This window comes from Triturus cristatus, chromosome 9 (assembly GCF_964204655.1).
Source record: "Triturus cristatus chromosome 9, aTriCri1.1, whole genome shotgun sequence".
Lineage (NCBI taxonomy): Eukaryota > Metazoa > Chordata > Amphibia > Caudata > Salamandridae > Triturus > Triturus cristatus.
Window position 1 is genome coordinate 1,098,850,938 of NC_140592.1, and position 144,179 is coordinate 1,098,995,116.

Here is a 144,179-nt window from a genome sequence, read left to right on the forward strand (position 1 = left end):
ATTAATAAGAATAACCGGGAGATACTAGGCTATAATGTAGACCGAATCGGGAAGCTCCCTTAAGCGAAAAAACAAGAAAAGTGGAGGACGCGGAGTGGGTGTGGGAACCAGCAATTGGAAAAGCCCTACAACAAACTTACATTGCCAGACAGCTTGTTCACTCTGGTGTTCGCTACTTAAAGCAATCCAGGAGATGCCAGAACAATCCTCAGAACCAGACCCAACATCCAACATGCTCTCGGAGCCCCAGCTGTTATAATCCGGGATTTCACAAATCCCAATGAATATGCACAATGCTCGGTGCAGACCAGTTTGAACTTTTTCCCTGCTTGAACCTACCTACCAATGAGTGATTCCTGACAGCTCAATATGGAAGCTAAGGGCTCACTATGGATCTAACTTACTGTGATCTCTTGTCCTCGAAGGGATGTAGATATGAAGAGTCAACATCACCTCTCAGCAAAAGGATGACCAAGGCTGAAGACACCAACTTCTTGTAGAAATGTATAGTATACAGTGCTGGCTGAGCAAGCAGTATACCCGCAAGTAACTGATGGGCTGTGCAGAAGAGAAAGTAATCAGATAAAAGATCTTGAGGGTTAAAAGTGCCAGTATGCACCGTGCATAGACTCAAACATCCGCACAAGGGAAGGGTAAGGTCAAATGAAGGTCCCACTGTGGCATAAAGAAAGGCGCACGGTGAAACATATATGAGAGCCCTTTTAACAAACGTATCACAGCAGGAGGTGTGAATAAAGGTGGCTGCTCAGGGAAATGAAGATAGGTTGAAAGGGCCGGTAAGTAGCTCTCAATTGAGCCCACTGCAAAGCCTTGCCGTGACATCAGACACCTTGGCTTGAAGAAAGTCAACCAACCATTTTAATGGCCATCGGCACGTTTTGTCCCCATTGGGACTTCAAGGCTTTAATATTGGTAATGCCACATGTTTCTCCTTAATCGTAATGCACCACAAATCCAGATTTTAGCCAAGTTTCTATGTGTCGACTTACATTTACATTGCTTAATGCCACAGATGAATGACATCTCGACTTATTGTTTATGAATGGCGTCATGTTGTGCAACAAATTAATTTAGGTTTTTTGTACATAATTACTGCGTGCAAACGAATATTGAATTGATTTGACAATCTGTCTCTAATTGACAGGGTGGGAATTTATGGTGGTTGATCCCTTAGTGACTGCACCAGTGTTAACCTCTGGCCACGGATACTGAGTGTTGGGCTGAAGAGCACAAGCTATTATTGTAAATCATTTGGTGTTCCTCAGGGAAAGCAGGTAAGATCTTGCTCATTATGTCCCACAATGTTTGTATCGAAAGGTCCAAGAGGCAAAGCGTATTAAATCAATGTACCGCCAAAATGGCAAACTAAAAAATCTCTGTTACCAAGAGCATCAATCTTCTTGAATTATCTACCAAGGGTAGCAGAGGGGAAATCATTAAGATTCTCCTTTTTCACCAAAGTCGGAACAACAAGACTCATTGCATCAGATGTTACGTTTGGAAGAATGGGTCCTAGGAGCAGGTCTGTGGAGCCGGGCGATTGGGTGACTCACAGGTGGTGATGAACAAGGTTTGGACCAGTTTGGCAAATGGGCCACAGTCAGTGCTTCGTTGAATGGTAGTACCAACTCAAACGTTGGTGCCCCAGCATGCAAAATTAAGTTCTCATTGGTTTCAACCGTGGGCATCTGGAAATCCTAGACCTTCGCTGTCCAGTGAACAGACATCTCAAAGGACGCTCTCTCCTCAGTAGTGGAGCCCAATGACAAATCGAATTCAATTTCAGGCGTAGTTCTAAAACACTAGCATTCTGGGGGTTGAAGTTGAGATCAGCATCAGTGTATTGAGGGTAGAGTAAATTATTTGCCTTCTCATCTTTGTTGTGGAGAACCTGTTCGTGGCCATGAACTACATCAGAGTCATAGCCGGAGAGGGATTTTAATCTTCAATATTGGAATCAGCCGCTCCGCCTTTCTCAGTGCTGGAAGCACCCACCTGTAAAGAGGGGACAGAGGGCCTGATGTATCAAATGGTTTCACTCCTTCTCTGTTTATGGAGAAAAGCGTTGATAGATAAGGTCCTGAGGCTCTCATGCAGGCACTTGCAGTGAGCAACTGCACCCACCTGCAGGTGTGTTTCTGGGGTGCCATGGGAGCCCCTTTCCCACCTTGCAAGTGTTGCACTGAGGAGGTGCACTGACTGTGTGCCACCTTTTGTGGCACACAGTCAGTGCGCATCCTGATGGCCTCTTTGCCTCTGTGCCCGCATCCATAACAAGAAGCGGAAGCAGAGGCTATGTGTTTCCCTAATTAGCATGAAGCCAATCCCCACCCACATGCCAATGAGGGAACGCCCCCTGAAGATAGCTTTTTATGCACACTGGAACTATCTGTTTTATAGAAGAAGGTGCACACGTGTCTGCTCATTCTTCTGTAATATTACAATGCACTGGGGGTGCAGAAAACAGGTGCACACACATGTTACTTCACCGGGGCACTGTTTGTAATATGACCACAGGTGAGTCACTGTTGCGGGAAAGCTAAACAAAGCATAACTGTATATCTGCAGGGTGGTATATGAAAAGTATAAGGACAATTGTTCTGGAAGATTAATCTTTAGATTTAACAGGAATGGGGAGGTCAGAGGTGAACTGTCTGCTGTCTGCTTAGCAGCCCTATAGGTCTTGGACTGGAAACCCCAGAATGAGGGTGGAAGGGTCAGAGATGATCTCCCCTTGAGGAGGACACTGACTGTGGAGTTGTTCTTCTTGGACGGCATACCCGAATTTTGGAAATTCTGACACAAGACGTGGTCCAAGCCTCCAGTAAGCAGATTTGCTGAGTGCCATGCTAGCGCACATCAAAGGAGCCAGAGGAACTTCAATATACCTTCTATCTGGGGAATGGGTAAATGGGTGACGTGCGTCACCACTGGGCTACCAAGCCCAATGGGTGAGGTATGGTCAGTATCTAGCACACCCCAGCACTTGAGGAGCCCAGGAGGTTGGCCTTACTTAATTCCTATCCATACCATAGGTAAGTATCTTGTTTGTTTGGTTTATGTTGATGTTATTGGTGCAGTTATGTATGTTGGGTATGTGTGATGGCTTGGAGAGTAGAACTGGACTTGTCAAGAAGGTTGTTAAGGTTGACTACTAAGTTGTGTTTTGCTGCCTCAGTTCTTGCTGGAGGGAGTTGCTGGGGAAGATCTGAAGAATGTAAAGGTGGTAAACGTCAAGGGTTTCGTTTGTACTTGGTGTGGAGGTGTATGTGGAGTTGTGTGAAGATAGTACAAGATCATTGCTCCTGTTTTATGGGATGGGTGGTTGGCAAGAGAGAAGAGAGAGTTACAAATTGTTACTGAGATTGTCCTTGGGTGGGTTGTATAAAACATGAGTTTGAAAGATGAAGAATTCCAGAGTGGGCTCACTTTTTGATTTAGCACAGTTGGAGTCTGGGAGGTTGAAGCCACCGAGGTAGGTGGTGTCAGGAATAAGATGGATGCTATAGTTGGAGTCCGAGAAGTTGAAGTTAAGAAGGTATGTCATGTCAGTGAGGAGTTGGTTATTTATGAGAAGAGGTTTGAAAAGTCATCAAGGAAGATAACCAGAAGGGTGATGGTTAAGGTGAAATCACGTGACGGGGAGGGGGGAGAGTGCTGAGAGCCATTTGAATGAGGTCACGTGGTGCAGCCAATAGTGAGTACCACGAGGCAGACTTTGGGGACTGATGGCATCATTGCCATCACTCACAAACATCCCAGGACATAGTCGGTGGTTGTGTCAGTAGCGGCTGTTCTGCCTATACTGTTCTTTTCACTGTGGAGATGCTAAGGGGCAGATTTACAAGAAAGTGACGCATCTGTACAGATGCGTCACTTTCCCTGCGCCACCCTTAGAAACCCTTGTGCCACCATAGATGCGCCGTTTTTACAATACGGCGCACTATGGCGCAAGGATTGACAGATGCGTCAGAAATTCTGATGCATCTGTTGGCGAAAAAGTCACGCATTTACTGGAGTCGTGTTGTAAGCACGGCGCAACTCCAGCAATGCGTGTTGAGGCCTTTTCCCACTACACTGCGTCACAACTTACGCCTGGTCGAAGCAGGCGTAAGGTTTTGACGCAGTGGCGTCCTAAAAGTGGCGCAGTGAAATCTTGTAGATTTCACTGAGTCACTTTTACGAGGCCTTCCTGCGTGGGAACGCCCACCCTGCATACATTATACCTGACGCAGGTATAATGTGACGCAGGGCTTTACAACGTGACACATCTCCCTAGATGCGTGATGTTGTAAATAGGCCGCATAGTTTGCGCCGCTGTTGCGTCAAAAAAGTGACGCAACTGCAGCGCAAAAGTCACGCAAGGGGCTTGTAAATCTGCCCCTAAGTACCTTGGAGATAAGGGGGAAGGAGAACACGAATATACACATGCTGAGTTTGTGGTAGTGGCACAGCGAAGGGGATAGGGAGGAAAATCAGGGAGGTCAATTCTTCTAAAGAAATGTGGTTGCACACCCACTGATTTACCAAATATGTGATGCACAAATGGTGACCCACATGCTGGTAACCTCCAGATCACCAAAAGCACTAAACTGACTGACACATTACAAACAGTGCTCAGTATGCACAGTCCTGAAAAGGACTTTTACTATATTTGTCTTTTGCTCTTTCTGAATTTTAATCAGCAGCACACTAATTCGTATCCTTTTCTGCAAGAGGGTCTTTCTTTTTTGTTTTATATACCAGTTGTCAATGGAACACGATACATTTATAAGGCTATTAGCTGTTGTGTTTGAAAGAGAACATGGTAATGCACCATTTAGCAAATGTTTTTTAAATGTAGAAATAGTGTGGCGCCGATAGTCAATGTTCACAACAAATCACCTGATCTGCCAGTGCTTTTAAACAATGTGGCATGAAAGCTTGCCATTAGATGATATGGTTCCCCAGTTTGAACCGTGGTATGTGTTCACAGGATAAAAACTACAAGGACATTCACCGACATCAGCACAGAATGCGTTAATGAGTGAGAGAAAAGGACAGAGTTTGCTTGCACAATTGCGAGGCCGTTCAGGTTGAACAGAGTACAAACTGGACCCACCCCTTCAAAGCAGGCAGGATCAGATAAGCATACTGTACTCCGTGAATAACATGTGTTCACTGCACTCCTCAGTGAAATAAGGATTATTCTCTGACTGTGAACTTGCCTTACTCTCAGGTTGCTGAGACAACGCTCTGCTCACTGGTGGTATCCAGTCACCTGACATGCTCTGGCCTGTTCGAATGTTCCCTGTCTAGACGCACAATGAATAATCCAATCCTTTTGGTCCCCGACCACTCACCATCCCTATTGCATCGCATTGTGTTTTCTCATTAACGGTTACAGTGAATATCTTGGACTTTCATCATCACAGCCAGTGGAATGCGATGGCACCCAGCTGTTTTGAAGTCAAAGAGAGAGTTGATTTGCCTGAAGGCTATCCTTTCCTTGATGACGCTTAGCTGGTTTGCCACAAATGGGAAGGGCACACAACCAAAAAAACTCCTAGAGGGGTCCGCTCCCTTCTTCTCAAAGGACATCCTCTTTTACATCCAGTCTGAGGCAGACCATGACTCTTTTCCAAAGCTTACAATTTCAGCATTGTGCTTGACTAAGAAATCACACTCAGCGCATAGATGTGTCAGGGCGCCCAGATCTGCTGCAGCTTTCGCCTCCATCTTGCCATTTTGTATCAACCAATCACTGGCTCTTTCTTAACGGACCTTTGTCTTGTCCCACCGGGGTTCTAAAAACACATGTACGCTGGGCTCCCACCACACCATGACAAAAATGCCAGGAGTCTATTGCTGAGTAAGGTAAGTCTTCAGTTAGAAGTCTTTGAACTCAGCCCTCAAGCTGTCCTCTGAGTGTCCTCCCTTGCTTGGGATGTCAGCTGGCACCTACCTTAAGATGCTCCAGACCCATCACAGAGGGCGGGGTCCATCTACTGAGCCATCCACAGCACTTTACAAACTACACTTTCTGGAAAGTGGATCAACGCGGTGCTCAGTCCGAAGCTTTGGCACTTCCAACCTGCATCAAAAACATTAACTGTTCCGCTTCCTTGAGGAATAAACTACAGATCCTGCTATTTTCGTGCCTTACAGAATCAATGACTAGCCACTCGCCGGCTATAGGCACTGACTTCCTCACTGATCGCCCCATCTTTGCTTTCCCACCATATAAGAGTCTAATGTGCCCTGAAGCAATCACCCATTGGGTGCACATAGCCTGTGAAGCAATGCATACATGCATGCAAATATACATACATGCATATATATATGTAAGGTAAAGGAATGGCTGGCTCTGATGTTGCAGAAACAACGTGCTGACTCCTGGCGTACAGCAACTCAGGGTGCACCCACTTAAAATGCGGTCTGGTGTAGGATGCATGCGTACTCTCTTGAGTATGCATACGTGCTGCGTACGGCTAGGACTGTGTTGGCGGTCATTTGTTGTGTGTCTGTAGGAGCATGTAGGTAGATATCTTATCTGTTTATCGCAAACCTTATTAAAAGGCAGGGGAGAGCTATACGGGGTCTAAGACAGAGATACAGTCAGAGAGTGAACCTGGGTAGATGGTGCTGGTTTCATTAAAGGGAGGTTGTCTATTTACTGTGTTGCAATGTAGTGTACTTAAGAGATATGTCTTCAGCTTACAATATTGAAGAAGGGTAAGGGAGGCCCTGATGGCTATTGGGAGGGTGCGCCATATCGTGTTTGCGTAGATGGAGGCAGCCTGTTGCTTAGGTTTTTCTCTCATGCATTTTTAAATCTCCAATCTGAAGCTGTCCTGGCTGTGGGTGTGGGAACAGTCACCAGAGATGGGGTGTCAGCCATTACCTCTTTCTAGGTACTGTAGGCTGGCAAGGGGAGCCACTGGAGTGGTTTGTGTGGCCCTATTTCTTCAGACGTTGAAAGAGTCATGCTGCAGCCTGTGAGATACCCTGGGTGGTTGGATACAATCAGCCTCTTCCTCTGATTCCTATTGCGACTGGTCATGATTGGCAACTGATACATGTGGCAGCACAATCTAGATCAATGTTTCCCAACTGAGGGTCACCAATAGGTTGATATTTCAGTGAATCACGAAAGTCCAGGATATAAATAAAGATGCCTTTAAATTTTGTATTTATCTTGTCACTTTCACTGCGCTTTAAAGACAGAGGTCAAATGCTAGCTATTTCTACTGACAAATTGCTGCAAATGTTTTCAACATGGCGATTGGTGTTTACAAACTCCTTTCGCTTTGCAGTCAGAGAAACAAAAGTAAAGTGAATTATGTAACAATCTTGCTGGGGTACATGAAGTGTGAAAGGAAAGGCTGTAGGGTGTCATTTTTAGCAACACACAACAACATGTAAATACCTGTAAATCAACTGTGCAAGTTCAGCAGTTAGGAAAGCAAAATGAAGCACATTTTGTTTGTAATTCTGAAGTGTGATGGAACCAAAAATGTTAATTGGATCAGAACCAATGTAGACACTTTACTTGGTGATGCACAAATAATATTCACTGAGACCCAATTTCCACTCATCATTTGTGTGCAACATAGTTTTATCAATTTAGTGACCATTTCAATGGAAAATGTGTTGTCTGTAAATGAGAGTGTGTTACCACGCGATACTTTCATTGCATTCAAAAATTGCCCACCTCATGCCCATTAAAGCTAGGTGGGTTGCAAAAGTTTGTCGTATGGAAAGTGGGTCGTGGTTCTAAAAAGTTTGGGAAGCAATGATCTAGATCCCTTGTCTGCATTGGGAGTACCCCGTTCACATACCACTCCAGCCATCCACTGCCACCTGTCCTTCCCATTTCACATAAGAGGCCAGGCGCATTTTTCTGAAATATAGGCTGAGAACTTCAGAGCAAATGTGTATGTTGCTCCCTTTCGGCCGATGGTGTCTTTCAGTTTGGAACTCTCATCATTTTGTTATAACTGTTCTTATTGATTTTGCATATAATTAATCAATACCACAAAATATTCAAGGCTTCACATGACATATCTGTGGGGATTCACTTTATCTCTGGTTTACCTAAGAGAAAATGAAGAGCAACCAGTAGGAGAGAAGGACTTTGGTGCCACTGTGAACAAAGAAACACATGTAACTAGATAAACTTGAAACCTGCTCTAAAATCTGCAATCGCAGTAAACTCAACTGTGTGAAATGACAAAGTAGTAGTAACGTTAGGTTGTTGTGAATTCAGCAGAACCTGTAATAAAGTGGCGAAGCTGAGGTAAGTCATGTAAGGGCGATGCTAGGTGTACCTATCATCACACCTGTGGCAGGGCTTTGATGGGCTCTGTAATTCAAACAACTTAAGTGGACAGGCACCCTCATCAGAACTATTGCTAACGTTTAAGTGTCGATGCTTATATTGCACGTCACAGCCCAAGATAAGCAATCACACTTAATGACAAGTTGGTTCAGCAAGTTAATAGTCGCCGCCAGCGGATTTGTCCTTGCAACAAACCTGCTGACTCACACGGTGCCACCCGATTTCGGCTCCCGTCACACGGTCCACCAGTAAGGAGCCAAAATCACACGGCAGGGAAAACGGGGTGAAAACCACTGCACACAGTGGCTTTCCAGCTCGTTTTTGGATGTCCATAAAAGGTGTGAAAACACCCGAGGACATCGGCAACAGCCTTCATGACCCCCCCTTTTTAGGTCTCGCCTAGCGATGCAGCACGAATGTGCTGCCATCGCTTTGCGAGGCATGCAGTATACACTATAGGTGAGGGTAGCACCGCCCACTCCCCAGCCCACTTTTTCATTGGCTTGTGGCCAAGCTGATGACTTCTGATTAGTTTGCAGGCTGCTAGTCCCGCCTTATGATGGCCATGTCTCCTTCCACGGCTATTGGCCCCTTTACTGCATGTTTCCTGAGTACTACTTCGCAGTCGATCGTCATTTGGGCTTCTTTTTGGTAGGATGGTAGTTAGTTTTGGGCTTTGTTTTAAAGGGGATTGGGCTTGTTCCTCTTGTGAAAGCTGCTGCTGCTACAGTGCGCTCTGTGTACAGGCAGCATGGTTAAAAGGCACTGGGCACCTGGTGATTTGTAAATTTAAAATATTCCTCACGGCGCCCGCTTTCACTTTTAAATATTGAGTGTGAGGGCAGCCTTTAGTTTAAAATACTTAGTCTGAGCCCGCCTTCATTTCTACATCTAAACGCGACGGCCGCCTTCACTTATCCCACCATCACTTTTATTTCTAAGTGTCACAGCTGCCTTCACTTTTAATTATTAAGCGCGACGCACTGCTTCACTTTTAAATTGTTAAAGCATCCGAGGCATTCTGGTATCAACTCACATTACATTCAAACATGGCCGTGAGCTTTGCTGCCTCCAAATCACCTCCCGGTTTGCAGCTCCCCTTGTTTGGGCTTCTTTTTGGTAGGATGGTAGTTAGTTTGGGGCTTTGTTTTAAAGGGGATTGGGCTTTCTTTATCGTGTCTCTCTCTTCGCTCGCTCCTCCACCCAACAGGTCTCGCATTTGTAAGCGTTCGAGATATTGACAATGCTACAAATGCAACTCAGAGCGAGGCTTGGTGGGGAAATGTTATGGTCCGGTGCTGGAACAGCAGAGATGTTTTCAAAAAAAAAAATATATTTTTTATTTCTGCCAGCGCCCGTAGGCTCCTTTAAAAGAAGAAGCAGGGAATACGGCCAGTTGAGAGTGGATGTGGCTTAAGAGGCGAGCTGCGTGATTGGACCTGGGGGACTAGGTTCGAGCTTAGCATGCTGTGATTCTGGGCAAATTCCTTAAGCTCCCGTACCTACCAAAAACGAGTGTATCCTTGTGTAATGTAACTGGTGCACATGTAAAGTGCTCTAATTGCTTCAGTTCGAGTTCGAGCGTGTCACGCAGTTTGGTGCTTTCGTTCCCTCCATATTAAACAATACATGTTTCATGTACTGTCTGCAAATAAATATAGCAGGATCACGATCTAGTTTCAGCACGGTGCCCTTTCACGAGCACCGCGCTGGTTTTGCTTTCTTTCTCGTGTCTCTCTCTTCACTCGCTCCTCCACCCAACCGGTCTCGCATTTGTAAGCATTCGAGATATTGACAATGCTACAAATGCAACTCAGAGCGAGGCTTGGTGGGGAAATGTTATGGTCCGGTGCTGGAACAGCAGAGGTGGTTTTTATAAAAAAAATTTATTTTTTATTTCTGCCAGCGCCCGTAGGCTCCTTTAAAAGAAGAAGCAGGGAATACGGCCAGTTGAGAGTGGATGTGGCTTAAGAGGCGAGCTGCGTGATTGGACCTGGGGGACTAGGTTAGAGCTTAGCATGCTGTGATTCTGGGCAAATTCCTTAAGCTCCCGTACCTACCAAAAACGAGTGTATCCTTGTGTAATGTAACTGGTGCACATGTAAAGTGCTCTAATTGCTTCAGTTCGAGTTCGAGCGTGTCACGCAGTTTGGTGCTTTCTTTCCCTCCATATTAAACAATAGATGTTTCAGCACCCAGGCTAATGTGCTACATAGCTAAATGCATATAAGTCCCCAAAGGCGAGACCGATGCATTGCAAATGCTTGTTTTAAGGGGGAGTGGGTGGGGCCTCGGTGATGGTCATAGTGCCTCTTGGCACCAAACCCCGCCCTCTACAAGGCCCTGTCCCCTCCTTACACCGTGAAACTATGTTGTAAGGTGGCAGCCAGGTATGTTTCAACCTTGAAGTGAGCGGTGCTTAGAAACAGCAGTGTGGTGTGAAGCACTATGTGAAATAGAAGTTATCACTGGCAGTGCTGTGGGCCTGGTGAGCGGCCTTTGCTTGCCGTCGCGTACAGACGCTGGTTCGAGTACAGTACTGAGCCTTGGCCTAGTTATATGGTCCCCGTGAGGAATTCCCTGCCAGTTCCACCGGTGCCCAGGTTCAATCGTCTTTCTTTCTGCGTCTGTTTTTGTTTACGGTAAACAATGTCTCATGTTGTAACCGGTTTGGGGGCCGCCATGTTCCCGAGCTTCACCTACAAGTAACGCATAATCAGCTCGGTGCATTCGGAGCTCTCTCCTGGGGCAGCGGATACTTTCAGAAGTTGTAAATCATTCCGAGCTCGTCAGATAAGCTTTGCAATGTTTAACTCACAGTGCTGACTGGGTGTTTTTTCTCTTCATGTGACTAATGAGACACGTGGGCATTTCTGCTTACTTCATGCTTCCAGTTTCTTTCAGATTTAACTTTAAAAAAAGGCAACTAAAAGCAAATGGGTACCTTTTAAATGCATAAAACTCTATCACCTGGGGAAGAAATGTAAACACGATTTATGGATGTCTGCAGAGGTGCATATGCAGAATGGTAACATTGTGTGGAGAATATAGCAGGTACTCAAGAGCTATGGAAGACTGCGCTGTGGTGAGGATGAGAGGTGGAGCAGCGGAGACACGACCAAGATGTGCCAGCTCTTTAAGATTACAAGCATTGGCAAAGACAATAGTTAGTTCTGGCTATAATGTGCAAACAGATGTACGCCCAATAAAGCTAGATCTGTTGGCTTTGCCAATGCTGGTGCCCCGAGAGTGACAAGGAATTTCCCACGCGAATCGATATTTGTGTGTGAAGCTTGCACTCCTGCATGTGCTGTACTGTACTCGAGCAATTTGTTCCAGTTTAAAAAGAAACCAATTATTCACCCTTTGCAATGCGCATTTTTGCCATCTTCAGTGCTATTTTCAATACTTTGACGAGAGCTACCATATTCCTTGCAGCCTCAATGTTGCAGCCATCTTGGAAGTACTGAAAATAATATTCAGACCCCTTGGATTGTTATATTCTGTACTTCCACAATGGCTGTTACGTTGCATCTCGATGTAAATTGGCGCCCATCTTGCAAACATAGCAAATGATCTTCCAACACATCTGTCTGCAGCCATTGCCTTTACAGCACAAGCACTGGCAGAACCAATAGCTGTGGTCTGATATCTTGGAACTTTATTTTCTGCACTTCCAAGATGGCCACCACACTGTGTTTACATGCAATATGATGGCAATTCCAGAAGTATAAAATACAATCCTGCAGCCATCACTGTTGGCTTTTCTAGTGCTGTCATAATTCTACAAGCATTTGCAAAGACAACGGCGGCACGAGAACAAGGAGAGGGAAAAAAGGGAGAGGCAGAGAGAGACACTGAGCAGAAGGGAGCACTCTGTGCAACTGAAGTTTACTTTTACACTTAAACTTTTTTCTCAGATACCAATATCTCAACATCTACATCCACTGGCTATTGCATCCATTCCTGGTGGACCACACAGGGGCTCATTATTAGTTCTTCCGTAAACTGATGTGATAATACTGAACCCCCAGTTACTGATGTCATATGATGCAGAAATAAACACGTGTTATTATCACATAATTATGAAATTGGGCCCTGGGACTGAGGAATAGCTGTGAAAATCAGTATTTGCACACCAGTTTCCACAGAGTTTACCCTTTGGAGCATTTTCCGCCTAGGTAAATTCTGCCTTCTTTTCGCTGAGGAAATGTGTCCAGTGAAAATCCCAGCGGCGCAGGTTCTTCTGTAACACATGTGATCCTGATCTGGACACAAAATCCCATTAGTGGCTGAATTGCCATTTATAATAAACTTGTAATGCAGGACAAAGTGTTTATGGCAGCTGAGGATAACATTTTAGAAACATGATGAGGAAAACCACAAGCCAGGTTTGTATGACTAATAACAGTGATGCTGTCGGCGAAGTATGATCAGTGCTGAAAATAACTTTACGACGTTAAAAAAAGGAAACAGTCATGCTCACTAAACGATCTGGCGTTCAGTTAACCGACACAAGCCACCGTGCAACGGACGTCTGTTTTTCTATTTTTCTTATAGACACTTTGCGAAGCTGGTAGGTGGAGTGGGGCAATCAGGATACAAACAAAAACATCTTCTATTGAGCAAACCCTTAAATTAACAAATGATATCAAAAAGGGAAATGAGTAAAAGTTTATTGCATTGATTATTTAAAACGTTGCAATAACATATAAATATAGTATGATAAAATAACAAAAGAACACTGTGGAGAAGGGGGCAGTGAATAGTAAAGAGACTAGGAGCCCTACATCAGTAACTGACTGAATTCCTTAATTATTCACTTCCTGGCAACTAGCTCATTTCCAGGGCACAAGGTATAGAGACCGCATTTAAGGCTATGCTGGCAACATGTGGTTAGTTGTTGTAACTGTTAGATTCGTTTCCTATGTACCCTGCAGCCGGTTCAATGGCGTATAAAATTCATCCCGCCCCGAGGTTGCCCTATGCCTCAGTGGAGTATACCATTCATCCCGCCCCCAGGTTGCCCTGTGCCTCAGTGGAGTATACCATTCATCCCGCCCCGAGGTTGCCCTGTGCCTCAGCGGAGTATACCATTCATCCCACCCGAGGTTGCCCTGTGCCTCAGGGACGTATAATATTCATCCCACCCGAGGTTGCCCTGTGCCTCAGTGGAGTATACCATTCATCCCACCCGAGGTTGCCCTGTGCCTCAGTGGGGTATACCATTCATCCTGCCCGAGGTTGCCCTATGCCTCAGGGACGTATACCATTCATCCCGCCCCCAGGTTGCCCTGTGCCTCAGTGGAGTATACCATTCATCCCGCCCGAGGTTGCCCTGTGCCTCAGGGACGTATACCATTCATCCCGCCCCGAGGTTGCCCTGTGCCTCAGGGACGTATAATATCCATCCCACCCGAGGTTGCCCTGTGCCTCAGTGGAGTATACCGTTCATCCCACCCGAGGTTGCCCTGTGCCTCAGTGGAGTATACCATTCATCCCACCCGAGGTTGCCCTGTGCCTCAGTGGAGTATACCATTCATCCTGCCCGAGGTTGCCCTATGCCTCAGGGACGTATACCATTCATCCCGCCCCCAGGTTGCCCTGTGCCTCAGTGGAGTATACCATTCATCCCGCCAGAGGTTGCCCTGTGCCTCAGGGACGCATACCATTCATCCCGCCCCGAGGTTGCCCTGTGCCTCAGGGACGTATAACCATCCATCCTGCCCGAGGTGCCCTGTGCAGCAGCAGCCGGCACAGGTAAGCGCGGTGGGATTGGGTGGGTCGCGGCAGAGGGAGAAGCCAATAGATGACTGAATATGTATTATTTATTTATTTATACCTATTTTGTCGTCTGTTGACTTCCCCATCCTCCTGTCCGGCCAATGCGTTTACTTGTGCCGGCCGCCACTGGCCCTGTGCCTCAGTGGGTATACATTTCAACCCGCCCAAGGTTGCCCTGTGCGTCAGTGGTGTATACCATTCATCCCGCACCTACGTGACCCTGTGACAATCCATTCCGAGAGTGAGATCCAGTCCAGTGTTCCTCTCTCATTCCCTTCCCTGTTTCCTCCCTGAATCCTGTCATCTGTTTTTCACCTTTCCACCAGTATAGGTGTTCAGATGGCAGGGGCTTTCAGCTGGTCAGCTCAACTGGAACCTGACAAACACCACTGCCATCTTGTCATGTAAACGTATTGGATTTGAACACAGCTGAGTTCCAACTAAAAGTTGCGTTCAGGCTTTTATGAGAGGCTCCTATTTTTATTAACGTTTACCTCAAGGCCATTTATACATTTCTACTTGTCTACAGCTCGCAAGACAGATTAGAGCCATATTGTAAAAGGTTGGCAGGCTGTCCCTCTAACTTTGTTGGAAAGTTTCTAAGGCCTCTTAGGCCATCGCCCAGGTGAGCAGAGTAAAGGTAAAAAGTAAAAGGGCGATTACGCAATCCTGCTTACTGCCTGGATTACTCGGAATCCTCTTAGTAGAGAAGGAAGTCCTAATACTCTGACAAGACCTCAGACTAAGGACTCTGGTGGGACTCTTATTATTAGGTTGCCTGAGGAGTTGCAAAACGAAGATAGTAAAATGGCAATTGATGCTCTTCCCCCAAGAGAATGATGTGTTTTCAGGATTTTTTAAATATCTTTTCAAACAAAAAGAGGGTGGTAACAACACAAGAAAAGACATTGAACCAGTAGGAGAGAATTGAAATAGACAAAAAACCATCCAATGAGAGAGGACCTTGAGCCTGCCACTTGCTCATATTAATGCCGTAGCAAACAATGTGTTGCTCTCTATCAAAGAAGGACAACTATCCTGAAACACGTGTCTACACCGAACCTAAGCTAGTGTGCATCGCGTGGCATTCGGTCTTAAATAACAAAGGGGCATATTATCAAGACACGGCGTTAACAATTATCACCGCTTTAGTGGCAGACAACTGGCACATTTTGAATGCTGACAGTGAATGAAATAATAAAAAAAAATCCAAGACCTATGTTCGCACATAGACCTAACAAAAACCTCAAAGATCTTGTGGTCAGATCATGACTTGAGGTCAACAGTACCTTTATACAAAAGACTATCGATGGGAGTTGTCCCACAGTAGGTAGCCACAAATACATTTAGTGCAAGGCTTGTGACTCTGCAACTTTAGTTTTCAATAAATGCACAGTAAATCTGGAAACATTCCCTAATACTAAAGCAGAAAATATCATCTACCTTCTCCTGTGTCCTTGTGAGCTAGGCTATGTAGGCGAAACGTCTCGCTCTTTTGCAAGACGCCTGACCGAACATCGTTCAGCCATCCACACCAAAAAACTCTGACCAAACATTATGAAGAATATAGCCACAAACCTGAAGATATCAGTTGGGTTACTTTGGAAAAGATGGGAGATGAAACATGGATGTGATCCTAATGAAATCCGTAAACGGAGGGAAGTATTTTTGGAATTTTAACCTTGACACACGTGTGTCTGGCCTTAATAACAAGATCCCTTGGGAACATGTGTTTCTTTTCAGTACCACCTGATTCACCGTTTTGTCATCCCTCTGGGCTTGTCTCCTTTTTTCTTGGTTTGATTTCAGTCAAGAGTCCTGTTTTACCTCATTCTCATGTCCATCTCTATATGGCTCTTCCTAATTGCATGGTTAGCTATTGTCTGCATATGAGTGTTTTACATTTTATTTTTCCGCCAGGGTCATTTCGTGTTGTTTGTATGCATTTATATTTTTAGTTTGCAAAAGTATTTCAACTATTTATTATTCATTTCTGTTTGTAGTCCACATGCGTATATATATTCCCTGTCTGCAGTTACTTTGGCCATTCACTTATGATTCCCCTTACATTTATGGATTCTGAGTCCCTCCGATTGCAGCGAATATGAGGATGCGCTACACCTGATGAGTTTCTCAAATGCTTCATTTGCATTTTGTGCCCATCTGCCAATACGTGATATCTTACTTATTAATCACGTGGAATTTTACTTACAGCCCTTTCTGCAGTATCACCTTGACTTTTACGTAACCCACAGACCCGGTGTCATTCATAATATATTGCAGTATTCATTATAAACCTTAGGTATTCAGATCTGTATATCTAGGCTAGTATTTTAAATAATCCTATGTTCTTAATGGTTGAAGGTTTATACAGCGCTTCCTTCCTGTGTTTCAGGACCTTGGCCTATCATATATCTTCCAGTTCTTCGGCTATTTCTTGTGTGAGGAACAACATTTACCATGGATCATACAGCTGTTTTCCTTGGTATCCTTTTTTTAAAAACTTGTTTTTATTAAGTACTGCATCAAGGATATCAGTAAAATTTGTCATGCACATACATTTACATGTCAACAATTGTTTTGTTGCAATAAGTTACTGACATGACTTCACTTTTTCCTTCGCCCTCACTACCCGTGATCCTTGCTATCCTTATACAAAATTCTAAAAATAGCTGCAAAAGTGCAGGTTGGTGTGATCCTGTTATTTTCTATCTGTACCAGGTTGGGTAACTGGTCGTTACTCACTTTAACTTTAACCCCTTCTGTGCCCATGACGAGCTGGACTCGTCATGGGCCGCGGTTGCGCTGTGGCCATGACGAGTCCAGCTCGTCATGAACCCCGCCCGCTAATGCAACGCCCGGCACAGGGCGGGGAAAGGGCGTGGCACACAAGGGGTTAACTTTGGAGCATTATGCATGGCTCTCCATGGACGATATGTGCCATGTGGTTCTTTCCTCTTTTTGGGTTTTTTTCTGCTTCATTGCACGAAGCATGGTTCAAAGTTCTCGCAGGTCTCTGCTTTTCTTCACTGTGGTTTTATTCGACGTGGTGGTCCATAATCAATGGTTACAAATGATTACATTAATTTTACAAAATTAGTGATTCATTAGTTGTCTTTTGGCGAGGGCAATATTTATTGTGATATGTATTTGCAGGTACTTTTAGTGTCATTAGCACATGGCTTTCCTGAAGAAAACGCGTTTGTGCCGGAACGTGTGTCGATAATTGAACATAAGCCACAGGAAGATTTGCCTAAAATACATTTATTCAACTGAATGAAACAATGATTGTATTGTCAACTGATTATAAAATCAAGCATTATTCTCTGTATGACAGTTCTACTGCTGCATATATCTTATGTACGCTGCTTTTCATGTGTGGGTGTTTGTGAATGAATGGAAATGCAAAAGTAGTTTATGTGTGTTGTAAATTCTTTTGGTTTTATGGAACATATATTGTCTTAAAAGTGTTTTTGTTAATATCTTCATTATACTGTATAATGAGAATTCAAAACTAAATAATAAAAAATATGTTTGTGACACACCTTGTATATATTTTAACTTGAGCCGTCTTTTATCATTTTTTTAATTAATATAAGATTGTGAATTAAGGGGCACATGCATCAAGCCAAAGAATTGTGATTCCTTAATAGCGATTTTTAAGGAATCGCTATTTAGGAGTCACATTTCCGTATGAATGTAGGAATTGCAAAGTAGCGATTCCTACTCATTACCTAATAGTGAATCGCAACTTGCGATTCGCTATTAGGGAATGCATTCCTATGGGTCTGTAGGCCCATAGGAATGAATGGGAAAGCATTCACAATTTGCGATTACCAAATAGATAATCGCAAATTGCGAATGTAATTGCAAGGGTGCTAGGGGGGCCTAAGGCCCTCCTGAAGCACCCCCAAAAAAGGTAAGTGTGCACATGTGGCGCACACACCTGCCCTAAGGGTATGTGTATGCGCCACATGGCACTTTGAAAAATGCAATTTTGTGCCTTTTTCCAAGGATTTGCAAATTAACATCAACTTGGAGTTAATGGTAATTTGCGAATCCTTAATGCAAAGTCACATTTTTAAAATGCTTCATGCATTGCTTCAAAGGAATCGCAAATTGCTATTCCCTAAATGCATTTCCAAAATAGGTAATCTCAAAAATTGCGATTACCTATTTTGCGAATGCATTTAGGTTTGATGTAACGGATATGGCTTTTTACCGGTTACAAATGGGCCAATTCTGCGAATCGGCCCTTTTGCGACTGGTAAAAAGCTTGATGCATGTGTCCCCAAAATATTTGAGTTGCCTCAGGTTCTTGCACATTGATATTTTTTCCCCTGTCTCAGGAACTTGTACCATTAGCAGGGGGTCCCCTTTTTCTTTACAGAACTTCTGAATTACAACTAGGGGTGGGTAGAGCTTGCTGAGCTTCACACAAGTCAGTGGAATTCCACGGCGTTCCGCTCCGCCCTAGTAAATAGCCCCCATTCTGCAGTAGTTCAGAAATGGAGTGGAGATGCTGTCTCCCAGCCGTGCCACAGCTCTTTGTGAGATATCTCCGGTATTTATTTGATCAACTTAAAGTCGGAATGCCAAATATCTGCACAAATTCACTTCCGTTTAAACAAGTACACTTCTCTCTGAAGCACCGCACTCACCATCTTGCTCCCAGTTCGCCAAAGACTGGGGGTCGCTGTGGTGGACACCTCCCAGGATTTTGGTAAGCGGGACTCCATTTTTCTATATTCAAAAACTATTTAGTACCACTACTTACACACGAGTTTCAACAACACACTCTTCACGAGGGACTCCGATTCACCTCTAAAAGATGGGCAGCACACTTAAAGCATGGCACAAACTTTGCGTAGTCTGCAGTGGCGGCTCCTCGAGGGAGTGCTGCGGGGCGGGGAGGCGGGGGAAGGGCAGGGTGGGGGGTAGTAAACTTCGGCATACAGCCGAACGGAGTTAAGTAAATAAATAAATAAATAAAATGAATTACATTGCGCGCGCCATCGCTAAATGGCACCTTCCTGCTCCCAGTTTGTCAAAGACTCAGGGTTGCTGCGGGGGACATTGCCCATGAGTTCGGGAGGCACAGGCTCCATTTTCCGCAGCCGCTGGTCGCCTCTGTCCCCACGGGCCCCCGCCTTGGCTGCATCCTTGGTTTGATGAATTGTAGCAGACATTGGGTGTGTGGAGAATGTTATAAAACAATTTAATCAAGACTAAGTTTAAAGAAGTGTGGAATCGGGATGGGCATCGCCTGAGCAGCCTCATGGAGTGAAATTGATTCCCCTGGCAGTGAGGCACCAATTACTGACTACAGTCATGCCGTCAGTACAACTTTGTAAAGTCTATGTGGCAACAGGGATTTCTAACTAAAGATTTTTCGTCACATCTCATGGCAAATTGAACCATCAGACACTTAGAAGAGGTTTCAACTATTCCTCTACACACAGGTCCTGAGGCGAATCCGTGAATTGTGTGGATTCAAAAAGCGTTGGCTCTAGTGAGCCCGGGGGATTGTGTATATATTGTGCCTTAAGGAATGTAGTAATCATTTTTTCCTCTTGTGTAGGCAACATTGGTTTGAAGACATAACCCACGGTCTCTTGGCCTAGGCAGGACAATTAACAACGTCTAGTTAAGAATCTAACGTCCGCTTGGTGCCTTATGTAAAAACTAGGACTGGTGTTGTACTTTCAATGTTAATGTTATTTCACACAATTGTCTAAGTTTGTTTCACTTGTCATTTTTGTCTTTGAATTTTTTTGTTTTTAAGTGGATTATAACATTGTGTACAAATGTGTTTTTGTAAATGTGGTGTTCTGTAAATGGAAGGTTTATTTTCTAAGACATGAAAAAATATTTATTTGCTTCGTTAATCTAAATAATTTAAAATAAGCTAAATAAAGCAATAAGAACCCTAGAATTGATGGTCTAGGGTATTCTCTTTAAAGTGTGCAAACTAGTCCTTCTGGACACACTCTTTTCTCTTGGCTGCATCCTGGCAGTGCTCTTGCAGCTCCAGTGGATAGTTCCGTGAGCAGCACTGCCTGCCCCTCCGGACCCAGCTCCGGCCAGAAGCATAGGAGATGCGGCTGCCCGGCCTCCTTCAGCTGACGGCGGACCCTCTCCAGAGAGGCCGTGGCCCCCAGTCTCAGGTGAGAGGAGAGACAGTCTCAAATTGTGAGACTGCGGACAGTTACAGAGGGTAAAAAATGGCTGACAAAGGTGGAAGCTGCAACAGGACCTGGGTGTGGCAGCACTCATCATCATCATGGGCCGGCGCTGGTAAACTCCGCTCCACTGGAGGTGGAATTTTTACTTTTTCCCCGAACTCTGTGTTCATGGGTGGGCATATCTAGCCCTCCGGTGGTAGGAGCGCAGGTGAGGGTCTGGGCAGATGCTTAGGGACTTTGAGCATGCTAAGGTAGTAATGGGTCTAGATATTTGGGAATCATGTTGCTGAAGTTGATTTAGCAAGGAATGTGTGTGAGATAGAAGATGGACACAGGACATATGGGGTATCAGTGAGTTTTGAGGACTGTTGGCCATCTTGAGAATGCTTAATGGAGCAGGCATGAGGTGTGTTATTTGTATTAGTGAGGGTGGGTTTGAAGTTCTTTTATTGTGCTATATTCATTTGGCTTGCTGGCCTGTCCTCATAAAAGTGGTTTTTTATGCTATTACCTGGTTCTGTGGTCTTAAGTGTAGTCGCGCCCAATACCTGCCATTCAAAACATACATATTACTGTATGCTGCAGTAATATCAGGTCCTAACATGTCTGGTTTCTTTGCACACGCTTGTGAAAACACTTCTTGCTCTTGTTCCGTTTGCACTTTTCTGAAGTGAGCAGGGCGTTGTGGGGTAGGATGCAGGGCCACTTGATGCTTGTGTATTGGACCAAACTGGAAATGGAAACAGCTATGTTTGTAGTCAGCAGCAGGCCAAGGTGTGCTGGCACCCGACAGCCATAACTAAATGACTCCACAATCTCCTACATGTGCAGTGAATGTTCTGTACTTGTATGCCTCAAACAGATTTTGCTATACTTGTGTGACCTACTCAACAGGAAAGTGGTAAAGATGTAATATTTTGCTGGTGGTGCATTTTACAGCGCCCTGTCACAAATATATTGCTAAAGCAAACTGTGGCGCACACTGTCATTTACAACACATTTTTTATTGAAATGACCACAAAATTTGCAGAGACGTGCAGTTGTACTGAAAAAACTAAATAACACACAAAAGATAATGTCTGGAAATTGACCTTCAGTAAATATTTATCATTTGCACATCTACAAGTAAAGTGATTTGTTTTGATCCTATTAAAAACTTTGGGGCAGATTTACAAGCCCCTTGCGCCACTTTTGCGTCACTTATAACATGGAAAAAGTGACGCAAAAGTGGCGCAAGGGGCTTGTAAATCTGCCCCTTTGTTTCCATCACGCTTCAGAATTACAAAAAAGTGCTTAATTTGTGCGTTCCTGTCTTTTATTTTGTAAAATATTTGTAGAGTCTATTTACCGATTTTTATAATTTTTGTATTGTTAAAAAATGACATCCTGTAGCTCATAATTTTACACTCCTTGCCCCCCAAAAAGCTTGTCACAAAGTTCAGTTTCCAAAAGTGTCTCAATTTGCAGTCAGAGGAAACAAAGTAAACTCCAATATCCAGGTTAAAAGAATAATGAGCAATATGTCAGAAGGCATAACCTGACATTTAACATCTGTCTTTGAATGCAGAGGAAATGACACAGGGTAAAAACATATCTTTCTTCTTGCTCATTCACCTTCTGAACATCAACATGTTTGCTGTGGGGGTTCTGCAGCACCCCCAGCACCCCTACTTCCAGCACCTATGGCTCGAAGGTTCTGTAGTAATTCATACGCTGACGATGTCTCTGTGGCAACAGTGTATTTAGCCTAGGTGAGTAGGGTACAATGCATGTAATTTTGTGCACTGAGCTAACTGTTCTTGTAATCCTTGTCTGCAGTGGATAGTGTAGACTCGGTGACATCTAACCGCCTCCTTGCCTGATCTCCACTCCTGGTACAAAGAAGAGGCAATTGCGTTAGGAGGGCATTCCATGGCCGGTGCCTGAGCGTTCCATGCAACCACCCATTGTTTTTGATGCACAACCCTAACTACTAACCACAGTAGACTGGTTTTCACCCCCAAAATAGTACTTCTTTGAGGCATGTATAAAAAGAAATGCATTTCTCTAAACCTTTCTGATTTCGTATATGTGCTGCGCTGTACAGCACACAACCAAAGTGGGGATAGTTTTAACGTTTCTCTAGGAATAGTATTTTGTACAAGAAGAGTACCATTCCAGCACAAAACCTATACTAGACTTGACGCAGACACTTTGCATTGTGGTGTAAAGGTGTGTGCAGGCCATTAAGCAGCTTGGGTGCACCAGTGCTAAGGGAGAGAAGAGGACAATGACATATCTTAGTAGATATGTTGCTTTCCTTCCCGCTCCCTCTCATGCAGAGCAGTGCAGCACCATTGGTTTCTGCCCTGCATTGTATGACATCTTTGTAAATAGGGGCCTAAGTTGTATGGAGTAAAATATATCGGGTAGCCTAGTACACATGCTAAGATCCTGCCCTGAAAGTAGGGATGGTGCTTCTGAAATTGGGACTGGTGGCAGCTTCTCCTGGGGCAGACTAGGGCTCACATCTACTAAGCCAGTGGTTCCCAAACTTTTTTGACCCGTGGCTCCCTTGACCTAATTGGCGGTTGGCCGTGGCTCCCCACCATTTTTTTACCGGTGGGCGGGGTCTTGTAAGCCCGACCTCTGGAGTACTTCCTGTTGTCTCCCTTAAGTTAATTGGGATGCAATGAAGGTATTATAATCATATTTGTAACAAAATAAAAAGATAACAGTTGTTTAATAAAAACGTGTTAAGTGAGAAACAATACAAGATTAATAGCAAAATATGTTTCCATGCAACTTTTTTTAACCACAAGGCAGCAGATGCAACAGAGAGCACACACATGCTGCAGTGATGCAAACTGTGTGCCTGGTCCCAAACCCTTATTTATGCCAGCTGCTGCTTTCAGTAGCTTTTGGTACTGAGACCCACTCTGAGAAAATGGAACAATGGGTTTGGTCTGTCGTAATCAGTATCACCATCATTATTTTTACACTAAAATGCGGGGTCCATGGAACTCGTTAAATAAAGAAATCGTGATAATAAGGCTTATGATTTCTTTTACGAGCTCCGTGGAGCCCGCCTTTTCAGTGGAAAAATAATGCTGGTGATACTATTATTTAAAATGCCATGCCGATCTTCGGCCCAACCTCAGTTTTTTACTTGAACTAGTCTTGATGGGCGCCATGTTGTTTCTAAACACAAAGTCAGAGCATTGCATGCCAAAAAAACATCAAAATGGCTTCCTCCTTCGGAAAATTCCAGCCTTCGTGGAAGCATCAGGGGCCCACTGACTGCTGGAGGACACGACGGGTGAGGACAGTCTGAATACCCCCACCGTATTTACGGTTCCATTCCAACCCTCCCTCTCACTCCTGGAGGGGGCTTGAGCCATCTGCAACATCCTGGTGGGCCTTACTACTGGTCGAGAGGGCCCATGCCTACCCCACCGAAATTGAGTGAAGAGATGTGTGGGATAGATAGACTGCAAAGGAACGTCATTTGGTAAAACCACGTGCTTACCACACAGCAGTCAGCACCGAAACAGGGCATCAGGGGCCAAGTACAGAACGCTTGCATCAGTGCAAAAGCAGGGCCAATCTATTGCGCTATTTTTGCTGTTTGTGCAATACTAGAGCGAGAAGTCTATGATTCTTCTCCATGACCCAGAAAGATAGTCACACAAGAGAAAATTGAGACAGCAGATAACACAACCATCTCCAACACTTGCTACGCTTATAAGCCTTTTTTCTTTGTAAATCATACAGATTTTAACACAGAAATCCAGACTAATAAACAAAATAACATCCTTAATAAGGAGCTTTCGGGCACTGTGCGTGGCACCTGTCATAAAGCAACAATGGGAGCGCAGCAGAACATCTTTGAGTCGCAGATGGACTGGAGTCATGAACGGAGAGCATGTTCATCGAAGTATTTATTTTATTTTTTTGCATATTTATATAGCGCTAACTCGACCAGAACGTATTGGAGCGCTTTACATAGCGCCGTATTTACATTACACATTCAGGCAAGGGGAGATTAAGTGATTTGCCCAGAATCACAGGATGTGGACGCGACCCGAGGCTCGAACCCTGGTTTTAAGCACCAAAGTCGGCAGTCTAGCCTACGGACCACATCCTCTCCCCAAGTATTCCTGCACGGAGGCACCCCGGGACATGGTGGCCCCTGGATCGGCCGCAATCAGTTTACCAGTCACTAGTTTCACCAGGGAATGTCAAACTCGCCCTTCTTGGGGCCACTGCTCTCAAAGAGGGATGCACGCCTGAGACAAAAGTCTAAAACACTTCCAAAGCTTCCGTTTCTAGGATTACACCCAGCACCCTGCAGAGATGGGCAAGCAGAAGCCTCGATAGGGGAAAAGTATGAGGGACGATTCTTTCCTACGGTGCTTAGTTCTCCAGGTCAGAGAGGGAGAAGTGAAAGATCAGAGAGCGAGGGAAGAGAGAAGTAAACAACAGCTTAGGTCACGGGGGGTTGCTAAATTAGATAGCTACGGGTCAAATAAGTTCAACGAGAAGAAGAGGAACAAGGGAGAGACCAGAGAGCGCATGGAGAATAGAAGGAAAAAAGGAACGGATCATTTGAGAATAAGGGAGCTGAGATGTGGTGGAAAGCAAAAGAACAAATGAGAGAACACGTGGTGAGGAAAGAAAAAGGCGTTCAGAGAAACAAGAGAGCACAAATCTCACATTTACAAGAAAGTGCGCATCGGGGGCGCGGCACTACAAGCCCTTGCTTACTTACCGATTTCCTGGTGAAGAGGGTCCCATGAGGCACGGCACAACACGGGGATCAGCAACAACGATCCTCGAACGCTCCAAGCTTGCTATGGCAGTAATGCTTACACTGCGCATCTTAAAGCACGTATGATGCGTGCATACGTACGCACGTACGCGTTTGGCGGCAGCTTGCTCTTGGCCAAAACCATTCTGAAGGTGGCATTTCTAAACCCCCCCGCATGTTGCGCTGCGGTTGCAATTTCCATGACCCACATCCTGCGCGGCAGCGCGGCGCCCCTGGCTTCTCATCACGGCGCACCAGGGTGTCGCGGCGCACACTTTGGGAACCACTGTACTAAGCAACTGGGCACACTGTTGATTTTTAAAGATTGTTTTGCACTGGAAATGTTCCTGAAAGTTTTGCAAAGCAGCACTCTGTGCTGCTTTGCATTACTTTGCATCAAGGGGGCATTCCATGGTTTGTACATGGGGTTCCCATAGAACCACCAATGGTTTTGAAGCAAAGTCTTATCAAGTGAAAATAGCAGACAGGGTTTTTCTCCGAAAATAACTCCTCTTTGAAGCTAGCATAAAAGAGGAGTAATGTTTTTATTCCTTTTATTTTTCCTACTTCCAAATTTGGCAATTTTTTAAGGTTAGTCTAAACATATGTATTTTCTACTGGAAGGATGCCCTTCCAGTACAAAACCTATGCTAGAGATGATACAGACATGCTAGACGCAGAGATGCTGGACATTGTGCAAAGGTGTGTGTGTGGTGCTAGTCAGCCTGATTGTGCAGAGCAGTAGGGAGAGAGGAGGGCTGTACCATATTTTAATAGGGCACTTTCTTGCTCTCTGCCCCTCCCGCAATGCAGCACAGCAACTTTGGTTTTGGTTGTCTTCATTTTGATCCTGTGTAGAAAGTGTTTCCATGCTCCACATATTGCTGTTTGCAGAAGATCTGACACTTGGTTTCAAAGTCTTCAGAGTGCTGGTGCCAAAGTTCTATCATTTGTATATCTGGGCTTCTGGTAGACATGAAAAAGGCTTCTGCTCACTATGTTTTGAGCTTCCTAAGCACAATAATCAAAATATCGCATATCTCTCTGTGATCATTTCAAAATAAAGCACCCTAGGCACTAGTGCCATCAACCAAAGAGGCCATTTCATCTCTGCAGCATGTATTGCTGACTATGAGAAAGAGTCTTGGAGAACTTATATCATTTTCATTGGATGCTGCTATCATGATGGTGTATGCACGGGCGGCCATCTCTCAATGTTTTTACAGTACATGATAATAAAAAGAAACAAGCATTTGCAACGCCAGTAGCTCTGACCTCCAGTGTCAGAGGCAAGATCTACTGGCTATATCTACTGGTTTTTCCAAAGTTACTTTCCAACTGTTGCTAAAACTTATTTCGGGGTCCTAAGTGTATTGTGATTGTTAATTAGCACTTGTGTAGCTCACAATCTGCTATTAGTATAGCCGTGCAGCACCTGTTGGTAGTCTGGGGAAAGTCTGCCCAGATGTTTCCACCACAGATTGGAGTCCAAATGCGTTTTGTGGAGGTGTGTATGGCCAATAGCCTGGCATCTGGTGACCAGGGATGGCTTTAGGGCAGTGCGACAGGTGCAGCTGCACTGGGCGCTGACATGTGGAGGGGGGCACTGACCTCAGGGAGAGTGCTGTGTTTAGCAATCACTTATGATTGGAGAGATGAGGGGTACTTTTGCCTGGTGGAAGTGAGAGAATCCGAGGAGACGGTCATGGGGCGTGGGGCGCCAAAAATAATTGTTGCACCGGGCACCATCAGCGCTAAAGCCGGCCCTGCTGGTGACTAGAGGGAAATAAAGTGCTACTCAAAGTAGCACATGTGGGTACATGTCATAGACAAGGCGCACTGTCCCTGTGCCTTTAATAGGGTGCTGGGCACATTACATCACATCTTTTGTCCCCAGGGCGGAAATGAACTTGCAGCTGCCCTGGGGCCAGCGCATTAGCAGCTCTTTGAAGCAGTCACTACATTTTTTATATGCGGGTGGTATCTGGCCTGCACTTTATAGGGGAACAGGGATTCCTCTGCAGGTTGGTGAAGTGAGAGACTACACCCCCCTGCAGGGTGGTATCTGCAGAGTCCATGGGGCCCCTTTCCCCCTCTTGCAGAGTTCGTCCTCGATGACGCACTCACTGTGCGTCACCTCTTTGTAGAGCACAATAAGTGCTCCCCTCCACGGCCTCTTTGCTTCTGAACCTGCTTCCATAATACACCGCTTCCGTAATACAGTATTTACCAGGTGCACAACGCCCATTGGGCTCAAAGGTCTTCAGCGCCCCACCCCCCATCGTGTGTGGCAGCCCGGTCTGAGACAGCTTATCAGGCACACACACAGCCGCACCCGAGTACTTCACAGGTCTTTAAAAGACAATTTGATTGTTAACGAGGCTTTGTTGTTTTTTCGCCCCATCTTAGAGCCCCTGCATCACCACTCTGCCTATGCTCGAAGAATTACCCCCCCCCACGATTTTTTTCTTAGCCCCCAGCTTCCCCCTCCCCCACGAAATTTGTCACTAGTCTCGTCTCTGGTATTTACACAGGGGTAGTGTTTCCCTCATCTGCATGGGGCCAAACCACTAGCCTGTGGAATTGAGAGAACACCCCTTTAGAAGATTCAGCCTTTGGTACATGTGTGCCGAGACACTCAGGGGCAGATTTACAAGAAAGTGACGCATCTGTAGAGATGCGTCACTTTCCCTGCGCCAAAATGCAAAACCCTTGCGTCACCATGGATGCGCCGTATTTACAATACGGCGCACCAGGGCGCAAGGATTGACAGATGCGTCAGAAATTCTGACGCATCTGTTGACGGAAAAGTCACGCATTGCTGGAGTCGTGTCGCAAGCACAACGCAACTCCAGCAATGCTCATGGGCGCCCTATGCCTAACATGCTGCGTCACTCCTTACGCCTGCTTCAAGCAGGCGCAGGGTTTTGACGCAGCATGGACGTAAAAGTGACTCAGTGAAATCTTGTAGATTTCACTGCGTCACTTTTACGGGGCTTCCTGCGAAGGAACGCCCACCCTGCATACATTAAACCTGACGCAGGTTTATTGTGGTGCAGGGCTTCACAACGTGACGCATCTCCCTAGATGCGTCATGTTGTAAGTGGGCCCCAACTTTTACGCTGCCGCTGCGTCACAACGACGGTGCAAAAGTGACGCAAGGGGCTTGTAAATCTGCCCCTCAGTATTACAGTAGTGGACGCACGTCTGAAATAAAACCTGAGTACCCTGGGGGGGGGGGGTGCAGAACGCATGTGCACTGTCTGTTACACGGTAACACCCTCTGGACACTTATTGTATTACAGACCCTGACAGGGATAGAAATAGACCTGAGTAGGATAAGAAATCGACTGCCAAATAACAGTGAAAAAGTTGGGAAGAGGGGAAAAAATTAAGGGGCATATTAGCAAGCAGGCGTTAAAAAATTATTGCCGCTTTTGCGTCCGTTTTCGGACGAAAAGCGGCCATAATTTGATCGCCTTATCTGCAAGGTCACGCTACCCCGTGAAACCTTGCCTTATCTCCATTTTCCTTAACGCCCATCTTTGCATCTCTAATGAGATGCAAAGTGGGCGTTCCTCCCCAGGATAAGGGGAGAAATGTCGCTAAGCGACATTTCTCCTATTATCAAGCCTCACGCAAAGCAGCATAGCGACAGGAAAAGTAGCGATAACCTCTATCGCTACTTTCCTTACGCCTGCTTTGAAACTGACTTAGCCATGATATCCTATGGAAGGTGGATATCATGGCTAAGTATGTGAGGCCCTATCAGCAAGGTATCGCCAAACTCCGTGGGATTATCGCTGGGTTTCCAGCGATGATCACACGTTTGGCAGTTAGCGCTAGGATTTTTATCGCTTTTGAGATAAGCGTTGCTAATAGCACGCTATCTCAGCGATAAAAATCCACGCTAGCAGGCGATAATTTTCCTAGCGCTAAGTGCGCTAAGCGATAATTATCGCCGGTTGTTGCTGATATGCCCCATCGAAACTAAAGTAACCAAAGTAAGCCAGCAGTTTTTAAAGAAAAAACAGACATTACTGTCAGGGTGGGAGCTTGACCCAATGACGTACAGCCCGAAACGCACACTATCCTCCGCAGTGAAAACATATTAAAAATATCCTTTACAAAAACATGTGCCCACAAGGACTAACGATTATGTTCTCTTTTGTAAAGTCTTCAGATGTCATGCCCGCTGCAAGTGTAATTAAAAAAGACGAAAGCGCTGCAGGAGCGCGTGCCAAGGTAAGCAACCGTTGGAATTTCAGTTAAGGAGGGACCCGAGGGAGAGACCCGGGGGAGTCCCCGCTCGGCGCGCGCTCGTCCTGCTGAGCCCGCTGTTTGCGTGTTAATCTCTGGCGCGTGCCATTTTACAGTCCCCGCTGACAAACTGCACAACGCACGAGGAAAAAGTGCTGCGGTAGGACTTTCTGTAAAACCGCAGATATCTGTGCATGCCGGATACACAGAATGACAGCCTCGGGAGAACGGCTCTCAAAGCTCATAAACACTCTGAGCGGAAGTGGCCCTCGCCGTGACTATCGGGAGTCCCTTCGTGCAGTGCTGTCAGTCACGTGTGATGTGCGCTCGCACGCTACCAAAAAGAATGATTTTCAAAATTCTTATTGTAGGTCTCTCTAATGAATGACGACACAAATATGTTAGATTACACTGACTTCATTAATGGTGGAGACAATGTTTATAGTGACCACACCGTCTCCATTCACCCCATTAGCACGTGCCACTTTTGGAATCGCGTACGCCCAAATTTAGTGATACAGAAAACATGTTGAATAATGAATTAAAAGTAGCTCGTGATTTAAACTTAAAATCTGACAATGGTCATTATCAGGGCTACTGAATGTTGCGGATGAGAGCACCAAATTATGCAACAGGATGTACTAAATGATGCAGCAAGAAAATGAAAATTATGCGGCATAACGCGGCATACTTTGTGATAGTATAGGTTCATAATTTTGTCATTTTTACACATGTTAACATTGTCTGGATAATTATTTCACCTTATTGGTACTAGCTTAGCACCCAAATACAGCAATATGCACCTTAAAGGTGAACAGTCAAACTTTGCGAAGTGGCTTCCACCGCACAGCAACACGCTTCACTGAATTTTGAGTAACTTTTGATCTGTTTGAGCTAGAAACAAATTTTTGTTGTTGTTAAAATCTGCAAAACATGCAACAGATAATGGATTATGTGGCAAATCCATAATTATGCGAAAAATGCTGGGGTTGCAGTATCACATAATCCCAGTGGCCCTGGTTATGATGAAGCAAACAACAGCTTAAATGGTTTATAAATAGGCAGGTCTTCTAATTTTTGACCTCATGTCAATTGGTAAGGAATTCCAAGAGTTTGTAGCTGCAGCGGTGAAAGAAGGTTGTTGGACATATGATGTTTGGAATCTAGGCACCTCAAGCTGTAATGAGGTTGGGCTCTGGAGGTCTTCATGGCTGCCAGAGATATTGAGTAGTTTGAAGAGGAAAGTTGGCTGCTCCCAGTGAATGACTTGGTAGGTCAGACAAAAAAATTCGAAGTTAATCCTAGCAGTGAGTGGTAGCCAGTTAAGATCACAGAAGAATCTGAGTGATATTGTCAAACTGTTTTGGGTTGGTGTTGAGTTTAGTGGCAAAATATATACATTTACCTCGATCAGAGGGAGTGAGGACAGTGGGACAGTAGCTAGGATTCCAAAGCTCAGTCCTGGAAATGTGGAGGTCTTTGACAGCAGTTTTCAAGCGATTTTCTTTACGGCAGGGCGGAAGAGGTTTGATGACTTGGCTATCTGGTTGATGTGGTGGATAAGAGTTAATGTACAATCTATGGTACTATAGCACAAGGATTTTACCACGGAGGAGTGTGATGGAGAGAGCCATGTTTTCTATCCTCCTAGCAGTGCAGGGTAATTTCTGTGCCTGGTAGTCATGAAGAAATTCTATTTTTGTGGCTGAAGCATTGGAACGTTTTCTGTCATTGAAGACTTGAGTTTCTCAAAGATAGGAACTCCGCGCTATTACACTTTTGATAGGGGAGAGTTTCAGATAGATTGTGTGACATATTGCTAAACAGAGACTCAGCAGGTGGCTCAGTGGCTCCATGTACAGGGGAGACGCTAGGGTCAAGCTTCAAGGAACACCACACGGCAAAATGGATATACGGAGCAATCTTCCCAGCTTCTCCTGCAGATGTTGGTTAGTGAGAGTAAGAGACCCAGCTTAGGACGTGATTGTGAAAGCTGAGTAGAAAGGAGACTCTCTTACCCAACTTTAGTTGACGGCCAAATTTTATGTCAGTGCAACATACACCATAAACAGTGCTTAATTTGTAAAAAAAAATATAAGTGCCAGGGCCCTCGACAGGAGGCAACTGCAGCTTGCGACACCTACTGCCCTTGCCAGTGCTGTCAATGACTGCACCAACATAACTGCTAACAATCATACAGCTACAATTGTGACAATGCAGACTTTTCCATACCCGACAGGTATTAGTCCTTTTTACATAATATTCAACAAATAAACAACTGTTCTTGCCCTGATCTCTAAATGAGATATACAGCGCCACCATGTGGCAGACTATCAAAAGTCCCGATGCTGATAATGAAGTGCTGGTGCCAAGCACCAGAAACCACCGTCTCCAATTAAGCACTGACCATAAGTATAGAGAGGGACTTTGGGTCATCTCCCTTCAGTAATTTTCTTGATTGCGAACCCACTTGAGGTGTTGTCTTGCTGGCTTATCCTTCATGTTTTTGGGACTAGTCCATGGCATTTTACTGATCTTCAGGTCTTGCCTACAAGACAGCGCAAGCACTGTCTGTTGTGAGACATATTGTCAGCATACAGTGGGCTTAGAGCCTACCCATTGGTTCGCTTTGTTGTCAATCTCATTTGCTTGCTTCTCATTCATTGCTTTGTGTTGGCTTCACTTAATCTTATTGTGTTAATCCCTCTCCTGGAGAATGGTCGCATTTCTTGTGTCTTTTCACTGCTTACTTTTCAAACAAAACATTTTTCTTTTGGAGTAAGTACTCCACTGGAGTGCATGTGTTTTCCAGCTCTCTCCTTTGTGTACTTTCCTCTCCCAGCATTCCTTATTCCTCTCTAGCCCATGTGCTTCTCCCCCATGTTATTCGTGATGCACTCGCCTGTGTGTGGTTCTCCCTCATTGCTTTCTCGCCTGTGTGTTTCTTCGCCAAGTTCCATGATACTCTCTCTCTCCCACCTTTTTTCTTTTCTTCCCCATGTCCTATGTTCCGCATTGGTATCTCTACTTGTCGTTTGCTTCCGCCTGACTCACGTCTTCCGTATTGCTTCGCCCCACCCATACCCTTCTTGTTTCTTCCACCATCCCCATATGGCTCTTGCCACCTCTATTGCTTTCACCATCCCTGTTTTGTTCTCCACCCACTTTACAAAAAATAGCTTTTGTACATTTTTTTCATTTTTATTTTCTGATCCAACTGGGAGCGGCAAATAAAAAGAGAAAAACAGGAATGCATAAAATCTTTTTTCTTATTTAGCCATGCTGTACAGAATGGGAGGGATGCTGTATAACATAGCTAAAACTATTGATAAAACCAATAGGTCAGAAAGGTGAGACATTTTGCCTTTGCTTGTTACATTTTTTACTTTTACTCTTTCCATAGGTGAGGGGGTGAAATCCCGCGATGTACTCGGGTGGGATTTCCAATATGGCAGCGGAGTCCGTATGCCGGAGGATGAGAACAGTGCTCCAGCTTCACGGGCGGATATGACGCGGAAGCAGGATACGGAGGCGCGGACGAGGAGAGAGGAGGAGGAAGAGGATGGGAGGAAGCGTGCAGAAGAGAGAAGCCAAGAGGAAGGAGGATGAGGACAACAGCGAGAGAGAGACGGAGCCAGAGGACATAGCGCCAGAAGGCACCACTATCCAGTCTAACCGTCCCGAAGGAGAGAAGGACGGTGTGACTCCCCCGGCCACGTCCCCGGAGGGTCGTGGCTCAAGGCAAGTACCATTATTGAGCCTCTTTTCCTTAGGGAGGTGGAGGAAGGGGCACCCATAGGGTATTGGGCACTCAATGCATGTGCATGTAACACGAAGCACTAAGAAGATGTTGGTCACATGAGGCACTAAGCAGGTGTTGGTCGCTCATGGTAAAGAGCCGACAACACTGCGGGAAGTTGGAGAACACCCTGGGTGACGGTGAAGGGTTAAAAATATACTTCAGACAAGCAATCCAGACGTCTGACCCTGTTTCCTATTTGTTTGTTTCGAGGGATTGATATCAACTCCCCTCTTCTACTGGGACGGAGAGAAGCAGTAAACCAAAGACCAGGAGATTGAGAGAAAGAAGCTATCTCGGGGCCCAGTGAGGAAACTGACCCTGCTAAACTCTTCCTGTTTAGAGACTATTCCTCTCAGTACTAGCCTGACCTTCTGTTACTTTATTCAAATAAACAGTAGTTCCTCTTATCGTCTAAGAGTCATATATGACCTAAGTGACCACAAGTGGTGTCAGGAGAGGGATCACCGGTCATTTAAGACTCATCATTACCCCACCCATTACCATGGAGGCTATGGTCACTCTGTTGGCAGAAGGACAAAGACATTCACAGCTAGTTTTAGAGCAACAGAACCAGAATGCTCAGAACGAGAGAGAGGCTTTTCAGCATGCTCTGAAAGAACAAGCTACTCTCCTGACAACCAACCAACAAGTAGAGGACACCACCATTTTGCTTTTGACGGACGCCATATCAACGGCCAGAGTACATCCAAATATCCCTAGCTCATTGTTACAGAAATTCCAGGAGGGAGATGACCCTGACTATTTTTTTGTGAATTTTGAAAGAGTAGCGACAACGGCTCCTTGGCCCCCGGAAAGATGGCGTCAATGCATAGTGCCCCTCCTGTCGGGCGAATTACACGCCGCGTACCAAGGTGCCAACCCGGCAGGACTCACTCCTTATCCTGACATCAAGAAAACCATCCTGGAAATATTAGGACATGACACAGAATATTACAGAGCTAAGTTTCGTAAGGAGAAATGGACAGCAGGGGATAACCGTAGGGCTCTCTATTATCGCATCAGGGATCTAGGCGAGAGATGGTTACAACCCAGCACATCCCCCGTAGAAGAGGTCATTGCTAAGGTGTGAGAAAGTGCCATCTTTCTTGCATGGTGTGCTTTTTGCTAAATTGCTGAATGTACTTTTACTGAGTGTACCCTGGACTCCTGCCAACCAGGTGCCCAGGGCCTATGTTCCTTCCTTAAACCACACAAACTCCAAATTGGCAAACCCTGGCCACATGTCAGCCCCTAGTAAATGGTACCCTAGGTACCCAGGGCCTTGTGACCAGGGAAGGCCTCTGAGGGCTGCAGCACTCATTTGTGCCACCCTTAGAGGCCCTGTACCCTTACACACACACACTGCCTTTGCAGGCTGAGTGTCTGGGTGCAGGACAAAATGAAGAGTCGACATGACACACATCTCTGTGTGCCATGCCCATCACCTACACTGCCACGGCATATATCAGCCACCCCTCTGGCTGGGTGCCTTATGCCCATGGTGTGGGCACAGGAGCAGGAGCCCTGTGCCCCTACAGTACCCAGGTCCATTCCTGGGCACTGTAAGTGCAGTGCTGCCATTTAAGAGTACATGGTGCTGAGAGCTCGTCAAACACGAGCTCCACAGCACCATAATGGCAACACTAAAGACTGGGAAGTTTGGTATCAAACTTCTCAGCACATTAAACCCACCATGATGCCAGTGTGGGATTTAATGTACCAAGCACCCCAGAGGGCATCTTAGAGATGCCCCCTTACAACTAACCTACAATCCACGTCTGCTCTGAGGCTGCCCAGGCTGCCACACAGCAGACACGTTGCTGGACCCTTGGGTGGGAGAGCCCCTGCTCTCCCGGGCCTGCAACAATGCACATCCTGGGTGAGGTGATAAATCTCCTCCCCCAGGATGAGCAAAGGGAAACTTCAAAGGCATGACGCCTCTTGGAGTTTCCCCAGGCCACTGCAACCCCCCACTCTGGCGGGAAGCTTGGCCGGAAACCCCATACAAGGAAAGGGGATGTGCCAGCCTGCCCACCCCACCCCTCAGGTGGGGGAGGCGAGGTGAAGCACATCCCCGGGCTCTCGCCATCTTGAAGATGGGAGGCCCTACCCTATCAGGATTAGGCTACTGCCCCCTCCCACAGGAGAGAGGCAGGATAGGGGGTGTACCCACCCCAGGACAAGGACCCATTGGTCCCTGGCCTTCATCTACCTGTAACGCCCCTAAATCTAGTATTTAGGGGCACCCTGAACCTTCCTTCCCCAGATTCCAGATTCAAAAGACTACAAGAAGAGCAAGAAGAACAAAGACCTGCCCTGCAGCTGCTAAAAAGGGAAGAAGACACCAACTGCTTTGGCCCCAGCCCTACCGGCCTGTCGACTCCCGAACCTGCACCAGCGCGGCATCTCTCGTGGCCAGCAACCTCACCAACCCCGGAGGACCTGGCTACCTTTTGGCTCTAAGCCTCTGGGACTCCCATGAGTAGAGGCTCTACTCAGAAACCTATTTCTAACCCCTGGCAGCAGCCCGGAACCGCGAACCCAGCACACTCTGCACCAGCCAAGCCTGGCCAGTGCCGGAGTGGACAAAGACCCTGAGGACGACCCCACGGTGACTGTGACCCCGAGTCCGGCACCCAAGGACCCCCCTCGACATTCCGGAAGAAACCTGCAGCCTCGGAACAAGGTGCCCCCCAACCGCGATCATCAGAGGGTAAGATTTCCCGACACCAAAAGGCACCCCTGCACGCGGCGCCCTGCGGCCCCCTGTGCCCAATCCCGGGGTACCCACCTAACCTACAACTACCCAACTTACCTCTCGAAGTGGTGGTGGCACCTGAAGCATCCTCGTCCCCGAGCTTGCAGCCTTTTTCCTAACCGGAACATTCCCATTGATTTCCATTGAGCGCCCGACGGCTCAAAAGCACCCTGCACCCAGCTGCCCGAGTGGCCCTGGCAGTGCAATCTCTACACTAGCCTACTTCCCCACTTGCCCTGAGTGAGTGACCAGGAGCCCAGCTCCCACAGCCGCGTGGCCTGCTAGTCAGCAGCCACCAAACCAGGCCCCCCTATTCCTCATAGGCTAACATTGGGCCTAACTCTCTCTGCACCCGGCTGCCCTAGAGCCGCTGAGGGTGAACTAACTGTGCCTATCTGACCTTGGGGGACCCCTGAGTCTATGTCCAGAACCTCACCTTTGCCAGTCGAGAACTTACCTGAAAACCGCTAACTCTATTTTCTACATAGGGTAACATTGACTGGCTTTTTCTTGAAATTTCGTCTGTGTGGACTTTTCAAATCTTCAAATATTCACTAAAAATCAGCCGAGCGACAAAAACTCAAAAACTCACCTGTTCTCAGGTGGGCTCACAGTGCTGGATCTTGGTGCCCAGCACTGGCTCAGAAGAACACTCGCATCTATACTTACCAGTAACCCCATTTTCTCCCATAGGAAACCATTGACTGCTTTTCTGTGAAATTTCTTCTAAGTGTTGATTTCTGCAATTTCTAAATATTCCTCAAAAATCGTATAACATCTGAACACGTAATTACTTACCTGTTTTGGATAAATGTCCCAGTACTGAACCCAGACACCCAGTACTGGATTACAAAAGTAACGATAACCTACTGTACCTGTAACCTATATTTCCTTCCATAGGGAATCATTGATTGTTGCTCTGAAATATTTTCTAAGTGCTCACTTTTGAAATAGCTAAATATTAGTTAAAAATCAGTACATTACCAAAATCGACTTTCAACAGCTGATTCTGAGAACTGACCCAGGACTGGATCTAGGATCCAAGCCTGGAATCACAAAAGTAATCTGAAAGTAATCTGTTGCATATAATTTGAATTTATCATTGAGCTCAATGTATTGTGTTTAGAAATAGAGTTGCCTACTGCAACTATTTGTAACTGTTTACTAAAAAGTCTATTGCATATACAAAAGTATTTTTATGAAACATCTCTTGTCGAGAAAGTATATTTTAATTCCAAGTGTTGGTTCTAAAATAAAACAAGCATATATTTTTTTTATATACAAACCATTGGCCTAGAGTTCAGTTATTGAGTGTGTGGAACTATTTGCTGACTGAGTGTGTACAACAAATGCTTTACACGTCCTCTGATACTGCCTTACTGCTCGACCAGGCTACCACTTTGGAGAGTAAGGTTATATCTAACTTTAACCTCTGTTAAACCCTTGGAGTCTGTGGACTCTGTACACCCTGTACCTATTAAGGAGCAGTATATACAGAGCCACTTTCTCACATTGGTGGATCAGCGGTGGGATACAAACTTGCATTTGTTGGACTACTTGGTTACCATCTGACCACACGACAGAACTCCTAAAAATTGCCTTTAGAATTCTGATTGGTCTTTCCAAAATAACTAAAAGTCTTGATAGGGCCTTGCTTAAGTCCCATTAGAATTTTAGACAAATAAAAGTCACTATAGTCAAGGTAGAGGGTTAGAACTGTCAGGTTAGAATGTCTCGAACAAACCCAGCTATTAGTGATAATAATAACATGGACCTGGTGGAGGAGCTCGACCTCACACCTTACTTACACTTGTCTTTCAAGGAATTGAGGTCCTTATGCAAACTTAAAAAAATACAAATGGGCCTGCATCCAACCAAACTAGGGCTCCAGGAGCTCTTGGCTGAGTATGCTAAGGACCACCCATCTGAACATGGTGATGGCCAGTCAGATGAGGAAAGGGAAGCAGTGGAGGTTGACAACAACCCCTCTATGCTATTCCCTAGGGAGGAGAGGGCACCCATACCCTCCCTTTCAAGGATTAGCATCTGGGAACCTAGAGACTACACAGGTGGCTCTGGTCCCAGAGAGAACACTGGGGGACCCCCCAGTGAAGAGGACAGCCTTGTGAGGCTGGCCAAAAGATTAGAGCTAGAGTCCAGGCTCCTGGCTCTAGAAAAAGAAAGGAGAGAGATGGGTTTAGCACCCATCAATGGTGGCAGCAATAATAAAACTAAGGATAGGGAGGAAACTTCTGACCTTAAAATCCCCAAAGGGATTGTCCCTAAATTTGAGGAAGGTGATGATATCACCAAATGGTTCACAGCCTTTGAGAGGGCTTGTGATATCAGAAAAGTGAAGAAACCTCTCTGGGGGGCACTCCTGTGGGAACTGTTCTCTGGTAACTGCAGAGACAGGCTTCTGACCCTTTCGGGGCCAGAGGCAGGATCCTATGACCTCATGAAGAAAGCTCTGATTGAGGGATTTGGATTCACCACTGAGGAGTATAGAATTAGATTCAAGGGGGCTCACAAAACCCAGACCCAGTCCTGGATTGATTTTGTAGATTTCTCAGTGAAGACACTGGATGGTTGGTTAGCTGGACATGGTGTGCAGGATTTTAATGGATTGTACAATTTATTCATGAAGGAACATATTTTGAGTAACTGCACAAATGAAAAGTTGCATCAGCATTTAGTAGACCTAGGTCTAATTTCTCCCCAAGAATTGGGAAAGAAGGCAGACCACTGGGTCAAGACTAGGGTGACTAAGACAACCACTGGGGGTGACCAAAAGAAAGTGGTCCCAAAACCTCCCCAGGGGAAAGGTGGTGAGAACCCCCAAGATAAAAAGTTTGAGTCTTCCAAAGGGCCCCAAAAACCTGTTCAGGTGGGTGGGACCCAAACTACTCCCTATGTGCCCCAACCATATAGGGGGAAGAACTATGATCCCTTAAAGGCCTGGTGTAATACCTGCAAGAAGCAAGGACACCTAACTGTAGCTTGCCCCCAAAACAAAGCCCCTAAGGCACCCAGTACAGCTACTCCTGGGGCAGCAAGCATACAAATGGGATCAGAGGTGTACCCTGAGCAAATCTGGGAACACACTGAAGCCAGTCTAGTCTCCTTGGGGGAAGTGGAGTTTGCCACTGTAGCTGTGTGGCCACCCAACTTAAAGAAATACTTGCAGTACCCCTGGGTGAATGGAACTAGGGTAGAAGCTCTGAGGGATACAGGTGCCAGTGTCACTATGGTGAAAGACACACTGGTTTCCCCTGAGCAATACTTGATTGGGAAGTCTTACCCAGTCACCAACGCTGACAGTGTCATCACTAGTCATCCCATGGCCATGGTAACATTAGGCTGGGGGGGGGGGGGGTTACTGGCCTCAAACAGGTAGTGGTCTCTCCAAAGTTGCCAGCTGCCTGTCTGCTTGGAAATGATCTGGAAACCTCAGCTTGGGCTGAGGTTGAACTGAAGGCCTATGCAGCCATGCTGGGCATCCCTGAATTGGTGTGTGTGCAAACCAGTGCACAGAGCAAGAGGAAGGGTAAAAAAGTAGGTCTGGAGCCTGGAATAATGGCCCAGCCAACCAAGAGAAAAGGAAAGAAGACTGGGGGACCAGCTTCTACACAGCACACCATTCAGGACCCCTCTCCCCAGGGAGAGGATTTGGATACCCCTGAGGGAACTGAGTCCATGGAGCTTGACCCTTACCAGGTTGAACTCTTGGGCACAGGGGGACCCTCTAGGGAAGAGCTGTGCCAGGGTCAGCGAGACTGTCCCACTCTTGAAAGCCTGAGGCAGCAAGCTGTTTCAGGAGCCAGGGGAGATGTCAGTGGTACCCACAGAGCTTATTGGGAAGAGGGATTACTGTATGCTGAGGCAAGAAACCCCACTCCTGGAGCCACCAGGAGGGTGGTAGTGCCACAGAAGTACAGGGAGTTCCTCCTAACTTTGGCTCACGACATCCCCCTAGCTGGGCATCTGGGGCAATCCAAAACTTGGGAAAGGCTAGTGAGTCACTTCTACTGGCCCCAGATGCACCAAAAGGTGAAGGAGTTTGTCAGCTCCTGTGTCACCTGTCAGGCCAGTGGCAAGACAGGTGGCCACCCAAAGGCCCCCCTCATTCCACTACCAGTGGTGGGGGTCCCCTTTGAAAGGGTAGGAGTGGACATTGTGGGTCCACTTGAGCCACACACATCCTCAGGGAACAAGTTTATTCTAGTGGTAGTGGATCATGCCACTAGGTACCCTGAAGCAATTCCCCTTAGGACTACTACAGCTCATGCAGTAGCCAAGGCCCTCCTGGGTGTCTTCACCAGGGTGGGTTTTCCTAAGGAGGTGGTTTCAGACAGAGGTTCCAACTTCATGTCTGCTTACCTAACACACATGTGGAAGGAGTGTGGGGTGCAGTATAAGTTTACTACCCCCTACCACCCACAAACCAATGGCCTTGTTGAGAGATTCAACAAGACATTGAAAGGTATGATCATGGGGCTCCCTGAAAAACTCAAAAGGAGATGGGATGTCCTGTTACCATGCCTGCATTTCGCTTACAGAGAAGTGCCACAGAAGGGAGTAGGTTTCTCACCCTTTGAACTTCTGTTTGGTCATCCTGTAAGGGGACCACTTTGTCTTGTAAAAGAGGGCTGGGAGAGGCCTCTTCAAGAACCCAAACAAGACATAGTGGACTATGTGCTTGGCCTAAGGTCCAGAATGGCTGAGTACATGGAAAAGGCATCCAAGAACCTTGAGGCCAGCCAGGAGCTCCAGAAGCACTGGTATGACCAAAAAGCTGCACTGGTTGAATTTCAACCTGGGCAACAGGTGTGGGTTTTGGAGCCAGTGGCACCAAGGGGTCTCTAAGATAAATGGAGTGGCCCTTACCCTATCCTAGAAAGAAAGAGTGAGGTCACCTATCTAGTTGACCTGGGCACTAGCAGGACACCCAAAAGGGTCATCCATGTGAACCGCCTCAAGCTCTACAATGACAGGGCTGACATCACCATGCTGATGGTGACTGATGAGGGGCAGGAAGCAGAGAGTGAACCTCTCCCTGACCTCCTCTCTTACAGCCCAAAGGATGGGTCAGTGGATGGTGTGATCTTATCAGACACCCTCTCTGCCCAACAGCAAACTGACTGCAAGCAAGTCTTGCAGCAGTATGCTAGCCTCTTCTCCCTGACCCCTGGTCTGACCAACTGGTGTACCCATGATGTGGACACTGGTGACAATGCACCTGTCAAAAACAAAATCTATCGACAGTCAGACCAGGTCAAGGAGAGCATCAAAGCTGAGGTCAGCAAGATGCTGGAGTTAGGGGTCATCGAACCCTCTGAGAGCCCCTGGGCCAGCCCAGTGGTTCTAGTCCCCAAACTTCATCAACAGGGTGAAAAGAGAGAGATGAGGTTCTGTGTGGACTATAGAGGGCTCAACTCTGTCACCAAGACAGATGCTCACCCTATCCCAAGAGTAGATGAACTGATAGATAAATTAGGGGCTGCCCAATTCCTCAGTACCTTTGACTTAACTGCAGGGTACTGGGAGATTGGCATGGCCCCAGGAGCAAAAGAGAAAACAGCATTCTCCACCCCTGATGGACATTATCAGTTTACTGTGATGCCCTTTGGGTTAAAGAATGCCCCTGCCACTTTCCAGAGGCTGGTGAACCATGTCCTGGCTGGGCTGGAGTCCTTTAGTGCAGCTTATCTTGATGATATTGCTGTCTTTAGCTCCACCTGGCAGGATCACCTGATCCACCTTGGGAAAGTTTTAGAGGCCCTGCACAATGCAGGCCTCACTATCAAGGCATCCAAATGACAGATAGGCAGGGCACTGTGGTGTACTTGGGCCACCTTGTAGGTGGAGGCCAGGTACAGCCCTTACAACCTAAGATCCAGGCCATCATGGACTGGATAGCTCCAACAACCCAGACCCAAGTCAGGGCATTCCTTGGCTTGACTGGATACTACAGGAGGTTTGTGAAGGGGTATGGGTCCATTGTGACTCCCCTCACAGAACTCACCTCCAAGAAAATGCCCAAGAAAGTGAACTGGACAGTTAGTTGCCAAAAGGCTTTTGACACCCTGAAAGAAGCAATGTGCTCAGCACCAATTCTAAAAGCTCCAGATTATGCCAAGCAGTTCATAGTGCAGACTGATGCCTCTGAGCTAGGGATAGGAGCGGTCCTATCCCAGACCAATGATGAAGGCCAAGACCAACCTGTTGCTTTTATAAGCAGGAGGCTACTCCCCAGAGAGCAGCGTTGGAGTGCCATTGAGAGGGAGGCCTTTGCTGTGGTTTGGTCCCTGAAGAAGTTGAGGCCATACCTGTTTGGTACTCACTTCCTGGTTCAAACTGACCACAGACCTCTCAGATGGCTAATGCAGATGAAAGGGGAAAATCCAAAGCTATTAAGGTGGTCCATCTCCCTACAGGGAATGGACTTTGAAGTGGAACATAGACCAGGGACTGCCCATGCCAATGCAGATGGACTTCCAGGTTCTTCCACTTAGACAATGAAGACTCCATAGGACAAGGTTAGTCTCATCACCTTTCGTTTGGGGGGGTTGTGTGAGAAAGTGCCATCTTTCTTGCATGGTGTGCCCCCACTTTTTGCTAAATTGCTGAATGTACTTTTACTGAGTGTACCCTGGACTCCTGCCAACCAGGTGCCCAGGGCCTATGTTCCTTCCTTAAACCACACAAACTCCAAATTGGCAAACCCTGGCCACATGTCAGCCCCTAGTAAATGGTACCCTAGGTACCCAGGGCCTTGTGACCAGGGAAGGCCTCTGAGGGCTGCAGCACTCATTTGTGCCACCCTTAGAGGCCCTGTACCCTTACACCAGAGGTCTTCAAACTTTTGGATGCCGAGACCCCCCTGTCAACATTTTGAGGCGTAAGGACCCCTCCTGGCAAAAAATTCTAAACCTGTAGGCAGGGCTACTGGAATTATGAGGCATTTGGCTGGTTCTCCTTCTCCTTCTGTGTGTTTCTCATTTGCCTTCAGGCAGCAGATGGCTATTACCCCCAGGACACCTTTTGGTTACCGTAGTGCACTACAAATGTAAATAATAATAGGCAGAAGCAGGGGAGTCACTAGACCAGAACTTCGGAGGGGGGTGCTAACACTCCCAGCCAGGGCTGGTCCCAACACTGGTCGCACACTGCAACAGTGTTTTTTGATGCCCCACCCCCGTTTCCTCCTTCTCCATGAATTCCTTCACTGTCACTCACCAACAATGCACCTCATCATTCTGCAGCACATTTCTGACAAACATTTCATTTTTTATAGCGCTACTCATAGTTTACTCACACTCATTTCTGTGATCTGCATGGTACATATTCTTTGTAGCAGGCACATTAACCCTCTGCACTGTGTAGGTGACAAGAGTGCCCATGTGAGTGTACGGTGAGCGATGCAACAGTTTGAGAGTAGGGCTAGAGGAGTGACTGCAGGGTGAGTGAGGTGGCGTATGTATTTGGGTGCGGATGCAAGTTCAGAATGGGATGAATGAATGTATGATTACTGATGGGCTTGTTTGAGTGAGTTGCATATTGAGCAGTGAGGGGGACAGTTGAGTGAAGTGTCACGAGTGCAGGTTGAGTAGTGTGCTCGTGTGACTGCAGGGTGAGGTACAGGGTGAACAGCGCAAGTGCATTGTGAGTGCAGAGTGATCACTGTGAGTGCAGGGTGAGCGGGGGAATGGTGTGAGTGCATGATGATCAGTGTGAGTGCAGGGTAAGCGGGTGAATGGTGTGAGTGCATCGTGATCAGTGTGAGTGCATTGAGATCGCTGTGAGTGCAGGGTGAGCGTGAAAGTGAAGGGCGAGAATGAGGAATGAGTTGTCTGAATGCAGGGTGCATTCCCACACCCATGAAGTAACTCATCAGGTTACTGGCGGCGGCGTAGAGTGCAAGATCTAAGTTAAACTATTGCGGCATTGATCGAGGGTGAAGGAAATAATGTGCTGATCCTGCAACAAACTTACAGTCCTATGGTCAGGGTTGCCAGCAGATTATTTTGATGGCCAAGTCAGTACAAAAATAAGCAGTCACCTAAAGCTGTATTGTCAGCACTTATCTGTGCATACTTCGAACAGCAAATATAAATAGAAAGCACTTTTAATTGTGTTCTAGGGCTTCCTGAATGATACATGACTGATAATGAAAGGGAACCAAGACAGAAAAGTCACATAACAAATGCATACATACTTTTTTATTTCTAAGTCTATTTAGTGTCAAGAGGAGGTCTTTGCAGGCTCTTTAAACAAAACAGGGCAGGCATTTTTCTTTTGGCAACCCTACTTTATATTCTTTTTCATTAAATGCATTCTCACACCACAGCAGTACATGTAAAATACAAATGTATGAAATAGGCCGAGTGGGGACCCAGGGGGTACTGGAACCCAGAAAAAAACTAAGCCTCTGTAACCAGTTTACAAAGGCATGTAAATATGCAAATGGTCTTTAAAGACCTGTGAAAAACTCAGTGCGCCGGAGATAAGACTCCAGACACTGCCCAGCCCCCAGCAGCTCGAGTTGCACTGCAGCACCCGGGCTGAGACACAGGAGGGGGGGGGGGGGGGGGGGGGTGAGAGGAGGGGCTGAAGCGCTTGGGCAGAAGTGACTGGGAAGGCGCGACCCCCTTTGCATCGCTCCACGGCCCCCCTGGGGGTCGCGCCCCACAGTTTGAGGACCCCTGCCTTACACACACACACTGTCTTTGCAGGCTGAGTGTCTGGGTGCAGGACAAAATGAAGAGTCGACATGACACACATCTCTGTGTGCCATGCCCATCACCTACACTGCCATGGCATATATCAGCCACCCCTCTGGCTGGGTGCCTTATGCCCATGGTGTGGGCACAGGAGCAGGAGCCCTGTGCCCCTACAGTACCCAGGTCCATTCCTGGGCACTGTAAGTGCAGTGCTGCCATTTAAGAGTACATGGTGCTGAGAGCTCGTCAAACACGAGCTCCACAGCACCATAATGGCAACACTAAAGACTGGGAAGTTTGGTATCAAACTTCTCAGCACATTAAACCCACCCTGATGCCAGTGTGGGATTTAATGTACCAAGCACCCCAGAGGGCATCTTAGAGATGCCCCCTTACAACTAACCTACAATCCACGTCTGCTCTGAGGCTGCCCAGGCTGCCACACAGCAGACACGTTGCTGGACCCCTGGGTGGGAGAGCCCCATCTCTCCCGGGCCTGCAACAATGCACATCCTGGGTGAGGTGATAAATCTCCTCCCCCAGGATGAGCAAAGGGAAGCTTCAAAGGCATGCCGCCTCTTGGAGTTTCCCCAGGCCACTGCAACCCCCCCACTCTGGCGGAAAGCTTGGCCGGAAACCCCATACAAGGACAGGGGATGTGCCAGCCTGCCCACCCCACCCCTCGGGTGGGGGAGGCGAGGTGAAGCACATCTCCGGGCTCTCGCCATCTTGAAGATGGGAGGCCCTACCCTATCAGGATTAGGCTACTGGCCCCCTCCCACAGGAGAGAGGCAGGATAGGGGGTGTACCCACCCCAGGACAAGGACCCATTGGTCCCTGGCCTTCACCTACCTGTAACGCCCCTAAATCTAGTATTTAGGGGCACCCTGAACCTTCCTTCCCCAGATTCCAGATTCAAAAGACTACAAGAAGAGCAAGAAGAACAAAGACCTGCCCTGCAGCTGCTAAAAAGGGAAGAAGACACCAACTGCTTTGGCCCCAGCCCTACCGGCCTGTCGACTCCCGAACCTGCACCAGCGCGGCATCTCTCGTGGCCAGCAACCTCACCAACCCCGGAGGACCTGGCTACCTTTTGGCTCTAAGCCCCTGGGACTCCCATGAGTAGAGGCTCTACTCAGAAACCTATTTCTAACCCCTGGCAGCAGCCCGGAACCGCGAACCCAGCACACTCTGCACCAGCCAAGCCTGGCCAGTGCCGGAGTGGACAAAGACCCTGAGGACGACCCCACGGTGACTGTGACCCCGAGTCCGGCACCCAAGGACCCCCCTCGACATTCCGGAAGAAACCTGCAGCCTCGGAACAAGGTGCCCCCCAACCGCGATCATCAGAGGGTAAGATTTCCCAACACCAAAAGGCACCCCTGCACGCGGCGCCCTGCGGCCCCCTGTGCCCAATACCGGGGTACCCACCTAACCTACAACTACTCAACTTACCTCTCGAAGTGGTGGTGGCACCTGAAGCATCCTCGTCCCCGAGCTTGCAGCCTTTTTCCTAACCGGAACATTCCCATTGATTTCCATTGAGCGCCCGACGGCTCAAAAGCACCCTGCACCCAGCCGCCCGAGTGGCCCTGGCATTGCAATCTCTACACTAGCCTACTTCCCCACTTGCCCTGAGTGAGTGACCAGGAGCCCAGCTCCCACAGCCGCGTGGCCTGCTAGTCAGCAGCCACCAAACCAGGCCCCCCTATTCCTCATAGGCTAACATTGGGCCTAACTCTCTCTGCACCCGGCTGCCCTAGAGCCGCTGAGGGTGAACTAACTGTGCCTATCTGACCTTGGGGGACCCCTGAGTCTATGTCCAGAACCTCACCTTTGCCAGTCGAGAACTTACCTGAAAACCGCTAACTCTATTTTCTACATAGGGTAACATTGACTGGCTTTTTCTTGAAATTTCGTCTGTGTGGACTTTTCAAATCTTCAAATATTCACTAAAAATCAGCCGAGCGACAAAAACTCAAAAACTCACCTGTTCTCAGGTGGGCTCACAGTGCTGGATCTTGGTGCCCAGCACTGGCTCAGAAGAACACTCGCATCTATACTTACCAGTAACCCCATTTTCTCCCATAGGAAACCATTGACTGCTTTTCTGTGAAATTTCTTCTAAGTGTTGATTTCTGCAATTTCTAAATATTCCTCAAAAATCGTATAACATCTGAAAACGTAATTACTTACCTGTTTTGGATAAATGTCCCAGTACTGAACCCAGACACCCAGTACTGGATTACAAAAGTAACGATAACCTACTGTACCTGTAACCTATATTTCCTTCCATAGGGAATCATTGATTGTTGCTCTGAAATATTTTCTAAGTGCTCACTTTTGAAATAGCTAAATATTAGTTAAAAATCAGTACATTACCAAAATCGACTTTCAACAGCTGATTCTGAGAACTGACCCAGGACTGGATCTAGGATCCAAGCCTGGAATCACAAAAGTAATCTGAAAGTAATCTGTTGCATATAATTTGAATTTATCATTGAGCTCAATGTATTGTGTTTAGAAATAGAGTTGCCTACTGCAACTATTTGTAACTGTTTACTAAAAAGTCTATTGCATATACAAAAGTATTTTTATGAAACATCTCTTGTCGAGAAAGTATATTTTAATTCCAAGTGTTGGTTCTAAAATAAAACAAGCATATATTTTTTTTATATACAAACCATTGGCCTAGAGTTCAGTTATTGAGTGTGTGGAACTATTTGCTGACTGAGTGTGTACAACAAATGCTTTACACGTCCTCTGATACTGCCTTACTGCTCGACCAGGCTACCACTTTGGAGAGTAAGGTTACATCTAACTTTAACCTCTGTTAAACCCTTGGAGTCTGTGGACTCTGTACACCCTATACCTATTAAGGAACAGTATATACAGAGCCACTTTCTCACACAAGGTCTACCTGGAGCAATACTTGGAAGCTTTACCCAATAATACATGAACGTGGATAAAACAACATCCCAACTTAACGGTACCAACCTCAGTAGAGTTAGCCATCTTCTATCATAGGTCTCCAGAATTCAGGGTACAACCCCTGAAAACAACCAGAACTGCCCGAGACCCTACCCCAGAACAGTAGAACAGAGAAACCCAGGAGGAAATAAAAGTGTGAATAGACCCCCATTACATCCTTTTCTGACCCAGGCAGGTCCTCAATGATTTTGGTGTTCAGAGTGGGGACACCTTGCCAGGAATTACCGAGTCAAGGGGGATGGAGTTGTACCCATGGAGATAGGGTGTCCCGAGGTTGGGTGTTAGCTACAGGAGAAACCCCAGGACGATATAAGACCACCATCCGTCTTAACGGTAGGTCCGTAGATGCACTGTTGGACACAGGTTGCCACCACACTATGGTTTCTCGAGAGTTAATACCTCTCAGTCGGATCTCTGATGAGGAACAAATACAGGTTTCCTGTGTACATGGAGACATACGAGTGTATCCTCTGGCTGAGGTTCTGATTGATGTAGAAGGAGAACCACAGGTACGACAGGTAGGAGTGTGCCAGCATTAGCGGAAAAGGTTCTCTTAGGCACATATTTGCCTCGTTTTGACGAATACTTGATTAACATAACCCAAAGACGTCCTGAAACCTATTGGCTACAGGAAGCCCCCTTCGCCACTTCGGACATATTAAGTGCGGAGACAAAAACACCTAAAAGCCGAGAAGAGAAAAGAAAAACCACAGCAGATTATAGAGGAGCAGGTCTGTTACCTGTTACCTGTCTCCTTTTCTCCCCAGATGACTCACAGACACCAATGAGGAGTTCTAGAACGGCCCAGAGGGACGACAGTCATTGACCCAGGTGTGGACTCAGACCCAAGAGGAAGACCCCGACAAGGTAGGACCATACTTTTGTGTAAGAAAAGGACTCCTATATAGACTTAGTGGGGTACCTAACCACCGGGCCGAACAGCTTCTGATACCTGTAGCTTTTCGAGAACAGGCATTACACAAATCACCCAGTCAGTCTGGGGGTGGCCACTATGGACAGGAACATACTCTCAAGTATTTATTAGAAAGATTTTATTGGCTCGGAATATATAAGTAGGTGTCCAAGTTCTGCGCATCTTGTCCTAGATGCCAGTTAATAAATCCCTCCACAGAAAGAAGAGCTCCTTTGCAACCGTTACCCATAATTGATGTTCCCTTTAAACAAGTAGGGATGGATTTGGTAGGACCCCTTCTTTCCTCCACCCGAGGTCATCAATATATTCTGGTGCTAGTGGACTATGCCCCTCGCTATCCTGAAGCGGTACCCCTGACAAGTATGACAACTGTCTCAATCGTCCAAGCAATGATATCCTTTTTCTCGAGAGTTGGTTTCCCAACTGAAATACTAACCGACTAGGGAACTCCCTTAATGTCGAGATTAATGAAGGAGATCTGCACTCTTTTGGGAGTTAGACAGATTTGAACAGCGGTTTATCATCCAAAAACAGACAGACTGGTGGAGAGGTACAACCAGACCATAAAACAATCTTGAGGGGGGCGTGGTCTCGCTGTAAATGGAGTGAGACGCACGCCGCAGCAACTCCTGCCGCTCGCTGCACTTCAAAGCAATTAAAGTGGAGCTGGGGCTATATCGGTGCCGTTATTCAGGGCGCATGTGTGGCAGAGAGGGAGTGGCCCTCCCTAGCGAGCAGACAGTGGCTGGGACTCGACGGCTGCGGTGGTGCGGCCGCTTCACCTCGGCCTCTCGGCCCGGATCGCGTTGGCCACCATCTTGAGGCACCCAGGCTTGGACCTTTCTCGTGGCTGGGGAGTTCTACCCTGAGCCCCTTCAGACTCCTTCAGTGCTGCGCTGCTCTGATCGAGGCTCCGATGCGTGTTTGGAGCAGTCGACATCCCTGTGGAGCCAACGATCAGCGGGGGATCCTCTCCTGCCGCTCCGGCTGTCCGCCATCTTGGGGCCAAGCACAGCCCCAATCGAGATTGGGACTGCCCGGAAGGGGCGAGCGGTGAAGCAGGCTCCTGGCTCCTGGGCCCTTTGGTGGTGAGTGACGCTGCTGTGTGGCTGGCGGTGAAAGGAGGTGGCGAACGGAGGCCCCGGCTGCGGAGGGACCGGTCCTGATTCTGCTGCAACGCGCGCTGAGGGCCTGCTGGATGAGGTGCGGGGGCACTGAGGCTTGACTACTGCCCCGGGGAACGGATCTTTGTTGCGGCCCCCCACTCTGCCTAACTGCCCGTCCACCTCCATGTGACACTCCTGCGCAGAGACCGCCTGGGGCCTTCCTCGATCACACCGGCCATATTGGGCCTTGCCGCACCGGACCGTGTGGGCGAGCCCTATGAGAGGACTGGCCTGACTTCAGACGCGCTCGTCCTACAGGGGGGACTCACTCAAGCACCAGATCATCTGGGCCCTCGCTGACCTGCTGGCTAGGGTCTTTGAAGAAGCTGTGTTATCTCACCCCTGAGTTGTGGGACGCGGCGCCTTGCAGCGTCTCAAACCGGTCGACCGGGTCCTGAGCCGGGGGTGGCCCCCTTGAGTCCGGAGGTACAAGCTATGTGGGCAACATTTAAAATACAACCCCTGCGAGCCATAGTGGAGACGTAACCTCGCTGCGAGCTGTGTCCGTCCCTGCAGCTGCAGGCTGGTACGCGAAGACGGATTCTCCGTATACCTCCCAAAGTGAAGCTACTGGTAGCTGCGGCTTGGCTCTGAGCCCTACATCCGGTGGCCCCAAGCGGGCCCTCACCCCCTGGGACCACGATTGGCCTGTTTGTTCTGCACTGGATGCGCGACCCGGAGTGGCCCGGGCTTACACGACTCAGTCATCGGGGTTTGACTGTGTTAGGGGCGAGGATCCGGATGCAGCCCGGTGTTTTGCGCCACTGCCTGCCCTCCCTTTCGGCATATTGACTGTGGGACCTCACCTATCACTCCCTGATCTTTGCCATCCGAGTTAGAACAGGTACAGCCGGTACCCTCATCTATTTTCTAGCAGCCCCTCAACCGCTCCTAGCTACCACGTCTGGTGTTGGTGGGTACCGGTCCCAGTCAGGAGATGACACGCACCAAATCAGTGAAGGACACAGTAGCACCCCCAAAGGACAACCCTGTTACTGCGCTGTGGGGCAAATCGGGCACAGCGGCCTCTGGGCAGATGGCCTCACAGACTGGGGGGGACTCGCCACCTGTCACCCAGGCTTTCATGGCTAGCTTCATGACGGAGCTCAAAACTGAAATAGACTCCTTACGTACAGAGGTTCACTCAGGAAGGAAGTCAACGACCTCGGGGAAAGAGTAGATGGCCTCGAGAAGACTGTAGATGCGCGAACAGAGGACCAAGAGCAACTCTGGCAGCGTCTGGCCATCCTTGAGGAACAACACATCGACCTGCAAATGAAACAGGAGGACTTGGAGAATCGGAGCCGCCGGAACAACCTTCGCATTTGGGGGGGTTCCTCTCGAGCAGAGGGGACAGACATCATGACCTACGTGGCGCAGCTCCTACATGAGGTCTGGGGAGATGATGATGCTTCCCCATCGGCTCTGGATCAGGCACACCGAGTCTCCGGCCCCACTGGCAGATCGGGCCTCCTCTTCGGATATTCTGTCCCGGGTCCATTTCTTTATGGAAAAGGAGGCTAGTCTCAAAGTGGCACGTTCTAAACCGGACCTCACCTACAACTGTGCCAAAATACAGATTTACCAGGACCTCGCACCCAAAACGCTCCGAAGATGCTGAGATTTTAGACCTGTGACGGACAAGCTGCGAAGTTTGAATATTCAAAACCAGTGGGGCCACCCTTTTGGCTCACCTTGAAGTGGGAGTCCAAGCAAGCGTCGGATGGTGAGGTCCTTTCAAGAAGCGGCGCAACTTCTCCATCTCTCCCTAACGCCACCGTCTAGCCCTACACGTCTTCCGCCCCTCACTCGGGCCCCTTCCAAACCATCATGGTCTACCATATGCCGCCACCGGCGCTCTTCACATCCTGGAGAGCAGTCATCTTCGCAAGCCAAGAATGACATTATTCAACACATCTGTTCCATGGAAGGGTACCACTCTGCAACCAGCTCCCAGCCTTCATCTCCTTGACTGACCGAAACCCCATCTTCGCCGGTGGCGGAACACGCTGACCTCGGTACTTGTCTCACAACCCGGAGATGTTGGCGTCCAGCCCCTTGAGCTGACCCTACCCCAGCTCCATAACTGCAGTGCTGACGATGTTGGACTGTCCACCCTGATGACACCTCTTACGGCTGGTGACCCGCCCCCTCCCTGTTCCTGGGAGAGTGACTTCTCCGCGATCACTCGTGCCTCAGGGCCCGACTGAACCACGACTGGAGCAGGACACTGTGGCCCGGTTGGCCAATGTTGGTTATATGTACTTTGAATGCCTATATCTCTTTTCTCTCCCCTTTCTCCTCCTACCTCCTCTCTATCCCTTTCTATGACGGGCGAGGGTCCTCCTCAAGGCAATCTTTCCTCTTCGACAGGAGCGTCACTTATCTGCCCTTCCTCCCTAGTGCCCCACCCTGCTCTCTACAGTGGCATGATGGACTACGTCAGGCTTTGATAAACCCATGGCAGTCACCCATCCCCTGAAGATTCTGTCCCTCAATGTTAAGGGTCTTAACTCCCCCCACAAGCGACACCAAATATGGCGCTACCTCTTACAACAAAACCCGGACATCATCCTCCTCCAAGAGACCCACCTTCTAAAAGCTGATATCCCTCGTATGGCTCACCCTAAATATCCTCTTCAATTCTGGGCTGCAGCCCCCACTAAAAGGCTGGAGTGGCAATACTCTATAGATATGGCATCTAGGGTATTCTGTAGCCAGGATGGCCGCTTTGTCAGGGCTGGGGTCCGGATTGGACACCGCCTCTTCACACTGTGTAACACCTACGCGCCCAACCAGGCGCAGGACTCCTACCTCCGGGCGATCTTGCGGGAGCATGTCCCACAGGCAGACCCCTCGCTAATCATAGGGGGTGATTTTAACATGGCGTGGGACCCTACAATGGATCACAGTGATACCTCCTTTCATGGGACAGGAGCTATGTACTCGGCTCTCAGGAGGCAAATATCGGACCTTAGCCTACTGGACTCCTGGCGTTACCATTCCCCTGATACACGTGAATATCCGTACTACTCACACGTGCACCGTTCATATTCGCGCATCGACTACACTTTTATTTCTCACGCCTTGATCAGCAACTCACTCTCGGCATCCATGTCCGCCATCACTGTCTCCGATCACGCTCATCTCAAACACCTCCTGCTAGACCCGTCTGCTTGTGCCTCTCGTACCCCTTGTTGGCGCTTGCCACCGCACATTCTACGGGACCCAGTTGATGTGGCGAGCCTGCAAACCGCCATTGATTACTACTTCACAACCATTGACATCCCCGACACCCCCTTCCCGGTAGTGTGGAATGCATTCAAAGCCACGATCCGCGGTCATATCACATCTCTTGCAATCGTGTGGGCGCGCGATGCGCGCCTCCTGAAAAATAACCTCTCCAAAGACATCAAGGACCTGGAGAGACAGAACCAGGAGCGCCCCTCAATCACACGCAAGCATCGCCTCGCGAACCTTCGAGGTCAGCTCCGCTCTCTAACAAGGCTGAGAGAGCCCTCTTAATGTTGAAACAATGCTATTTCAAAGGGGGGATAAGGTGGGTATGGTATTGGCTAGACGCCTGCAAGTACGTGATGCTAAAGCACAGATAGCCAATGTCCAGACTGGCGATGGCACGAGGGCCACCACAGAGACAGCTAAACGTGAAGCCTTCCACACATTTTACACAGCACTCTACGCCGCGGACGATCCGCCCCCAGGCTGGGTTAAAGATATCCTAGACAACTGCTCCTGGATCCCAATCAGTCCATATCACGCTCAGCAGCTGGAGGAACCCCTCACTCAAGAGGAGCTTGCGAGCGCTTTGAAGGACTTGCCACTTGGGAAACCACTGGGCCCGATGGCCTCCCCCTGGCCTTCTATCACCTGTTCTTGCCACAGCTCCAACCCTACCTCCTGCGACTGCTCAACTCCTTTTCAGATACGGAGGGACCGTCACCCTTTATGGGACTGGCAGATATTGCCCTCATCCCTAAACCGGGTGAAGATCCCACCCTATGTTCTTCATTTCGTCCTATAGCCCTCTTGAACACAGACCTTAAAATTTTCACAAAAATTTTGGCCAAGCGCCTTGACCCAAACCTGCCCGGACTTATAGAGCCAGATCAGGTCGGCTTTATCCGGCACCGCCAGGGTGCGGACAATGTGCGTAGAATTGCCCATCTCGTAGGGTAGGCTCAACATTGGAACATACCGGCATGTCTATTATCGCTTGACGCAGAAAAGGTGTTCGACCAAGTGGACTGGGCCTTCCTGCGAGCTGTGCTGAACAAAATTGGGCTAGGTCAGACCAAGATAGCCAGGATAATGGCCCCCTACCTCTCACCACAGTCCCGGGTGCGAGTCAATGGCCAACTCACAATCCCCATCTCCATACGACAGGGCACGCGGCAGGGCTGCCCCCTATCTCCCCTGTTGTTTGCCCTAGTGGTGGAACCTTTGGCCTTATCCTTACGCTATCTCGTCCGCACACGTCCCTCCCGGCACTTCTCTCTCTGTTGCAGTCCTTCAAATTGGCCTCTGGTCTCAAAATTAACCACGAGAAGTCCTGGGCCCTGAACCTTACGATCCCCGAGGAGGAGATTCTGACTCTGCAATCCCTTGTCCCCTACCAGTGGGCTACTAGCTCCATTCGGTACCTGGGACTCCAGCTGACCCCTACACTTGCCACATGGTCCCAAACGAACTGGCGGGAGTGTAGAAGATCAGTTTTGGAAGACCTGAGGGGTTGGAAATCCCTTACCCTCTCCTGGCTGGGCCATAAACGCTATCAAAATGTCGGTGCTCCCAAAAATTCTATACCTATTACAATGTCTTCCCACCCCCATCCCGCAGTGCCAGATCCAAAGTCTTCAGCGAGACATAACTGGCTTCATCTGGGGCAGGCTTAGGCCACGGTTCTCCAACAAAATTCTTATGCTCCCGCGGGACAGGGGTGGGCTTGCGTGCCCTAACCTGTTAGAATACTAATGGGCCCCCCCTTTTCGCTTCGTCTCTGAGTGGATAGCGAGAGAGAGCGAAAAGGTCTGGTTCCATATGGACAGGGCGATAACAGGGCGAACCATTTGGGACCTCTCCTGGCTCCATCGGACTGCACGGTCCCGTAGCGCTTACTTTGCTGTACCCACTAAGACGGTGCTGGATATCTGGGACAAGGTAGCCGTTCCCAAGGGGCTCACCACCTTCCCCTCCCCCACACCCCCATTGCAGGTAATTTGCTATTTCCGCCGGCTCTTAACCCGCAGGCATTCTCTAAATGGCTGGAAGGTGGCTGCAGAATGATCCAAGATCTGTTTGCGGGGGACACATTCAAAACCTTCGCTCAATGCAAGGAGGAGTTCCGACTCCCAGAGGGAGTCAGGCTTCAGTACGCGCAGCTTCGACATTGGCTGTCCATGCCTGATATGCTGCAGGCGGCCACCCGAACATTCACCCCCTTTGAACGCTTGGTGCGCTCCTTCTGTGGAAATGTGGATTTTCCTGGTCAGTTATGTCCCCTATCTTGGACCCCAACGGTTCTATGTACATGTCACAAGTACATGTATGTTCCCCCCAGTTCCAGTTATGAAGACGCAAATACATGTGCGTCCACCGTCAACATGTCCTCTGTCAGATCCGCCATGAATAGGCCGGATATTCCATTCCTAAATATGAAAGGCCACCGGCTTTATATGGTTCACTTATGCCATTTTACAGTCCAGGCAAGTAGGCCCTGATTCTGTCATCAAAACTCTTCTTGCCTTCTGCCTCTGAAAGCTCCAGTCTGAGCCTGCATCTGTGACCATGAACTTTGTCTCATTCTCTGCGCGGCTCACGAAGCCTGACATCAGCCTATTCTCTGCCAAGAACTGTATTTCACCTTCGAATTATCTGCTTCCCCCTCAGCCGATGCATTCCTGCCTAGTAGTTTAAGTAAACATTCTTCCAGTTACCGAGCAAAAGGCCCGGCTTCTCTGTCCTCATGCAAGTAATTCATAGCCCTGTTACCATGGAATATTCCTACCCCCTCGCATTCAGTGTAGACACTTAGACGCTTGTACACGCACGCACAGTCAGTATAGAATAGATTCTATCCGAAAGTCCTTCTTTTGTGGATAACATAGTTCTTTAAACATAGGATGTTAGATATGATTTGGGATTAGGTTGACTTGACCCCCCAGACTTTTCGTCTCCACATGTAGAGCTAATGTCAAGTCCCCTTCACCCCCTAGTTACACGTCAATTACACGTCATACTGCTGCGCGCGCATCTATGCCAAGTATTATCTTATAGATCCACCTATGTATGACATCATAACCAATCATGTTCCTTTTTACTCCTTATTACACCCATTTTCGGTTACGCAGGAAAAACGTCAATTTCCTTATCAATTGTTACGCCTACTGCATTCGCTTCATTGTAATGTATGTATTATAAAAGTCACTTCTTGTCAATAAAGTATGTACTTCACTTCCTGAACCCCCGTGGTGATGGAACTTGGAGCATCCGATTATAATCGATCATTGGAATAAAGCCCATTCCGAAACTCTAATATCACGGATTCTGCCTCTCATTTACTGAGCTATTTTATAATGTTTCTGTATCAAATTCAGTCCCGGTAAAGGAATTTTTATTTACCACATGATGGCGCCCGAACAGGGACACTTTCTCATCTCACGCGCCGGCGGTGAGTAGCAGGCCCGGTCTCCTGCCACAGCTGGACGGACAATAACGCGTACCAGCAGGATTTCCTGTATCTCCCTCCGGTCAAGCGGGGCGACTGAGACTGCGATCAACACCCAGACGAGGCGGTGAGAAGTGCGAAGTATCCCGACCAGAGCCTAGCTGAGAGAGCAAGATCCGAGGTATATCGAGACCCACCAGTTCGAAGTCAAGCCCAGTTTCCGACGAGTCGAGTCGAGTCCAGTCCGGTTCAAGTTCAAGTTACCGAGGCCTTCTGTTTCCGAAGCTACCCGGTGAGTACCATTACTGGGGAGGCATTTCTGACGTGCACATAGGTTGTGCCGGTCAAGACGGGTTTGGGTACACAAATCCGGTCTGCACTGTTTTAGCAGTGTATCTGTACTGTTTAGCAGTATATCAAGTATTCCGAAGTATCTAGTTATTGTCAAGAATTATGCTTGGTGATCAGTTATGCAGACGATCATCATTGTTGTTTATTTTAAAGGTTAAAAAATGTTTAATGTTCAATGTTTAATGTGTTAAACGTCCTGCATATTGTGGTATGAATGGTTGTTCATTATTGTGTTTTTGTATCAAGTGTGTTCAAGATTAAGTATCAGATCAGATTGTCAATATGCCGCTCTTTTCGAAATTAAGACAGATCACTACTAGAAAAGGGGTACTCGAAGAAGCCGTCCCTATTCCTCCTAGGGATACTCCAGGGCACTTCATGTATCACAAACATGGCTTAGACGCTATATTATTTCTTGATTTATGGGTAGACTACACCAAGGGATTACCAGAAAGTCAGAGATGGCCCGCAGCGGGGACCTGGGATGCAGAGTGCATCATGAAAGTCGAGGAAGAGTTATGGAAAAGGAAAGTCAGACAGTCACAGAAAGACGCCGTTGAGTTATGGCGTAAAGAATCTCATAGACGTACGGAAAAAGCACGTAGACAGGAAGAGAAGAGTAAAGAAAGTTCAAACAAAGTTCAAGAAAATCTATTAATTGAGGAAGGTATCCGAGTGAAATCAGAACAAGTAGACAGACAAAGAAATGCCCTTATGAATGGTATGTATCCCCTTCTAGCCGAAGGATTACCTAAGGCTACTCCAGAGATACCGAAAGACTTGCCACCCCCATTATTCCCAATTAAGGTACATCCTAAGGGGCATCCTAGAACCGCAGAAGATGTTTTTCTTTCCTCATATTTAGATGACGCAGCTCCCGAGTATGCTAATTCCGCCCCACATAGACCGCATACCAGGGAGGTCCAACGTCAAGACCCTGCACCCGTATCCCTACAGCAACAAATCGAGTCACAAGTTCCGGCAAGCACATCTGTTTCTGCATCTGTTCCTACAGGTACTTCTATAGCTGTGTCCACACCTATAGTTGCTGTGTCACGTTCGACGAATCCTTTCACACCCGACGCCCCAGATGGGGCCACGGGAGGTGCTACCAATATTTTTTCTACGCCACCCAGAATAAATAAACTTATTTTTCAAGAGTCAGCGCATTCACGTACACCCAAATTCGTAAGTGATCGTACGCTTAAGGAACTTCTTATAGATTGTAGATATGATCCGGTGCTCGGTAAAGAGGACGAAATGATCCTGGCATCATTACGTATCAGACGAGCCGCAGGGTATTTAGCGAAGCTACCAGGAATGACTGCGCATCTAGATAAAATATATCATTTTGTTCAAACAGGGCGAGATCCAGAATGTATTAACAGAGCTATGGAATACCAGAAAGTAGAGATACAGGGGGAACTGTTACGTTTCCTCATAAACTGTGTGATCAGAAATCAAGACCGACCGGGGGTAGATCCGGATGCAATGCAAATTCTTACAAGGTGGAGCCAGAATATATCAGAAGGGAGACACGATAAGCAAAATTGTATAATAGCCATGTGCCGAAAGATCCGTAAAGAAATAGAACGCCTACACGAAGAGAGATTAGAGACAGACGAGTTCGAACAAAGCGAGGAAGAAGGGTCAGGACTGCCCGCAGGACAGTCGGACACAATAGCCTATGTAGGTAGAGGAAGGTCTTGTAATAGGAATCAGACTAGATGTCATACTGACTCAATACGTCCAATATGTCCAGATAATGACAGGAATTTCCAAATACCTATAATTAATATAAGGTCTAACGAGCATTCGTTCCAAACCGCCGACAAACTACTCCGAGAACGAAGGGGTTATCATTTTCTCGACTCTATGGATGAACAAGATTTAGCGAGGGCAGCTGTCCATTGGGTGGACAGTCCCGGAAAATATAGTGATGCTACAGTAGTACGCACATTTTTGAATCTCACCCCAGATGAGCAGAGGTTAGCTGGGATTTATATGATTCAACAACTCATTATACTATATCAGAGTCAGCATTCGGACCCTGGTCCCTTACCCGACATATTGACTGAATTGCTTATGAATAAATGGAGAGGTCCAGGTACTAAACTAATTAAAGAAATTCTAGTATCAAGAAAGCAGTATATTCTTTTTGTATGCTCAGAGCATGTCTCATTGCCCGGCAAGGAAAGAACCACGTATCACATGGATAGACAGAATCCCTTACGAGAAGTACACCCAATAAAAGGCGAGGACAATGAGTTTAGGCGCGTTTTTGTATATACGCCCATATCAAAAATAGAATTGTTGCAAATGAAGAAAGTGGTACCCAGTCATGACAAAGATCCAGCGGGTTTTCACCGAGAGATTAAAGACATGTTACTCATGGGAGAGTATACCTATCCCGACATTATGACAATATTAAAGGTATTGATGCCTGCTGGCATTTATGAAAAACTCAAGGAAAAAGAGTGGGAGGTAGGAGACCAAAAGATAGAATGGTCAGCATTAGAAGCAGAAGAGAGGGCCCGAGGTCCAGGTTCGGGGCTTGGGGACAAAACTAAAGCACTACCAGGTCTACTAGTACAGGTACTGCCACGTTTATTAACTACGAAAAAGGAAGATTGGGGTACAATTTCAGCCTGTAAACAGAAGCAAGATGAAGACACTAGTGATTACTATGCCCGATTTGAGAAATGTTTTGGTATAAATAGTGGCATAAAAGAAAGTAGCGAATCATACCCGCATCTGTTTGTAACAAAATTAGTGGAAAATGCCCTGCCCCCAGTAAAGAATAGAGTATTAAAATTCGAGAGTACCTGGCAAGGTAACACTCCATCACAAATGTTATAAATGTTACAGTATCATCACAATAGAATTAGAGAGGAACAAGAACATGAACACAGACGCATGAAAGACACGAAAATGAAAATGCTAGTTTCCCAGACAGTTCCAGCTGAAGGACATAAAAAGGGTATGACACATTCCGATCCAGCAGGACCTGTAAAAGGGACATGCAATTATTGTAAAAAGCCAGGTCATTACGTACACGATTGTCCAGTTTTAAAACATAATATCGCCATAGGTAAAACACAAGAAAGATCACGGCCACTAAGACAAGATCAGAATGAACAAGGAGCTATGCAGCATGCCCAGGCCATGCCAGCCGCACAACAGCCAATACAGTTTGTGCCAGCTGCACCACCGTTGCCTGTTGCTGCCACACAGACAACAACACGACAAATGTATCAGACCGCACAGTATGAATATCCTGAGTATCAGCGTTACGCATGAACCAGCCTAGAGAGGGAAGTTGACTTACCCCTTATCGAGATTCCGGTAGATCAAGAAGGACCTTATGTACATAGTGAATTATTAGGTCAAGATAGAAAATTTTTACTCGATACAGGGGCAAGTCGAACAACTATAAAACGTAGTGAAGTTCCAGGGGCACCCCTCTCAGGCTCTCAGAATATTTCCCTTGGTTTTTCAGGAAAACCTATTGTTAATGAAGTATCACAGCCTCTTCCACTTACGATAGGACCTCTGACCCGAACTACAGATTTATTGCTTACTAAATCATGTCCAGAAAACTTGTTAGGAATAAAAACGTTGAAAGCTCTAGGAGCCATAATATGTTGTTCTCCGGAAGGTGTAAGGTTGTTTTTACGTGATTTTAAAGGTCACTATGTGTCTAGAGACATGGATCCCCGACTGCAGACTTTACCTACACATCTATGGGCACAAGGCCCTACTGATGTTGGTTGCATGAATATTACACCATATCGAGTCACACTAAAGGCAGGAGTGGTGCTACCACGAATGCGACAATACAAGTTACCACCAGATGCTGTAGTGGCTTTACTACAAATCATTGACGAGCTTATTGCCCAAGGAGTAGTTGTAGAAACAGACTCCAATGTATGTAATTCACCGATAATTCCGGTTCTTAAACGAACAGATCCTACAGCCCCGCCAGTATATCGATTGGTTATTGACCTGCGCGAGTTAAACAAATGCATTGTGCCACAATTTCCTGTGGTCCCAGATATCTCGTCATTATTGACAGCTATTGATTCCGAAGCAACATTCTTTACTGTAATTGATCTCAAGAATGCCTTTTTCAGCGTCCCAATAGATCCGGAAAGCCAATATTTGTTCGGATTTAGTTTAAATGGGCGTAGCTTTAAATTCTCACGCGCACCTCAAGGATTTACAGAAAGCCCCAGCATCTATAGCCAAGCACTGAAACGAGAACTTGACAGTATCCACATGCCAGTTAACACTGCCTTGCTTCAATACGTCGATGATCTGCTGATCACCGCGAGAAGCGAACCGGAATGTGAAAAAGCATCACTGACAGTTTTACAATTTCTGGCCGAAAAGGGGCACAAGGTGTCCCCTTCTAAGCTGCAATTCTGTGTCCAGCGAGTTGTTTATCTTGGACACTCGCTGTCCAAGGAGGGAAGGCAGCTTACACCCGACCGCATTCAGTTAATAGCTAACATGTCAATACCCAAGACACAAAAGGAGGTACGAGCTTTCATAGGCCTCACTTCATATTGTAGGCAGTGGATCCCTCAGTATGCATTTCTAGCAAAACCACTCATTCAGTTAACCACACAGGAGGCAGCCACACCGACTGTTCTCCCTTGGACTCAGGAACACACACAAGCTTTTGAAAGCCTAAAGAAAGCTTTATGTCAAGCACCCGTTTTAGCAACACCATGTTACAGAAAACAGTTTACACTCTTTGTTACAGAACGCGAAGGTACTGCCTTGTCAGTACTCACACAGGAACAAGCAGGAGCACACAAACCATGTGCTTATTTTTCTAGTACATTAGATCCCGTAGCTCAGGCTTTGCCTGCGTGCCTGAAATCAGTGGCAGCGACAGCTTTAGCAATCAGACAAAGCGATGCCATAGTGTTAGGACATCCATTGACAGTTCAAGTACCACATGCAGTAGAGGTCCTTGTGAATAGAACGCAAACACAACACTTGACTATAGCGCGACTTACAGGATACGAACTTACATTGTTTCAGCCACATATAGAAATCAGACGCTGTAACACATTGAATCCTGCCACACTTTTACCTGTAATCGGAACAGACCCACTAGCTCATGACTGTATTGAAGTTATTACAATAACGACAAAACCCAGACAAGACTTAACCGATGTCCCATTGTCAGATCCAGACCTGACATTATATGTAGATGGTTCATGTATGAGAACAAGTACAGGAGAGTTAGTGGCTGCTTACGCAGTCACCACAGATACTGAAGTCATTGAAACTAATCGTATAAATACTTTATCAGCTCAAGCCGCAGAGCTTATCGCTCTGACACAAGCCTGTATTCAAGCCACGAATAAAAAGGTCAACATATACACTGACTCACGTTATGCATTCGGAGTTGTACACGACTTCGGCGTGTTGTGGCGAGAGAGAGGTTATTTAACTTCTCACGGTGCCCACATTCAGCACGGACCCCTCATTCATGCCTTATTAGATGCAATACATCTACCCACTGCAATATCAATTATGAAATGTAAAGCTCATACGAAGGTTACAGATATCATTTCCCAAGGCAATGATCTAGCCGACAGAACAGCCAAACAGACTGCTCAAACTCAAACTTCCGACATGACAAAGACAATAGTCCCGACACCGACACACTGTATGACAGTTAAAGATCCTACTCTTGACGTAATTGACATACAGACACATGCTACACCAGACGAAATAAAGAAATGGACTGAATTAGGAGGGATTCAAACGGACCAGGGATGGATGACGAAGGAAAAGTCTGTATGGTTCCTTCCTGATTCAATGGTCCAAGTTATAATTAACACTATACATAGTCCAGCACATCTAGGAGAAAAAGCTATGCTAGACAGCATTCAACACATTTGGTTCAATAAACATTTACGAGCAGCAGCAAAACAAAAGGTCCGTACCTGTATGATCTGTTGTCAGTTCAACCCAGGAAAAAGCGTTCCCGTAGAACAGGGTGGATTTCATACTCCTAATCATCCTTTTGAAGTACTCCAGATGGACTATATCCAGATGGAACGATGTCGAGGATTCAAATATGTTCTCGTAGTTGTCTGCGCTCTGTCCCGTTGGACGGAGGCATACCCGGTTTCAGATTACACTGCCCCGACTACTGCCAAACAGTTGGTTCGAGAATTCTTCCCACGATACGGTTTACCACGTGCTGTTCACTCAGATAACGGCCAGCCGTTCTCATCCGAATTAATGAAACACGTTTCACTTCTGTTAGGATATCAGTGGAAATTCCACTGTGTCCGACACCCCGAGGCAGCAGGTCTCGTAGAAAGACATAACCAGATACTGAAAATCAGAATGTCCAAAATATGCAGAGAGAAAGGTGTCGACTGGGTAGTAGTGTTACCAGTTGCACTCTTTTACATGAGAATGGTAGCACACTCTCGAACAGGGCTATCCCCGTATGAGGTGATCTTCGGCAGACCACCGAATATGTGGGGGACGCCTATACCTCGCAAAATAACTGATATTGACTGTAATATGCTGACAGATTACTTGGCTTCCTTGATGTCTGCACTACAATCTTGTCGTTCACAGGTAGCTGCAGCCTTTCCCGACAACACTGAGGTGAAACCCCATGACGTTGTTCCGGGTGATCTTGTCTTTGTGAGGAATTTCGACCGAAAGACTCAGCTGGAGCCCAGGTGGAAGACACCCAAGTTGGTCCTGCTGACCACAAGGACAGCCGTGAAGATCGAGGGCCGCAAGGGCTGGATTCATTCAAGCCATATCAAGAAATTTCATGGACTATCCTCGGATATAGACATTGTGCCCTGCACTCCCTCACAGACTGATTCAAAACTTCCCTTTGTTGAACCGAACAACTCTGAAAATTACAAACTAAAGCTTAGGCCCAACAAGTCGAGCAATTTGATTGTTTAAGTCCTCTCCAAGGTGAAGCGGTTGAATTGTCTCTGACATGTATCCCTTGGACCTAAGTAGAGGAAATACCCGAAAAATGTTGAAACGACAGGCGTATTGTAAATCACTGCGTAGCCACTGCATAGCGACATTATTAATTCTGTTTTTATTGAGTCTTTTAATAATTATTACAAGTATGTTGTTGCACATATATTACCCTATTTCTAGACATGTTTATAATGTTGCTGCTGAACATTCTTTTAGTGACTTACCTCCACATGAATTGTCTTATAGACTTGCGCTGCGCAATAACACTTTCATTAGTATGTTACATCATTCCCATCAGACTAGTAATGCCACCAATTGTTGGGTGTGTGGCCGACTCCCTCCCTATCAGAATTATGAAGGAGTCCTGCCTTTCTTTCCACATCCATTTACACATAATGGCTCCTGTGGAGCATGGTTCAGCTTAATCAATTCCATAGACTCAGACACCGCAGTTTACCAAGATCATTGGGTATGGGGAAACCTGAACCTAGTTTTACTCAAGGTCTGCTACCCTGACAAGGAGGGTCGCCCCAAAAGAACAGGAACTGATCTAGAAAATGAAGTATATGGATTAGGTAATTTTACACCTAATCTCATGATTCTAAATGTCGTATCTGAAATTGAACTAATCTTACCCACCATGTCAGTATTTCCAGCGAAAGGTGAATTGTGTGTAAGAAAGGTTGGTTCCATACATATGGGCCATAGTAAATGCACTACTATAGTAGAATTCAGTGATCAAGGCAAATCTTCATTTAAAGCTTCCCGCCATTCCTACTTTATATGTGGTCAGACTGCATATATGCGTCTACCTCTAGATTGGGATGATACCTGCTACATTGCATTCCTTTTGCCACCTGTTTTCCTAGCTCCTCCTGATTATTACAGAAATATTCATTTAGTACACAACAGAGAGCGGAGAGATCTCCCCATTGTCGATTACACTGAGACAGCATGGGACAAGTATGTAGATTTTAATAAAGGTATCTTTCCCTATATAGGTACTGTTACTAATAGTAAGCTGATACGCAGATTAACTAGAACCCTTGAAGCAGTAGTGAATGAGACTATTTCCGCCTTAGGCAATTTAACGGAAGAGCAGTCTGCTATGCGGATTGTTGTGCTTCAAAATCGTCTTGTCCTTGACGTCATCCTGGCTGATAGGGGCGGAGCTTGTAGGGTCATCGGATCAAGCTGCTGCGTATTCATACCAGAAAATTCGCCATCTGTATATAAAGCCATCACTCGCCTTCATAAGATTGTAAGCCAGATACACCAGAACCCAGGCACTTGGACTTGGTCCAGTTGGTTTTGGAATGTGGTATCAGCCTGGGGATGGAGAGTTTTATCCTTCCTAGGTATTGGCCTTCTCATACTATTCAGTTGCTGTCTATGTCTACAATGTGGACCAGCGATCTGTGGTCTGTGTGCCACATCGTGTATTCCACCACCAAGATTTCATTCAAGATCATGGAAGAAGAAAGAAGAACAAATGATGCTATATGAACAGATCAATGGATTGATGAAGATTGATATCTCTTGAAGGGCAAGTAGGGGACAAGGAGGGAATGTGGAAATGTGGATTTTCCTGGTCAGTTATGTCCCCTATCTTGGACCCCAACGGTTCTATGTACATGTCACAAGTACATGTATGTTCCCCCCAGTTCCAGTTATGAAGACGCAAATACATGTGCGTCCACCGTCAACATGTCCTCTGTCAGATCCGCCATGAATAGGCCGGATATTCCATTCCTAAATATGAAAGGCCACCGGCTTTATATGGTTCACTTATGCCATTTTACAGTCCAGGCAAGTAGGCCCTGATTCTGTCATCAAAACTCTTCTTGCCTTCTGCCTCTGAAAGCTCCAGTCTGAGCCTGCATCTGTGACCATGAACTTTGTCTCATTCTCTGCGCGGCTCACGAAGCCTGACATCAGCCTATTCTCTGCCAAGAACTGTATTTCACCTTCGAATTATCTGCTTCCCCCTCAGCCGATGCATTCCTGCCTAGTAGTTTAAGTAAACATTCTTCCAGTTACCGAGCAAAAGGCCCGGCTTCTCTGTCCTCATGCAAGTAATTCATAGCCCTGTTACCATGGAATATTCCTACCCCCTCGCATTCAGTGTAGACACTTAGACGCTTGTACACGCACGCACAGTCAGTATAGAATAGATTCTATCCGAAAGTCCTTCTTTTGTGGATAACATAGTTCTTTAAACATAGGATGTTAGATATGATTTGGGATTAGGTTGACTTGACCCCCCAGACTTTTCGTCTCCACATGTAGAGCTAATGTCAAGTCCCCTTCACCCCCTAGTTACACGTCAATTACACGTCATACTGCTGCGTGCGCATCTATGCCAAGTATTATCTTATAGATCCACCTATGTATGACATCATAACCAATCATGTTCCTTTTTACTCCTTATTACACCCATTTTCGGTTACGCAGGAAAAACGTCAATTTCCTTATCAATTGTTACGCCTACTGCATTCGCTTCATTGTAATGTATGTATTATAAAAGTCACTTCTTGTCAATAAAGTATGTACTTCACTTCCTGAACCCCCGTGGTGATGGAACTTGGAGCATCCGATTATAATCGATCATTGGAATAAAGCCCATTCCGAAACTCTAATATCACGGATTCTGCCTCTCATTTACTGAGCTATTTTATAATGTTTCTGTATCAAATTCAGTCCCGGTAAAGGAATTTTTATTTACCACTCTTCGACGACTCGAAGGGACTTATCTCTCGGACTTATCAGATCCTGCAGCACCCTCCGCTGGTAGCCACTCACCCATACCAACGCCAGTGGCAGTCGGAGTCTCCCGCTGAAATTGCACCCGCCCAGTGGAGCCGTCTGTGGCGGGATATACCGAAGGTCTATCGCAGTATATCACAGCGGGAAACCGCATACAAGATTATGACACAGTGGTAATACACACCCTCTCGATTGCACAGGATGTTCCCCACTTCCTCCCCGCTGTGCTGGAGATGCTCAAGCTCCCCGGGCGACTTTATTCATATTTGGTGGGCCTGTCCGCTCCTGACCCTGTTCAGGAAGGAGGTTCTTAGTCATATTAAAGGAGTACTTGGCTTCCCCCTGCCTGAATCCACAACCATGATTCTTTTAGGCCTCAAGCCCGACAACTTGAGAGCGCTCACCTGTAGTGATTGGCATATCACCCTCCACATGCTAGGGGCTGCCAAACACCTCATCGCTCTGTATTGGAAAAAGGCAGAGACCCCCCTTCACACTGCTATTTGGTTCACGCCCCTGTGGCGCATAATGACTATGGAACTTTTCACTGCGCGCCTGCAGTACCGTGACACCCGATTCACCAAAATATGGCAACCACTGGTCAACTACCTCTGTAAAATGGAACACGTGCGTCTTCTGCCCCCCAAACTCCGGGCTCTACGCCTCTTCGAAGACGCTTTGATCTCACCTGAACCCGACAGACTAACTGTATAACCACACTGGCCCTGCCCCTTGTTCTACATGGTGTATGCCCCGGATGGTGACCCGACTAGTGAACACCCCTTTTTGCCCCTGCCCACCACCCTCCTCCTTCTTGCAATTGCCTTGATCTCCACCATTTGGAACTACACGCAATGCGACTCTCTCCCCTTGTCTCGCTCTATCATTGCCCCCTTGTCTTAGCTCTCTTCTCCTACTTGGCTTTCCTGTCCTCTCGCCATTCTCTATTTGTTAACTTCCCTCTGCCCTCTCTTACAGGCTCCTTGCCTTCCTTTTTCTCTTCTCTTTGTTATGATAGGACACATGTTGAGTATGGGTCTTGAAACTCCCCCACATTGCAGTCTAACGTTGTGCCTCTTGCAACATGCGGCCGGCCTTCTAAGGGTTGTAGGCTAATTGCTGTGTAATATTTACATAGATATTTGTCACCAAAGTCTCCCATGCCTCCCCTAACGCGGCCGGACCTACGTAAGGTTGTGGGCCATATGCTGTGTATATATAAACCCTTTCTATGGTTCCCTTACGAAAATAAAACAGATTTATACAAAAACAATCTTGAGGAAATGTATAAATGATTCGGGAAAAGACTGGGACCGTAAGCTCCCTCTAGTGTTGTTTGCGATAAGGACGCATGAACAAAAGTCTACGGGGTTCAGCTCATTAATTTACTATTTAGGCGACGGCCACGTACACTTTTGGACATGGCAGCCAAGCAATTGAGTGTGGAAGAGGACGAACGAAAACCTTTGTTAGGATACACTACTTCCTTAAAAACCACCCTGTGTAATATGTGGGAGGAAGTCCATCAGAACATGGAAAGGGCACAACAAAAACAAAGTCTTTTATGACAAAGGTACAACTTTGAGGGAGTTGACAGATGGGGACAAGGTATTGATACTTCTACCGTCCTCAGATAAGAAGGTACTAGCAACCTGGCAAGGCCCTTATCAGGTGTTAGAAAAAGTTACACCTGTTACATAGAGAATAGCTGTTCCAAGAACAGGACCCAGGGGACAAATATTCCATATCAACCGATTAAAGAAATGGGAGGATCCCAATACACAGAGATGAGACTCACCAATGGGTGTCAACCATGTTACCCTCAACAAACAGATGGAGATCCCAATTCCACTTTTTAGAGAGACAACAGGAGAAAGACCCAATACGGGGAGCCTTCTCACTTCAGACCAGAAACGTCAGGTATATGACCTACTAGACCGTTTCCCAGAGCTGAGTTCTATCACACCAGGGCGCACCTCACTGGTCACTCATGATATTAAGACACAGACTGGAAAGGTGATAAAGCTTAGACCCTTTCGCATCCCGGCAGCAAGAAGACAGGCCGTAGAGCAGGAAGTACACACAATGTTACAAGCTGGGATTATTGAACCGTTCCAGAGCAATTGGTGTTCACCAGTTGTGTTGGTACCCAAACCAGATGGAAGCCTTAGATTCTGCATTGACTTTCGCCAATTAAATGCCCATTCAAAATTTGACAATTAATCCATGCCCAGAGTTGACAAGTTACTAGAGCGACTGGGAGGAACACAGGTGATGTCCACTATTGACCTCACGAAGGGGTATTGGCAGGTACCCCTTAATCCTGCAGACAGGGAGAAAACAGCCTTCTCCACACCCTCGGGTTTGTACCATTTTAAGGTGATACCCTTTGGTCTACATGGTGCCCCGGCAACTTTTCAAAGGTTAATGGATGTGATACTACGTCCTCATCAACAATATGCGGTAGCATATCTTGATGAGATTGTGGTGTATAGCTCAGATTGGTAAACACACAAACAACATTTGCAGAACATCTTCTCCTCCCTTTACCAGGCTGGCTTAACCCTGAACCTCAAAAAAATGACCTTAGGCACGGATCATATCGAGTACTTAGGATACTCCATACAGGCGGGAACACTACAACCCCAACACAATAAGCTAGAAGATATTCAGAAAATACTCCGACCCACAAACAAAAGAGGCATATGAGCGTTCCTAGGTCTAGTGGGCTACTGTAGACGATTTAATCCCCAATTTTCAGAGATAGCATGTCCTCTCACTGATTTTCTAACCAATAAACAACCCAATCACAAACTAGAATGGACTGATACTCAAGAGGAGAGTTTCCAAAGGTTTAAATCCTTGTTGTGTAGAGCCCCTGTCCTGACATGTCCCGATTTTGAGAAACCTTTTGTGTTACAAACAGATGCGTCTGATCGTTGTTTAGGGGCCGTGTTGTCACAACCTGACCAACAGGGATATCTTCGACCTGTACTGTACCTTAGTTGAAAACTGTTCCCTCAGGAGGTACACTATGCAACCATGGAAAAAGAATGTTTGGCCATTAAGTGGGCCATGGAAGCCTTGCAATTCTATTTTTAGGACGGACCTTTTTTCTGATAACAGACCATGCTCCCTTGACTTGGCTTGCACCCACAAAGACACAAATCCAAAGGTGCTTTGCTGGTTCCTATCTATACAGCCTTTCTCTTTTCAGGCATTACATGCTACAGGAAAAGCCCAAGGAAATGTGGACTTTTTGTCTCAATGCCCAGTGTCAATATGGTCGATCGTCCATACCCAGAGGAAAGGCAGTGTAATCCCGCGACTTAAATGGGTGGGATTTCAAATATGGCGGCAGAGTCCGGACGCCCGGAGGAGAACAGTGCTCCAGCTTCACTGGCGGATGTGACACGGAAGAAAGAAATGGAGGCGCGGACGAGGAGAGAGGAGGATTACGGGAGGAAGCGGGCATAAGAGAGAAGCCACGAGGAAGGAGGACGAGGACCACAGCCCAGCAGAGAGGTAACCCAGAGAGCAGGAAGCGAGAGAGAGACGGAGCCCCAGGACATAGCGCCGGAAGGCACCACTATCCAGTCTAACCATCCCAGAGAGAAGGATGGTGTGACTCCCCAGCCATGACCCCGGAGGGTCGTGGCTCAAGGCAAGTACCATTCTTGAGCCTCTTTTCCTTAGGGAGGTGGAGGAAGGGGCACCAATAGGGTATTGGGCACTCAATGCATGTGCATGTAACACGAAGCACTAAGAAGGTGTTGGTCACATGAGGCACTAAGCAGGTGTTGGACGCTCATGGTAAAGAGCCGACAACACTGAGGGAAGTTGGAGAACACCCTGGGTGATTGTGAAGGGTTAAAAATATACTTCAAGCAATCCAGACGTCTGACCCTGTTTCCTATTTGTTTGTTTTGAGGGATTGATATCAACTCCCCTCTTCTACTGGGACGGAGAGAAGCAGTAAACCAAAGACCAGGAGTTTGAGAGAAAGAAGCTATCCCGGTTCCCAGTGAGGAAACTGACCCTGCTAAACTCTTCCTGTTTAGAGACTATTCCTCTCAGTACTAGCCTGACTTTCTGTTACTTTATTCAAATAAACAGTTGTTCTCCTTACCCTCTAAGAGTCATATATGACCTAAGTGGCCACAGGGGAAACAAAAGATTTTCTTTAAATTATTCAAGCTGCTTCTGGCCAATTGTTTTTAATTTTGGAGTCTGTTTAGGACTACCCATATCGGCCTGGGGGTGAGAGTATACTCACAGTGTCCCCTTATTCCCTATTTTGTTTATTTTTCCAAACCCAGTGTTCGGTGAACCTCTTTGAGCAAAGACCCTCCAATAGAATTTTTCTGTGATGACCAGACAATCAAAGGGCAAAGCAGATCTGGGTCTAAATCCGCGCGTCCATAATGGACAACAGGAATAAAATATCCCTGATGCAATGGCGCTAATATTTTTAAAATGGAGTCACAGACCTTCTAAAATGTAACTTTCAAAGCCTGTTTGACACATTTGTAACACAAATATCTCAAAAACTGCTGAACAGATTTAAATGAAACAAAGCAATGGCACACCTCTGAATAAATGTTAAAGTTTCATGCCAAATGTGTTCATTGTTACCCTATTAACAGTTAAAATCCAAAATGCTTACTTTAACTAAACTTAGTCACTAAAATGATTTTATTTGGAAAATAAATTGACCAAACAGGATCAAAGTTATAAGCAAATCAAAAAAGTACTTTTTTTGGTGAAATGTTAGATCTGACCTACCCTACACAGTTGCTATCGCTGACAATGTCATATAAATACACATACACCATTTTGCATGTTTGTGATGCAGCAAAACTATCGCTGACATTCCATTTGCTCACTGCTCCACTTGTAAGATACTCTTCTGGGCCACCATGCCATGGTTAGAGCATTCTCTAACAGCATGGTCTAACACCAAAACGCAACTATAACAAATGACAATTTAACTAACCCTTCTGCCAGTCATGCTATACAGGGTGTCTAACTTCTTAGTCAACAATCCGGAAAGTGCTTTGGGATATTGGCAAGAGGTAAAAAAAAGTGGTAAAGAAAAGCTGCAATACAACCTAAAGCACACTGAAAATTTAAATTAAAAGATTTCTAACAAGCTGTTCATTTCCTTGTACAATAATTGTTTCTATGTCGCATACAACGTACATAACCTTTAGCAGACAAGAAGGACAGAATGAGTGAAGCCATTCCCACAGGCACAGCGCTTGCTCTGTTTGTGACGCTCACTCTTAGGTACCACTGCAACAGTTCAGTCTCTCAAAGTTTCCAGCTGGAATATAAAGCCTTATGGTGTAAATATGTCTTGTGCAATTCGTATACAAAGCCTGTCCTATGCTCACTTTCATAAGAGATATAGCAGTTATTCTTTGTTGGATTTTCAGGAGTGCAAGGTGATGATGCCCCCGCTCCCCCCAGCACCTTGAAACCCTTTTGGGTGAGTAGTCACACTTTACAAGTCACTCGATTGATTGATGAAGCCTCATGGCTAGCAGTTGCAAATGTCAGTCAGCCTGACAGTGAAGAGGTAGATGGCTTGCTGCTTAATCTATTGCCGCTCATGGTGGTGTTCTTTCATGAAGCTGAACAAGCAGTAACCGGCATTCATTATACAGAGCAGTGTTTACCGATTTGAAGATGAAGCTATAAGGCAGTGGCGTTGTGAACCCCCAGCTTTCACAGCTTGGGGGGGGGGGGGGCTTAAGAGGGAAGGGGGGTGTTGACACATAATTATTTATGAGCCATGTTTGTCTGCAGCTCTACAGACAACACCTCTGAAAAACACCATGCAATAGAAAATCTTAACTGGTCAGGGATGCGAAGCCATTCGTGGTAAAAGAAGCCATAGAGGTAAAATGAGGAGAGAAAGGGAGGGAAAGATTGTGCAGGGGCGTAGCTTCTATTAGTGCAACAGGTGCAGTGGCACCAGGCACAGTGGCGTGAGGGGCCCACTGAACCCTGTTTACTGTTGTATTTTATAATTCAGGTCGCAGTCAGGGCCACATTTCTGGGACACATTTCTTTCCTTGCATTAGAGCCCACGTTACACTGGCTACGCTGTATGAGAGAGAGAGAGAGGTCTGGAAGAAAGAGTCAAAGGAAGGACGTATGAAAATGAGAAAAAAACTTTGACAACAAGGAAGTGCCAAAAGCATTATAAGATAAATAAATAGGCAAAAGGACTGACGGATGAAGTGTGCAACATTTGCATGAGTGGTTAAAAGAAAGAAGAGCAAGAATGATGAAAGGCGGGGTGAATAAGTGAATGGATGAATGAACACCTGCGGCCGTATTATACACATGGCGCATTTTCCTTGATTGCACTGGGTGCATCCTTTAAAAGGTTAGCCTGGCACAATCAAGGAAATTATTAGGATGAATAAGCTGCCCCAAGATCAGGCACAAACTCACGCTGCCCTGTGGGCAGAGCATTCATGTGAAAAACAGAGCAGCTGCTTTGAAGCCGCTCCGTGTGCAACCAACCTGCACATTTAGAGGGGATTAGAGATCACCTTGCAGGCGGGTGCAGTGAGTGACTGCACCTGCCTGGAAGAGGATGTCTGGGGGGGTCGAAGGGGCTCCGTTTCCCCCTTCAGAGGACTGCTATCACGGGACGCACTAACAGTGCGCCACATTTTAGGTGGATGGAAGAGTGTAATGATGAACAGTAGATAGACAGAATGGCAGAATGGTAAACGATGGATGCATGGAATGGTGAAAGGATGCATGGAAGAATTAAAAAATGGATGAATGCATGGAAGGCTTAAAGGATGGAGAGAAGAATGGACTGAAGGTGGGATGAAGGTGCCTCATCTAGGATGGGTAGGGATTATTCGCTTTGCTCAACAATGTTATTCGTGGTATGATCAAAGTGGGGGCATTTTAGTTTTCTGGCTACTCCATTGCTACAAGTTATACATACCTTTCAATGCAGCCTCATCTGAGGATGCCTCTCTCCTTGGGTTCATCCTCACCATCCAGACATTTAAGATGCCTCCACTAGACTTCAGTAGGATCATCTGCCTTGAAAACCCGCTCACTCTCCGTAAAGAGTTTCATTGCAATTGATTTCAATTGATACACACACACACACACATATATATGTATATGTATATATATATATATATATATATATATATATATTACCTACTGGCGGTCGCCAGTAGGTAGTTATAGTTAGGACCCCTTTTCCATAGGAAAACCTCAACATTCTATTTTGAATAACTTTGGCGCCGGTCGATGAATCCTCGCGAATTTCTCAAAATAGGTGGGGCGCTACGCTCCGCTCCTACCCTGAAAGTCTCGGGGGGGATTCGTCAAGCGGGGGCTGAGATAAAAGGGGGGTCCCAAAACGCGTTTTTCCCATGCATTTTTCCATAGGACCTTTAGAACGAGCTACAGCCCGAACGGCTGAACAGAATTACTAGAAATTTTGCAGAGAGGTAGTCCCTAGGTCAAGGAAGTGCCTTTTGTAGGTTTGGTGTAAATCTGTTCAGTAGATTCTGAGAAAATAGCCTTTAAATCAATATATATATCTGAGCCCGCTTACGGTACGCTTACCGTACGCTTACCGTAAGCGTACGGTGGCGTGCGCGAGCGCGATTCTGATTGGCTCTTAGATCTTAGTAAACATTCGAATCGGCCGAAACCAGGAAGCGGCGGCCGCCATTTTGTCTCTCGCACTGAGTGTTGTTTATCAAACAAGATGGCCAAAAACATGTTACCGGGCTGTTTTGACAACTCCCTCCCACATAGTCATGTTGAGGGAGTCCCCAAACATCCCCCAAGAGCAAAAACGGTTTTATTTTTTTTTCGGCAATTTCGCCGAGTACGCTTACCGTACGCTTACCGTAAGCGTACGGTAAAAAAAAAAAAAAAACACTATCCACACTTACCCCACCCCCTGTGCTTTTGGTGGGCGTAGGCCACCAAATGTACAGGGCTTATTAATAGGTAAAAAAAACTAAATTTTTGCAACATGAAATTATAAAATCGAAATAAAAAAAACACTATCCACATTGACCCCACCCCCTGTGCTTTTGGTGGCCGAAGGCCACCAAATGTACAGGGCTTATTAAAGTTGATAAAAACCGTGCACGGAACGAACTGCGTTAAGTGGGCGCGCACGCCTCGAATGGCGTAAAGTAACTTAGCATTTAAAAAACCGTACAAATTCACTGAAAAAACCATAGGTTTCACACACGTTATAGTTAGGAATTAGCATTTAAAAAACCTTGCAAATTCACTGAAAAAACCATAGGTTTCACACATGTTATAGTTAGCGGAAATTTTACTGATAAAAAACCAGTGAAATTGCCCCGTTATAGTTAGTGCTGGCAACTATAACTCACGCGACCGCAATCTTCTGCTGATGACATATGTGTCTTTATGAAAAAAAAATATTTGTAATATATGTATAGCTAAAAATGTATGGAAGAAGACATGGGCAAATAAGTGTCTAAATACAGTATTAGCATCAGCAGAGGATTGCGGTCGCGTGAGTTATAGTTGCCAGCACTAACTATAACGGGGCAATTTCACTGGTTTTTTATCAGTAAAATTTCCGCTAACTATAACATGTGTGAAACCTATGGTTTTTTCAGTGAATATATATATATATATATATATATATATATATATATATATTCACTGAAAAAACCATAGGTTTCACACATGTTATAGTTAGGAATTAGCTTTTAAAAAACCTTGCAAATTCAGTGAAAAAACCATAGGTTTCACACACGTTAGAGTTAGCTGGACATTTCACTCGTAAAAAACCAATGAAATTTTCCCATTATAGTTAGTTAAGCTAACTATAACTCGCGGGCCCGCAATGCACTGCTGATGACGTCACATATTACATCACTCATGACATGGTCAGTGACATCACTCATGACATCACTGATGACATCTCAAATGACATCACTGATGACATCACTGATGACATCATCCAGTGAATGTGTGTTTTTCTGAAAATTAAATATGTTTTATAAATGTATATCTCAAGGTCGATGGAAGAATAAATGGGTATATAAGTGTCTAAATGGATGATTTGTTTTTTAAAAATTGATTGTGTAACTGACTGATTAAGTGTATCTTAGTGAATACATGGCTTAGTGAGTAATGTTTAAATATGTAAATATCTGTATCAGTCTCTCACTTTGTGTATAAGTGGCTGCATGGGTTGGTGAGTAGCTACATGAGTGTCTATATAGGTTATTAGTTGGTTTTTTGAGTATCAGTGTCTATATGGTTCGGTGGGGGGTATTACGTAGTGCATAGGTGCATGAATGAGTGACTCACTGTTTGTATGTGTTGAAGACAGCATATGTGCAGGACTGTATGGGTGGATGAGTGTGTGTATGGGTGTGTTAGTGAGTGAATGGCTGTCTCAATAGTGTCTTTATGAGTAACTACATATGTTTTAAACTAGTATATGTGACTATTGGTGTATATAAGTGAGTATATGTGAGAGTGAGAGATTGATAGAGTTCCTGTATGAATAAGTATGTGTTTCTATAAGTGATTGTTTAAAAGACTAAGTATGTGTAAGTTTCTGTAGAAGTAAGTGTGGTGGTGTGTGTATAACTGTATATGCAAGTAAATGTATGTTTCTTTCTTTTTTTCATGAGTGACTATGTGTGTCAGTAACTCTGTGGATGAGTGGCATTGTGTAACAGGATGTATTGGTGTATGTGTACATATGATGTGTGAGTACACGAATGAGTGACTGTACAGGACTGTTGGTGAATGAGTGGATGTTTATGTGGTTCTTAGAATTATTGAAGAGGTTGTTGTAATTGGTATTGGTATGTCCATTTTTTTGAAAATTTCAGTCTCTCTTTTTGAATGTGTGTATCAAAGGTTATATTAGGGTGAGAGGAGATCTGCCACTCCATCACATGGATGATGTCATCAGTGATGTCATCAGTGATGTCATTTGAGATGTCATCAGTGATGTCATGAGTGATGTCACTGACCATGTCATGAGTGATGTAATATGTGACGTCATCAGCAGTGCATTGCGGGCGCGCGAGTTATAGTTAGCTTAACTAACTATAACGGGAAAATTTCATTGGTTTTTTACGAGTGAAATGTCCAGCTAACTATAACGTGTGTGAAACCTATGGTTTTTTCACTGAATTTGCAAGGTTTTTTAAAAGCTAATTCCTAACTATAACATGTGTGAAACCTATGGTTTTTTCAGTGAATTTGCAAGGTTTTTTAAATGCTAATTTCTAACTATAACGTGTGTGAAACCCATGGTTTTTTCAGTGAATTTGTATGGTTTTTTAAATGCTAATTCTAACCTATAACATATGTTATTTCTTTTTTTTTTTTTTTTGATTTTGTATGATTTTTTTATTATAAATTCTTATCTTAAATGTGTTTTTTTAAAAAAAAAAACAAGTTTTTTTTTTATTTTTTATTCTCTTAAAACACTGTTTTTTTTGTAAAAAATATGCAATATATCAAGTTTTCTATTTTTTTTTACCAAACAGGTAAGATATATTAGTATAACATAGAAAATATTTTTTTTTTTTTTTTTTTAGTGCGCGTACGGTAAGCGTACGGTAAGCTTACGGTTTACGCAATGTTTGTAATTTATCTACTCTGTTTGCGTATAGTTACGCAATTTGCGTAGCCACGCGTACTGTGCGTGGGGCGCGTAGGCATGCACGCTACACGAGCACGTTACGCGGAAGTGTTGTAGAGTGACTGTTTTGCGCATGCGCGCGAGCGCGTGTCTTTTTTACGCGCATGCGCACTTTTACCGTAAGCGCACCGTAAGCGCACCGTAAGCGTAACGTAAGCGTAACGTACGCGCACGGTGGGTCATGTGATCATGAAACACAACTTTTGATTGGTTGAAACTACTTTCAGTTCTAGAACTCTCCTACACCACACCCATTCCCCTCATTTCTGCTTGTGATCCCTTAGGAGAAGGAGCTGAGTTGTCTTTGGGATACGATGGCAGACCAGCACTCTTCTGCTGAGAGTGAGGCTAGCAGCACCACCATCAGGCAGAGAAGGAGGAAACAGAAGGGCTCTTTCATATGGGAGTATTTCAGTTTTCCAGAGGGTGAGAAAAAAGTCAATGCTGCACTGGTGACTTGCAAGCTGTGCCAGCGTGTACTTTCGCGAGGTAATCCCAACAAGAAGTATTCCTTTGGGAATCACACTATGTTGAGACACCTTGAGGATATGCATCCTAGGACACATGCACGACATACTAGGGGCAACCCTTCAGTAAGTCGAGCGAGCACATCCACAGCAGCTCAGCCGAGTCCTTCTTCGGAAGCTCAGCAGAGCCCTTCATCTGTGGGGGCACAATCACCTTTTTCTGAACCTCTGGAAATGAACCCTCGGTTTGGTAGGGTTACTATGCGTTGTTCATTTTGCCATGATCTAATTGTTCACAGGGAGACCAGTGTTTCCCTCATTAACAACAGAATAGATCAGCACAAATGTCCAACCAGCTAATGTTCCCATACTTCCTTTCCTCTGTCCCTGCATGAACACAACGGCTCTTTTAAGAGCCAACCTTACCTCTCAACTTTTTTTTATTTTTTCATTAAAACTTTTTTTTTTTTTTTTTCCGTACGCGTACACTTAAAACACTTAAAATCAATTACCACATCTCAAGATCCTTGAGGAATTAATAACTAAATACTAAAAATCTTTTTGAGATAAAGTGGAAGAAAGAGACCTTCTAATTTCTCAGTTACCTGTCCCACCCAACAATTTAATTTTTAATTAAAATGTAATTGAAATTACTTGAAAAAAATGGTTGTTTTTTTTTGAAAATTTTCTTTCACAATCTGAAAAAAAAGAAAAAAGTATTAATATTTAATAAATCAATATATTACACAGTACACGAATTTACATGTTCTTCCCAAAAATGTTTTTGCCTTTTCTTTGCTGTTTTCAGAATATATTGCATTTCACTATAAATTGTGAAAGCAATTGCATTCATCATTTAACAGCGGGCAAAAAAAAAATAACAATCTCAAAGATTGAATAAAAAAAGCCCAGAATCTCTTTTAACTTAAACATAACATTATAGAAATGCATAATATTCTAAAAAAATATCAACTAATATCAATACTTATTTCTTTAAAATATCGTCTGACATTTTTGTTTCAGAAGTATAATCACACAAATATATCTCAAATAACTCCACAATACATCTGGTTCCATTTCCTTTAGGCCAAATAGTAATTTTAAAATTCTTTTTTGATTAAATTTCCAATGGTAATCCAATAAAATTCTAAAGTTTAAATTGTACAGATCTCACCGATTCTCTGTAACATTTTGGTTTCCGAAAGATTAATTAATAATTAAATAAGTCCACAATACAATTGGTTACCTTTCCTCATGGCCAAATAGTAATTTTAAAAATCTTTTTTGAATAAATTTCCAATGGCAATCCAATAACATTCCAAAATTTAAATTGTGCAGATGTTACCGATTTTTTCTAAATTTTTGGTTTTCCAAAGTTTCATTAAAAATTTAAAAAGTCCACATTACAATTGGTTACCTTTCCATTAGGCCAAATGATAATTTGAAAAATCATTTTTTTGAAAATTCCAATGGTAATCCAATAAAATGGTAAAATTGTTTTGTACACATCTTGCCAAGTCTCTCTAAAATTTAGGTTTCAGGAAGATTAGATAGGAATTTGGTAAATCAAAAGGCAAACGTTGCTTGAAAATCAATTGGGAATCATTACACAGTGTCCAGCCTTTTTCACATTTAAGATAAACTGTGTAATGTCCAGAAGTAACAGTAGGTCCTTCATGGAAAATTATTGCAACTGTTACAAAAGTTTTTCCTGAAATTGATAATTGCTGTCCTGTAAACTTCTTTATTAAAGTATCCAATTTTGAACCATCAGCTTTACATCGTTGCATCATTAAAATTACATATTGTCCGTATTCCTTTAAAAGTAACGTTGAAAACATTTCAGATTGACACTCACTGCATTCCATGTTATGATTAGCATCTTTAACTAATTTAGCAAAAGTGACTGTTTTACTTTCTGGCAATGTTAAATAAATAAACCTTTCAGAATCAACATTAGAGCCACATGTATTGAAACAGTTTTCACAACTATGTTCCCATTTATAAGAGAGACCAAACAAATTTTCAATGGGAACCCCTTCTTCTTCCAGTACCTGAAGAAAAAACATCAAGAATTCCTGTGCGTCTTGCTGTACATTTTGAGAAAACTGTGTTCGTCCTGAACATATATCTAAAAGTTTTCTAATTTCAGTAGCACTTTCTATTTGAGTTTTATCATTACTCAGCTTTTGAAAAAGGAGACTCAACTCAGAACAGAATCTTTTTCCCTGATTTACTATTATCTGCTCTTGCACACTTTCCAGATAAAATGCAACATTCAGCACTACATTAGCGTAGCAGTTGACACCAGAGCTATTTTCAAAATGACATCCTACAACCTCTTCTTCATTTTCCTTTTTCTTTTTGCTTGCAATTACATCACTCCTCTTTTTTTTCCTCCTCTCTACATCTTCATTACAGATATTCTCATTTCTCCTTTTACGAGAAACTACACGTTTGTCCAACACAGGATACTGACCTAAATGAGGAGCATAGGTTCTTCTTAATCTATTATACTCCTTTACACAATTTGTATCAGCACTAACTTTTGAGTCATCAAAGTCTATCATGAATAAACCAGATAATGTTTTCACTCGTGACAAAGCTACATAAGCCATACCTTCTTTGAACACAGTTGAACCAATGTTCACAAAAGCACAATCTACAGTCAATCCTTGAGACTTGTGAATAGTTACAGCATATGCTAGCGAAAACGGAAACTGCTTCCTACACACATATAAGTCTTTCACAAGCATGAAACGAACTGAACAACGACAAATGTTTTTAACTTCTTCTATCTGATCAAATTTTATTTTTAAACATTCAATTCCATCTATTTTCTGATAATTAATAAAACCCACAACTCTTCCCATAGCTCCATTAACTAAACCTTTTTCAACATCCAAATTTCTCCTTAAAAATACTCTACAGTTCATGCAAACATATAGATTTTTTTCTAATCCAGCTGTTTTGGAAATGTTCTTCTCTAGTGAATCCAATTTATTTTTCAGTGTGCCTGTTAATGTGATAGTAATTCTTCCATCCTCAATTTTGTCCACTGCTTCCAATTTCCTGATATCTTCCTTTTCCAATTTCAAAAGCTCCTCATTGAATATTGAGCATTCACGTATAGTTGGCATTAAGCAGATGACACTTTTCTTTTCTGCAATGTTCTTGCATATCTTCTCTGCAACTATTTCTTCCTTTGGAAATAAATTATGTAGCAACCGACTCTGTAATGCTTTTGTGCCTGCTTCAGTGAGTAGTCCAATCCTGATATCTTTCAGAATACTTCCATATTCTTCATCGTTTGCTTGCCTCATATTAGTAGTAAGTTCCTTGTACTCAAAGAAGGACCAAATATTTGCATTACCAATGCTTCCCAATGACTTCTTTGTGTCTTCATGTGTCACAGTATTAAACACTGGTTGTCCTTTAACTGGAGTAAGCTGTAGAAGATCCCCAAAAACTATGACATGTTTTCCACCAAATAACACGTCATAGTCTGTCCTTAGAATTTGCTGCATTCTTAAATGCACAAAGGCAAGCATTAAGTTTGATACCATGCTCACCTCATCAATAATGAGAACTTGCATCTTCTTCAATACTCTTGAAACTTCCAAGCATGCTTCTCCAGTTAGCTTGTTGTATTGTATTTTGTTCTCATGCTCCACTGGTAACATTAGCAAACGATGTAAGGTGATTCCTTTTATGTTATAGGCTGCTAACCCAGTTGGAGCAGTAACCACACAAGACAAAGTAGAATCCGTTTTTTGCTGTAGGTAGCTTCTGATGACTTTTATTAAGAAACTTTTTCCAGTTCCAGCTTGTCCACTTACATACATCCTGATTGGATGAAATGATGTGCATGAGCACTCTTTTTTTTCATGTTGAAATCCGTGATCAATTTTGCTTCTGATCTCTTCATAAATTTGTTGCTGCTCTTCATTCAGTTGTCTTTCCAAATTTTGTAAGTCTATAAATTCTTCTTGAGCTTGATTCATAGCCGTTTCCACTTCATTCATGGCTATTGATGCTTCATTTTCAACGATTGGTTGTCCTAGGGGATCTTGACTGAGTGTTCCTGAACTTTGGCTGTCCTGAGAACTGTCTCTAGCTACTTCTGCTGCAATTGTAGTTTCCTGTTCAATTTCTTCATTTAACATTTGCAGATAAGTTGAGAATGTACTGCATTGTATGCTGTCTTTGCAAGCATTAAAAGAATCTTCATAGCTTTGAAATTCTCCCAGTAGTTCATCCTCTGTACGCCATGGTTTAAACAGCTGTAAAAGAGCCAAGTAGTAAAATTCCTTTTTATCAGTAGTGTCGCAACTCAGCTTCCTGTGATTTATCAAACTTCCTTTTGTTTGCTTCACCAAACATCCTTCCTCACCAATGACTTTATATTTTCCATTGTTGATGTCTTCTGCGGCTTTCCGTGAATAAATGTAGTTCTGCAGCACTTCATAGAGACACATGTTCTCCAGATGATGACTTCTCTTGGGATAATTTGTGTCCAACATGTTTGATTTCAAAATATCTGTACTTTCTGGGTCATTCTCGGCCAAATATTCAATTTCTCCAACAGATTTCAGTACCCGATTTCTCATTGCTGCAAGGCCTAAACTTGCCCAAATTATTCTTCTTGATTTCGAGTAGAGACTTGCAGAAGATAACCCATCTGAACATTCGTAGGATCCAATTTCTCGATGCGATAACATCTTTAAACTGAAACTGTACAGCTTCTTACTGACAGTCTTCTCGTGAGAAATCTCTTCCCACATTTCTTTCAATTCAGTTTTTTCAGATTTAGTAATGTAAGACGTTACATATCGAGCAACAGCAATGGAATTGTCAGCTACATACTGTATATCCATGTTAGCATTCCACATGGATAAAATGACTGGGTTGTAGTCATTTATATTTTTTGATTCTTCTTTTCTTTTAAGGTTGTAGGTATTCTTAGGTGATTTTCTTGTGATAGTATGTCTCACAGATGACATAAAACTGTTTACTCTTCCATTTGAAAGAACAGGTCTAGGAAATCCAAATCGACATTTAGTGTAGTATTTATCTTTGCTCTTGTATTTCCGTCGACAGTATTTTCCACACCGATGACTTTGGAAACGTAAAACTTGCTCCTTTAACTTTTTCTCTTCTGTGCTTTTTGGTATAGCACATGTTGCATATTCTTCAATGTAAGATAACACTGCTTCATCAGCATCTGTTCCAAACTTTGGGGCATCCTTGATCCACAACAGCATATGAATATGAGGAGCACCTCTTGCCTGGTACTCTTTTCTCCAAAAGAAATCCACTACTTCTCCTAGAGGTGGATTTTTTTTATTGCAGATGAAGGACATCATAGCCTCAAATCTATGATTGAAATATCTGCAAACATTAACCGGATCCAATAAGCACAGTTCTCCTGCTGTCTTGTATTCGATGTTTTTAATGTTTGAATTTGCCTCTCGTAGAAAATCCAGTAAATCATCCCAAGCGTACTCAGCACAGCTTAGGGTAAAGAACCATGTTGGTGTTCCTAAATTCCGTAACATGCATTTTAATTCACCATGGCGTCGGTACCAATATTCATTTGTCCCACGCTGACAAGCCATCAGATTGATCAGTTGTGTTTCCAAATGATCATCTCGGTGCTGCACTTTCTCCATAAAATCCTTAGCAGACACATTTTGTAAATGTACTCCACTTTTTAAAATGTGATTTACTGCATAAGACAGTGCAGACAAGTCGCTTTCAAATAAAAGATGGAACAAATAAGGAATACTTTGTCGAAATCTGGGATCTTCAGCATATAGTCTTGTAGTCCGATACTCAGAAGCTGGAATCTGTTCTGGACGTTCATCGTATCGTCCTCCTTTTCCTTTAGGAAACAGCTGGGGAAAACATCGAGCTTCCAAGCTCTCCTCCCATACACTCACGGGAGTTCCTTTTGCTTTCTTCATCTGAAACAGATCAATATTGTCTCCCATAACTTCTTTTGAATGAAGAGGATGTATGCTAAAATGTTCATAGATTTCTTCTTCCTTTGACTTGTCCACTTTTTCAATTTGTCCAGTTGGTGTTTCTGTGTCTTCTTGTAAATCTTCTTCTTCTTCTTCTATATAAATTGATTCATACCATTTGTTATTCCTTTTCAAATACAAATTTGCTCTTTGTACTTTCCGTACATCTACCAGCTCCTGCCAAATCTTCTTATTCTTTGTAGGTACACCATTAACCAGAATAATTAATGGTTCAGTTTCCAAAGTATCCGCATCAATAGTTTCCATATTTTTTTTCAAATCCAAGGGCAAATACACCACTCTACCTTTTAAACCTCTCAGTAAATCTGAAGGAGGTAATTTACCAGTTTTGGGCTCCATACGTACTATGGTCTGGAACGGATGAACACATTGAATGAGTATAGACTCATATGTATTTAATTCAGAAAGTTCAGCAGGAATAGCATCCAATTCTAAATTATTATGTACAGCTCTGGTCGGCATTCTATTTTCCTCTAACTTGTTGTAACAGTATTTACAAATACGCTGATCTTCACCCAATTCAAAACAATTTTCAAGAAATATATATGTGGCAAAATCCTTCCACTTATAATTATCTTCATTTTCACTCTTTCTGTAGAGATCAACATTCCTAGTTTGTTTTCTATAATGAGTTCTGCGGCAACAAATACAAGTAATATTTGGTCTTTCATTAGAGATTATTGCAAATTTTGTTATGTGATCATTAAATGTCTTACTTACAGAGGGTTCTACATTCTCTTCCACTTCTTCCTCATTTACTGTGTCCTTTTCTGCACTGTTTTGTTCAGGACCAAAGTAACAAAACTGAATTTCATCAACAACCTTCTCTACATCTGATACCGATCCACGGAACAGAGCCCTATTCAATTCATCTAACTTTATTGCTGGACTTTTAGCAAAATACAACCGTCTCACAAACTTTCTCATTTCAGTATGATGAACAGCCAGCATCCTAAAATGATGGAAAACACTATTACACACTTTTCTAGATAGACAAGCCAGAGAATGACCCTGCAAACCAGTATTCTCTCTCACTCTGCATGGATCTAGACTTTGAAGCACCTTAATCTTCTGTTTTACACTTTTTTTTACTATATTCTCTTAGAAACTCACGAAATTTATCAATAGATTCCTGACGCACAGTGCAAATACTACTACAATTCCAAGTGTACACTGGGGCTTTAGGACGTCTCCCCATAGCCTCATCCGCCATCACTTGTACCTCATCTCTTGGAACCATTATCTCCTTCTCCATTATGCAACCATTTTTCACTTCATAAGCACGACCTCTGGTGTCAACTGCATGCAGCAAACTATTACTTTGAAAATAGCTCTCTTCATTAAAAAAAGGTTCACTACTTGAACTATGCATCCATTTTCCTAAAAACACTTTACAAAAGTTTGTTCTGTTCACTACTCTTTTCCTTTTGCTTTGTGATTTCAGTACATTAACCATTTTATCTAATGTACGCATCCTATTCAAAATTAAAATGAATAGTTTCCTTTTTAATTCTAATGCCTTTGCTGCAATGGCTTCAATTTCTTTTTTTCTCTTGTAATATTTTGCCTTTTGCTTATATTTCTTCACATCCTTTATCAAATTGGACATAACTCTTCTCTGAAACATTTTTCTACGTATCTCTTTAAACGCTGTTTTTCTGTTTAAGTTAATCTTTATAGTTGCAGAAGGTATATTTGCATTAACTAAATTCTCAATTTTTTCCTGTCCTTTTCTATTGAAAACATTCTTTCCAGTACAGACATTTTGTACATTTTTCCTTTTATTGAATATGTTCTTTAAAAAATCTTTTGTCTGCTTACCAGAAGATTTTTTCTTTTTCCCAACATGAGCATCTCCAACTAACTTAGGTCCTCCAGTTGTCTTCAAATATAGGTTTTTTTTGTGGTCTTTCTTTAGTCTGGATTTTGTAGGCATCTTAAATTTTGTTCACTGCTCTTCAGCAATACCTGAAAAAACTAAAAAAAAATTCCTTTGTTTTATTTAAATATATTACTACATTTTTTATGATCTTTAGAAATCTTAAAATACTATAAACCCCTTTCCTATAAATGAAAATCACAATAACACCTTCACAAATTAAATATCTAAAAATAATTCCTGTGTGCACACAAAGTCATGCTTTGAAATTAGGCAGAAAACGAAATTTCTTTACCAATTACAAAGCACACTTTCTACTACTTTTTAGGCAAGTGATAAGTACTTTTACAGACTGACACATTTTGAATCCACTTTTCAGATTCTTAAAAAAGCACATGTCCAAACTGCTTTTTCAGACCAGCACCATGTGTAACCTGGGTGACTGACTACACTCCAGCAAGGGCAACCAGCCTTAGTGATGCTGAATGTATTTGCATTACTGACTGAAACCTCAAACCCCACTCGGTTGTGAATACTGTGCATGATTCCACAGGATAAGCAGCTGGGTGTGTGCTAAGAGTCTGCTTCTGCACAAAAAAATGGTTCCCCCTTTCCATCTAATGCAACTGTGAAATCACCAGAGCAATACGCAATAAATCTATGCTTGTAATTCCTATTTACACACAGAGTCATGTTTTCACATTATGCCCTTAAACGAAATTTCTTTGCCAATTTGAAAGCACACTTACTACTCTTTTTTTTTAGCAAGTGATAAACACTTTTACAGACTGACACATTTTGAATTCACTTTTCAGATTTTTAAAAAAGCACATGTCCAAACTGCTTTTTCAGACCAGCACCATGTGTAACCTGGGTGACTGACTACACTCCAGCAAGGGCAACCAGCCTTAGTGATGCTGAATGTATTTCCATTACTGACTAAAACCTCAAACCCCACTCGGTTGTGAATACTGTGCATGATTCCACAGGATAAGCAGCTGGGTGTGTGCTAAGAGTCTGCTTCTGCACAAAAAAATGGCTCCCCCTTTCCATCTAATGCAAATGTAAAATCACCAGAGCAATACGCAATAAATCTCTGCCTGTAATTCCTATTTGCACACAGAGTCATGTTTTCATATTAGTCACAAAACGAAATTTCTTTGCCAATTTGAAAGCACACTTACTACTCTTTTTTTTGGCAAGTGATAAGTACTTTTACAGACTGACACATTTTGAATCCACTTTTCAGATTCTTAAAAAAGCACATGTCCAAACTGCTTTTTCAGACCAGCACCATGTGTAACCTGGGTGACTGACTACACTCCAGCAAGGGCAACCAGCCTTAGTGATGCTGAATGTATTTGCATTACTGACTGAAACCTCAAACCCCACTCGGTTGTGAATACTGTACATGATTCCACAGGATAAGCAGCTGGGTGTGTGCTAAGAGTATGCTTCTACACAAAAAAAATGGCTCCCCCTTTCCATCTAATGCAAATGTGAAATCTCCAGAGCAATACGCAATAAATCTATGCTTGTAATTCCTATTTGCACACAGAGTCATGTTTTCATATTAATCACAAAACGAAATTTCTTTGCCAATTTGAAAGCACACTTACTACTCTTTTTTTTGGCAAGTGATAAGTACTTTTACAGACTGACACATTTTGAATCCACTTTTCAGATTCTTAAAAAAGCACATGTCCAAACTGCTTTTTCAGACCAGCACCATGTGTAACCTGGCTGACTGACTACACTCCAGCAAGGGCAACCAGCCTTAGTGATGCTGAATGTATTTGCATTACTGACTGAAACCTCAAACCCCACTCGGTTGTGAATACTGTGCATGATTCCACAGGATAAGCAGCTGGGTGTGTGCTAAGAATCTGCTTCTGCACAAAAAAAATGGCTCCCCCTTTCCATCTAATGCAAATGTAAAATCTCCAGAACAATACGCAATAAATCTCTGCCTGTAATTCCTATTTGCACACAGAGTCATGTTTTCACATTAGTCACAAAACGAAATTTCTTTGCCAATTTGAAAGCACACTTACTTTTCTTTTTTTTGGCAAGTGATAAACACTTTTACAGACTGACACATCTTGAATCCACTTTTCAGATTCTGAAAACAGCACATGTCCAAACTGCTTTTTCAAACCAGCACCATTTGTAACCTGGGTGACTGCCTACACTCCAGCAAGGGCAACCAGCCTTACTGATGCTGTATGTATTTGCATTACTGAGTGCAACCTCAAACCCTTAAAGTATTCCTTATTTTTACCAGTACACCTTAATTTATCGTGAAAACATAGTCCATATTATTTTACATGTTCCTCACATTTAAATTTCTCCCAAAACAGAAAATAATAAACACAACTTTAACAAAAGGAATTCCATTTCTATTATTCATTTCTTAATTTACCATATACATCCCCTCTCAAACTCTAAACTCACCTTTAAAATTAGTTAGTTGTGAAAGAAATGTGGCACTCAAACAGCAGATTATCAGAGCCAGGATCTCTGTTCTTTACACCTCTCTCCTCTCAGCAGAACCAGATAATGGCAAACTTTCCCTCTCTTTTTCCACACATATACATGTAAGTTTCAAATCTCAGTGCTTCCCCCTTTTTTTCAAATGTAATCACACATTTCTATTGGTTGAAAACCAACCCTTTTCCAAAAGTACCCTTCCCCCAACTTGACTTCTGCCTAGTACCCTTCCCCCAACTTGACTTCTGCCTGCTACCATAGCAACAGCTCATGGAACACTGCTGTGTGGAGTTAGGTCAGAAGTTCGCCACACAATGTTTCAATTCCACAGAGCAAGAGTGCTTGACTTTTCAAACCTAACAGCAAATCCATAGTACTGTTCTTTTGTAACACATTTTTCTGTACCAATACAAAACATGCTTCTATTAATTTACACATACAGCCTAGTTTTTATTCTAGAATGGTATGAAACAGCCAATCAGTTCTTTTTTTTATAAAAAAAATATGTATGCCTCCATTTCCAAACTGTCTTTCATTTCTTTTTACCATTCTACTGAATTACACCTCCTGAGTGCATCCAGTTCTCCTTTGAAGATGTTCACAGTGTGGATTGTAGGGCACAGCTATGTCTTCTGGAGTGAAAAGTATGCAGAGAAAACAGATATGGTGAGAGACCTTGCTTTACCAAATGTAGACATTAAATGGATTGGTCAGAGAGGGTTAAAGTGGCACCAATTGATGCCATTGGTGAAATCCTTCATGCAATCCAACACCCTGACCTCATAATAGTGCACTGTGGTGGCAATGACCTAGGCACTTTGACTGGGGTAGGTCTGGAAATGCTTATGAAGGACACCTTTGCACAACTGTTTTCACTTTTCCCTAAAACTGCCTTTGTGTTTTCTAACATATTCCAAAGGCAAAAATGGAACTGGTCCAATCATTTCTGTCCGCAGATTGACAAAGCAAGAAAGCACGTCAACAAATCTGTTTCTGCTTTCCTCCGTGACTATGGTATGGGTTCCATTTACCACAACAACTTGCGTTACGACATGCAAGACATTTATAGAGGAGATGGTGTGCACTTCAATGATGAAGGGAACAGAGTCTTCCTCTTGAACCTTAGACTCTGCATCGGTACTTACTTGTAGGTACCACTAAAAAATCACTTCATAAACACAACGGCTCTTTTTAGAGCCCCCTAATATCTAAACTCTTAAATCTGCATTTCATTTCTTTTCTTTTCTTTTTTTTCTACCGTACGCGTACGTTGAGCTTACCGTACGCGTACCCCGCGATTTTGTTTTAAAATCAATAAATGTTTTCTTTGTACTTTTCTGTCCTTCTTTGACCCCCTTACAAATGTTAGGGGGTCTGTAACTCTCTCCCTTGCCCCCTTTTCAAGATATCACCCTTTTTTTTCTGAGTGAAATACACAAAATGGCGGACGCCGCTTCCTGGTTTCGACCGATTCGAATGTTTACTAAGATCTAAGAGCCAATCAGAATAGCGCTCGCGCACGTCACCGTACGCGTACGGTAAGCTCACCGTAAGCTCACGGTAAGCGCACGGTAAGCTGCCACAGATATATATATTGATTTAAAGGCTATTTTCTCAGAATCTACTGAACAGATTTACACCAAACCTACAAAAGGCACTTCCTTGACCTGAGGACTACCTCTCTGCCAAATTTCAAGTAATTCTGTTCAGCCGTTCGGGCTGTAGCTGTGTCTAAAGGTCCTATGGAAAAATGCATGGGAAAAACGCGTTTTGGGACCCCCCTTTTATCTCAGACCCCGCTTGACGAATCCCCCCGAGACTTTCAGGGTAGGAGCGGAGCGTAGCGCCCCACCTATTTTGAAAAATTCGCGAGGATTCGTCGACCGACGCCAAAGTTATTCAAAATAGAATGTTGCGGATTTCCTATGGAAACGTGGTCCTAACTATAACTACCTACTGGCGACCGCCAGTAGGTAATCCTCATTAATGTAGTAGAATTGAAAATTGTTTCTCCAACAGCAGTCTCTTATGTGCTTATGGGACAGGCGAGTACATTTCCCATTACTAAATTTATGATTGACCTCTCTGTAGAGTCTAACTCAATTAAGTCAGTGCCACCTGCAGGAACAGTTTTAGCCTATGCATGCACAACCCCACGTTCAGAGAATAGGAGTTGCCTCTTTTTAAAATCTGAGGATTGAGTGTTTGCCTTTCTAATCGTACTACATAAAATATAATGGGGTAACACAGTAACCCTCAGAGCCTGGGCGTCAAACGATTATAATACAATTGGTTCTATCGGGTGAGCTCAAGTTCTTATATAAATACAACAATAATTATGAAGAAAGAAATGGAAACATACATAAGTGAAGTTAATCAACATAGATATATTATTATCTCTTGATTGATATATGTTTTTTCTTCAGTTTACAAAATTGAGGGGCTGTCAAGAACAATGGTAATTATTGATACAAAGACGAGTAACTCGTAGTAATTAAGTGATCTAAAGGTGACAAAGTGGTATAGCTGAAGGTAATATATACAATGTTCTATAAAACAATATATTAAATGTTGACATCTATATACATCTGTCCCTGTACAAATGAATCTCCATATATAATAATTTTGTAGTTTGGCATGGAATGAAGAACATAGGATATGGATTGTAGTGTACGTCGACGTTTCGACCCAAGATGATGCATAATTGTGAAGTCAAAGTGGGTATTCTTCAGGACATAGAAAAGACAGCCATCGGGATAGTAGAAATGCCACTTATCCTTTGTGTAGTATAGGTCAGTCAGATCCACCATCCAGTTGGATCCTAGTAGGGAGCACAAGTCGAATTCACGTTGCTCCACTTATCCTTAATGTAGTATGGGTGAGTAAGATCCACCATCCGGTTGGATCCTGATAGGGAAACAAGTAGAAAGCTTTCCTTTCACTCCGTGGCTCGCCTTCGCTGAGTGCCTACATACCGAATCAGTATCCTGTTGAAGCAACATGATTTCTACTGATTCGGTATTTGGAAGGGGCTTCTTAAAGGCGTCCCTTCTAGATACTGATTTCTTTAGAGATGGATTATTGTTTTCGACCAAAAAACATTAATGTTTTACCACCTCCCCCAATGGATGTGGTAAGCCATTAGCAAACTTGAAGGGGTCCCTAACAGTGCTTAATTTGAGCCTGAGATTGCTGGTGCTCAGCTCAGCTGTCAACAGCAACACTTGCGACAAGGTAGCTCTGTCTGGCTAATTTAGAGATGACCACAACAACAGTTAATTATTAATTCAATTTACATAAGAAAATACTACCTCCTGGGGCACTAGAGGGCGCACGGCAACATGGCCGCACCCTAGTGCTGCTCTGCCCGGCCGGGCAAAAATCTGCCAAATATCTGCCTGAAATGCACCATACGCTTCCTAAACAGGGCTGGGAAGTGCGGTAATGCGTTTCTGCACCGAGTGGAGGTGAATTCTGCCACTTTTGCCCGCTGTACGCTGCAGGCGCGGACATTTCGACTCCTGGGCGGGTGCTCGCAAAATGGCACCGGCCGGGAGATCCTGAGTTGTGGAATCCCTGAGGCGTCTGGTGGCTGGCGGCTGCATCCCGATCCCGGCGTAACGTTGCGGTGCCACTGGTTCGCAGATTGACTGGCTGCAACACCTGAAATCAGCGGAGAAGAGTCGGACTCTCGCCGCGGCGAGAACGGAGATCGCCCGACACTCCCTCTGCATGCCTGGAATCTGGAAAGTGCCTGGCTGCCAATCGGGGACTCCCAGCGGCCGGCGGTGATGAGTGGGGTGCGGAGCCTGGCTGGGCCAGCGGCTGCGAAGGCGTGTGGGGGCCCTAGGCCGGCGCTGCTCTCTGCAAGCTGTAGCTGGGCCCGATGAAGCGGAGTTGACACGGGCTGCATGGGCCTAGGCGGTCGCGCTGCTTGCCGCTGCTCATTTCTCTAAGCTGGTGGGCCTGCCGGCGGGCTGTCCCTGGCTATTTACACAGTGCGAGCCTGCTTCTAGATCAGTCACATTATATTTCGCCCACTGACAGCTTTGTGGCGATTCATTCCCTGCCTGTGATCCTCCCAAGAGAGTGTGTGCGCACTACAAGTGTCCAATATGGGAAGAGCGGACAAGTCAGTGCCTCGCCTCACGTTTGAGGCCCGCAAGTCTTCTAAGTCCTCACAAAAGGCTGCCTCAGACTCGGAGGCGGAAGCACATGGAGACAGTCCCTCTACACTGGAAGCCACTTTATTAGCGATGCAGCGTAGCCTCCAATCCATAGAAGGCACGATGGCGTCTGTGAATCACCGACTAGATCATATGTCCGCACAACTTGAGAAACAAAATGCCCGCATAGGGGAGGTTGAGCAGCGTGTCTCGGCTGCAGAAGATGGACACTGAACATGGAGAAGGTGCTGTTCCTCATCCAAGCCAAGAATGAGGATTTGGAGGCGCGGTCCCGGCGGAATAACATCAGGCTGACGGGGCTGCCGGAGTCCCCCAATGTCGGGAGAATGGAAACATATATCGAGAAACTCATTAAAGATATTTTTGGCACTGAGCAACTGTCCAAAACCAAAGGAAATGATGGACGGAGTGTTGAACATTGCAAGCACTCACCCCCAGTCAACTGATCTGGGTTTAATCCATCACCGTTCTTTAGCCCACTCTGCCACCCCAGTTCAGACATGGCCATATGCAAATCAGTCTGACCCTGTGATTCATGGGAACAGTCCAGCCCGAACTGCCAAGCCATGTCTTCTCTGGACCGGAAACAAGCTGCCTAGGACCGGTTTCTGGCATTTCAGCCGTCTTCAGCCAGGCTTGCTTGAATCCAGTGGCAAAGTGAGCAAGGGACTCACGTCTGAGCATACCCTGCCAACTTATGGCAAACAAAGCAACTGTCCCACATGTTTATCGTAGAGCGTGCACATCGCTCCCTAGCGGCACGACCGCCTCCTGGAGCCGCTACCCGTCCTATCATAGCACAACTTTTGAATTATAGGGACCGGGACACTGTAATGCGCCTAGCTAGGGACAAAGGGACGATCGAGCACCAAGGAAATACACTAGCCTTTTTTCCTAATTTTACAGTGGCTGTACAATCTGCCAGAAGGGAGTTCAGTGCGGTAAAGACATTTTTACAAGCTGAAGGAGTGCCTTATGCCATGCTGTACCCCGTACGCTTGCGTGTTGGGCCGGATGGTGATTCCAAGATATTCTCTAACCCCAAAGCTACCATGGACCATGCTAAACAACTGCAACGCAGACGGCGTGAGACCAACACGCCTCATGATGATGATGAATTACTTGTAATGATTCCTCTTGTTGTTGCTCTAGTTTAGTGTTTGCTGTGCTCACTCAGGGATGTAATATGCAGCTGCTTATATGTGTGGATATATTGTCGGTGGGATTACTCCAGGAGGTATTGCATTCTGTACACTGTCAATCAATCAAGCATTTGTATAGCGCGCTACTCACCCGGAGGGTCTCAAGGCGCTTGTGGAGGGGGGGCCTGCTACTGCTCGAACAGCCAGGTCTTGAGTTGCTTCCTGAAGGCGAGGTGGTCTTGGGTCAGGCGGAGGTGGGTGGGGAGGGAGTTCCACGTCTTGGCGGCCAGGTAGGAGAAGGATCTTCCTCCCGTTGTGGCTCTTTGGATGCGGGGGACGGCGGCGAGGGCGTGGCTGGTCAATTGAAGCTGGCGGGTGGGAGTGTAGAAGTTGAGGCGGTCGTTGAGGTATCTTGGTCCTTGGTTGTGGAGAGCTTTGTGTGCGTGGGTGAGGAGTCGGAACGTGATTCTTTTGTTGACGGGGAGCCAGTGCAGGTTTCTTAGGTGTGCGGAGATGTGGCTGTGTCGGGGGATGTCCAGGATGAGTCGTGCTGAGGCGTTCTGAATCCGCTGAAGTCTTTTCTGGAGTTTGGCGGTGGTTCCGGTGTAGAGGGAGTTGCCGTAGTCCAGTCGGCTGGTGACGAGGGCCTGGGTGACCGTCTTCCTGGTTTCGGTGGGGATCCACCGGAAGATCTTCCGTAGCATGCGTAGGATGTTGAAGCATGACGAGGAGACGGCATTGACTTGACTGGTCATGGAGAGGGAGGAGTCCAGGATGAAGCTCAGGTTGCGTGCGTGGTCCGTTGGTTTGGGTGCGCTGCCCAGGGCAGGGGGCCACCAGGAGTCGTACCAGGCGGATGGCGACGATCCCAGGATGAGGACTTCCGTCTTATCCGAATTCAGTTTCAGGCGGCTGTTCCTCATCCACTCGGCTACGTCTTTCATCCCTTCGTGAAGGTTGGTTCTGGCGGTGGCGGGGTCGTTGGTGAGGGAGAGGATCAGCTGGGTGTCGTCGGCGTAGGAGATGATGTTGAGGTTGTGTTGGCGTGCGATGGCCGCAAGGGGGCTCATGTAGATGTTGAACAGCGTGGGGCTGAGTGAAGATCCTTGTGGTACGCCGCAGATGACTTCGGTGGCTTCTGATCTGAACGGGGGGAGGCGGACTCTCTGTCTCCTTCCGGCGAGAAAGGAGACAATCCATTCCAGGGCCTTCTCTTGGATTCCGACGTTGCTGAGGCGTTGCAATAGGGTGCGGTGGCAGACAGTGTCGAATGCCGCGGAGAGGTCCAGGAGGATGAGGGCCGCTGTTTCGCAGTTGTCGAGCAGGGCTCGGATGTCGTCAGTGGCTGCGATGAGGGCGGTCTCGGTACTGTGGTTCGCCCGGAAGCCGGACTGCGAGGGGTCGAGGGATCCATTCGTCTCGAGGAAGGCGGCCAGCTGTCTGTTGACGGTCTTCTCGATGACTTTGGCAGGAAACGGGAGCAGCGAGATGGGGCGGTAGTTCTTGAGGTCGGTGGGGTCAGCTGATGGTTTCTTTAGGAGGGCGCTGAGTTCGGCATGCTTCCAGCTCTCCGGGAAGGTTGCGGTGTCGAAGGAGGCGTTGATGATGTCCCGGAGATGGGGTGCGATGACGGAGTCGGCCTTGTTGAAGACGTGATGAGGGCAGGGGTCGGTTGGAGATCCGGAGTGGATGGAGTTCATCGTGCGTATGGTCTCTTCGGTGTTGATCAGGGTCCAGGCGCGGAGGGTGGTGGTGGGGGGCGCTGGTGTGGTCATAGGGTGCGTCGGCTGTGTGCTGAAGCTGTTGTGTATGTCTGCGACTTGTTGTGGAAGTACGAGGCGAGTGAGTTGCAGAGGTCTTGCGATGGGGTGATGTCGTTGTTTCCGGCGCTGGGGTTGGAGAGCTCTTTGACGATGTTGAAGAGTTCCTTGCTGTTGTGGGCGTTGTTGTCCACTCGTTCCTTGAATGCTGTTTTCTTGGTGGTGTGGATCAGGTGGTGGTGTTTTCGAGTGGCGAGCTTGAGGGTGGTCATGTTGTCTGGTGTCGGGTCTCTGCGCCATGCTTTCTCGAGGGCTTGGCAGTACTTCTTGGAGCTCTTGAGTTCGTTGGTGAACCAGGATGCTTTCTTGCTGCCGGGTCTGCTGGGAGGGGTCCTCAGTGGGGCGAGGTCATCTGCGCAGTTGTTGATCCACCTCAAGAGGTTGATGGCGGCATGGTTGGGGTTCACTGAGCTGGCGGGAGGGTTCTGGCTCAGGGATGCTGCGAGCTGGTCGGCTGTGATCTTGTTCCAGCTTCTGCGTGGAGCCTGTTGCTGGTGGTGGTGGATCGTGTTCCTTTTGAAGCTGAAGTGGACGCAGCTGTGGTCCGTCCAGTGGAGTCTGGTGGCGTGGCTGAAGGAGATGTCCTTGCTGGAGGAGAAGACGGGGTCAAGCGTGTGGCCGGCGTAGTGGGTGGGGTTGGTCACCAGCTGCTTGAGTCCGAGGTTGGCAAGGTTGTCCAGCAGGGTGGTGGTGTTGCGGTCGTTGTTGTTCTCCAGGTGGAAGTTGAGGTCCCCGAGGAGGATGTAGTCGGCGGAGGGGAGGGCGTGCGGGCTGATGAAGTCGGCGATGTCTTCGCTGAATTGTGTGCGCGGTCCCGGGGGTCTGTAGATGAGGGTGCCTCTGAGGGTGGTCTTGGGGTCGGTGTGGATCTGGAAGTGCAGGTGTTCGGCGGCTGTGAGGGTGTCGTCGGTGTTGGTCGTGATGCGGATGGTGTTCTTGTGGGCGATGGCGATGCCTCCTCCAGTCTGGTTGACGCGGTCCCTCCGGGTGATCTTGTAGCCGTCCGGGATGGTGATGGCGATGTCGGGCGCTGAGGAGGCGTTCATCCAGGTTTCCGTGAGGAAGGCGACGTCTGGAGCTGTCGAGTCGAGGAGGTTCCAGAGCTCCACGGCGTGTCTGTGGACGGAGCGGGTGTTGAGCAGGATGCACTTGAGGTGGTTGCTGCTGGGTGTCGGCTTGGCGGGTGCAGTGCAGGTCCGGATGCCGGAGAACTTGCAGGAGTGGCAGGTGAAGGGTCCGTGGGTGCGTCTCGGGGTGGCTCGGTAGCAGGCAGGGTTCCGGCCGGCGTTGAGTGCGTAGAGGGTGGCGGCGTCGTAGGTCCGTCGGGTAGTCTTGCATCGGCGGGGGCCAGGGGTCCTGGCGCTGGGCGCAGTCCAGGTGCGGACGGGCGCAGACGGGCTAGCATTTGGCGCGCCTTCGGCGCACAATCGGCGCGCCCACTGCGCGTCAACGCTGCGCGTGCGTGGGGGCATCATAAGAAGGAAGCCGGGAGGGAGGGTCCGCTGGGTGGCGGGAGCGTGGGAGCCAATCGGCTGGCGGGGGGGCGGGGCCGCAGGGAGGCAGCGGCAGGAAAATCGAGTGCGGGCTGGCGGGCGGCTCAGCGGCGGCTGGGGCACCTGCAGGAAGATGAAGTCGGCGTGGGAGAAGTCAGCAGCAAAACCAGGTAGCAGGAGGCAAGAGGAGCGTGGGGGCGACCGGGCCTAGGAAGGTGCAGTGGTCGCTCCAGAGATGGTGGCAGGGTCCCCTTAAGAAGGGAGCCGGGAGGGAGGGTCTGCTGGGTGGCGGGAGCGTGGGAGCCAATCGGCTGGCGGGGGGGCGGGGCTGCAGGGAGGCAGCGGTGGGAAAATCGAGTGCGGGCTGGCGGGCGGCTCAGCGGCGGCTGGGGCGCCTGCAGGAAGATGAAGTCGGCGTGGGAGAAGTCAGCGGCAAAACCAGGTAGCAGGAGGCAAGAGGAGCGTGGGGGCGACCGGGCCTAGGAAGGCGCAGTGGTCGCTCCAGAGATGGTGGCAGGGTCCCCTTAAGAAGGGAGCCGGGAGGGAGGGTCCGCTGGGTGGCGGGAGCGTGGCAGCCAATCGGCTGGCGGGGGGGCGGGGCCGCAGGGAGGCAGCGGCGGGAAAATCGAGTGCGGGCTGGCAGGCGGCTCAGCGGCGGCTGGGGTGCCTGCAGGAAGATGAAGTCGGCGTGGGAGAAGTCAGCGGCAAAACCAGGTAGCAGGAGGCAAGAGGAGCGTGGGGGCGACCGGGCCTAGGAAGGCGCAGTGGTCGCTCCAGAGATGGTGGCAGGGTCCCCTTAAGAAGGGAGCCGGGAGGGAGGGTCCGCTGGGTGGTGGGAGCGTGGGAGCCAATCGGCTGGTGGGGGGGCGGGGCCGCAGGGAGGCAGCGCCTGGAAAATCGAGTGCGGGCTGGCGGGCGGCTCAGCGGCGGCTGGGGCGCCTGCAGGAAGATGAAGTCGGCGTGGGAGAAGTCAGCGGCAAAACCAGGTAGCAGGAGGCAAGAGGAGCATGGGGGCGACCGGGCCTAGGAAGGCGCAGTGGTCGCTCCAGAGATGGTGGCAGGGTCCCCTTAAGAAGGGAGCTGGGAGGGAGGGTCCGCTGGGTGGCGGGAGCGTGGGAGCCAATCGGCTGGCGGGGGGGCGGGGCCGCAGGGAGGCAGCGGCGGCAAAATCGAGTGCGGGCTGGCGGGCGGCTCAGCGGCGGCTGGGGCGGCTGGGGCGCCTGCAGGAAGATGAAGTCGGCGTGGGAGAAGTCAGCGGCAAAACCAGGTAGCAGGAGGCAAGAGGAGCGTGGGGGCGACCGGGCCTAGGAAGGCGCAGTGGTCGCTCCAGAGATGGTGGCAGGGTCCCCTTAAGAAGGGAGCTGGGAGGGAGGGTCCGCTGGGTGGCGGGAGCGTGGGAGCCAATCGGCTGGCGGGGGGGCTTGGCGGCAGGGAGGCAGCGTCGGGAAAATCAAGTGCGGGCTGGCGGGCGGCTCAGCGGCGGCTGGGGCGCCTGCAGGAAGATGAAGTCGGCGTGGGAGAAGTCAGCGGCAAAACCAGGTAGCAGGAGGCAAGAGGAGCGTGGGGGCGACCGGGCCTAGGAAGGCGCAGTGTGTGATGCATGACTCAGTGTGTACATCCTGGCACTGTCTTAGACCTGCTCGGCCACCTCCTACCCAGTGGGAGGCTAGTAGCACTCTGTGCCCACGCATTGGGTGTACCCCAAATGAATATGGCTTTACTACGGGTATGTTTGAGGGTGGGGGTGTTATATTGGGATGGCTTTGGCGAGTTGGGGATGCTGCAGTGGGTGGGGGGGTTGGGGGCATTGCTTTGGGAAAGGCGGAATAATACTGTGGCTGTGTTAAGCATCCTATGTCCTGGAATCTTCTGGTATCTCAGACTCGCATTGTATGGAGTAGTGTACAGGTGTGTAATTGATGATGGCTTGCTACTATGAATAGTACAATTAAGTTCCTCACCTGGAATGTAAGTGGGCTCAACACTCCCAAAAAGATAAGATCAGTATTTGCATATTTGGACCGCATGGGGGTGCAGGTAGCATTATTAGAAGAAACTCATCTAACTAGTGACTCAGCGAAGAAAGTGGGTGCTCGCTGGGCAGGTGCTAAAGTGGCATCATCTTATTCCACCTACTCTAGAGGTGTGCTGATTCTGGTAAAGAAGGGTGTTCTTTTTACTGAGGTTCGATCTGACTCGGATGAGCATGGACGAGTGGTACTTCTACATGGGCAATTGGGTGGTATGAGTGTACTGTTGGTGAATGTGTATGGTGCGAACACGGATGATCCATCCTTTTATTCTGATGTATGGCACAGGATTTGTACATTTACCCCGGCTGCGATCATATGGGGAGGGGATTTTAATGTTTGTCTGGATGCAACTTTGGATAGAGCTGGCAATAGTGAAGTGAGGCCTAAACGAGCTACGGAAGTGCTGCTGGGGTTACTAGAGTCAGGGAATCTGCATGATATTTGGCGTCTTCAGCATCCCGCGGGTCAGTAGAGCACATTTGCATCTTCTGTCCACGGGTCCTGGTCCCGTGTAGATTTCTGGATTGTCTCGGAAGTGGTTTGTACTTGGGCGGTGGGGGTGCATCACGGGGGTCGCATGCTATCGGACCACTCCCCGGTTGTCCTTGACTTACAGGTTCCCACTTGTGAGCGACTGCCCTTCACAATGCGATTACAACCAACTGAGTTAACGGATCTAGTATATAGGCAGACAATTGCAGAGGCGATCAGGAATTTGTTTTTAGAGAGAATGAGGGGTCTGTAGACAGCGCGGGAATTTTATTGGAGATATTTAAGGTGACCATTAGAGGAGCTTGCATAGGGGCACAGTCTGGTGTGTTACGTGATATCCGACGTAGAGTTAAGAAAAGCTCCCCGCCACCTGAAGAGATTGACACATACCTGGACGATGTTGCATTGGGGTTTCTCTCCAAAGCCCATCGTGAGTATCTTGTGCAACCGCTCGATGTTGAAGATGTGAAGTTAGCCATAATGTCCCTGCCGACCTGCAAGGCTGCGGGGATGGACGGGCTGCCCAGTGAATTCTATAAGGCTTAGGCGTCGGATCTCGCTCCCAGACTTTTAGATGTATATGCGGAGGTGTACGAGAAGGGAAGATTACCGCCTTCCCTTCGGGAGGCCCTGCTTGTAACTCTGTTGAATCCAGATAAGCCTCCGAATCAGTGCGAGTCCTATAGGCCTCTCTCTATCATTAATATCGACGCGAAGATCCTGGCAAAAATGATCGCCACCAGGATACAACCGCTGGTCCTGCCTGATCAGTCTGGGTTTGTCACTGCGCGCTCTACGACTCACAACTTAACGGTTTTCTCCACCTTACACTATTTTGACCCTAACTTTCAAGCAGTTGCAGTGCTGCTAGATGTAGCTAAAGCTTGTAATTCCTTACAATGACCTTACATGTTCACGGTTTTGACCAGGATGGGCTTTCCTCTGTTTTTCTTGTAATGGCTTAGGGTGTTGTATAACGATCCGGTTGTTCGGGTGGGTGTTAATGGATGGGTGCCATCAACGTTCCCTATTGAAAAAAGGCACGCGGCAGGGGTGCCCACTGTCACCAACGCTTATTTTGCTTGCCCTTGAACCCCTGGCATGCAAACTTTGTCATAAGCATGCAGATGCTGTCTTGTGTTTTCGGCAGTGACCACTTGTAGTCTCTCTGTACGCGGACGATATGTTACTCTATGTCCGCGAGCCCGCCGTGTTTCTGCCTGAACTGCTCAGGGAGTACTCTGGTCTTGGGATCAATTGGTCAAAGTCGGTGGTGTTCCCGCTGACGGCGCATACTAGAGAGGTGGAGCTGGATTATCCATTAACCTGGACGTCAGACCCCGTGAAATATGTAGGAGTCTGGCTGCAGAGGGATCCAGATGTGGTGGTATCTGAGAATTATGGCCGTACGGTCACGCGTATCACTGAACTGGCTGATCGATGGGCACATCGACCCCTCTCACTGGCAGATAGGATAGCAGTTGTAAAAATAGCCTTTCTACCTAAACTGCTTTATTTATTTGTTAACATTCCGATAAAACTGAATGTGGCGCTGTTCAAAACACTCCAATCGTCATCGACATTTGTATGGGGTGGCAAGAAACCCTGCCTTTGACCGAGGCGGGTTCGAGGCCCAGATCTCAGACTATACTATCTGTGTGCTCAGGCGCAGTTTGCGCACTATTGGCATTTCCCCCTGCGATTTCAGCCTCATGTAGCTATTGAATCAGATGCAGTTCTTCCAGTGCCACTACAGGCAGCGATCCTGTCGGGCGGCAAGGGTGGTCCGCGGACTGAAATAAACCCTGTACTATGCACGGCTTGGGCTTGGCGAATGCTCAGCGAATGCTGGCAAAACGAGCTCAGTTACCCTACTTGTATGCTCCATTGCTACCCTTGGCTTCGCACCCTGATATTTCTGCGGCATGAGAGAATCGCGCAATGTTGGGGTGCTAAGACCATTCCAATGGTAAAAAAATGGCTTTGTGACTTGCTTTACTGTAGGGACCAGATGCCTGAGACTTCTCGCCCCAAGGATTTCTGGGCCCCACTTACTGCATACTTGCTGTCCCTTCCAGATTCGCTGTAAATCTGTGGAAATGACGCACTCTTTTTATTTTATATCACCTGTCCTTGTGTGGCGATTTGCCAAATGCCCGAGTCACTGTTGTTACACAACTGTCATCTGGCGCCCCGTGGGCTCATACTATCTGCTTACATCAGTGGATTTAATGGAGGAATTCACCAACTGCCATCATTGCTATTGCTTCATCTTTGACAGGCTCTTCCCTACTCTCAAGAAAGCAGTAAACAATAAGAATAGCACACTCACTGCACCCTTGCATCGTCAGAATTTAGAGGTCTCGCTAACTCCTCCTCCTCGAAAAATACCACATCAAACTCTCCCAATCTGACAAATGTCGCTCCTCTCATTGTGTCCAGCTCCCCAGACACGTCTGATACAAATACACATGGGTCCCCTGGCCCAGGCGTGATAGGGTTGTACTCAGCCACTATTCTCAGCAGTGCTGAAACCACCAATAATCCCTACCACCTAGTCCGTTTGGTTAAGTCCACAACTGGATCTCCCAGACCATAAGAGACAAGGTTAGTCTTTGCTACCGATCTCATCATGTCTGACGCACCATCGTTATCCTGGGCCTCCTCGCGGGATGGCATCAAACAGGATGAAAACAACACTGCCCTCCTCTCCCTTCCTTCATACAAAGTGGATCGCTTAGATCCCCCTCACCCACTGTCCTCCTCGATATCTGAGGGAACCCTTACACTCGATATATTCATTCCGCCCATCCATTCACAGAACTCATTGACCTTTCCCCAACTTCACGAGGAAGCCCCCAGCAGGTTGCCTAGCCTATATACCACTCCACCCATGGTCAGGGATCCCACATTAAGCTTCCCGGGTCAGCTTCACACATTGACCCCTATTGAAGGTATCCCCAAGCAAATGGAGAACATGATCTTGCTTACAGAACATACTGGTGGATCACCCTCCATAATAGATCACACACCAATATCTAATGTAGATATCCCCAAGCAATTGGAGACCATGCATAATGACTCTACAGGCGGATCGCCCTCCATAACCGATCATACGCCCACACCTACTACCTACTTTCCCAATTCCGTCTTGATCAATCAACTCAATGAGTTAGCTACTGGCCTATCCCATCTTAAGGATGAAATGCATAACCTTTCTATCATCACGAATGATCTTCTTATCTTACACAGAGCCACCAATGACACCGTGAATCAAATCAGTCTCTAAATGAGAAACTGCATCCCCACGAATGCTCACACCGACAACACTAGTCACTATAACCAAATCAACGTCCAATCTAGTAGATGCATATCCAAGTTCACACTCCCCAGAAACACTAATCTGGGTAGTTTACCCTCCCCTTCGTGGCCTAGGAGGTCAAGCGATGAACTATCTGACAGAGACATAGACGACCTCCTCACATGCTATGCCCGGGATACTGACAATAGTAAGTCCCATTGTGACACTATTCAAACCTTTGTAACCAATTCCCTCAGGGAACCGACTCTCAATAACAGATCTGTAAATAGAGATAACCTCACAAATATCAATTTAGAACAGATCACCTTAAACCACTCAATTAACAAGTTGAAGTGTGGGCTCATTAATTGCAGATCTGCTAGCAAATATGCTACTGATATATTCAATCTCATTCTAGAGAATGATTTAGACATTATGGGCCTCACAGAAACTTGGTTAAATAGCTCCTCCTCACCCATTCTCGACTTACTGGTTCCTCCTTCCCATTACATAATCCGACTTGATAGAATAGGGAAACTCAGGGGAGGGGTAGCCTGCATTTATCTTAACTCAATATCAGTCAAGCAAGTGGACTCCATCGGCCTATCCTGTGACTATCTATGCATTAATATCTCTGATGCTAAGCACATTGCCAGCAAGCTACATATATTCTACCACCCCCCAGGTGATAACCTTACTTGTATCGATGAGATTATGGAGATCATGGCATCCAATGCCAACTCACTAGTTCCACATATTTTCTTGGGTGACTTCAACCTCCATTGGAACAACGCAAACGATCACATTGTAGGCTGTTTTAAAGAGTTTCTGTCAGAACAGGAGCTATTCCAATTCCAATCCCAACGCATAACAAGGGAGAGACATTGGACCTCATCATTGCAAAATCAAACATCATCCTACTAGAATCCATCACCCCATGCGACTGGTCTGATCATTATTGCATCCTCTTCTCCATCAATATTGAAGCTACTCATAAAAGGGGCCAACCCTCAAAATCAAGGCAATTGAAACGGAACTTACAAAATATCAACCCCATCTCCTTGGTAAACCGTTGCAACTCCGCTCTGATCCTCATGACTGACATAACTGATGTACATGACCTCACAACCTTCTACAATGCCACGTTACTCGAAATCCTGGACTCTACATCGCCCCTCCAGGAAAAAAACGTCTCCTCTAAGATTTCCAAGCCTTGGTTCAATGAGGGCCTGAACTCGGAGCGTAGACATCTAAGAGTTGCAGAGCGTCTATGAAAATCGGCTCCTAACACTGATAACCTTGAGCACCTTAGAAGGTTAAGGAATTCCTACAATAGGAAGATTCTTAAGGCAAAGGCAGACTTTTTGAGAACTCAGCTGAACCAAGCTATCAACCGGCCAAAAAAACTCTTTGAAATCGTCAAGCATCAATCATGCAGTTCAACCAACTCTACGGAATTAAATGACCTGGCCGCACCTACCTGTGACGTGCTTGCCAATTTCTTCCACTTAAACACTAAGACCATTGAGCTAGACATCCAATACAAGATGGCCCTCCCGCAATCTATGATCCAAGATCCTAAATTGGGCGCTCTATTCGAAATACATTTTAATAATCCAAGGGAAGTCACAAAAAACAATGCCTCTTGGCACACCTTCTTGCCAATCTCTCAACAAATTATCGACAACACTCTTCAAGCAATCAACCCCTCCAATCATTTCTCTGACCCCCTGCCCTGTTCAAATTTTTAAAAACATCTATCCTACCATTATGGGCTAAAATTGTAAACACCTCCCTGAGTCATGGTGTCTTAAAATAGGGCAGGTCACACCTATACTAAAGAAAGCTGACGCCTCTCCATCTGATCTAAACTACTGTCCTATAACCAACATCCCCACTCTGGCGAAACTATTGAAGAAATGTGTACAAATTCAATTATGCAACTACATTGAGCTCAGTGGTCCTAGCACTGGGTGTGAATTTTTAAAATCTGGATAGGGCTCGCTCAGCCTTTCATCTTTTTGATGTTGATAGTGTCCCATTCATTTGTCTAATATTAATGCCTGTTTCTTACAGCTCTATTAAACTTTAGTTACTAGCATCATCTGAGCTACCACTTATTAATTTATGAATAGAACATAACAGTTCTTGCAAGCTGCAGCTGAGATGGATGTCGGTAAAAGATTATTTTGTTATTAATTCAACAAACATTATCCCCAATCCCACATCTAAAGAGCTGCACTGTTCCCCTGATTTACTTTTTAAATTACCTGGAGTTCCTGATGCAGTTCACATCTTCCAACGGCGGAGTCGATTCAGAAAGAAATGGCTACATCCGTGTATTGTAGGGTTATATCAAGATTTGTGTAATTTACAGATTATTTTTAATGCAAAAAAACTCCAAAGGAGTCCACAGGGGAATCTACAAGAGGAGTTGATCTTCCTAGGTGATCCCTATCGATCCATGGGCACTAGTGGATCATTTACATGTGGCTAAAGTGTGCTAACCCCCACCTCCCTTTACCCCAGGACATCTGGGAAGTAACCTGTCCCTTCTACCCCTGGAGGGCACTTATCATGCTTTAAATGGGAGGCGTTTCCATATGTTTCCAGGGTGACACACCAAGTGCAAAATGTTTCTTAATTCCCAGGATGTTCTGTATGTATTGCACAGCCATTAATCTATGAAGCCCTATTTTTCATCCTTAACCCTAAAATGTCAGATTTTCTACCATTGATATTGTACCTTGTGCACTTAGTGACTTAGGGTGTAAAGCGTTGATTGACAAATACATCAGTGCTGTAAAGTTTTCCATATGCATGCATGAGTAGCTCGTCCAGTTGCCTAATTTGCATTCTGGGACTAGTAGTCCTGGTTTTATCATTGGATTGACAGGACTACAAATACCAGAATGCAAAGAGAAAACCTGGGCTGGCTGAGCAACTCATGGGTGCAGAGCTGGCGTATGGTCAGACAGAGCAATGAGTAAAAAGACATTTGGGGCCCTAGCTGCTGCTGATAAAATTAAAAAAGAACAATTGATGGACAGAATGCAGAACAATGTCATACATTCACCCCAGTACAGATATCTGGGCCTCAATCCATAGTTTTTTTGCTCATCATGCCATTCCAGTTTGGACCCAGCTATATGTAAATCAGTTTTGACCCTGCGCCCAATGGGAACAGTCCAGCCCGAACTGCCAGGCCAGGTCCTCCCTGGACTGGAAACAAGCATCCTAGGACCGGTTTCGGGCTTTCAGCCCTCATCAGCCAGGATAGTTTGACTCCAGTGGTATGGAGAGCACGGGACCCACATCTGGGCATACCCTTCCCACTCGGGGTGACAAATGCAAAAAGAACAATTGATAGACAGAATGCAGAACAATGTCATACATACACCCCAGTACAGAGATCTGGGCCTAAATCCATCGTTTTTTTACTCACCATGCCATTCCAGTTTGGAACCAGCCATATGCAAATCAGTCTTGACCCTGCGCCCAATGGGAACAGTCCAGCCCGAACTGCCAGACCAGGTCCTCCCTGGACTGGAAACAAGCATCCTAATACCGGTTTCGGGCTTTCAACCCTCATCAGCCAGGATAGCTTGACTCCAGTGGCATGGAGAGCACAGGACCCACGCCTGGGCATACCCGTCCCACTCGGGGTGACAAATGCGAAAAGAACAATTGATGGACAGAATGCAGAACAATGTTATGCATTCACCCCAGTACAGAGATCTGGGCCTAAATTCATCTTTTATTTTGCTCGCCATGCCATTCCAGTTTGCTGTAACACTTTTTGCCCTAAGTGGGATGGGTGAATCCAGTGGATCACGGTGCCACTGGATTCAAGCTAGCCTGGCTGAAGAAGGGTGACATACCCTGAAACCAGTCCCAGGATGCTTGTTTCCGGTCCAGGGAGGACCTGGCCTGGCAGTTCGGTTTGGACTGTTCCCATGGGGCACAGGGTCAAGACTGATTTGCATATGGCTGGGTCCAAACTGGGGTGGCGTAGTGGGTTAAAGAACGATGGATTTAACCCAGATCTTTTGACTGGGGGAGAATGTTTGCATTGTCAGCATTCCGTCCATCATTTGTTTGCTGTAACACTTTTCGCCCTAAGTGGGATGGGTATGCCCAGACGTGGGTCACTTGCTCACTGTGCCACTGGATGCCAGCTAGCTTGGCTGAAGAAGGGTGACATACCCTGAAACCGGTCCCAGGATGCTTGTTTCCAGTTCAGGGAAGACCTGGCCTGGCAGTTCGGTTTGGACTGTTACCATAGGGCACAGGATCAAGACTGATTTGCATATGGCTGGGTCCAAACTGGGGTGGCGTAGTGTGCAAAAGAACAATGGATTTAACACAGTTCTTTTGACTGGGGGAGAATGTTTGAATTGTCAGCATTCAGTCCATCATTTGTTTGCTGATAAAATGGGGTAGCAGGGAGTCCCTTCTGTGTTCACAGGTCAGTTCCTGGCTGATTACAACACAGCAATGACTGGCCCTTGAACCCAAACATCTCCTGAATCACCCACAGCTGAGCTCCATCACACTGACGCCATGGTGTCGATGAGTTGGAGAAAGTTGTTGTCGCAATGCTCCCTGTGTGTGGTGTCTGAAGCCGCTCACAGAGCGCTCAGGTTTCCTAGAGCCATCCATGGGTAGCGAATTCATTTGAGGGTTTTACATTGTATTTGTTTTTAGTTGCATTTAAATAGCCCTTACTACCCCAGGAGAGGCATTGATGCAGTTTATGGCTGGTAGTATGCTACTTAGTAAATCAAATTTAGTAATGAGCTCAGAGGTTATTAATTGTTGTTGTAATGTGTTGGTTATTTGGTCAGTCTTGTGCTCTGAGGAAATTGAAGCATTTCCACTAGTTCATAGCTGCCAGGTTTCCCAGGTCCATGAATTAATTGTTAGTCCAGTCCCATTTTCTCTTAGAATTATGAGACATGAAATCCTTTTTTTAACTGAGTTAAATAAGACTGCAAGTCCCAGAATTCTAAAAAACAAAAAACGAAACTCGCTAATTTTGTCATGCATTGACCTGGGAAACCACGCAGCCATGCCAGCTTCTGATGGTGGATTACGTTAATAGGCTTTAAGTGTAACTACTAGGGAGAGAGTTCATACAAGTGCGAAAAAAGGGATAAATAAATAGGGTGGAGAAGGTTAGATATTGTGAGATTACAAGGAGCAGTTATATCGAAGGAGAAATTGTCATTTATGGGAGTGAGATGTGTAGACAGCATTGCATGCTGGAAGTTGTAGTTTTCGTTTTTACTTGTGGATAAAAAGAATCACAAGTCTCAAAATGCTAAGCAAAAAAAGCTCACAAGGAACTCATTTACAAATTTTTTCAATAATGTACAATCTCAATGATTGCCTTGGAATTAATCTCATACCAAGAAGTCAAGAAATGGAAAAACTCAATTATTTCAAAAGAGAACAAATCATTGATCAACACAGTAAGTCTACACAAAACCCTTTTACACTACTGAAATCTACTAAGCCTTGTGAACGTTGTTTTACAGTACATTGTACTTACCCGGTTCATAGGGACACAAGGGTCGCTCTTGTAAACTCTAAATATATATAATATAAGCAAAAAAAGCTGTCATAGGAGAGGTGCTCACGCATGGACCAATGAATCTCGAGCTCTGAGCTCAGAAAATTCTATAACTCTGCTTGGAAAACATAAAAATACAACGAAACAAGAGCAGTGAAGGTACTTTGAATACTCTATCATTCGTTCACTTTTTATGGTTGCAAAAAGGCTAAAGCTAAATTGCATTTGTTCAGTTACATCTTTATTTTTAAAATAATATTGTTTGCAAAATCCCGTTTTCTTTTCTGCAGAGGCCACAAGCACCTGTTCCTGATCGTCTGCCGTTTGCTGTCTTTTTCAGTTTCTGAACTCTCGAGCGAGAAACTAAACAGAGGAGCAGGCAGGGTTCTCAGAAGTGTGAATCATTCTGCAAACAAACCAGCGTCTCCAGGTTAGCAAGTCTCACTTTCAAAGGGCACTTTATTAAACTGCTCTTTCCTCATCGGCAGCCTCACCCCCGCCTCTCTCCTCGACCTTCCTCTCTCCCTCCCTTCACACACAGAGCTGTGATTTGTGCCCTCCCGAATGCTGCTTGGAAGTGAGCCTCGGTGGGTAGTCAGCGCTTCTTCGGGAGGGAGCAGGCTGGGTGGAACAGGACTGACCCTCCTTTCCTGTCCCCCTGTTGTGCTGCGCCCTCTGCTGTGCTGGGTATGGAGCTACCCCCACATGTGGTTTTTCATGTTAGTGTAAATATGGCCCCCATTCACGCATTACTCTGTGTGAAAGAGGGGTGTTGCTGTGGATGTTCCCACGCAACAGCCACGGATTCTGACGCATTCCCAGATCTACAAGGTTTCATAAACCTGTGAATGCGTCAGATTCTAATGCTTCCCCAGGGGAGGCGCAAAAGTGGCGCAACGACGAGAAATACCTTTGTTTCTCCTCGTTTGTTCATCGTTCTCAGTCTGCAGCACACATAGAAGGAGGAAAATGCCATCAATTATTATTTTTGTGTAGGAAGGTGTCCCTTCTTGTGCAAAACAATCATCCTGCGATGTAGACAACCTTGCTACAAGGGTGCCTATTGTGCGCCAGCGCAGAGAAAAGCACAGGTATGCGTTGTATAGGTGTAAATACAACGCATCCCTGCACTTTCCTAATGATGCAGCTCGGCGCAGCAAGATGGCTGGCAACGCTGCACTGCGTCATTATCTTGTAAATATGCCCCTTGGTTTTCTCAGTAGGGTGGAGTCGATAGCCCGAAGGAAAAGAGAAAGACAAACTAGGTACCTTAACTCGTGGTCTTTGCATTCGTGCAGTACAAACACAGCATAATGCACTCACATTAATTCACCTGTTTTATATGTATCTCTACAGAATTTGCTGTGCTCAGCAGCATTTGTCGTATGTATAAATTAAGAGGCTGGTTCTTTGTGGTGTCCTATTTTGCATTTAAGATTTTTTTATCCTCCCTTTTTATACACACTTGTCTAGATAACAACTTGGGGGCATATTATCAAGCACAGCGTTAAAATTATCGCCGCTTTAGCGGCAGAAAACTGCCGCTAAAGCGGCGATAATGGGCTTGATAATATGCCGCAGAGAATTCCAATAGAAGCCCATGTTGACACCAGAACATGGGCTTCTATAGGAATTCTCTGCGGCATATTATCATGCCCATTATCGCTGCTTTAACAGCAGTTTTCTGCCGCTAAAGCGGCGATAATTTTAACGCTGTTTCTTGATAATATGCCCCTTGGTCTTTCACACATTTGTCTCTATAATTTTGCACATTACTGAAGTCATAATAGTGATGTGAAATTCCGTTGCAGGGCAAGCAGGGGCTACGAGGCCACAACCGTGGTGGTTGAGGTTATTTGCTTCTGGTGTCCTAGGGTCTGTCCTACTCTACTGAGCCAAGTACTCAATTTCTGCACTTGACTCCTAGGATAGCGAGGGCGACCACTCAAAGGCCTCTCAGCGAGGTAGCGTGGGGTGGCAGAATAATTCATTGTCCAAACCAGTGCTATTCTTTTAGTAACATGAAATGTACTTTAAACACACCAAAATAAGATACTACACACTAAAAATATTAATCACCACAATTTTGTGTACTATGGGTGATAAAAGGTCTCCCCAGTAACACAGAAAAGAGAGGAAGAGGATGGAGACTCGCGGCGGTTGTATTAGTTGCAAAACCTGTACTGTGTCTTGTGTGGTGTCCCAAAGATCCTTATGACCTTGGGTAGAGAGAGAATGAGTGAGAGGTAGACATAGGATGTGGAGAGGGGTTGAGATACAGAAATATTCAGAGATAAGAAAAAGAGAGCGAAATATCACCATCCAAAAGGTCCCCTTGGGAGGCGGGTGCCCTGGGCATTGGCCCACTTTGTCAATGCCTTATAAGTCTCTGCACTGCCTTGGGGATGAATGGAATATTATTTCATGTCAGTGTTGTTGAGTGCCTGGTGATTTTTTTTTCTTGATTCTCTTTGAGCTAGTGCTCCAAAACATCTTCCATCTTGATTGTTGTGTGTCTTGTTTATATCTTTCGAGGATGACAATGTTCGAACGCTGTCGGTTGACCGGCTGTGCTACGGTGGAGTTCCACGCCTCCACGTAGCACCTGAGAGCCCCGCTGTCGCCCCTCCCCCCTCCTTGAGCTCGTGGTCGATGGCGGCTGCTCAGCGTTTGCTGCTCTGTGCCACGAGTATGCTGTTCTCTTCTTGCCTTGTTACGGCGCCCCTTTTGGAGTCCGATCGCAGAGATTAAGCGGAACAGCAGCGGAACAGCGGGATACCGATACCGGGACCGGGACAGCAATACAGCAATGCCGGGACAGCGATAACAGCGATAATTGGATCGGGGCAAGCTGTCTGACTGTTTGACTGTTTGAATCACCTGAAGCACTTGAATTCCCTGGAAGAGATGTGAACCACAGCAGTGCTATATGCTCACAGTTTTCAGCACGGTGAGCTGTCTTCATTAATTAATGCCGAGGTCCACATTGTTGGGAGCTAAGCTACTGTTGCAGTAATTCTTCATTACTTCAGTAAGAGACTTCTGCTGCCTCCGCTGCTGCTGCTGCGGCCAGTCCTTGGCTATATTGTATCTTTTGGGAAGACTGGTGTAAGCCAGTGATAGCAGTTAAAGTGCGCGAGGTATGATCGCAAGCTCCAGTTCTAGTTCTCATTTTTTTTTTTTTTTTTTGGACTTGGCAATGTAAGTGTGGAGTTTGTTGCAGCAGTAATCCAATTGGTTGACTACTGACTCTTTATACAGTTGTACAGACTGAGGTGTTAGTCCACGCTGCTAGAGTTGGCTGCCCCGCTGCTGCACTTCTATATTTGGTACTGCAGCCGCTGTGTGGGCTAGATTCTCGGTCTCAGCGCTTTTTGATGGGCTGAAATTCACTTCTAATACAACTGTCGCACTGCTGCTACCGCTGCTATCGCTGTTACTCATACTCACCGGTGTAAAGTTATTTCACAACTACCAGTCTTAATAATGGGTAAGCAATTGACGGCGAAGGCCAAGGCCAAAATACGACGCCAGCAATTAAAAGAGAATTCCGTAAGAGCCAAGCGGGCTGGGTCAGCCGCGGAGAGAGAAATCTCCTCTCTTGAAAATTCTGAGAGCTCTGGAGAAGGTGAGGATGGTCTCTCAGGCGGCAGCCCGACCCAGGTTATTCATCCGAGTCCTTGCAAATCTACTGTTAGTGCGGCAAAGGAGATAATTGAGTCACCAGTGGGGGGAATAGCCGTGGCTCTAGTAGGTTCAGACGCTAAATTACCTGAGATAAATCAGAACCTTAATCCTGTGGACTCACTCGATTCACAGTCATTATCTAAAGAGGCCACACTACTCTATGCTTCCAAGGCTTCCAAGGCTTCTAAACAATTCCCGTTGTTTGAGCGAAAAGCAGCAAGATACGACCTTAATAATACAGCTGGTACTGGGGCAGTATCTTCAGGTGTTCCAACTACCTTAAACCTTTCTTCTTCAATAGTTATCCCTCCCATTGAAAGTCTTGCTTCAGTGGCCGGTTCCAGTACTTCTTCTTCTGTTCCCAGTGAGGTGACTTTGCCTCAGAGTCCGATTATGGGGATGGATACTGAAACTGTTGGGGACTTTCAGATCTCAGTTAAGGATATGCTGAATCTAATCCTGCAAGAAATTAGAGAGATGAAGCAAATGCAAAAGATGGAAACGGAGGTGATCTGTAAGCGTCTGGACAAAATTGAAGATTCTATGGCTTCATTTTCTAATCGTCTGCAAGAGTCTGAGACTAGAATTTCTAGGGTGGAGGACAATCTTATCACCGCACAAAAAGAGATCATCACTGGTTCTAAATTTTCAAAGGCCTTCGAATCCAAACTGGATGAGTTAGAGAATTATAATAGAAGGTCAAACCTTCGAATAGTAGGTGTACCCGAAAATATCGAGGGATCGGACATGACAAAATGGCTTACTTCCTTTTTCTCTCAAGAGGTCATCCCTGAGTTTAAGGGAGACTTAACAATTACCAGGGCGCATCGCGTACCCGCTCGTCCATTCCCTAATTCTCCGTTTCCTCGGACTATCATTGTTAATTTTGCTGATGTTCGGGTTAAAGAAATAATTCTATCTCAGGCCTTTAAGCAAAGACAATTTCAGGTTAATCCCACCACTAAGTGTCGGATTTTTTCCGATATGTCGGCTGCTGCTGCTAGACGGAGAAAGGACTTCATAAAGATTCTTCAGTTATTTAAGGACAAAGGAGCTCAAGCATCGATTGCACAGCAATCAAAGTTAAAAGTTTTGATCAAGGGCAAATTCTATTTGTTTACAGATGTTGATGAGGCTCGGGAGATGCTTGACAAGTTGGCTTAAGGTTAGGCTAAGGTTGGAATATGGCTTGATTTGTCTAGATGGGTATTTGCATATTTTAGTTAGGGGGTGGGGGGTGCAGGTGGGAACTCGGGGGTCATGGGAATTGGGGCGCACTTCCAAGGCGCTCTTATGAGAGGGGTTGGTGCCATGTGGCCAGCGTGGGAGGGAGATATAGAGGTAGTACAGGGCCACGGGACCAGGGTTAGGGGGGGGAGCACTTGGGTAGAGGGAAGTGCACTTGGGTGGAGAGGGAAGCAGGGTAAAAATGAAAAAAATGAAATTCTTGTGGATCACTATGCAAAATTTTGTTGGCAAGAAGTATTTCTTAACAATTAATGTCTATTGGAGGGGTTAGAGTTGTTTCTTTCAATGTTAATGGATTGAATAATAATGCGTACTATTGAGCTCTGGATTAAAACAGAGCGCCCAGCAGTTGTGATGCTGCAAGAAACCCATATTTCTGTGGAGAAAATTAATTCTTTTTCAATGTTTAAAAATTGGGCCTTATATCGTGGGTTTTCATGTGCTCAACAATCTCAAAGGGGAGTTGCGCTTTTTATTAATCGTAATTTAGATGCAGAAATTATTCAGTTTGAAGATGGAGGCGCTGGGCGGTGGTGTTGGGCTACTTGTGTAATTAAAAATAGGAATAGGCCAATTACCTTTGTTAGTTATTATGCCCCTGTGGAAGATAGTGCCGCCATTTATGAGGAGTTATTTCAATCATTACTATTGGTCAGAGGAGATATAGTTATAGGCGGGGATTTTAATATCCTCATCGACATAAAACTTGATTCCACGGGTATTTTGAAGAAACAATCTAAACCAAAGTCATTGAGGTCTGTTATGAAGTACTCCGCATTACTTGATCTGTGTGACCCATGGCGATTGAAATTTCCTCATAAACAAGAATTTAGTTACTGGTCGGGAAGACATAGATCCTCCTCTCGTATTGATTTTTTTCTGGCCTCCAATTCATTAGAATTTTCATATCAGAAATTTTTGCATAATGGCTTTTCAGACCACGCAATGTTGGTTATTGAGTTTACAGTAGGGGAAGAAATTAAGTCCCCTAAGAGATGGATATTTAATAAAATGTACCTACAAGATAGCATCTGGGTATCCTTTTTAAAATCCGAAATTGCTGACTTTATTGCACGTAATTCTCACACGGCCCCATTACATATTATTTGGGACTCACTAAAAGCCTTTGTTCGTGGTATTATTATCGCCAAAGACGCAGAAGAATGGCGTACTATTAAACAGACTAGGACCTTACTCTATCAAAGAATCAGCTTCGACAATCAAATTTCTCTAGTCATGCGCAAAAAAAATTAAACGAGGCCAAACGTGAATTAAGTACGCTTTTTGCTACACAGAGTGAACAGCAATTTCTTATACAATCTCAAAGGAGTTATGAGGAGAGTAATTTTTCTGGCAAACTCCTTGCTTGGCAGGCTAAGGAGCAAGCCGCTGCAAATTCAATTCGTACTTTGAAATATCCTACCACTCTGTTAGACACATCACAGCTTGATCTTATTGGTACTATAATGCTTTCTCACTATAAACAGATATATAGCCATCATCAGGAAATAGACCATTCTAGGCTTTTAAATTTCTTAGCAAGATATGATATGCCTTCTTTATCTCAGGCAGATAGTGGAGCAATGATGAGTTTATTTTCAAAGTCAGAGCTGGAATTAGTGGTAAAGAACCTCCCAATCGGTAAGGCCTGCGGTCCAGATGGCCTCCCCGCTGAATTTTTTAAGGTTTTCTTCTGCGCCTTTTCGGATTTGCTACTACAATTAGTTAATTATATGTTAATGGGTGGGCAAGTTCCAGATTCTTTTGGGGAGGGCACAGTTGTGAGTTTTCCTAAAAAAGGCAAAGATCCCAAAGATCCCAATTCATATAGGCCTATTACATTACTTAACACTGATTATAAGATCCTTACCAAATTATTATCAATACGTTTCAATCATATTGCTAAGGATCTTATTCACCCGGATCAGAACGGCTTTGTGGCAGGTCGACAATTAGCCACAAATACACATTTTCTCGTTGAGGCTTTAGATTATTTTCAGACCAATAAAATTTCCGCTTTAATTTTATTATTAGACGCGGAAAAAGCTTTTGACTTAGTGGTATGGACAACTTTATTTGTTATTTTAAATCACTTTGGAATTCCTCCACAGATTATTAGCTTAATTAAAAATTTGTACACGGGTGCCAAAGCAAATATAATCATTAATTCAGTCATGGTTGGTAAAGTATCGGTTCAGCGGGGCACCAGGCAAGGTTGCCCCTTGTCCCCTATTCTTTTTGCTTTTTTTATTGAACCATTAGCCATAGCTATCAGGGAATCCGAAAATATCTCTCCTCCTATTTCCTCTATGGCAAAAATCAAACTATATGCCGACGATATTTTATTACTGATTAAGTCGGATATTCAATCTCAAACTGCCGCTCTTCAACTTTTTGAGGAATTCGAACATCTGGGTGGTTATCGCATTAATAAAAATAAAACTGAAATACTAGTCTGTGGGGGGGGGTGAGGTTGAGCTACATACTGATTTATCCGGCTGTATTAATCCTAGACCGAAGAGGTATCTAGGAATTATGTACTCGGTTTTTGTCTCCGAGTTAGTTATGTTAAACTTTGATCCTCTTCTTCGCAAGGTTCAATCTTTATTTAATAGATGGGAATCGTTGCCATTTTCCATCCTAGGGCGAGTGGCACTTATAAAAATGTCTATTCTGCCGCTATTTAACTTTTTATTTTCTGCCATTCCTTGTTTTTTGCCCAGTAGCTTCTTTTCAAAAGTACAATCACTATTCACAGGGTTCATATGGGCAAAAAAAAGTCCCAGGATCGCAATGCGGATCCTTTACGTCGATACAGATTTGGGAGGTTTAGCGGTACCTAATATTAAAGATTATTATAGCGCATATTTTGCCCAATATTTAGAGCGGTTTAAATCCGGAACGCAGACCCCAACTGTGTTTATTAATTTTTTTATTAATAGAATTTGTCATGAGGTTCAGATTCCTTCTCCGTTACATATTCCTAAATTACCGAAACTTACTCGTTATAAGACGATGCTCTGGTTTTTTAAGCGTCAGGATGTCTTTCTTAAAAGATATTCTCTCCCGCAATTTAATCTTAGAACTCCCTTAAGGAATGCTCTTCTTTATTTAGGAATAAAAATTGGAGTTGATACTGTATTACAATGGGCACTTTTGGGATTTCACTCTTTGTCAGATTTTTTGAGGAAAGGGACATGGTTGTTACCTGGAGAGATGCAGCTTCTAATTCCTGGGAACTTTATGTTACTTGGTTCGTATGCTTTTATTTTTAAAACGTTGGTACAAGTTGAACCAGTCAGCATTGGTTCCTCTAATCAACTATGGGACGATTTGTTCACGATTTGTAGGACGAGGAAGCCAGGGGTATGGAAACGTGTTCTTGCAGATTATACTGCGGATGATCTTAGTCAAAAAGCAATGAAAAAATGGCAGGAACAGGAGAATCATGTACTCACTATTAATACTTGGAAAATGATAAATAAACTGAATTTCAGTGTTCTTCGAGGATCTAATTGGAGAAGAATGCTGTTTTTCAGTAAATGGCTTCTGTACCGTACCCCTGCTGCCATTGCTAAAATGTTTCCCAATACTACTGCCACTTGTTTTAGATGCCAGCAATATACTCCTGCAAACTGGTCCCACACTATAGCTAACTGTGTTAAAATAATCCCGTTTTGGAATGAGATATTCGAATATATGCAAAAGTATTGTGGGATTCGGATTACTTATAATGTTAAATTAATATTGTATGGCTACGATTCCGATCTTGGTTTGACAGAACAGTGGGTTAAACTATTATTTATTGCAATGGCAGTTGCAAGGTCATTAATCCTGCAGAACTGGAAGTCAGTTCATGTCCCTCTCTTTACTGCCTGGTTGCAAAAAATTAGGAATGTTAGAAAGTCTGAAATGCGATATGCACAGCGAATAGGCGGGATTACGAAGTTTGATAGAATTTGGAATCTTTACTTTGTGTAATGGTTGATTTCCGTATTGTGTAAATTATTTTCTTCATGTAATTCTGTATTTTATTTTTCTTTCTGCTTGCCAATTTATATTCTTTCTTTGTGTGCCAATTTATGGTTGTATTAATTGTATTTTTGACACAAGATTTTCAATAAAAAATTATAAAAAAAAAAAAAAAAAAAAGAGGATGACAATGTTCTTTATAATAAGAGTAGGGAACGGAATGGATGGTATTTGCCAATTTGTGGGTTATATAATCGTAGCCAGGTTGTCCTAAATTAATGTATTAGTTTGGAGCATCCATATTGTCTAATTGGATAGATTCTATATGTCAATTTGGTGAAACTATAGTGATGGGGTGTGTTTTAGTACACCCTGCTCCTGATGTGAAAGAGGTTTCCATTTAGTCTCTTCTGGCTGCAGTTCTTTCTGTGCAGTGTTCTATGCTTTGACTTGAAAAGTATGATCCATGAAGCATCCTGATGTCCCCGATTTTAATTAAGGTGAACACCAGTAAAGGACCTTTACTTGTGGTAAGCAACATCTGTACGTAAAAATACGACTTGTTGTTGACAAACATATTATCAAAAGGTCAGCTCAGCCTCTGTCTGTTCTATAAAGGTCAGACTTTCTCCTTCCCATCCAATTCAAGACGTTTCCTTACATAATGAACTGCTTTTTCACAATATATCAGATACTGGCTTTGCGCCCTTTGGAAAGAGAGGACACAGGATAATGCCCGGTTACTCACAGGTAATATTCATTACTCCGAGTCCTGGTCTTCCCGTCCCATTCCTTAACAGTGGGCAGCTAGTCTGCTCCACAGAAACCTATTACCTAGCCGAGCTTTTCGCACTTCCCCCAACATGGCGCCACCATCAGGTGACAATAAAGGGTGAAGTGCGTCATAGAAACATCCTGAGAATACCAAAGAAAAAACCCAGAAATGAAAACAATCACCCAAAAAAACCAAAACCAGGGAGGCAGGGAAGGGCTCAGAAATGGGACGGGAAGACCAGGACTCGGAGTAATGAATATTACCGGTGTGTAACCGGGCATTACCTCCTCATCCTGTCTTCTCGTCCCATTCCTTAACAGTGAGCCCATACCCAAGCACACGGTGATTGTAATAAAACAGACCAGAAAATGCAAGAAAACAGATCCATTTAATCAACAGAAAGCAGTACAAATCACAAACCATGTACAGCAGACAGGACATGAGCGCCAAAGGTAGCCGAGGCCGCCATCCCCAACTGAAGACGATAATGGGAAACAAACGTATGGGGAGAAGCCCATGTGGCAGCATTACAAATGTCTCTCAAGGAAGCCCCCTTGAACATGGACCAGGAGGAGGAGACGCCCCTGGTCAACCTACCCTGAACAGAAGAGGGGAGAGGACAGTGGGCAGAACCATAGGCCGAAACCACAGCACCCTTGACCCAACGAGTCAAGGTGGACAAGGAAGGACGAAGACCCCGCCCAAAGAGGCCATAGGTGACAAACAAAGAATCAACCTTACGGAAACCAGAGGTTCGATCCAAGTAGATGCGGAGAACCCTCAGAACATCCAAAGAATGGAGGACCAACTCCTCCCGGAGAGGCAGGATCCGGAAAAAAAACAGGGAGAACAATATCCTCCTGACAGTGGAAAGACGACAACACTATCGGCAGAAAAAATTGACTGGGACAGAAAATGACTTTGTCAGTGCAAAAGCGCAAAAAGTGGGGCAAAGCCATCAAAGCCCCAATCTCACCAACTTAAGGTCCACTGAGACCAAAGGTTCGAAAGGGGGATCCGTCAAGGCCTGGAGAACCAGGGAAAGATCCCAGGCCGGCACAGGAGAGTGAGAGACAGGACGCTGAAGCAAAAAGCTCCGCAAAAGGCGAGTCACCAACAGGGAGATAGAGGACACAGAGGAACCCCGAAAGGCAAGAATGGCAGCCCACTGTGCACGCAGGGAAGAGACAGCGAGCCCCAAGACTAAACCATCCCGCAAGAAGTCCAACACCCTCACAGCCTCACAGGAGGAAGAAGAGAGACCCTTCCCAAGACAGCAGGAGGAGAAGTTCTTCCAATGACGGTCATAGGACTTCAAGGTGGAAGGGCGCCGAGACAACTGGAGCCACTGGGCAACCTCAACCGAGCAACCCTGACCCAAAAAACTCAACCTCTCATGTGCCAAACCCCCAGCCGGATGCGGCGCAGGGAGGCAACCCTGAGAAGAGGAGCCCGCAGAGGGGAGGGACACAGGGGAAGCCTCCAATGGGGGGATACAGACAAGGTCAGAAGCAGGGGAAACCAAGACTGACGAGAACACTCCGGCACAACCAGAAGAACTTCTGCCCGGTCCAACCGAATCTTCTGGAGGACCCGCGGAATCAAAGCAAATGGACGGAAGGCAAACAGGAGCCCCAGCGCCCACGGAACGGAGAAGGTGTCGATCGCCCACGCCAACCGGGAGGGAACGAGGCTGCAAAACTGAGGAAGAAGGGCAGAATCCTCTGAGGCAAAAAGATCCAGCCAAGGAAGGCAGTACCGGAGGACCATCAGATCGAACAGATCCGGGGACAGACACATAGTCACCAAGGAGGGGAACAACCTGCTCAAAGAGTCCGCAGGCCCATTCTCCTTCCCCGGAAGATAGACTGCCGTCAGAGACAAGAGATTCCTCTCGGCCCAAAGCCTGATCTTCCTGGAGAGGAGAAACAGACACTGACACATGCCCCCTTGACGAATGACATAAGCCCGAACAACCTGGTTGTCGGTCTGCACCGAGACAGCACGGCCCACAAGGAGAGGAACGAACCACCGAAGAGCCAACCAAACCGCCCTCAACTCCTTCCAGTTCAAGGACTGGAGAGACTCGAAACGGGACCACCGACCCTGAGCCTTGGAGGCACCCATCACAGCACCCCAACCCATGGCACTGGCATCCGTGGACAACACAACCACACCCCGAGGAGGAAGAAGATCGAACCCCTGGGAAAGAGAATGGGGGGACAACCACCATTGGAGATCCACCCGAATACCAGGAGAGACGGGAATCAGGGCCTCGTAGTTCAGGGAGGCAGGATCCCAGTGCGACAGGACATGATGCAAGAGGCGATACAAATGCAGCCTGGTCCAAGGACGGAGATACAAAGTGGACGCCATCTCTCCTGACTCCTCAACCAGAGACGGGCGGACACCTGGGACTGGGACAGAAGCTAAGAAAGGTGATGAAACAAAGTCAACTGGCACTCCTGGAAGAGAAACACCATCCCGAGATCCATGCGGTAGAGAGCCCCCAGGAACTTCAGGGACTGGGAGGGCACCAGGGAGGACTTCCGGTGATTGATGAGGAACCCAAAGGACCCCAGGAGATGACACACCTGGTCCACATCCGACAGAGCCTGAGAAAAAGGAGAAACAATCAACCAATCATCGAGATAGGGAAAAACCTGCAGCCCTCTGGAATGAAGAATACCCACCAGAGGTGCCAAGAGCTTCGTGAAAACTCTTGGCGCGGATGAAAGGCCGAAGGGAAGCACCCGGAACTGGAAGTGCCGGGAACCCACAGCAAACCGGAGAAACTTCTGATCCGCCGGATGGATCGGGACATGCAGATAAGCATCCATCAGATCCAGGGATGCCAGAAAGTCCCCCGGAAGCACCAGCTGCAGGATGGACAACAAAGTCACCATCTTGAACGAACGACAGGGGATGAAGCGATTGACCCGCTTCAGATCCAAAACAGGACGCAGATCCGAAGTATCCTTTTTGGAGACCAGAAAGAAGATTGAATAACAACGCTTGCCCCTTACCAGAGGAGGAACCTCCACGATAGCCGCCTTCTCCAACAGAAGGCGCACACCGGCCAGCAAGGCCTCCCGTTGCAGAGGAAGACTGGAGGGGGAGGAGAGGAGAACTCGATCCGACAACCCTCCGACACGGTCTGAACCGCCCAGGCATCTGGAACCGACAACCACTGGTGCAGGAAAGATTGAAGGTGACCCCCAACAGGCAAAGGAAGACAGTCATTGTGAAGAGGAAGAAGCGGTGGCAGCAACACAGACAGGGACCCGGGGCTTGGCACCTCCAGGGGCCCCCCGGCCACGACCCCTGCCACGAAAGAGCTGCGTAGCACCCGAGCAGAAGGCCCAAAGGCACGACGATAGCCAAAACCACTCCCCCGAGAAGGAGGGCGGACCGGAGCCACAAGCTTGCGGTTCTCCACCGACTGCTTGACCATCTCCTCAAGTTGAGGCCCGAACACTTTGGAACCCACAAAGGGCAATTTAAGCAGGACTGACTTCTGAGAAGACTCAGATTTCCAGGAACGCATCCAGATATGACGCCATGCAGCAATCGAAGCACCAGAAATAGCCGCAGCGGCACTCAAATTGTCAAAGGAAATATCCGACAAATATCGCCCCTGCAACTCCAAGAGAGAGGAGGCATCCTCCCCATCCTGCAAAAGAAGAGACAGGGCCTGAAAATCCTTGAGGAGGGACTGGACCATGTAATTAGAATAGGCAGTCGCCCTGACAGAAAAATTGGAAGCAGCATAGGAACGCTTCACCACCCCTTCAACACGCTTTTCCACAGCATCCGCAGGAAGGGCGTCATCCGACAGGACCAAACCTTGAAAGGAAAGACCAGTCATCAAATTGTCAACTTTGACAGCCTGTGGAAATTCAGCAGCAAAACCCTCCAAAGGATAACTCTTAGACAAGAAGCGAGGGAAGGCGGATTTATCCACCTCCTTCCACTCATGATCCAGCACCTTGCGCACAGCACCATGCAAAGGAAAGGACTCAGGAGTTGGCTGCTGATATTGCGTAAAGAAGTCATCCTCCAGGACATCCGACATCGGAGGAGTGAACCCCAAATTATCCCGGACATGGGCGAACAAGTCAGAGAGCTCCGCACCCTGAACAAAGTGACCCCGGACACATTCCTCCTCATCAGGACCCATCTCGTCATCAGGAGTGACCAGCGGATCTAGAGACCCACGAGGCACCTTGGCAGGAGGTCCAGCAGCCTCCTGAGCCCAGAAAGCAGCAGCCACCGCCTCATTAATTAACAGGCGCAGGGCATCAAGAGGAGGAGCGGATGAAGAGGCACCCGAGTCCATGACAGCAACTTCTGGGATCAGCAATGCTGAGAAACACAGGAAAACGCCACCAGAACAGGCACTCACAGAGGACGGGTGCATGAAGAAAAGGACCCCATTTAAAATAAACGAAGTCCCAAGGTCCCGAGCTCACGCGGGACCAGGAAAAGGGGCCGGCGCTTAAAAAAGCAGCAGGCCGATCCAATTTTGCCCCAAGGAGTATCCCGTACAGAAACCTGGAACAACGTGGACCACACGCGCTGCAGAAATCACAGCCGCAACCCCCGCCCGCTAAAGCAGGGCGCCGCGGATCCGGCAAGCAGGAGAATGGCCGCTAATACAGGCCGCGATGACAACCCCCAGCAGGTGAGCGCCCCCGGCAGAAGCGGACCGCGAATCAAACAGGCACAGCAGACAGCACAAGTGAACCAGGGCAACAATAGCAACAACGGAGGCGGCCGCTAAAGCAGGCCGACCAAAACCGAAAAAGAAAGAAAGGAACACTCACCCACAGCTCAGCTAGGCACGAAGGAAACTGCAAACGCAGAAAAAAAAGAACAGGATGTTTCTATGACGCACTTCCCCCTTTATTGTCACCTGATGGTGGCGCCATGTTGGAGGAAGTGCGAAAAGCTCGGCTAGGTAATAGGTTTCTGTGGATCAGACTAGCTGCTCACTGTTAAGGAATGGGACGGGAAGACAGGACGAGGAGGTAATGATAGATATATTCTTTATTTAGATCCCAGGAACGGCACCTAGTCTTTCCACCTGATCCTCAGAAACTGTGTTCTCCAGCCTCTCAGAATCCACAAGCCAGATTCCAGAAGTGGAAGCACACAGGTTGCTCTGGAACAGCATCACTGTTGGCTGGAGACATACACATTCGCATTAAGAATTACAAGAATACAACATATCCCCCTTTCTTAACAAATTAAATTTTAACGCAAACGTAATCATAACAACTAACTCCTAAGTGCATATATTATCGTTATGCCACAATGATTTTGCCTTGCTCCGTGCGCTAGGCTTCCTTTTGCACACACATTTGTCATTCACTTCACCCTCATCAAGCCTGCCTCTTTTTAACCATTAATGCTCTTCCACCCCAAGGCACCTGGTCACCCTCCTGGCATTCCACCATTTGCCATCTGATGACAACAACAAATTAACTTGCACTTTCACCACCTTCTTCGGTTCTAGCAGCTTGGAACATGCTTTCCTGATCACATTCCCCGTACCAACAATCCTTCCTCAAACCTCCTGTGTGCTCTAATCACTTTCTCATTGTGTCTTGGTTCCTAATATGACTGACATTGTTCCACCTCGGGATGCAATCTCTCACTTTTGATATCCTTTTGACCACATATTATCATCCATGCTGGGACAGTCTCCGTGCAAGGCACCCTTCCTTTCAACAAACTGAAAGGTGTCTTTCCTGTCACAGAATGTGGTGTAGTTATGTAGTTCCACAGCATTTCCTTAACCTGTTTTCTCCAATACGTGTTGCTTGACAGTGCCAATGGTGCACTCTCACTCGGCACATGATTGAAGAACTCAATGCGACCATTTCTCCTGGGATGATAGACAGGTGTCCTGCTCTGTTTGATGCCCAATTTCTTAAGAAAACATTTCAACTCTTCCAACACAAATTGCAGACCATTGTCAGTAAGAATCTCCGCAGGCCACCCTTCTTTGTGGAAACTGTCCTCACAAAAAAAAAAGATAGATTTCACCTCTCGCACAAATGCAACCTCTGGCCACTTGGAGTAATAGTCCATGAGTACTATGGCAAATTTCTCATTTGTTCCTAAACTGGCAAACTGACCACATATGTCCATGGCTATCTTTTCCCACACCCGACTGGGCAATTTCACCGGATTAATTGTAGTTTCTTGCAGCATGTGTGGTTTATCACTGCACATACAAGGGACACTTCCCCCTTTATTGTCACCTGATGGTGGCTCCATGTTGGGGGAAGTGCGAAAAGCTCGGCTAGGTAATAGGTTTCTGTGGCTCAGACTAGCTGCTCACTGTTAAGGAATGGGACGGGAAGACAGGACGAGGAGGTAATGATAGATATATTCTTTATTCAGACCCCAGTAACGGCACCTAGTCAGCCCACCTGATCCTCAGAAACTGTGTTCTCCAGCCTCTCAGAATCCACAAGCCAGATTCCAGAAGTGGAAGCACACAGGTTGCTCTGGAACAGCATCACTGTTGGCTGGAGACATACACATTCACATTAAGCATTACAAGAATACAACATATCCCCCTTTCTTAACAAATAAAATTTTAACGCAAACGTAATCATAACAACTAACTCCTAAGTGCATATATTATCGTTATGCCACAATGATTTTGCCTTGCTCCGTGCGCCAGGCTTCCTTTTGCACACACATTTGTCATTCACTTCACCCTCATCAAGCCCGCCTCTTTTTAACCATTAATGCTCTTCCACCCCAAGGCACCTGGTCACCCTCCTGGCATTCCACCATTTGCCATCTGATGACAACAACAAATTAACTTGCACTTTCACCACCTTCTTCGGTTCTAGCAGCTTGGAACATGCTTTCCTGATCACATTCCCCGTACATACCCTCACCAACAATCCTTCCTCAAACCTCCTGTGTGCTCTAATCACTTTCTCATTGTGTCTTGGTTCCTAATATGACTGACATTGTTCCACCTCGGCATGCAATCTCTCACTTTTGATATCCTTTTGACCACATATTATCATCCATGCTGGGACAGTCTCCGTGCAAGGCACCCTGCCTTTCAACAAACTGAAAGGTGTCTTCCCTGTCACAGAATGTGGTGTAGTTATGTAGTTCCACAGCATTTCCTTAACCTGTTTTCTCCAATACGTGTTGCTTGACAGTGCCAATGGTGCACTCTCACTCGGCACATGATTGAAGAACTCAATGCGACCATTCCTCCTGTTTGATGCCCCATTTCTTAAGAAAACATTTAAACTCTTCCAACACAAATTGCAGACCATTGTCAGTAAGAATCTCCGCAGGCCATCCTTCTTTGTGGAAGATGTCCTCACAAAAAAAAAAGATAGATTTCACCTCTCGCACAAATGCAACCTCTGGCCACTTGGAGTAATAGTCCATGAGTACTATGGCAAATTTCTCATTTGTTCCTAAACTGGCAAACTGACCACATATGTCCATGGCTATCTTTTCCCACACCCGACTGGGTAATTTCACCGGATTAATTGTAGTGTCTTGCAGCATGTGTGGTTTATCACTGCACATACAAGGGAAACAATCCCGACCAAATCTTTCTATTTGACTATTCATCCTAGACCACCAGAAATTCATCCTGACTTTTTTCTTCATCGCTGATATTCCTCCATGCCCATCATGCATCAAACACAACAACCTGCCACGTTAACCATCTGGCACAACTTTTCCCCTCTTCTCACAATTCCATCCACCACTGACAATTCCTCCTATACATTTTTATAGGTCACCAACTCATCATCAGACTACCACCCAAAAATCTTGGGTAATGGTTCACCACTTTCACCAACATGGAATCAGCTCTAATGGCCTCCCACCACTCAGTTTCTCCAATGGCTTGACACACCTCGGATATCTCAGCTACTGTCCATTCCTCTTCAGCATCCTCACTGTCCAAAGGCAATCTGGACAAACATTCCGCATTAATGTTCCTCACTCAAGGCACATATTTCACAGAGAAAACATACTCTTGCAAGTGGTGCAGCCATTGCTACGCGTGGGGTATCTCTTCCAGCCCCAGCTGTGGAAAATAAATCAACTAAGGGTTTATGATCAGTCGGGAGCTCAAAATGTACACCCCACACAAAAATGTGAAAATGTTGCACCCCCCACCAACAAGCCAGTGCTTTCTTCTCCACTGCAGAGTATGTGCCTTCTGCTCCCTTGAGAGTAAGCGACACGTACACCACTACTCTTTCTGTCCCCACATGTTCCTGCAACAATACAGCCCCAAGGCTGTATCCACTTGCATTAATCACCTCAATCGTCCTGTCCATGGGGGTCCAACGGTTTCAATGTCACTGCCTTTGCTATAGCTTCTAAAACAGTGCCAAACGCTTTCTGACATTATTTTGTCCATTGGTATACTATGCCCTTTTTTATCAACTCACGCAGGACGTGCATCCTTTCAGCAAAATGATGCACAAATTTGGTACAGTATTTCGCAAGGCCAAGGAAAGACCTAAGTTGATCCTTGTCTTGCGAATGTGGAGCTCTCTCTATAGTGTCCACTATAATGGGTTTAGGCTTGACCCCCTTTGTGAGTTAAGGTATGACCCAAGTACTCTACTTCTGATCCTCCTTCAGAAGTTCATCATGCTGTGTCCTATCCTCTCCCCACACCAACACATCATCTTGAAAAGCATAGAGCCCGATTCACAGAACTAATCTGAAACAAAATCCTAAACGTACTACTTTTGGTATTCACAGAAGGCACTTACTACTTTTGGTATTCACAGAAGGCACTTACTACTTTTGGTTAAAATTACTTTTTTTTACCACAGAAGGCATTTAGTAGTAGTAAAGTTTTACTACTACTAAATGCCTTCTGTGAATACCAAAAGTAGTAAGTTTAACCAAAAGTAGTAAGTGTAACCAAAAGTAGTAAGTGCCTTCTGTGAATACCAAAAGTAGTAAGTTTAGGATTTTGTCTCAGATTAGTTCTATGAATCGGGCCCCAAGACTTTTTTGCCATGTCCCCCAAAACGTCCTGCATGACCCCTTGGAACACCACATATGCCGACACTAGACCACAGGGCATACTAATATGCGCCTTCAGGCAAGATGAAGGATGTCAAATTCCTGGATTCTGCATGCAAACGCACCTGGTGGTATGCACTTGACAATATGAAGGTGGTAAAATACATACCACCTGACACACCAGCGAGCATTTCATTAATTAGGGGAAAAGGAAGATGGGCGACTCAAATGCATTCATTCAAGTCTTTCAAGCCCACACACATGAGGATATTGCCATTTGTTTTTTTAGCGATAACAAAGGGACTTAAGCATTCTGAAGCCTCGATGGTCTCAATCACGCCATTCTTGCATAATCTTTGAAATTCCTCCTTCAGTGCACCTCTCAGAGCCAACAGCTTATTCTGCACTTTGTGCACCTTATTTATGGCATCCTTCTTTAAAATGATCCAGTGTTCCATTTCTTTCAAACACCCTAATTCATTTCCGAACAATTTGGGAACTTTGTCGAACCATTCCTCCTCACTCTGGGTCAGCAGAACCTGCTGCAGATGATTAGGCTTGAGAACCATTCCTAATGTAAGTTGTTATTTCCAGCAAAGAAGTTACCTTCATTTCTCCACAACATAGACTTTTTCCCTTTGCTTCTCTACCCTGAATTTTTTTTTTTTTTTTTAGTTCAAGAAAAGGTTTATTGAAAAGATTAATATGATCATAAAAACAATACTTCGTATATGCAGTTATTTGTTAATACATAAATACATGAAGGTGTAATAAAGAATAATAATGATATATAATATCCATTAAGATAGTAAAAGGATAATATAGGAGATGATATGAATACAATCAAAGGTTCACAGAAATCGTAAATAACAACACATGTCAAAAATACACAATTTTAAAAAATATTATAGAAAGTGATAAATTAAACATAATTATAAATAAACAATAGGAGGTCAAGGAGGCTTGGTAACTTCTTGTGAGGGAGCAGGTAAAGACGTTTTCTTCACGGTATCGTCTAGAAATTGTGTGAGTGGGCCCCAAAGGTGAGAACGTTTAGTAGCAAGAGAGATAGGATGAACGAGTGCTGTATCGAGGCGATGATTGTGACATACAGCATACCACCAAGCTAAATAGGACAATTTATAGGAATCTTTCCAGTTTTTTTATATTTGCTGAAAAGATACAGCTATTAACAAATCAATAAGTGGTAACTGGGATTGAATCGTTTTCCAGTCCAGTGTTAAACTATCTAGGAAAATGTTTGTGGGGAAGAGGGGAATTGTGGTATGAAATATAGTGTTGATTTGGTGCCAGACCTGTTTCCAGAATATTAAAACATGTGGACAGGTGAAACGCATATGATGGAGATCAACGTCAACCTGGGAACATGTCCAGCAAGTGTTGAGATTTGTGTTCTGTATTTTATGTAGGTATGTGGGGGTAAGAAACAATCTATTGTAAATAAAGAAGAGTGTTTGTGTTGTGCTGGCCACCCTGGATGATTTCCTAAGTTTCGTCCAAATTCTGTTCCAAAAGGAGATAGGTCAAATCGTTCCCAGATTGGATTCCCATGAGAGTTCCACTTTGGTTTTGTCTCGGATCTCAGGAGGTACCATTAAACCGGAATAAACGGTGTACGCTTTGGAGTTTGTGTGCAAAAGGTTATGCCATGGGAAAAGGGGGTGGGAGGGTGAGGAAGGTGAAGATTTGAGTTTAGCATAAGTATCAAGTATTGCTTTCTGCAAGGTCAAAAATGCAGGTTTAAAGGAAGAAGGCAAATGATAAAGAGGTTGTAATTGTGTAAATTGAATCGGTGCGCCCTGATCTAAAAATTGATGAACCCAGAGTAGACCTTTATTTCTCCAAGCCTTCCAATATATAGGTTTCTTATTAAGAAGGATTTGTTTATTGTGCCAAATTGTGGAATTAAGAAAAGTGTCTAAATTATGTACTACTAAGTGGGGTGCAGTGGATAGTAGTTTGCAGGATTGCTTAATTATGGGAGTAGAGAGCTTTTGTGGTTTGCGAGTAAAGGAGAGATATTCCTGGAATGAGAAGGGAGCTAAAAATGAGGTCTCAAGATTCACCCAGAGAGGTTTATCTTCAGATTGATTAGTGATCCAATTTGATAGTTTTCGTAACTGAAAGGCTTTGTGATAATTGGAGAAATGGGGGAAATTGACACCGCCTTCAGATTTTGGTCTTGTTAATTTCTGTAACGCCATTCTACCCTGAAATTTTAAACTTGCTATAAAATAGCCCAATACCGGCAGCTTGTTGCCACAATATCCTTCCGGTTCCTCGTCCTTGGGACACAATTCGCGCACACACAAGTTCTGCCAGACAGACTTATACATATTCGTGAAAGGTGAGCATGAATCTGCCCAAACATGCAGCTCTTTCTCAATCACATGAATTGTACATTTTGTTGGATGTTATACCTCACTATTCATAGCCAAAATAGCACTCTTTTGAACATTCACCTCGCTCACCAATAACACCTCTACTTCATCTCCACCACTAACGTCTGACTCCCCATTCTGATTACATGTTTCTGGATCCTTCACCAAGTTTACTGATTTCTTGGTAAATGCTGAATCCACCATTCTGCACACTCGAGAAATGCCCACATTTTGTAGATTTAAAGCATTTGCTTGTAGCAGCAGGACATTTGCTAGCTTCAGCAGTGTGCCTTACGCTGCTGCATCTAAAACACACTCTCTTCTTATTCACTTCCTGTTTTCTACCAATCTACCTCTTGTCATTCACATTTCGCTTATGTTTCTTCCCTGCCGCTACTTCACACACTTTCTCAGAATCAGAATTGTGCTTTGACCCCACACCCTCCCAACTCTTTTACATAACTAAAAGTGTTCTCCATGCATTTGGCCACCTCAATTGTCTTGTCTTGTCCAAGGTGGGATCTTTCAGATCCAATAACTTCTCTTGGATCTTCAGGTTGTTTATCCTATGTATCAATTGGTCTCTTATAATCTCATCTCTAACAGCCCTGAATTTACATGTAACCACTAGTCTCCTTAATGTGGCCACATATTGCCCAATGGATTCACCAAAATTTTGGTTGCATGCAAAAAGAATATGTGTCTTTTGACTAATTTACTTCCGATGCCATGAGTGCATTTTCATACTCATCTTCCTCCTCATTGTATGAAGCAGCATCTACATTCCTGCCCACAGGCTTCGGTAAAGTTTTCAAAATCATCCTGCCTTCAAACCCCAAACTGTGTTCGAGAATAGCTAACTTCCTTTTGGTCACATACACATCTCCCCCTATGGCTCATAAATAAGTTAAAAATGCCTCTTCCAGCCTTCCCAGCCCATGCATGGAAGACCTGGATGGTGTAGAAAATACGGAGAGCGAGGAATAGATTGGGATGACCTATTTAATGCAGGAATCACAATGCAGTAGAAATCTGCAAATGCAGGAATAACAATGGTGTATAAATATGCGAAGATGCAATGCAATTTGGAAAACAAATGCACTTAAACTTTTCCTTAACAACAATCTACGCACAATTATCCCTCTTGCTCCCATCAATGTGCCAATACTGTCATCATACCAACAAACAGCACCTTAATAATTTGAAAATTCACAGTTCTGAGTCCGTTTTTTCTAAAGCAATATGTGGGAAAACAGCAATAGAAAAAAAGTCATGCCTCCCAATCCGATTGCAATGAATTGGCACAACAGCAGCATGGCAACATGTACAGCGTAACAAATCAGAATGATGCTGGTGATGCACACCACTAAAATAATGCAAAAATTGTAATGTGATCTGCTGAATGTTGATACTGGTTTGAATGATGATGTGTGCTACACAGTATTTGTGGGCTGCCTGTCCCACATTGGAAATTGGTATACAAATAAATCAAGCAGCAGCAATTGCCTGAAATAACCGTGTGCACTACTAATTCAATGTTTTCACACTTTTATCGCAATATTTAACTGAAATTGTCACATTAATAAATCGTGTTTATCCAAAAAACAACATAGTCATCAGTGCATGTCCAAATACATTTTCATTGTTTTACCGGGAAAAAACAAACAATTTCAATAGATTTACACCATATCTTCTGGTGCGTTTAGTACATTGTACACAATCAAAGAAAATAAAGTACAATCTTCTTGTTTCATGTTCCACTCAATAGAGAGAAGCCTATACATTTCGGGACCAATCGTCCCTTCTTCAGGGGCCACTGTAAAATGAATAGAAATGAACCACTGGATTACTACCTTATTATAGTATCCAATATTCGTAGCTACCAAGTTTAATGACACCCCCAATAGAGATGGTCAACAATTTCATGGTGAAGGTTGCCTTAACCAAAGACTGCATGCATGACGTAGGATTCAAAGATAATAGATGTATGCCGCCGCTACCACTGTGTGTGGCATTGGTATTTCCACGGATTCAAAGAAGTTCCACTAGCAGTGGGAAGCAAAGACACACCACTAGAAGCAGTTGTGGATAAAAATGTAAACGAGAAGCGTGAACAACGAACCAAAAGTGAGTGCGCAACAGTGCTCAAAGTTGACATGTACAGCGTGCCTTTTGCTGATGAACAAAAAACATAGTTGACCAGCGGTGTGCCTGTCACTGTGATATTCTCACCAGAGCAGGCAATACAAAAATCTGTCATTTACAGGCCAGAATGAGGTGTACCTGTCACCGTGCAATGCCTTTGTGAATGTTGATCCCTTTCCAATCCACTAGACCGCAGCGTAATTCTAATACACAGTTAAGCATACAATGTATGGTTTGAGGATTCCCACCCAATATGGCATGCAAACGTACCCCACACATCAACAGTTGTCTAGGATACTATGACGACCTTACTCTGCACGTTGCACCTCACTCTCCTGCCATGAATGACCGCTCGCACTCCTCAACTTCGAACGTCGCATCACGGCATCTCTCGTTGCCATGACACCTTGCCTGAACTGAATTCCTCCTTGTACGTGGCAAGCTCTTCACGGTCATAGGAGCTAGCATGATTTTCCATCACTTGAAAGTCCCTGACTGGTGAGTGTTTTAGTGTAATTAGGCACAACACAGTTCACGCATTTCCTCAGCAGTGTCCTTCGCATGCGCCTATCCTGTCGCTGACCACTATGCTGGAGTTGCATTCAAACTTAAAACAGGCTATAAAACGGAGCCAATCCTGCTCCAACTGGATTACTTGCCAAATTTGAAGATCTCACGCCGATTCCTCAAGTTAACGCTCTTTTACCAGTAGTTCAATCAAGTCACATCATCTTCTGTCTGTACTTTCATCAGGTTAACTGGGCTACCCAACCAGAGGCTGAGATTCACAAGAGTAATTCTTGGCAGAGAATTTCATTATCCTAGGTGTCCTCTTAGCAGCATCCCATCTGTGTCACCAATTTTGGAAAGACAGAACACAGGTAATGATAGATATCTCAAAGACTTTGTTGCAGGAGGATCAAGCAGCTCCTGGACATGAAGGGTGAAGAGATCCTTTCATGTCCGAAAGGTGAGGGGATACGTACTCCCTTCTATAACTACAATAACCAGTGATGTATCCCTCTCCTAGAGATAGCAGTGCTTGTGAGGAGGGAAAATAAACAATGCCTAAACTCCACCACACTCAGTGGTGGGAAAAAAACCTTTTTTTAATATGGAACTCTCACCCACTCTAGCTGTGGCATGCTTCATCATCAGGTTCACCCTCACTCCTAAATGTCAGGGTGGGCTCAACCATGTTTCAGGGAGCTCTCTGAATACAGTTGTTTTGGGCTTTTTTGTTTTACAGTTAAAAATTCCTCATCCAGCCCCAAGGCGAGGAGCATGTGAGAAATTGAAAAATATATATGAGGGGCATTCAGGATATTGTGGTCCTATTATCCTCTGGTTAAAACGCCAACTTTCTGCCCTACGCTAATAGGCCTAGCAAAGGTCCTGGGCATTCATCAGAGAGGAATAGTGATATTGTTCTCCCAATAATGCACAACTGAGATTGATGCAGATCATGTGTAGCATGCAAAACTATTTACTGCATGCAATGGTTATGGTATAAAACAATGAGGAATGTTGGCGGCACCTGAGCTAGGGCAGGTGCAGAGGTTTTATACTGCTGCTTCTATTCTTGCCCTGGAAATCCTGCCGTATGACCTGGAAATGATTCCCTGTAAGTCTAACTCACCCTAATGAGCTAATCTCCAACTCCCCCTTTTTCAGAATCGCCACTCCAGACCTCTCCTGACTTTAAAAGATGCATCAAAACTCTTTACTTAATCAGGCATGTATGTCCCTTGTTCTTTTTCGTTAAACTGGTATTCTCATAGAACTAAAAGGATGCTAGTTGCGTTTCAGACGAAACTACCAAATATAAAAAATAAGGTCCTCATGTTTAGGCACTATGGGAGGCCTGTCCTAGGTCACATTACACCTGTGACCTATGTTCCTCTTGGTCCAACACTTGGATTCCCTTTTCTGTAGTAAAAACGACTTCTGATCAGTGAAAACTATTGTGGGCTACTGAAGGCTAACCATCTTGTGCATTGTTTCCAGACACCCCCACACCCAGCTTCATTGACTTTAAAGCTAATGTCCATAGAGCCAGATACTAAGGATTGAAAAAATGCTTTGACTAGGGGCACTATGACAGGGCTGCCATGAGTGTTAGTGAGAGAGGGTCTTTGGGGATGTAAAAATGTGTGCGTATGAAAGGGATATATGTGTATGTGTGACTGAGAGCCTGTGTCATATGTACTTGTGGCACAGGACATACCTTTAGCCATATGTAGCACAGTTACATGCATAACACAAACATACAACCATTTATTTAAATGGGAGAAATTTAAAGTGGAGAAAAATGTTCTGCAATAATGTTCAAAGTATGCAACATTTTTCTGCACTTTAAATTGTTCCCACTTACAAAAACATACTGTATTTTTTAGATATATATATGGAATAATGTCCATTGGTGATTGGGAGCAGGAGGCCTGCTATTTGTAAATAGAGCACTAGTAAATGGGAGAAAATTAAAATGCGGAGTTAACTTAATCATTAAGGTAACTTTTCATTTTAGTTTTCTCCCATTTCAAGGCATTCAGCAACTTCATTTTGCTTTTATACTCTAATATTGAGTTGACAAGAACTTTTGTTTAAGAGTTCAATACTTCAGTTCTACACCTCTGTCCCCCAACCCCAGCTTGGGTCATAAATCTGACTGAACCCTGCTCATTATCAGGACCTGTTGTCTGCAGCCTGATGATAATGTAAAATAAACACAGACTTCCCTTAACTTTAAAAGGAAAATGTGACCCTGTTCTTCTTTAAAAATGAACCCAAGGCTGTGAGCTACTCTGAAAGTGTCTGGGAGCCACTGGTAGCTCACGATCAATCGACTAGTTGGAGACACCTGCCCCACACTAACCTACCTCACTCTGTGTCAGTGGTGATAAGTAGCAGCAAATCCTGGGTGTCCTGGCAACTCGTATGCCCTATTTTCCCTCTGCAGGCCTTGTCCTCAAACATTAGGCTGTTATAGTCGGTTGCCCTGTCGTTTGATTGCCATCCAACCAGCATGGAAGGGAATACATTATGATTGTAGTACTATAAAACAATAGGAATATTTGCATATGTTTAACCACAATGCAGTTAGTGGTCTTTGTTAATAATGAGCATTTGCATAGAACACACCAGAAACTGCCTTGGCTCTAGGTCTTAAATATGAGTTGTAATTATTGTCCAACCATGAATGTTCACCTAGCGCTCCTTCGGCAGTTCGAGCTCTTGCACTCATGAAAGTTTTGTGATGCTGCACTCGTTCACATGGTCATCCACAAAGAGGTCCCTAACAATGTACACTCTCTCGAGCACACCAGCCCTGCCCTCTGTAACCACAACGGCTTTTGCTGCAACAAGGTTAGGGGCGTAGGTCAGAGGGCAGAAAGTGGGAGTCTTCTGAAGAATGAATTCCCTCAGTATAGGATGCTTTAAGGTATCAGTCTTAAGATATCGTCCCAGTACTATATGTTATTCTAATACTACCTCTGATCATGACCACCTTCTTTACACGGAACACTTCTGCTGATGATTAGACCTGAAGTCACTTCCCCCTTTCCTTCCTAATTTCTTTTATTTCCTTTAATCTTTTTATGGGCTGGTTTGGCAGCGCAGCTGTCGCCAGACAATTATGTGAGTATCACTATAGAGGGGCTTTGGCTCTGCCTACACGTTAGGAGCCAGGAGTACATGTTTTGAGTGGGCAGAAGTTGTGCACTCCCACCAAAAAAGTGCTTGCCCTCCACACAGCTGTGATCATTCACTTGAGTGTACTTTAAAAAAAATCATTGCGTAACATATCGCTGCAGTAACACAGTCAATCAATCAAATGGTAACAGAAATGGTGAGAATATCGTAACCATCACATCATTTGGTTAAGGAGGCGATTTGCACAAAGTATTGGCTGACTCCTCCCTCTACGTACAACCTTCAGACCTCTTCTATCGGCACCATGCCCATTATGCCATGCACAATTAGGTGTTAGAGGCATCAGCTGTTTCAGGTCTAGATAGCAGGTATTTCCTGAACCAGATCCAGATGTCCTTGGGGTGAGAAGTCACGGGGCAAGAGCATAGTTTGATTGTTATGTAATGGTATGTGTAATTGTAAAGCACGCTAATCACCCGTGAGGGTATCCATGCCCTTTTCAGGTGGTGGGCAACTGTCTCCTGGTGAGGTTATTCAAAGGGACAGTTCTTCAGCTTCTTGCGGAAATCGAGAAGCAATGAGAAAGCTCTGATGTGGTGAGGGTGGTCGTTCCATACTTTGGGTGAGAGATATTAAAAGGCACGGCCTCCAGCTGTGGCTTTGTGGATGAGATATATGCTTACCAGTGAGAGTACCCTGAGTGGAGTTGCCTGGGAGCTGTGTAGAAGTAAATGTGCAGGTTTAGGAGTTTCTTAGTGAGTCCAGTGAAGAGTGTGTTGCCTTAATGTTGTTTGCTGGTGATCAAGGAATATGTGACCGTTTTCCTGGTGTTCTCAGGAAGCCATTTGAATATCTTCCGTAGCATTCTGAGGGTGTGGAAGCAGACAGAGTTCACTGTGTTTACTTGGGCTGTAATGTGAAGCTTGTAATCCAGGATGATTCTAAGATTTCTTCTGTTGGTGGTGGGGGTGTGTGAGGGTCTGAGGTTTGTTTGTCACCAGGTGGAGTCCCAGGCTGAAACTTTCATTCTGAAGATCACTACTTCAGTTTTGTCCGTTTTTGGTTGGAGGCAGTTGGTATGTGGTTATTGTGGTCATGCATGCTACAAAGTTGTTTTTAGTAGTAGAGGTCTTGTCGGGCAGGAAGCATATCAGTTGGGTATTGTCTGCTTTGGATAGTATGTTGATGTTGTAAGATCTGATTAAGTCCGCTAGCTGAGTGATGTATATGTTGTATAACGTTGGGCTTAGTGATGGTTTATGGGAGACTCCACACATAAGGTTCTTGGCCTCTAATGTGTATGGTGGCAGACTGACTCTTTGGCTGCTATTTACTAAGATTCGACGTTGTGTTTGCATCACAAAAGTGAGGTAAATTGGCACCAAATCTGTTTTTCACAATTTACTTTCCAGCGCTAAACTTGTTTAGCGCTTTGCATTACTTAGAGCCAAGGGGGTGTACCTTGGGTGGAGCATGTACATTCCCATGCAACCTCCCAAGGTTTCTAACGCTAAACCCAATTTACTAAACAAAGTAGACTGGGATTTGCGTCAGACAACTGTGCCCTCTTAAAGTAGACGCAAGGAATGAGAAATACTTTCATTTCTCTTTCCTTGTCCGTCTTTGCTTGTGTACTGGACTGTACAGCACGCATCAATGAGGGAAAGGCTTGAAGTGAGTCTCAGCGTAGTATTTTGTAATGGAATTCTACCCTTCCAGTAAAAAAACCTATGCTAGACTCAGAAAGATACTCTTGCACCCTTGCGCAAAGGTGTCTCCATGGCGCACGGCAGCAGATTTCAGCTCTGGCGCTAGGGGGAGGAGAGTGCCTTATTTATGCAAATTTGGTGCACTCCTCCTCTCTCCTTTTCATGCAGCACAGCCTGTACAGCTGCTGCACTGCGCTGTGTTAAAAAGTAGTATATCTCTCACCTTGTGTTCTTCCTGTGAGGAAGGAACAAATCCACTTGCGGGCGGGTCCTTGTATGCCTGTCTTGTGCAATCTTTTTATCAGTGTGGAGTGGGAGACCGTGCCGAAGGCTGTGGAGAGGTCAAGTAGTATAAGAGCTGCTGGGTCTCCATGGTCTAGGATCATCCTGATGTCGTCAGTTGTTGCGATGAGGGCTGTCTTGGTGCTGTGGTTCTACTGGAAACCTGATTGCATGTTGTCTAGGAACTAGTGCGCGCTGAGGTGGTGGAAGAGTTGTTTGTTTATGATTTTTTTCATCACTTTGGCCGGGTATGCTAGAAGAGAGACCGGGCAGCAGGTTACTAGTTGTGTGGAGTCTTCCAAGGGTTTCTTTAACTGAGTGTTGACCATTGTGTTTTTCCAGGGGTCCGGGAATATATTGGATATGATGGAATGTTCATGATGTGGGTGATGTCTTTGTTGATAAGGGTGGCTCTCATGTCTGAAATGTGGTGGGGTCAGGGGTCTGTTGGTGCCTGGAAAAGGATGGTACTCATGATGCTGGCTGTTTCCTCCGTGGTGAGTGTTTCCCAGGCGGTCAGGGTATTTTCGTGGGTGTTTGAGGGTAGGCTGGAGGTGAGGGTTAAGGGTTTGGTTGTGGGTCGAAATTGTTGTATGTGCCTTTGATTTTGTTACTGAAGAATTCTGAGAGGTTGTCACATAATTTTTCCGAGGGGGTAATGCAGTTAGTGGTGGAAGCTGGTGAAGTGAAGTCTGTGATGATCACAAACATTTCTTTTACGCTGTTCAAGCTGTTGTCTGTGCACTCGGCTAGGGCCTTCTTTGTTTCTTTGATTTGTTGGTTTTAGCGTCTCAGGCTGTCTTGTATGTAATTTTGTCATTTTCTAGATGGTTTGTTTACCATATTCTTTCGAGTTGTTTGCAGTGTTGTTTTGTTGCGCATAGCTCCCCAGTGTACTAGCTAGCATACTGCTGTGTTCTTCTCTGTGTATTGTGTTTGTTATGAGGTGCCAGAAAGTCTGCACATTTTGTGATTCAATCATCTGGGTTTTCATCGTTGTCGTTAAGGTCATTGATGGAGGCTGGTTAATATAGGAACAGGGTGTCTAACCAGTTGGAGTCATGGACGCTGCTCCAGCTTCATTTGGCTATGTTTCTGGTGGCATTTCTCATTGAGTGGGCTATGACGATGAAGAATTGGATGATGGCATGGTCTGTCCAGGTGAGGGGCGTGGTAGGTGAGATTTCAATGTTGTTGAAGGTGGTGAAAATCAGGTTGGGGGTAAGTACGATGGAGTGTGTGGGTCCGGTGACATGTTGTGTCAGTACCAGGTTCTCTACACTCTTGAAGAGGCCAGTAGTGTTGGGGTTGCTCGTGTCTTCAAGGTGGAGTTTGAAATCTCTTAGTAGGATGTAGTTGCTAGAGTCAATAGTGAAGGGGGTGATGAAGTCAGTGATGCTGTCTGCCAAAGTGACTCTGGGTCCCGTGATCGGTATACGAGGGTTCCACTTAGAGTGTATGATGCTGACATATGTTGCTTGAACTGCATGTTGTTCCATGGAGGGGGCTGTGGCTTCTATGGCTGTAGTGCATTTGAAGGAGTCCATGATCTTATATGTTTATATTCTTCCCTGTCTTATAGTCTTTGACATCACACAGTATGCACACATCTACCTCTTCTCACACATACATGTAACCATACTTCTCAGTGTGACCCTTTTCCACATGCCTATCCATGATTCTGAGATATTGTCCACTCCTGTCTACCATCTGCTCTGAACAGGTGGTCAATGGAAGAAGAGGTCCCACCCTGTGCAGTCCTTTCAGTGCTAGACTGGGATTAGGGTTCAAAAGGGTTTGTGTGTGCAATGTAAGGCTCGCTTGTAACTCGAGGGAGCACTCCAGGCATACCCCTCATGTGAATGAAGAATTTAGGTGCGGGCTGGGCTCTGCTTGAAATTCACCCATTAAAATTGAGCCCAGTGCTACAACACCTAGTGATTTCAGATGTGGAAACATGGGAACTGAATGAAATCTGTCAGAGCCATATCATCCCCTACCCAAGGTATACTGCTTCTCACGAGTCTCCATTTATTACTACCCACCCCTAAACCCTAAATTTAATATTTCATTTCGTTTCTTTCATTTTTGGGGGAGGAACCCTCCCAAACCACCCCTTTTTTAATTTACTCCTAACATTCCTCTACCAGTACCCACCTCTAAACCCTAAAATTACCCTTACCACTCTTTATGAGTAGCCCCCTTAAATCCCTAAAATGACCCCTACTTCCCTTTACCACTGCCACTACCCAATCCTAAACCCTAAAATTTCCCTTGCTGCACTTTACCACTAACCACTCCTAAAGCCTAAAATTACTCTTACCTCCCTTTACCACTACCCACCGCAAAACCCTAAATTTAGCTTTAACCTTATTTCAAATTTATATTACTTTCTTTCAGTCACCAGTAGGTAGTTATAGTTAGGTCTGCTTTTCCAAAGACAGAGCGTTTTTTGGTTTGCTAATAACTTTTGCCTCGTTTGACGAATCTTCACTAAACCTTTTTTTTTTAAAGTTAATCCTCCTCTGCCCCTTCGTTGAAAGTTTCGGGGTGATCTGTCAAGTGGGGCCGAGAAAAAAGGGGGAGTCCCAAAACTTAAAATCCACATGCATTTTCCATTGACTTCTTTAGACAAGGCTACAGCAAAAACTGCTGAATGGAATTACACCAAATTCGTCAGGAAGCTAGATCTTGGTCCGCAGATTGTGCTTTTCGTGATTTGGTGTATATTCATTCAATAGTGTCTGAGAAATTAAGGGTGAAAAATAATTGTATATTTGCACAATTGGGCTCGCAAGAGTCATGTGGGCTCCCTTCAGCTGCAGGAGAGTAGCTCCTCTGCTCCAAGGGAGTTTCTCTAGCAATTGGCAAGCACTGGCAACCCTCCGGGTTTCTTGGGGACTGCAGGATGAGGCAGCTGCTCCATGAGGGTCAGGTACAGCAGGCAGGCTGGCAGGTTTGGTGCCAAATCCGGTATTTGTAAAGCGCAAACAATTACCTGTAAGGGTGTCAAGGCTCTGGGGGCCGTCGGGAAGATTAAGCGAGCTATTGCCCAGAGTCACATGGTGCTGGGCTAACCTGCCGCCGGCATCGGGGATCGAACAGTGAGCCCCTGTGTTCCGGAGTCAGCTGCCCTGGCCTCTGCGCCACACCTCATCCAAATCAGTTGTGCTCGCTTCAGCAGTCTTCTATGTCCACTCCTTCTTTTGTGCCTGTCAAAATCTAAAGTCCTGATATCAGGGGTCCCCTGAATACTCAATTTTGGGGCATTAAGGGGATTGAGGGGTAGTAGCTACTTACACCACTTTAGGGCAAAAAAAGCAAACACAAGGAGATGATGGACGGAGTGCTGAAACTTTTCAAACACTCACCCCCAGACACAGATCTGGGTTGAATCTATCATCATTCTTTAGCTCACTTTGCCACCCCAGTTCAGACAGAGCTATATGCAAATCAGTCTCAACCCTGTGCCTCATGGAACAGTCAAGCCCGAACTGCCAAGCCATTTCTTCCCTGGACCGGAAACAAGCATCATGAGACCGATTTCGGGCTAACAGCCCTCTAAAGCCAGGCTAGCTTCAATCCAGTGGCAAAGTGAGCAAGGGACCCACGTCTGGGCATACCCTGCCAACTTAGGGCGAACAAAGCAAACACAAGGAGATGATGGACAGAGTGCTGAAACTTTTCAAACACTCACCCCAGTCACAGACCTGGGTTGAATCCCTCATCATTCTTTAGCTCACTTTGTCACCCCAGTTCAGACACAGCTATATGCAAATCAGTCTTGACCCTGTGCCTCATGGGAACACTCCAGCCCGAACTGCCAAGCCATGGACCGGAAACAAGCATCCTGGGACCGGTTTCGGGCTAACAGCCCTCTTCAGCCAGGCTAGCTTGAATGCAGTGGCAAAGTGAGCAAGGGACCCACATCTGGGCATACCCTGCCAACTTAGGGCGAGTTTGCCAAGATCTGTGAGTGGGGGTGAGTGTTTGAAAAGTTTCAGCACTCCGTCCATCATCTCCTTGTGTTTGCTTTGTTTGCCCTAAGTTGGCAGGGTATGTCCAGACGTGGGTCCCTTGCTCACTTTACCACTGGATTCAAGCTAGCCTGGCTGAAGAGGCTGTTAGTCCAAAACTGGTCCCAGGATGCTTGTTTCTGGTTCAGGGAAGACATGGCTTGGCAGTTCGGCTGGACTGTTCCCATGAGGCACAGGGTCAAGACTGATTTTCATATAGCTGTGTCCAAACTGGGGTGGCATAGTGAGCTAAAGAATGATGATGGATTCAACCCAGATCTGTGACTGGGGGTGAGTGTTTGAAAAGTGTCAGCACTCCATCCATCATCTCCTTGTGTTTGCTTTTTCGCCCTAAGTTGGCAGGGTATGCCCAGACGTGGGTCCCTTGCTCACTTGGCCACTGGTTTCAAGCTAGCCTGGCTGTAGAGGGCTGTTAGCCCGAAACTGGTCCCAGGATGCTTGTTTCTGGTCCAGGGAAGACATGGCTTGGCAGTTCGGGCTGGACTGTTCCCATGAGGCACAGGGTCAAGACTGATTTGCATATAGCTGTGTCTGAACTGGGGTGGTATAGTGAGCTAAAGAATGATGGATTCAACCCAGATCTGTGACTGGGGGTGAGTGTTTGAAAAGTTTCAGCATTCTGTCCATCATCTCCTTGTGTTTGCATCATTACATCACTGACTTCCTTTGGTGGTGGGCCTCACCCTGTCCTAGAGTTCCTAATCCTACCACATAAGATGGTGGAATATATAAATTCATGTTCACTTCAGGCTGCTCACCCTAGAGGTGTGTCCAGCCTGCGAGTGCAACATGCCTCCTGAATAGCTAATTTTCCTGCCTGTCCTGGTGCCAGATGGCCGAGGGCAGGTGGCATCTCCCTTGTCTGGATAAGTGTTGCGTTACATATCAAAGGTGGCCAGTGGCCTTTGAAGCCTCCTACCTTTATATGATGATCACCAGTCATCCTGCTTGGTGGAGGTGTAGCAACGCCTGCCGGAGCAGGTATTGTTTATGTCCTCTGGGAGCAGGGCTCACACATCTAGGTAGTCATAAACTTGTCTGTGGTGGTAGGCTTACCTGGATCAGTCAGCCAGCTCAAGAGTGGACTAGATGGGTTCAGGGGATACCTGAAAGGTCCATGTATTAAAAAATCCATCACTGGAATCAGTATGACTTCTTTAATATGGGGTGTTTGACACTGATAGAGCGTCATGAGATTCTGAAATTCGTAGGGGTGCATCATACTCATCGTTAGTGAGCACCCGCATATTAATCGATGTATGTTGAAAAGCTTTAGAAATGTATTACTGGAACTCATTTGACATAGTGGTGATTAGAAATGTATTAATGCTTTTGTGAAGATCAATGTTGCAAGCTATTGTGAATGTATTTCGTAATTGCATAATGATTAGTTTTCGTGCAAAGCAATGTGTTAGGTTAAACGTGTGCCATGTTAAAGCTATACGTGTATTTTGCATATTCACGTATATGAGAATAATGAACCAATGCTTAGAGTGTGATTTAATAATGTGCTTAACAGTGTAAAGGCCTGATCGCACATACATTTGAAGAGAAAGGCCTGTTCATTTTCTGATGTTAGCTAATGTTGTAGGCCGAAAATGATGCCCTGGGTAAAGGCTTTGGGTTGCAGGGAAATGTAAAATCTTAAAGACGTGAAATGGTTTTCTCGTTCCCATGTTTCTGTTGCTCGTTAGAGAGACTAGGTCTTTGTTTTAGGAGTTAGGATGCTGTGAGAAGCCAACAGGGGAGTGCATTGGAATGTGGAGATGATACTTTCGGCGGAGAAGGTGCCTGGGACCCAAGGTCAAGCTAACCGTCGTTGATGCCAACCGAGAACTGCAGGAAAAGTACTGGGAGAAGACCTGGCTGAAGAGGTGTGCCGAAGGGCGTGTTTTATGATTTTGGGGTTTTGTATTAGGGACAGTGCCCTGTGGGTTGAGCAGTTGAGGTTTAGACGGGAAGCTAGGAAGAGCATCTTAGATCGAGCTCTGACTAAGTGGATGCACTTCTTAGGAAGTCTTCACTTCTGACACCTTTTGACTCTCTTGCCTGGGAAGGGAAATGCTAAGTAGGGATGTCACCTTAGAGCTAGTGTAGGGATAGACTAACGCTTTCCTTTAAGACTGCTGATTCCTAATTTGGACATTGGCCTAATAATCGCTTTCTTGATGATTTTGGAGTCAATGATTCTCTTTGTTTTGAGTCGCATGAGAATCCTGCGTAGGCTTGCCTTTGTATTAGTGCCCATTTACCTTCTACACCTTATAATGAGGTGTCTGTATGTTCAGCTATTTTTGGTTGTAATAAAATCTTATAAATTTTAGATTCGGAGTCAGTAGTTCTTTCCAAATGAAGTCTAACTTTGGTGATTATGTTTTGATAATTATATTTCCTCCCCTCCACACTATTTAGCAGATAAAAAGATCCTGGCGACCTGAGAGGATTCTTGGAAATAACCAGGTATGCAAGAATCCGTCCCCATCAGTTCGTAGCAGAGTAGGATGGTTATCTCTGATAGTGAGGGGAGGTCTAGATCAGGATAGGAGATTCCAGAGGCCCATAGTAGTCAAGTGATGGTGACTCATCGGATGGCGAGCAGTGGACGACGGCGGCTGGTGGAGATTGATGGACAGTAGCAGTGCAGCGGAAAGCAGCAGTTTGTGGAGGAGTGAGTATGAATAGGGTGAGTTGTTTGTAGATTGCGGTGTTGAGTTGTTGCGTGATGTCTTGCGGAGTTGGAGTGAGTGTTAAGTGATTGTGAGGCTCGCAGCCCGGGAAAGTCTTAGGCTTGACGTGTAGCTTAAGCGATTGTGGTGTAGAAGACACCCAAGGTAGATTTTGTTGACCAACGAAAGGGGATCGTGAGACGTCATCGATTACCCGATCTGAGATAGGGGGAGCGAATGTGTGAGTGCATGAGAAACCGACGCTGGTCGTGGGTTGTTGTATGTGGAATTTGATTATTTGTAACCTATCAGAAGTGATTGTCTGGTCGTTCGCGGACAGACGGTTGCCAGCCGAGGTCGACAATTTCGAGAGACTGTGGACGGACAGTCAGAGAAGT